At 35.3% G+C, this 144,179-nt stretch overlaps 12 protein-coding genes and 1 non-coding gene across 15 annotated transcripts; 5 read left to right on the plus strand and 8 right to left on the minus strand.

The window, feature by feature from the left end:
- Window positions 1-1,650: 1,650 nt before the first annotated feature.
- Window positions 1,651-10,117, minus strand: LOC132279304 (LRR receptor-like serine/threonine-protein kinase FLS2). Its single transcript, XM_059781236.1, has 4 exons — window positions 10,018-10,117; window positions 5,165-5,308; window positions 3,377-4,360; window positions 1,651-1,919 (listed from the first exon to the last, which is right to left on the minus strand). The coding sequence occupies exons 1-4, from the start codon at window positions 10,115-10,117 to the stop codon at window positions 1,651-1,653; spliced, it is 1,497 nt and encodes a 498-aa protein (XP_059637219.1).
- Window positions 10,118-24,339: 14,222 nt separating this feature from the next.
- Window positions 24,340-27,372, minus strand: LOC132279308 (probable LRR receptor-like serine/threonine-protein kinase At3g47570). Its single transcript, XM_059781250.1, has 5 exons — window positions 26,876-27,372; window positions 26,123-26,463; window positions 25,721-26,036; window positions 25,166-25,256; window positions 24,340-25,062 (listed from the first exon to the last, which is right to left on the minus strand). The coding sequence occupies exons 1-5, from the start codon at window positions 27,370-27,372 to the stop codon at window positions 24,340-24,342; spliced, it is 1,968 nt and encodes a 655-aa protein (XP_059637233.1).
- A 5,500-nt stretch (window positions 27,373-32,872) lies between these two features.
- Window positions 32,873-39,926, plus strand: LOC132310101 (shaggy-related protein kinase eta). The gene is made up of 12 exons (XM_059808330.1): window positions 32,873-33,032; window positions 33,924-34,016; window positions 34,290-34,349; window positions 34,434-34,706; window positions 34,786-34,860; window positions 34,935-34,991; window positions 36,297-36,437; window positions 36,547-36,597; window positions 36,697-36,792; window positions 38,233-38,316; window positions 38,573-38,674; window positions 39,355-39,926. The coding sequence occupies exons 1-12, from the start codon at window positions 33,018-33,020 to the stop codon at window positions 39,448-39,450; spliced, it is 1,143 nt and encodes a 380-aa protein (XP_059664313.1). The 5' UTR covers window positions 32,873-33,017; the 3' UTR covers window positions 39,451-39,926.
- A 976-nt stretch (window positions 39,927-40,902) lies between these two features.
- TRNAE-CUC (transfer RNA glutamic acid (anticodon CUC)) lies at window positions 40,903-40,975 on the minus strand. Its single transcript has one exon. It is a non-coding gene; the product is annotated as a tRNA-Glu (tRNA).
- A 455-nt stretch (window positions 40,976-41,430) lies between these two features.
- On the minus strand, window positions 41,431-44,871 carry LOC132310128 (rho-N domain-containing protein 1, chloroplastic). The gene is made up of 3 exons (XM_059808357.1): window positions 44,701-44,871; window positions 42,555-42,902; window positions 41,431-41,975 (listed from the first exon to the last, which is right to left on the minus strand). The coding sequence occupies exons 1-3, from the start codon at window positions 44,798-44,800 to the stop codon at window positions 41,653-41,655; spliced, it is 771 nt and encodes a 256-aa protein (XP_059664340.1). The 5' UTR covers window positions 44,801-44,871; the 3' UTR covers window positions 41,431-41,652.
- A 15-nt stretch (window positions 44,872-44,886) lies between these two features.
- LOC132310112 (pentatricopeptide repeat-containing protein DOT4, chloroplastic) lies at window positions 44,887-48,531 on the plus strand. 2 transcript variants are annotated; one of them, XM_059808348.1, is made up of 2 exons: window positions 44,887-47,914; window positions 48,053-48,531. In XM_059808348.1, the coding sequence occupies exon 1, from the start codon at window positions 45,097-45,099 to the stop codon at window positions 47,725-47,727; it is 2,631 nt and encodes an 876-aa protein (XP_059664331.1). In that variant the 5' UTR covers window positions 44,887-45,096; the 3' UTR covers window positions 47,728-47,914; window positions 48,053-48,531. The 2 variants fall into 2 exon arrangements, with proteins under 2 accessions (XP_059664331.1, XP_059664323.1); XM_059808340.1 differs by having other exon boundaries at window positions 48,091-48,530.
- A 4,620-nt stretch (window positions 48,532-53,151) lies between these two features.
- Window positions 53,152-55,166, minus strand: LOC132310139 (receptor-like protein 51). The gene has a single exon (XM_059808364.1). It carries the CDS (start codon window positions 55,096-55,098, stop codon window positions 53,761-53,763), a length of 1,338 nt encoding a protein of 445 aa, XP_059664347.1. The 5' UTR covers window positions 55,099-55,166; the 3' UTR covers window positions 53,152-53,760.
- A 3,850-nt stretch (window positions 55,167-59,016) lies between these two features.
- LOC132279317 (cellulose synthase A catalytic subunit 8 [UDP-forming]) lies at window positions 59,017-80,853 on the minus strand. The gene is made up of 26 exons (XM_059781259.1): window positions 80,674-80,853; window positions 80,148-80,244; window positions 77,622-77,683; window positions 76,519-76,575; window positions 73,207-73,266; window positions 72,190-72,246; window positions 71,813-71,855; window positions 70,033-70,110; window positions 68,749-69,076; window positions 68,530-68,680; window positions 68,339-68,425; window positions 68,098-68,234; window positions 67,756-67,825; window positions 66,651-66,843; window positions 66,007-66,086; window positions 65,694-65,742; window positions 65,437-65,581; window positions 64,487-64,753; window positions 63,635-63,980; window positions 63,343-63,480; window positions 62,240-62,365; window positions 61,938-62,150; window positions 61,127-61,361; window positions 60,838-61,037; window positions 60,329-60,682; window positions 59,017-59,814 (listed from the first exon to the last, which is right to left on the minus strand). The coding sequence occupies exons 1-26, from the start codon at window positions 80,767-80,769 to the stop codon at window positions 59,230-59,232; spliced, it is 4,254 nt and encodes a 1,417-aa protein (XP_059637242.1). The 5' UTR covers window positions 80,770-80,853; the 3' UTR covers window positions 59,017-59,229.
- A 17,881-nt stretch (window positions 80,854-98,734) lies between these two features.
- Window positions 98,735-99,734, plus strand: LOC132279323 (uncharacterized). Its single transcript, XM_059781274.1, has 3 exons — window positions 98,735-98,812; window positions 98,913-99,020; window positions 99,444-99,734. The coding sequence occupies exons 1-3, from the start codon at window positions 98,735-98,737 to the stop codon at window positions 99,732-99,734; spliced, it is 477 nt and encodes a 158-aa protein (XP_059637257.1).
- Window positions 99,735-109,773: 10,039 nt separating this feature from the next.
- LOC132310150 (probable WRKY transcription factor 65) lies at window positions 109,774-111,354 on the plus strand. Of its 2 annotated transcripts, none has more exons than XM_059808380.1 (3): window positions 109,774-110,058; window positions 110,265-110,411; window positions 110,662-111,354. In XM_059808380.1, exons 1-3 carry the CDS (start codon window positions 109,919-109,921, stop codon window positions 111,203-111,205), a joined length of 831 nt encoding a protein of 276 aa, XP_059664363.1. In that variant the 5' UTR covers window positions 109,774-109,918; the 3' UTR covers window positions 111,206-111,354. The 2 variants fall into 2 exon arrangements, with proteins under 2 accessions (XP_059664363.1, XP_059664355.1); XM_059808372.1 differs by having other exon boundaries at window positions 109,775-110,058; window positions 110,262-110,411.
- Window positions 111,355-114,731: 3,377 nt separating this feature from the next.
- Window positions 114,732-122,376, minus strand: LOC132310168 (ras-related protein RABA1d). The gene is made up of 2 exons (XM_059808389.1): window positions 121,912-122,376; window positions 114,732-115,457 (listed from the first exon to the last, which is right to left on the minus strand). The coding sequence occupies exons 1-2, from the start codon at window positions 122,130-122,132 to the stop codon at window positions 115,022-115,024; spliced, it is 657 nt and encodes a 218-aa protein (XP_059664372.1). The 5' UTR covers window positions 122,133-122,376; the 3' UTR covers window positions 114,732-115,021.
- A 4,121-nt stretch (window positions 122,377-126,497) lies between these two features.
- On the plus strand, window positions 126,498-127,746 carry LOC132311764 (uncharacterized). Its single transcript, XM_059809886.1, has 2 exons — window positions 126,498-127,261; window positions 127,412-127,746. The coding sequence occupies exons 1-2, from the start codon at window positions 126,968-126,970 to the stop codon at window positions 127,439-127,441; spliced, it is 324 nt and encodes a 107-aa protein (XP_059665869.1). The 5' UTR covers window positions 126,498-126,967; the 3' UTR covers window positions 127,442-127,746.
- A 4,637-nt stretch (window positions 127,747-132,383) lies between these two features.
- LOC132310177 (protein HIGH CHLOROPHYLL FLUORESCENCE PHENOTYPE 173, chloroplastic) lies at window positions 132,384-141,427 on the minus strand. The gene is made up of 17 exons (XM_059808396.1): window positions 141,278-141,427; window positions 139,896-140,150; window positions 139,646-139,807; window positions 139,362-139,412; window positions 138,676-138,810; window positions 138,450-138,473; window positions 138,128-138,239; window positions 137,395-137,520; window positions 137,194-137,243; window positions 136,131-136,289; window positions 135,957-136,052; window positions 135,688-135,803; window positions 135,445-135,568; window positions 134,648-134,761; window positions 134,352-134,432; window positions 132,956-133,114; window positions 132,384-132,767 (listed from the first exon to the last, which is right to left on the minus strand). The coding sequence occupies exons 1-16, from the start codon at window positions 141,344-141,346 to the stop codon at window positions 132,968-132,970; spliced, it is 1,821 nt and encodes a 606-aa protein (XP_059664379.1). The 5' UTR covers window positions 141,347-141,427; the 3' UTR covers window positions 132,384-132,767; window positions 132,956-132,967.
- Between the last annotated feature and the right edge of the window lie 2,752 nt (window positions 141,428-144,179).

A 144,179-nucleotide genomic window follows, 5' to 3' on the forward strand; every position in this document is an offset into this window, starting at 1 on the left:
TGGAGAACGATGAGATTTCTTTTGAAGCAGGAGTGCGACCTTCACATGAAGCAAGCCCTTGCTTCTCTTTCTTGCTAGGAGAACACCCTTCTCCTAGGCTTCTTTTGGGTCATACCAACCCTTACAAGTATGTAAATAAAATACAAGATTGAATTTCTCACTCTCAAGATAGATTTACAATTGTAAGCTCACAACTAGAGTAAGTATATGAATGAAATGAAGCTCAAACTCTAGTATGATATGAGAGAATAAGAGATATGGAATGAGTAATCAAATGATTGCCTTGAATGCTCTAGAATGAAGTTCTTGAATGCTCTTTAAATTGCTCTCAATAGATATGTATGATAACACAAGCTGCAACTCTTATTGATAGAGTGAGGAGGTCAATATAGTTATTGGAGATGAGGTGTCAATAATCCAAGTTCGCAAGTAGCCGCTTGATTTGAAGTTGATTATGCATCGGTCAGCTGATGAAGCATCATCGATCGGCTGAAAGCCTTTCGTCAGCCGGTTGATCCCCATTCGTTGGTCGGCCGAAATGATTGTTAAAAGTTACTGCTCTTGGGACTTCATGAAACCTTCTTGTCGGTCGGCCGGTGAGTGTTCTTCAGTTGACTGATACATTTATATACTCTGTGAAACCCTAATCGGTTGGTTGAACCATCATATTCAGTTGGCCGAAATGTCTCTTGGCCAAAATAAATCTCTCTGTTATGGATCTTGTGAGCCTTCATCCTCCTCCTCTGCTTCAAGGTTATATAAACAATATATGATGCCATTTAAATCATGATCCTAGGATGTGTGAGGTTCATGACATTCATACAGTAATTTAACATTTGAATCTATGGCACTCCCCAAACCTATCTACCCATTTGAATTGCCACTTTTGATTACTTATCTTCTCCATGTTTCACCTTTGAAGTTTGGAAGTGAATGACTTGTTTTTCTTTTGTCTTTGGAGCACGTAAAATGTATCACGCTTGGCTTTACCTTTCCTTGTTTTCCATTTCACTTTTAGACTTCCTGTTATATGTTCTCAAGGCAAATGTTAGTCCTTAAAACACAATTAATGTTTTGTGATTGTCAAAATTGGTCTTAGGGTTAACAATCTTCCCCTTTTTGATGATGACAAAACACTGATGTGTTTTAGAAATAAGTGGAGTTACATTTAAACATGCTCCCCCTATCATTATGCTCATTTGTTCTTCATAGCAGGTAATTAAAGACAATTTAAGATTGCAATTGGGAATAGGCATTTTTCATATAAGTCTCCCCCTATTTTTATGCATTGTATATAAAATTTACAGATAGGTATATCTAGAGAATCATATAGAGACCAACATTGACATTTAGAAAATGAATACAATAGTCATGAACTGTGTCAGCAAAATAAATAGTTTGTCCAAAGTCAAAATAGACGGTCTATCCAAAATCAACATAAACAGTCTATCCAAAATAATCCTGTGTCAACAACTAGAAACTATCAACAACACATCAACATAACTTCAGCCAAACACCACCAAAATAAACCAATTGTCAACAAACATTAACTACATTTTCTCCCCCTTTTTTTCATCCTCAAAAATAAAACATAGCATAGAGAGGCAAAATAAAAACTGAAAAATAAAGGAAAGTAAGTCGTAGAAATCATCAATAGGGAGGAAGATCGGCAGCCATACGCAGTTCCTCGAGATTCGTCTTGATGGAGTCGACATCACCCTCAATAGTGTCTATACAGTAGGCCAAATCATTGACTTTAGATTCAGTCCGGCAAGAGATGTTGATATGCTCATGTAGAAGAGCATTTTGCTGCGTGAGGAGCTCGAGAATAGCAGGATCGGTCTGTGGAGGTGGCATAGGGATAGGAGGATCAACTGGAGGAGGGTCATCATGATCATCATCCTCATGGATAGCAGGGGCTGGAATATTAGGAAGGACAAGAAAGTCCCCATTGTCTCAAAGCTCTCCCCTTTCTAAAGCTTCATCCAAGCCCTCTCAATAGGATTGTACCAATGCCCTTCACTGTCCATCTTAAACCCCATTAACCCAAGAGTGGTCGATTTAAGTTTGTTTCGAGGCCCCTGACTCATTTTCACTTCACGATTAACGAATAGCCCCTTTGCTAGAAAGATGCAACTCAATGGCATGGCATAAAAGAGATACTTATCTTCACTTTGTTGGTAGTCAAGGATATGATGAAACATAAGAAAAATGAGATTAAAATTCTTACCATTAAGGATGCACCAAATGAGAAAGGCCTCCATATCTAAGACATCCGAGTGACCTCCGAATTATAGAAGGATGTTATACATGATGATGTTGTAAATGACCCGAGCTTCCAAAGTAAGCTGTTTGGCGTGAACTTTTTGAGTATTTGTGATCCACTTATTGTAGCTCATTTGTCGTACGGCCTCAAGCTCATTGAATCCCTCCCCTTGATACCATGTGAATGTGGTAAAGTATTTGATGGAGCCTTCAGGCAAGTCAAGAATGGAGTGAATGGTAGGAATGTCTAGGGTGAAGGAAGTACCCCCAACAAAAGACTCCATTTTCAGAGAATGTGGAATTCTTTCAAGATGTGTATAAAAGAGACGACCTAAGCGAGGGTAGAATGAGACATCCATAGATACATATTTTCCCAATCCTATGGCATCAAAGAGTTCGTAAATGTTGAGATGAAGAGCCTCACATTCAGATTTAGATAAAACTTTCCCAAAGGCAACTTTTCTATGAAGGAAATTAGTATCATATAGATTTTTCTTGGTTGGGTTTTTGAAAAGAGCAAGGTTGGACACTGGCAAGGACTCGGTGTTACTAGCCTCGGTTTGTTAAGTATGGCTATCTTTCTTTCGTTTGGTAAGTGGGTCAAAACAAAATAAATACCAATAGCACTGATGCAAATATTGAGAATATAGACATCTAATAATTAATTACATAACTATCCAAAGTGTCGATCTAAGGATCCCGAGGTATCCGCCGAACAAATCAAAGTAATTATTAATTAATAAAAAAGTCTATACTTCTCTCATGCTTGAGAGTCAAAAGTCATGACTGTGATAGAGAGCAATTGCATACGACAGCTCTCGCAATATATCTCAGTCTATTGTGAACTCGGTTTAAGTCTTAACTAATTAAATGTCCATCCATAATTACAGACTTTAAACCATTTATGATTACTAATTTATATCATAGTATTAATTGTCATTACATACATATATAAATATATTTTGTAATCAAGCGGACACAATCAATTCCATAAAGAATCGAAAAATGATACATTCCATTCCCCAATTGTATAATGCTTTAATAATAATATTCAGATAAGAAACCATGACTTTTACAATCCTAAATTAGAATTTGCTATGCTAGGGCACACATATCCTAACAGGGATATCATGAGTGAATTGATTCATTGAAAGATCAATCAGGTTCACTACCTTTAAACTTCCAATCTCCGGAGGTAGATGACCACTTAGAGAATTCGCGGATAAGTTCAACCGCAGAAGATCTTTGAGGTTCCACATACTTGTTGGTAAGCTGGAATTTAATCTGTTGGAATCCAGATATAGATATCTTAAAGAAGTAACATTCCCCAAGCAAGCAGGGATGGGACCAAACAGAGTATTTTCACTCAAAGCTAACTCACCCAAGTTGAGTAAATGGCAGATCTCATCAGGAATGGTTCCTTGTATTTGATTGTAATCAAGATGCAATCTTTGAATCTTGTTTAACCCTTTGATGGTTGTCGGAATAAGCCCAGTCAAATGATTGCCATCTAAATACAAGGATGTCAAATTGCTTAAATTACCAATGTCACTAGGAATGCTGCCCACAATTCCACGGTTGGTTGCAACAAACATTTCGAGAGAAGTGGAGAGATTTCCAATGGACACCGGAAGACTGCCCTTTAGAGGATTACAATTGATTGTCAATGTTCTTAAGCGTCTGCAGTTTGTCAAGGGAGTGAGGAAGCTCAGTTCCGGAGATGAAGATTCAGTGGTGAAGTTGTTCAGTGAAAGGCCTAGAGACTCGAATTGTACCAAGTTACCAAGTGAGTGAGGAATTGAACCAGTGAAGGAGTTGGAGACGAGTGATAAAAGAGTGAGCTTTGTGGCATTTGATATGGAGGGGGGAAGAGTTCCACTAAAGTAATTTTCTTCGAGATAGAGCCCTTCGAGATTGGGTAGTGTATGACCTATGCTTGATGGAAGATTGCCTGAAAGGTCATTAGCCACTAATGAGAGCACTCGTAGTGTTGAGATGTTGAAGATTGTTGCTGGAGTTGGACCTTTAAAGCTATTGAAATGTAATACTAAACGCTCCATATTGCGAAGGTTGCCAATCTCTTGTGGTATTACACCTGCCATAATGCAAAAAATAAATACATAATAAATAAATAAAGATTAAGTGTTGTTTATTAGAATTCAATTCTGTGGATTAGACAAGTTTAACCAAACACCATGAACAGACAGTAAGATATAATCACTAAACAAACAGAAAAGGTGTTGGCTCTATTGTTTTCGTCTTCTTGTTCTTCTTTTCTTTATTTTTTTTTTTTTAATGGAGCCTTGTACGTAATAGATAAGATTCAAGTCAACTCCATATATCTCTCAACGCTGTTGTATATATTTTAAAGTGGAATTCAATCTTAGTTATAAGAGTTAGTTTTGGACTCGTAACTTACTGCTTTGAATTTCATGTATTTTGTATCTATATATTGACTGAATGAATGAGAAGCCAAGTGGGCTATTCTTCTCCTATGTTTATCTGTTAGTATGTTCTGTGGTGCTATGTTTTCTTGAGTTTATTTTATCTGCCTTCTGCTCGGGCTCATTTTTGTTAATATAAATAAAAAAGAAAAAATGATAATGTGTCTGAAAATAAAAGTCAGTTTTTCCTTTATTTTTTATCTTTTATTTATTTAAGTAAGAAATGACATCAGGCATAATGACTGAAGTCTTTTCCTACTCACATAAATGCAAAATTATATACATTTGACTTATATAAATATAGTTGGATAAATCTCACTTTCTAACCCCTAACTCAAAAACAAATCCATGAAAATTTATTTGCAAAAAATAAATAAAAAAACAAAAAGGAATATGTTTTGGTGTAAGAAAAGGTAACCACATGTGCAAAAATAAAAGGAAGAAGGAAATTATACCTGTTAAGCTATTGTTGCCAAAATCAAGCAGTTTAAGAGAAATGATACTGAAAATAGAAGATGGCATGTGACCAATGAGTCCCGCTTGCCCTACATTTAATTCCTCTAGATTAACAAGGTTACCAATCTCCCGAGGAATTTCACCTGCAAAAAAATTTACCCTTGGTAATAAATTTTCATTGTGTTTGGCTCAGATAAATATTCTTTTTCTTTAAAATTTGTCATTATAAAAAATTTGCAGTTTTGTGGTATTATTCTTCGGATGTTCAAAGTAAAAAATTAAGGATTCGTGTTCACACAGGAAATAAAGTGGATGAGTTTTTTTGCTAAGATAAATAAATAATACTAATAATTTATAATAATAATATAGGTAAAGTGCAAAAAATCCTCCTGAATTATTGACATTTTGCAACTAACCCCCCTGAACTAAAGATTGTCTCCCTAAACTATTGATTTGTTACAATTAAGGACAAATCCATCACAAAAGACTATTTTACCCTTTGTTATTAAATTTGATATTTCTTATTAAATTACTTTTTTTTATTATATTTTCTCTTATTTAAATATTAATTATACCATTTACCTTAATTTTATCATTAGTATCAATTGATTATAAAAATGGAAAGAAAATAAATTTGTAGCTATCATTTTCTAAAATGATTAACTTATTATAATAAAACTTATTATACTCACTTTAAAAAAAAAAATAGTATAAAAAAGAATCTTCTTTTTCAAACAATATTCATGAAAAATTAATAAATTACGTAAATAAAAAATATCTTCTTTTTAATGCAATATATTCATGAAAATTAAGAAATTACTTAAATTGTTTCAAAATTCTCTATTTAAAATTTTTATTTAAATAATTAATTTAAAAATTAATGGCAAACTTGTGTAAATTTAATGGATAATATTTCATCAAATTAGTATGAATTTTTTTCATAATTTATTTTATGAAGAAAAATATATCAAGTGTAATTTAAAAAAAAATAGTATTATGGTCAGTTAATGAAAAGTAGGTAAGACAATGGGGCATTTGCAACTAAATGTGATAGTTTAGGGGGTTTTATGCACAAAACATAGTTCAGGGAGATTATTTGCAAATTTAGATATAGCTGATGGGTTTTTTTTTCACTTTACCCTAATATATAAATAATCCTTGTCCAAAAAAAAAAAACATAATAATATATAATAAAAATAATAATTTATGATAATAATATATAATAGAACTAAACTGAAATATCAGTAAAGTTTTTGTATGTACCATTCAAGTAGTTAGCACTAAGATACAACTTCTTAAGCACTGTTGAGTTGCAAATCTCTCTAGGAAAGGGTCCCCTGAATCTATTGACGTCCAACCTTAAAATCTGAAGTTCTGAGCATTTAGATAGACTTGACGGAATTCAGCCATTAAACTCGTTAAGAAATAGATTAAGCACTTCCAGTTTTGGATGCTAATTGCACAGATCCACAGGAAGATTACCAGACAAGCCATTTCTTGACAGATTATTTACTCGCAGCGATGACATGTTGAAGATTGTGGGTGGTATGGAGCCTGAAATATAATTGTTGAGGCTGAAATTCGCGCAGTCCGATACGATACCGTTTTCCTGCAAGGAAGAGAGGAAAAGATCGATGAACCTTGACGGCACCGGTGTGGTGCCTGCCAAGAGCTCTCCGACGATCAAATTAGTCACGAAGGTCTAAAAAGAAGGCAGGGATTAATAATAGTTTTTACGTCGTACCTTCTTTAATGGCTTGGTGCCCTATTTATGGCTATCGATTGGAATGAAAATCGTTCTGCCGATATCGATGGTTGATCGTATCTTCCGCTTGTGCGAAATCATAGGAGATTTGTTGTCAGATTTGTCAGGGATATGATTTAATCCTTTTGACCTCATTCAGTTATAATAGGATTATTCTTACCTGTTGAACCACGTCAGATTTCATTATCAAATCCTTGATAATGAAATCTAATCAATCTTATCGAGGGTAGGGTAGGTTTATATTTTTCCCTATCAGTTGCCCTCCATTTCCAAGCTTACACGTCTAGCTTTGGGAATGTAATAAACAATAATTTTTTTTTTTTTTTTTTAACCCTTGTGAACAGTACCCGCGGGTACTATTCACGTGAATAGTAACTCAGGATTTTTTTTTTCAACCCCTGTGAACAGTACCCGCGGGTACTATTCCCGCGGGCACTATTCACGTGAATAGTAACTCAGGAATTTTTTTTTTTGGCACCCAAGGGAACAGTACCCTCAGGTACTGTTCATGAATAGTATTTTTTATTTTTTTGGCACCCGAGGGAACAGTACTCTTCCTTTGATAAGGGAATAAATTGTATGAGTTTCACTCCTTAATAAGGGAATTGAATTTTACGAGTTTTACTCAGCTCGTCCCTTTAGTAAGTGAATTGAACTTTACGAGTTTTACTCAGCTCACCTCTTTAATAAAGGATTTTTATTTACTATCCCTTATTGTAAGGGGATATTAATTACGGGATTCATCCAACCCGGGTCCTTATAGTACAGGACATTCATTTATTATCCCTTATATTACGGGGATATGGATTACGGGATTCATTCAGCCCGGGTCCTGATAATACATGATACTTATCCCCTATAGTCCGGGGATATGGATGATGGAATTCATTCAGGCCGGGTCCTTGTAATATAGGACACTCATTTACTATTCCCTTATAGTACGGGGATAAGGATTACGGGATTCACTCAGCCCGGGTCCTTGTAATACAGGACACTCATTTACTACCCCTTATAGTACGGGAATACGGATTATGGGATTCACTCAGCCCGGGTCCTTGTAATACAGGACACTCATTTACTATCCCTTATAGTATGGGAATACTGCACGTATAAACTAAAAGGAATTTTATTAAAGACCGTCATTGCATCAAGTCTTATTAAAAACAAAATAACACGTGATGGAGTTACCCTCCATTTAAAATGATTAACTAAGATGCCCCCAGTCTTTATTGTGAATGACTTGATAAGGCTAATTCCAGGCGTGAGACAATTTCTAGTCGGTATACTCATCTGAGTCATTCTCATGATATGTGCTGTCGCTTTGGCTGAAGAACGATTTCTTATATTTGGTATTATTTTCATCCCTGGCAAGAGGGGCTGGCCTCTTCTTGTCCTCTCCTTCCTTCCGTGCACTCATGGTGTCTTCAGCGTTGATGTGTTTTTGCGCTCTGACCAGCAACTCTATCATGCTGGTGGGAGGTTCTTTTGATAAGGAGAATAAGAATCTGGAGGTTTGGAGTCCTCCTATGAAAACGGTCAAAGCTACCTTGTCGTCCACCTCTTCTACCTGCAACATCTCTGCGTTGAATCTGGTTATGTATTCCCGAATCGACTCTTCTTTTTATTTCTCCACGGTAAACAGGTAGGTAACCGGCCTCCTATGCCTCTAACCTGCAATGAAGTAGCTCACAAACTGCTTACTCAATTCTTCGAAGGTGTTGATGGTTCCTGGCTTCAACTTGTTGAACCAAACTCTCGCTGATCCCTTAAGTGTAGTGGGAAAAGCTCGGCACATGATTTCATCTGGCACAGCGTGTAAATGCATAAGAGCTTGAAAAGTTTCCAAGTGATCGAGGGGATCTTTGGTCCCATCGAAGCTTTCGAACGAGGGTATCCTGAATTTGCTAGGTAGTAGACATTTCATAACGGCGGGGCTGAAAGGCAGGTTGGTCCTTTGTACCAAGTCATTTACGGCGGCAAGACCTTTCCCTTTCATAGCCTGCATTACATCTTCCATTTTCCCCTTGAGATCCTTGATCTGTAAGTCGAGATGGGTAACTTTCTTTGTTTTTTCCTTAAGACAAAAGGCTATGCTTTCAGGAGGTCGGGAACTCCGTGGGAGAGATGGGTGAACCACCTCTCTATGTCGGGTTCCCACCTGGCTTAGTTCCACTTCAGTCTTATTTTGGGGGGGGGGGGGGGGGTGATTATCCTTCTCTTCAAGATTCCCATTACCTCCGTTTGGATTTGAGAGATCTTGTCCTGGAAAGTTTTGTTGAACCGGTGGAACAAAGTGCTATAAGAGCGTTGCATTTTGCTGGATCAACTGGTTCATACCCTGACTCAGAGTTTGAACCTGCAGTTCCAACGCTGCAAGCCGTGCCTGGTCGTTTGGGACGTCCAGGTTTTCACCCGACTCTACCCTTTAACCAGATCCCTGCGACGGTGTTCCTTCGGTAACCATACCGGATTGTAAACGTATATACCCAACGAGTAATTAATTAATTCAAGGAAATCGTCGTTCCCACAGACGACGCCAACTGTTGAGGCTAAAATTCGCGCAGTCCGATACGATACCGTTTTCCTGCAAGGAAGAAAGAAGATCGATGAACCTTGACGGCACCGGTGTGGTGCCTGCCAAGAGCTCTCCGACGATCAAATTAGTCATAGAGGTCTACAAAAAAGGCAGGGATTAATAATAGTTTTTACATCGTACCTTCTTTAATGGCTTGGTGCCCTATTTATGGCTGTCGATTGGAATCAAAATCGTTTCGCTGATATCGATGGTTGATCTTATCTTCCACTTGTGCGAAATCATAGGAGATTTGTTGCCAGATTTGTCGGGGATATGGTTTAATCATTTTAAACCTATTCAGTTATAATAGGATTATTCTTACCTGTTGAACCACGTCAGATTTCATTATCCTTGATAATGAAATCTAATCAATCTTATCGAGGATAGGGTAGGTTTACATTTTTCCCTATCAGTAATATATAAATTAATCATTTTCCATGTATAAAATTCATCTATATATATATATATATATATCTATATATATAGCTTTAACCATGCATATAATATGGTACCTGTAAAGCTATTGCTAGTAAGAAGCAAATACTGAAGTTGAGCCAAGGCACCCAACCACGATGGTACTCCTCCGGTAAGTTGGTTGGACACAAAATTCATGAATTTCAATCGACCGCAGATGAGTTAATTCATTTGGTAGATAGGCACTGAAATTGTTGTTACTGAGGTCGAGTGAAACGAGAAACGAGAGATTACCCAGGTGAAGATGCAAGGAATTCATTTCCATTTTCTCTCTCTAGAATTCTTACACTTCAACAGAATAATCCCCTTCTCTATCCATTACTTCTCATATTTATAGATACTTACAAACACTAATGGACTGCTAGATCTGGACCCGTTCCTCTGTGGGTTTTGGTCATCTTTGATGGGCTATTCGCGTTCGGCCCATATGGCAGTGTTTCTTTATGGGCTGAACCCAGCTGCTCGGACCGGATGCCATGTTCGCGGGTCATATCCGGCCCATGTCACTTCTGGCCTCCTCAACTGCCCCCATAATTACTCCCTATTTAATAAAGGGATAATTATCAAAGGCGTCTCATCATGACGTTGACGGCTCGAGAAACTCTTATGGGGGAATGGGCGGTCGGATCCGGAATCAATGTTCCGGGATTCGATAAACTTCTCGCCTCCCTGACGCTTCGGCCCTCGGGTCCACTTCGTCTTTATAAGGCTCTAGAAAGCCACTTCATGCCTTTTTACCGTCTCCATCTCTCTCCATCATCAGTCAAATCTCTCGCTCATCTTTTTAGAACAGTGCTAAATTTCATCCGGTGAAATTCTTCAAAAGTCGTTCTTCCAGCGATCTTGCAGTGATCTTTGCTGCTTTCTACCCCAGAGGTTAGTCTTGTTCCTTTTTACTTTCGGTAGACTTCTTTTTACTCTTTTAGATCCTTCATTCGCTTTCACCATGGTTGTAGATCTAGATGTTCTTCGTATGAGACTTAGACTTCCTGACAACATCCAAGTTAGGGTTTGCCCTAGAGATGTTAATATTATGACCGGTGCCGGCCTTCTTCCCGGCGAGGTTTTATTTACTAACCTTCAACTGAATGTCGTTAGGTTCCCTCTGCATCCCTTCTTTAACTATGTTTTCAATAGACTGGGGATATCCCCTCTGCAGGTAAACCCAAATTTCCTTAGAATCATATCTATTATGTTACTACTGATTCGTGACAGAGGTCTGGATCTTGACCTCATAGATCTTCTTCTTTGCTATAAGGTCAGTAAGATCCGGACTGAAGAGCCATTCTACCACCTTTACCCGATCGACAAGATGTCCATATGTACGGATACAATCAAATTCGAAAAGGGTTGGAGGGATAACATTGTGGGTGTTAGTGGGGCCTAGTCTTCACCGGCTGCAGAGGATTACCCAATCCCGAGCGCCTTTGGCGTCTGTTCTGTCTCCTCGTATAAGAAATTCAAATCTCATAAAAATGATTGTCCCTGCGAAACATGTGTTCCTTACTTTTGTACTTTCTTATGTCGCTCCTTAGGCATACCTTGTGATGACTTGAGCTACAGTGTTTGCAGGGATAGGAGTAATTACTTGAAGAAATACGTTCTGAACGATATTCCTTCTTGCTCAGACCTCCTCACTTCAGACAACCTTCTAGCGCTCTCATCCCTCGGCTATACAATGAGGAGGCTTCAGATTCCTTCCTTTGGTAGGAGGAAAAATCCTCCCCAAGCCACTACTGCCGCTGGAGCAACCTCCTCTCCCGCATCAGCCTCTTCTTCAGCCACCATCTCTGACACTATCCCAAGTGTGGTGGCTATTATCCTGTTGTTAACACCCCTGCTACCAACTTGAGCACATCTCCACAGATCACTACTACCCCTGCTGCTGCTGGGGGTGTTCGGGACAAAGAGCGAGGCAAAAGACCTCATCCTGACGGTGGAGTCAACCTCGAGGAGGAATCTCTTACAAGGAGGACCCGAGTTTCTGGGCCGAGCGCTCTCTTGCATCGCCCAGTCAGAGCTCCTGCCCCCTTCGGGCCTGTTGCAGCTACTGCCTCTGCTTCTGCTTCAGCTTCTGCCTCTGCTTCTACTCCTGTTTTACCACCATGGGCTCCTCGATACACCCGAACGAATGGGACGTTCGTGAAGCCGAACGAGACCATGGTCAAGGATGGCCAGACCGTCATGGCGTACTATAGGAGCATGTGGACTCCAAAAGACCTTGAGGCAGCGAAGGGTCTGTCACAAAAGGATGTGTTCAGCCACTTTCCCCAATCTGCCATGGAGGTGACTTTTATTTTCTAACTCATGAATCTTCTCATAATATTTGCTCTTGCCTTCGTCCGACCAGGCGATCGGTTTAACCAGTATTCATGCATATCTATGCAGACCTTGTTCGGTATGATGGCTATGCAGAAACAAGTGGAAATGGGGAATGCCAGGGCCCGTAAATTCTCTGATAGCCTGGATGTGGCTAATAAGGAAAACGATATTCTTGCCAACAAGAACACCGAGATATTGGCTCGGCTTGAAAAAGCTGAAAAAGAGAGAGATGCTCTGAAGAAGGAAACCGACTCTCTTCAGGATGAAAAAGATGCCCTTCAGCTTGAGAAGAGTGCCTGGCAGACTGAGCGCGATTCAGTCAGAGATGAAAAGGCAGAGCTCCAGCGCCTTCTGGCTGACGAGCAGTCTGCTCGGATGGCATTTGAGAAAAGAGCTCTGGACGAGCGCAACGCTCTGATTGACACCATTAGCAGAGTGAATGGTGGCATATTGGCTCTTCATGCTTGGTTTTCAAGAGTTGGAGCTCTTAGATATGCTCAGGGATTCCGAGATGGTTTTTCCGATCGAGTTCCGGCTGAGGGACAGACCAGTTCAACTCTGGATGAAATTGATAAGGATCTAGGGATTGACCCTTTGGGGGTCTATGTTGACCCAAAATCCACCGCAGCCGAGCACATATTTGATGAGTGTCAGGAGATTGCTTCCTCCAGGATCACTACAGCTCCTTCTATCGTTCAGCCTCTAATCGCTCTCTCTTCGTCAACTATGGTATCTCCCATAGTCATTGCTGATGTTGGGCCCCAGCAGAATGACTCTGTTATTCATCTCGATTCCCCACCTCGTGAGGGTGAGATGGCTAATGGGAACGAGAAGGTGAGTCAGCACAACCAGGAAGCTGACGGTACTGAGGCAGCTAACTGGGGCTCTTCAGATCCCTCAATTTCATACTCTTTTGTAGTCATGTGATTTGAATGCTTCACTCTTTGTAACCTTGAAGCTTATTATGAATGAGACGATAAGACTTTTTGTACTATGCTCTATTCAAACCCACTTTCAATACTTTTTCATATTGACTTTGCCGTGTGAGTGAGTGCCTGGCGCTCGGCCTGAATGCCACACGCCACTTGGCTTTTTATTTTTAGCAAGTGTTTGGCGTTCGGCTCATGGTGCCAGTTGCCACTTATCTTGCTTAAGTGCCTGGCGCTCGACTAGAATGCCACTTGCCACTTGGCTTTTTTAATTTTTAGCAAGTGTTTGGCGTTCTGCTCATGGTGCCAGCTGCCACTTATCTTGCTTAAGTGCCTGGCGCTCGGTTAGAATGCCACTTGCCACTTGGCTTTTTTTATTTTTAGCAAGTGTTTGGCGTTCGGCTCATGGTGCCAGCTGCCACTTATCTTGCTTAAGTGCCTGGCGCTCGGCTAGAATGCCACTTGCCACTTGACCTTTTTATTTTTAGCAAGTGTTTGGCGTTCGACTCATTGTGTTAGCTGCCACTTATCTTGCTTAAGTGCCTGGCGCTCGGCCTAAATGCCACACGCCACTTGGCTTTTTTATTTTTAGCAAGTGTTTGGTGTTCGGCTCATTGTGCCAGCTGCCACTTATCTTGCTTAAGTGCCTGGCGCTCGACTAGAATGCCACTTGCTACTTGGCTTTTTTTATTTTTAGCAAGTGTTTGGCGTTCGGCTCATTGTGCCAGCTGCCACTTATCTTGCTTAAGTGCCTGGCGCTCGGCTAGAATGCCACTTGCCACTTAGCTTTTTTATTTTTAGCAAGAGTTTGGTGTTCGGCTCATTGTGCCAGCTGCCACTTATCTTGCTTAAGTGCTTGGCGCTCGGCTAGAATGCCACTTGCCACTTGGCTTTTTTATTTTTTCATTTTTTCATCTATTTTTTTTTTTAACCCCTTGAAAAGGAAAGCTATTTTTATAAATCTCAGGAATTTGCACGTTCATACGTACTTGATTGAAAACAAACAACATCCGATAAAACTGAAACTTAGCTTTTATTGATAGTACCTCTTCAGAGACGTAGCATTCCAGGGCTTGTTGACCAACTTTCCTGCCATGGTTTCTAATGTATATGCCTCTTTCCCTATGACTTCTGCAATTCTGTATGGGCCTTCCCAGGGTGGCATCATTTTTTTGACTATTCCCACCTTTCTTTTCAGAACCAGATCGCCAGGGGCAAAATCTCTGTGTTTCACTCTTTTGTTGTGACTATTCGCCAACACTTGCTGGTATGATGCAAGCCTTATTGCTGCAGCGTCCCTCTTTTCGTCTATCATATCGAGGTTCAATCTTAACATTCTGTCGTTCTAACTTTAACTCCATGTTAAGCTTCTGATAGTTAGGACCAAGTGCTCAACCGGTATAACCGCCTCGGTACCATACACCATTGCAAACGGGCTCTCCCCAGTCGGCCGCCTTGGGGTGGTTCTGTAAGCCCATAGGACGTTCGAGAGTTCATCCAACCACTTCCCTTTATGGTCCTCCAGTTTTTTCTTAATGCGGGCAAAAATTGTTCTGTTTGTAATTTCTGCTTGTCCATTGGCCTGGGGATGACTTACTGCAGCCAACTTTTGATTAATTTCATACTCCTCCAGCAGCTCTCTTACTTGCTTGCTGTCGAGGTTCGTGCCATTATCCATGACTATTGACCTTAGAACGCCGAAACGGCAGATAATATGGCTCCAGATAAATCGTCTCACATGAGTCTGAGTCACGCTCGGATATGGTTCTGCTTCCACCCACTTAGTAAAGTAATCCGTGGCCAGTAGCACATACTTGTTCTGAGCTCTCGCAGTTGGTAGAGGACCGACCACATCCATCCCCCATTGCGCAAAAGGCCATGGTGAGGCCATTACGTGCAATTCCTCAGGTGGTTGGTGGATCAATGGTCCATACCGTTGGCATTTATCGCACCTTCGAGAGAACTCCTCTGCATCTCTTGACATGTTCGGCCAGAAATACCTTTATGTCATTGCTTTGTGCGCTAACGATCTTCCCCCAGAATGATTTCCACATACGCCTTCATGAATAGCTCGCAACACCTGTCGAGCCTCTGTGGGGGTGACACACTTCAAGTATGGGCCAGAGTAGGATCTTCTGTACAGCTGGTTATGCACTATGGCGTACTTTGCAGCATTCTTTTTTATTTTCCTAGCTTCATCCCTTTGCATAGGCAGAATGCCATCTCGAATATAAGTGATGATGGGGTCAATCCAACTCGGTTCATACGGTATGACATTGACTTGCCAAGGTTCAGAGTCTAAAGGTTCTTCAAAAATAGACGGCTGGGTCAGTATTCCTATTGGAATCACCCTCGCCAATGTCTCGCCAGAGCTCGAAGCACTATATGCTAACCGATCTGCATCTGCGTTATGTTCTCTCAGTAACTGTATGAATTCAATCTTTGCAAAGTCCTTGACTTTATGCAGAACGGCAGAACGATATGCCTGCATCGTGTCATCCTTGGTCGCGTACTCACCATTTACCTGCCAAACAATCAACTGTGAGTCACTATAAACAGTCAAACTTCTGACCTGTAGCTCTCTGGCCAACTTTAACCCATTCAGCAACGCCTCGTATTCCACTTCATTATTGGTGGCTCAGAACTCAAGTCCGAGTGCTTGACTCAAAGAAGTACCCTCTGGGGTTTGCAGTTTAACCCCAATTCCTGCCTCCATCTGATTAGAGGAGCCATCCATATAAAGTTTCCAAGAGCCGCATCTAAGGTCTTCTTCCGTATCTTCAGAGTCACATTCTAGCAGGAAATCGGCTATCGCTTGTCCTTTGGCAGCCGTTCTAGGCTCATACGTTATGTCAAATGAGCTTAACTCTATGGCCCATTTTGTCATTCTGCCCGAGAGTTCTGGCTTGTGCATAAGCACTCTGATTGGAAAAGTTGTTAGGACAGCTATAGGGTGGGATTCGAAATAATGCTTCAACTTTCTTTTTGCGTTACGAGTGAAAGTATCACTCGTTCGGCCTTCGAGTACCTTCGTTCTGCCTCGGTCATTGTCTTACTGACATAAAACACCGGGTGTTGCACCCCTTCCTTGCAATGAATCAGAACGGCACTTGTCGCAACACTAGATACTCCGAGATATAGATATAATTTCTCTTCTGGATCTGGGGCTGACAGGACTGGTGGATTCTGCATATATTCCTTCAAATGGGTTAATGCTTGTCGTTGTTCATCCCCCCAGACCTGTCTTCCATGACTCCGGATCGTGTCAAAGAACGGCTTGCAGCGGTCTGATAACTTAGAAATGAGTCGACTTAATGCAGCTATTCGTCCTGTGAGGGCTTGCACTTCTTTGATCGTCTTTGGCTCGGCATTCTTAATCAAAGCCTCTGCTTGAGCAAGGCTAACTTCGATGCCTCTGCGATTGACCACGTGTCCCAAAAATTGACCGGAACTCACACCGAACGAGCACTTGGTTGGATTGAGCCTCATCCCAAATCGCCTCAGCACATCAAATACATCTTGCAGATGTTTCAGATGATCATCCTTCTTCCTACTCTTTACCACCATATCATCAATATAGGCTTCCACAATCTTTCCTATTTGATCCTTGAAAATTTTGCTAACAAGCCTTTGATAAGTTGCTCCTGCGTTTTTCAGTCCGAAAGGCATAACTTTGTAACAGTATGTCCCTCGCTCGGTAACAAAAGAAGTTTTTTCTTCATCTGCCGGGTCCATAGGGATTTGATTATAACCTGAATAAGCGTCCAGAAAGGTTAAACGCTCATACCCGGTGGTGGCATCCACCATTTGATCAATCTTAAGCAGCGGGAAGCTATCCTTCGGACAGGCTTTGTTCAAATTGGTGAAATCAATGCATACTCGCCATTTCCCATTCTTCTTCTGCACGACAATGACGTTGGACAACCAATCAGGATAGTGCACTTCTCTGATGAATCCCGCATCGAGCAGCCTATCAACCTCCTCGACTATGATTTGGTTACGTTCTGGAGCAAACCTTCGTTGCTTCTGCTTTACTGGTTTGAAATTGGGATTGACATTCAAGGAATGACAGGATACGGAGGGATTAATTCCAAACATGTCTAGGTGACTCCATGCAAATACATCGGCATTGTGAGACAAGAAGTCAATTAGCTCCTGCTGCTCTTCCCTGGTCAGTCTTACTCCTACTCTGGTAGTTTGCTCTGACTTGGACTGATCGATCTGCACATCCAGAAGGGGCTCTTCGGTCAAGTCAACTGGCTCTTCCACCCTATTCTGCTTGGGTGGAGGTTTCTGTAATTGCTATCTTGGGCTCGCCGAACGGATGGGCGCCTTCCCTTTCCCAGCATATTTTAGTGTGACGGAATAACACTCTTTGGCTGCAACCTGATCCCCATGAATGTCTATCACCTTATTTCCATCGGGTCCGAGGCACCTCATGACCTGATGCAGAATTGAGGGGACACCTTGGACTCTGTGAATCCATCATCTTCCCATCAGGAGATTGTACGAGGGGTGAATCTCCACAACCACAAAAGTTTCCATAAGAGCTCGTTCTGCAGCTTGAACTTCTACTTCCACCATACCGATGGGCTTCACCTTCTTACCATCAAATCCTAATAGGGGATTTCCAGTGGGCTTGAGCCTCTCTGGCTTAATCTCGAGCCGATCAAATGTGTCCATTGGCATGACATTCGCACTACTTCCGGGATCGATCAGAACTCTGCGCACCAGGCAGTTCGCCACTGTCAAGCTGACTACCAACGGATCTTCATGGGGGATTTGAACATGCGGCAGGTCTGTCCTGTCGAACTTTATCTGTATCGATGTGATCTGTTGGTGCAGAGTATTCACACTGCCGACCCTTTTCTTCATCTGCGCCTGCCGTAGGCGCGTTCAGAGTAGCTCATCTGAGTCTTCGCTAGGCTCGGGTCGACCGTGAATAGCATTGATTATATGAACTGGCTGTGAATTGTGGGAGTTTTGCTTTTGACTTTTTTTTACTTGCTCCATCGGTCGGTTCTGCTCTATCGCCGAGCCTTGGACATAACTCGCGAACTCCTCTCTAGCTATCAACATCTCCACTTGCCTTCTCAAATTCCTGCATTCGTTAGTCTGATGACCGAAATCGGAATGGAAAGCACAATGTTTTGTCTGATCCCTCTGTTCGAGGGGTTGCCTAATTGGCAGTGGTGGATGAAACTTATCTTTGTTCTCCTGATATAGCCTCGCCAGAGTGACCTTCAACGGAGTGATTAGCTCTTCCTCCCTGGACCTCTTTTCTGCCTTCCAGGAGGTCTAATGTTGCGGCTGAGCCTGCTTCTGCCTGATCTTTGCCTTGGACTTTTCCTCGGTCGACACGACCGACGCTGTCCGAGCATTGGCTGCCTCCTCTTCTTCCAGGCGCACAAAGCCATCGGCTCTTTCATTGAGTTCATCCATAGTCGTCGGCGTGTTCACTACCAGACTGGTATGGAACGGAGTGCCACATGTCATGGCCAACTTGAAGGCTTGAATCGCTGTAGAAGGGTGGCATTCAATCACCATACTCTTAGTAAGGTTAAACCTGGTGAGAAAAGCCTAGAGACGTTCAACTTTGTGCTGTTTCATTGTGAATAGGCTCGAGATGTCCTTCGGCGGACGCTTGTTCCTATAGTACTGGCTTATGAACCGATCGCACAGGTTCCGGAAGCTATCAATCGAGCCCCTAGGCAAGTTCTTGAACCAGCTAAGCGCCGGTCCGGCTAGACTTGTAGGGAAACATTTGCACATTAAAGAGTCGTTCTCCGTATTCAGAGCCATCTTCAACTGGATATGGTACACATGATCGATCGGATCGGTTGTTCCGTCAAACAGAATAAAGACTGGCATGGCAAACTTCCTTGGATGCGGAGCATTCAGGATCTCATCAGTAAATGGTGAATCAACTGTCCGAGCCGCGGATCGGAGTGCTTCATTCTCTCTCTGGAGCCCAGCGGTAGCTCTATGAGCTACAGATCTGCTCTCCGAACCGCGATGAGTGAGTGTAGCCATGGAGGGCCGGTAAGACGGATCGAATGACCGTTCTTCAATGAGCTCTCTTTGCCAAGGCGATACAACTCGGCGACGATCAACCTCTATCACTTCCTCTCGGTTGAACCTTTCCTGATGCGGATTGAAGGTCATGGCTTCGTTCTGTCTGATCTGCTCATGTCGCGAATCAACGCGAGTCGATCCTTCGTGATCCTCAACTCGACGAACATTTGGCGGCAAATTGTCCATCCTCCTTTCATCACGGTGGAGAGCTGACTGATTGTTCTCGTCTTGCTCGCCTTGATGTGCGATATTAGATTGAATACCTCCTTCACCGGCCGGAAGTGGACGCGGAACCGCCGGCATTTGCTGATGCTGCATTCCAGCTTTCAATTCTGCATTCTCTCTTTTGAGAGCTTCGATCAAGTTCATCAACTCCTCAAGCTTCGTTTGCTGGACAACCTCCATCGGATTGGAGCTTTCACCTATCATTATTCCTGAACGGAGTAAAGGCATTAATCTCAAGTTCTTGAGTAGATCTGAGCTTCGTGAGCGCGAATTTTTCAGATCTGGACTCGAATTCTCCAAGTTATGCTTACGGTTGACGAGATCTGAATTCTCCAAATTCTAAATCTGTCAGATCCGGCCGCAATCGAACAACTCATTGTTGCGTAGATCTGAAGCCATTTCCGTCAAAGCAACAGAACTAAAATTCCTCCAGAATAGGTCACAATCTCTCAGATCTGGATCCAACTCCCAAAGATCGAGTTTCGTCTTCACGAATTGGTCTGAATCTACGCGATATTGATCAATGATCAATCAATCTTCAACGATTCCCACAGACGGCGCCAATTGAAGATGCAAGGAATTCATTTCCATTTTCTCTCTCTAGAATTCTTACACTTCAACAGAATAATCCCCTTCTCTATCCATTACTTCTCATATTTATAGATACTTACAAAAACTAATAGACTGCTAGATCTGGGCCCGTTCCTCTGTGGGTTTTGGTCATCTTTGATGGGCTATTCGCGTTCGGCCCATATGGCAGTGTTTCTCTATGGGCTGGACCCAGCTGCTCGGACCGGATGCCATGTTCGCGGGTCATATCCGGCCCATGTCACTTCTGGCCTCCTCACCAGGTGTGGAGGAATGGTGCCATGAAGCGCCATGTTTGAAACATTCAAGGCCGTGACTCTTTGGTGGCGACCACCACAAGTGACTCCAATCCAGTTGTAAACAGAGGTGGTTGTGGACCAATTGGTAGCAAATATGGCATGAGCGTTAGAAGTGATGATGTGAGTTTTCAAGGCGAGAAGAGCAGATTCATCAATGGTGATGTTGGTGGCAATATGGGATTTGCAAGTGATGATAAGATAGGGCTTCACCAACACTACTGCAAGAAAAAAGAGGAACCAAGTTCTCTCCATGGTTAATTGGACTACAAAAGTGAACAAGACGTACAATATATAAACAATGAAATTTTATATATGTACGTGACATGAAGGGAAATGGCAAATTAGCTCCTTTTTGTTACTGACACGTGTATTGCTTTTTTCAACAAATTAACTCCAATAATTACTCCTGGATCATCCATCATTATCAACAAATTAATTTTAGTGAATTTATTATTAGTGCCGTAAATTAACAAAGAACTTGTAAGTTGTGAGAAGAGGACAACATATACGTACAATACGGTTATGTGCAAAAAAAAATCCTCCTCTACTATTGATATAGTGCAAAATGATCCCGGTATGATAAAAATATCCCTATAGTATTAATTTGATGCAAATAGATCCTTGTGTAATATAAAATGATGATAATACTCTCATTGCAGTTGAATAAATTAATAATTATAAATATAGACCATGCAAATTTATCCACTTATCAAAAAAAAAAAAAAAAAAAAAAAAGACCTTCCTAATTGCAAAAACTAGTAGGACCTCTTAAACCTAAAATTGACGACCACGATTACTTAAAGATTGTGTTAATTGCTTCAATTTGATTAATGGGTTTGAGAATCAAAGGCATGTTAAGGCTAGAAGCAAGAATGATTTCCTATTTAATGATGTATTAGCTATGGGAATTGGTGGAATCATAATTAGGTTTGACTTATCGTAATTAGACCCACATTGTAATTGGAATCAGAATTGGGTTGGACTTATCGTTAAAAAAATATATATATATCGTAATTGGACCCCAAAGATACTGATTTCAATTTGCAAACACTGTTTTGCTGGGGATTTTATGTGGCTCACTGCATTTATATAATCCATATATAAGATTTTTATAGGAATTTGACATATAACAAGGTTTCGAATTTTTTCGGCAAAAAATTTCCAATTTTTGGTATTGCCCCATCGGTAGGGTAAAGACTAAAGAGAGGACTGATATCTACAACAGAGATAAACAACAAAAACAGAGAGGAATGAGAAAATGATGCAATACAGAGATGAGAGGTATATAACAGCATGTGTATTATTATATAGATAGAGGAGATGCATAAATCGAAAGATCAATGTAGCGAGTTGGCTAGGGTTAAATGTGATCAAAACCACATTTTGATCGCAGAATAAGGTCCACAAGACCAAGACGAACACGACGCTGTAAATAAAAGCCAAAAACAACGTTACACGTGCCACCTGAATTTCTGTGCGTAGATCTCATGCACTGTCACGCTCCCCACGCGTCTTCTCCGATGAAAATCCGATTGCGACGAATTTTTCGGCAAAAATTTGGTCACATCTCCGACGAGCCTAGCCGTTTAGCTAGTACCAGCCGAGCCGAGCCAGAGGGGCAAAATAGGAATCAAAAGGGTAAAATAGGGTTTTCATATTTAGTTTTTGTCAAAAAAAGTGGTCAAATGGGCTTATTTGTACCTTTTTTGAATTTTTTGGACTAACATGTACATTTTCAAAAAATACAGACTAGTTTTGCAAAAATCTTATACATCAAGAAATTTTTTTTTTTTTTTTTTGCACTTAACCCTATATAATAACATGGATTATTATCAAGGTTACTAAAGGCTATTAGGTGTAACAAAGGTGGGTCCACTCATAACTATATATATGTATATTATATATATATATATATATATATATAATATACATATTTATATTGGTAATGTAGTATTTTAAAAGCGTTGAGACAAAGATTGAAGCACAAAGTCATATACATATTTATATTGGTAATGTAGTATTTTAAAAGCGTTGAGACAAAGATTGAAGCACAGAGTCATACAACGGACGATGATCTGGAAGACCAAAATTTTCAACATTGTGATTCGAATGGGCTTGAATTCCAGAGGTAGAGAATAGTGACAACGATGTTGTATTTTGTCTTAGCCTCCCACTTTTCAACATGTAATCTTTTGTTCGAGAGTACTAGAACAAACGTCTAGAATCGGGTGGTGACTCATTTAATTGCGCCAGTATGTTTTAAACACTCAACCTCATCCAAGCCTTTTAGTCAGACTATCATATTTCTTGTTTCTCTCCCGGCACGTACTACCCATACATAAATGCTCAACAACAAATTAGGGTTAACTCCACTGCCTTAGAATGTTGTGTAAAATAAGAAGATTGGTTATACCTAAGAATTAATGATGTAAAATTGTTGCCTAAGTCATTTAAAGTACTTATTGTATAAGAGATGTAAGTTTGTAAAGTTGTTCCCTAAGTCATTTAAAGTACTTATTGCATAAGAGATGTAATTTTATAAAGTTGTTGCCTAAGTCTCCACGAGAACAAATGTGAGATAAGTGAGGTAAATGTGAGAAATGACGTATTTGCGTGGGGGTTTATTTTTATATTATATACCCTTGAATTTTATCTTTTTGTATTATATATTTATAAAACTTTAAAATTAACCCGATTAAAATTATAGAAAAATTTTACCATATAAGTTCGCTCCCTCTCAGATAATTTTCTATGGCGGTCACTTACGTGAGTCTATGCTCAATTTATGTTAAAATAAAAGGCCATAATGTGGAACAATTCTTTAAGCAACTTACCGACTCCAACCCAACCTAATCCCCTCCTGCATGGGTTGAGCTTGCATGTTTTTGAGAGGTAAAGTTAATTGTATAAGAACGGTATAGCCCAAAAAGGAAAGATTACTAAGGCCCAGTAGGCACAGCCCATACTCAATTACAAGAAAACCCAACCCATGAGAGTAGACCCAACACTTTAGAAGTTGCAGACGTCTTTGTTTTGTTTTTTTAGTTAAAAGAAGTTGCAGGTGCAGACGTTGATAAACATCGAAAGCAGCGCTGGAACCTTCTCCTGCTAGCCGATCAATCAGGTGGTGGCGCCGGTGGACGGATAACACATTGAGTCAGATCCCATTCGCTGGCGATACGTCTTGCCATAGGTGAATCAGTGAAGGTACATGACATTAACTTCAATCGAATAGAGTCAAGGATTCAAATCAGTATCACCATTGAGGAGAGGGCTTTAATTCAAGAGCCGGCGAATCCTCTCAAGCCAAACATTGTAGACAGCAGCAGCTAGATAAATCCTGCAGATTATGTTCTGTGGTTAGCTGGACTGCCCTTACAGTGATCAAGCTGACCAAGAAACAAGCTCTAACCATGCGGAGGGCAAGATGTGGAAGGAAGCCTCCACGTGTTTGAAGAAATGACCAGATGGGAGCGCTAAAAGTACACTTGAAGAAGAAGAGGTGGTCATGCGAATCAATAATTCCATGAGTCTGCGATCCAGAGTTGGTAGTCTTTGGTGAATGGCCAGCCCCAGAACGAAGTTATGCTTTGGGATAGAAGGTTTTCTTCCAAATAAGGTTTCTTCTAAATTTTGCCTATTTCTCTCCAGGTCTAAGCATATGTTATCATTGATGTGAATGCTATAAGAAAGTAGTAATTAACTACAATATTAAAGGCCAAGAACTCCTTAGACATGCTGTTTAATTTTCTAACAAGGCTCGGTGGAAGAGGTGTAGACTTCGAATTACTACTTGGTATAAGAGTGCAGATAAATTTACATTTTCCACTGATAGCACACACTAGTAACTCTCTCCAATTGGTCATCTGGGTGGGAATTGATTCTCGTCAAAAAGTTAAGCCAAAGATGCCATTGGATACTTTCATGCTTCATCTCCATTCACAATCTGCCGGGCTCTCGACACACAATTGGCTAGGAACCAAAGTCTGATCTTCTTGAGTGCCGCTAGAACATCACCCATATTCATCCTTTCCTGAGGTGATTCTGCGGAGCAATTCAGAGCTAATTCCATGATGGATGATACACACTCCGCCTTTGCATTGAAATCTTCCTCCTCTGGCCTTAGCAAGTTGGAATCTATAACCTTAATTATTCCATTGGGTAATGACTTCTTTACCCAACTCTTGAGGCTCAAATCTCTGGTAAACAAATCATCAGTTGGTTTCCTTCTTGTAAATGTCTCCGTTAACATAATGCCATAACTGTAAACGACACACCTTGTGGATACTAAACCTTCCATTCCATATTCTACATCCATCCAACAATACAACTCATCAGAAACACACATTGATATATAGGTTAGGAGAATATAATTTAACAAAAACTTGAATTCAAATTTTGTTTGAGAAAATAATTTAAGAACTTCAGCTGGTGCAATATACCCAAATGTAGCTAGAGTCTTGGTTAGGGCAGTGCTCTCCCCATTGCCCAAGAACTTCCCAATTCCAAAGTCACTCAAATGTGCAACCATATCTTCATCTAGAAGGACATTGCTTGGCTTCAAATCACAATGGACAATAGATGTTGAATAACCATTGTGGAGATAGTCCATTGCACATGCCACATCTATCATTACAACTAACCTCTGCAAGATATCCAAGAAGTAGTTGTGATTATACAATACAACCACTTTTCAAGGCTCCCATTAGGCATGTACTAGAGTATCAAGGCTCTGAAATCAAGGTTACAACAACTGCTAATGACTTCGGCGAGATTCCTGTGTCGGATGTTGCGCAATACTTCACATTATGTGTCAAAACTCTTAAAAGCATCTTCCAGCTGCATATTGAATACCTTTATAGCCAAAATAGTCCCATCAATTAGTGCACCTTTATAAACTGAACTGAAACTCCCGATGCCAAGCAAGTTGCTTTCTCTAAACCCATCTGTTACTTGTAAAAGTTCATGGTATGTAATTCTTTCTCTTTCAGTTGCAAGTATTGGACCAGTTTGAATTGGAGTTTTGTTTTTCTTTCGACATCTCAAACATACAAATGCAACCGTCAAGACAAGAAGTACTGATGCAATTGGCAACGTGATATACACGACGAGACGCACTTTTTTTATCCTTGATTTGTGAAGTGAACTAGTATCACATGGCAAAACTTGGAACCGAGGGGCACCACACAGTGCTTCATTCGACATAAGTAGTTCGCAAAAGGTCCTCCAGTGGGAATTTCTCCTCCTAGCTAGTCTATTGAAATACATTAAAATATTTAAGATGTCGTAGTGTCTCTAACAACCGAGGAATCACACCAGAAAGGTTGTTATGTGATAGATCGAAGAATTCCAAGCCTACCATGCTTCGAAATACATCAGGAATAGGTCCTTGTAGTCTATTATTTGCCAAATAAAGATTAGTTACATCTTGCAAGCTGCCAATTGTGCTAGGGATGTTACCTGTGAATTGATTCATTGATAGACCAATTTCGGTAGAAACCTTTAAACTTCCAATCTCTGGGGTATATCCACTTAAAGAATTAGAGGACAAGTTGAAGATCAAAAGATCATCGAGGCTCCAGAGGGTTGCAGGTATGGGTGAAGTTAATCTATTGGAATCTAAATACAGATATCTTAGGGAAGAAACATTCCCTAAGCATGTTGGAATAAGACCAATGAGCCTATTGTCACTAAACTTAACAAACCCAGGTTGGATAATTGGTAGAGAACCTCCGGGATAGATCCTTCTATCCCATTATTGTCAAGATACAACCGTTGGAGCTTCGCTAACCTTTTGATGGCTGTGGGAATAAGCCCAGTCAAGTGATTGCCAGTTAAATACAATGATGCCAAATTGCTTAAATTACCAATTCCATTTGGAATGGTTCCCTCGATCCCACAATTAATTGCACTAAAATTTTCGAGAGAGGTGGAGAGATTCCCGATGGAAGTTGGAAGTTTGCCATTCAAAGAATTATAACCTATTCTCAATCTTTTTAAATAGTTAAATGCCTGCAGTTTGTCAAAGAAGTGAGGAAGCTCAGTTCTGGAGATGAAGATTCACTGATGAAATTGCTAGTATCAAGGCTTAGAACTTCGAGGAGTCCTAAGTCACCAAGGGAGTACTGGGGACGGTGAATGTGTTTGTGGAAACGTCCCAGGCAATGAGATTGGAGGCATTGGAGATTACCAGAAATGCTATTTCGTAACAAATTAATTACTCGCAGCGATGATGCATGTTGAAGATTGAGGGTGGTATGGAGCCTGAAATATAAATTAATCATTTTCAATGCATAAATTTCATCCATCTCTATATAATGAAGGTGATATGGTACCTGTAAACCTGTTGCTAGCAAGAAGCAAATACTCGAGTTTAGACAAGGCACCCAACCATGATTGTACTCCTCCAGTAAATTGGTTGGAAACAGAACTCATGAATTTCAATCGACGCAAATGACCTTAATTCATTTGGTAGATGGCCACTGAAACTGTTGTTACTAACGTCGAGTGAGACGAGAAACGAGAGATTGCCCAGGTGTGGAGGAACGGTGCCTTGAAGAGCCATGTTAGAAATGTTCAAGGCCGTGACTCTTTGGTGGCGAGCGCCGCAAGTGACTCCAATCCAGTAGCAAACAGAGGTGGCTGTGGACCAATTGGTAGCCAATATGGCATGAGGGTTGGAAGTGATGATGTGAGTTTTCAATGCAAGCAGAGCAGATTCATCAATGGTGATGTTGGTTACAGTATTATGATTATATAGTGCTTCACCAACACTGCAAGAAAAAAGAGGAACCAAGTTCTGTCCATGGTTGATGCATGTAACAAAGGTGGACAAGAAGACGTACAAACAATGAAATTTTATATACGTACTGGAAATGGCACATTGGTTACTCTTTGTTATACGTGTTGCTTTATTCAAGGAATTAACGGCAATAATTGCACATAAATCATCCATCATTATCAACAAATTAATTTTACCCAATTTATAATTAGTGCCGTTGATTAACGAACAAGTACATCAACATAACATGTATTGTCAGGGTTACTGATGGACTATTAGGTGTAACAACTCTGGGTCCACTCAAGAAGCTTCAATATGTATTTTAATGGATGAGTTTGAACATTTAGATGAAAGAAATGAAAGGCGATCATATTTTAATGCTACATGTGAAAGAGATTGATTTTCTACAAATTAATGTAATTTTTTAATGATGTCCTTCTTTGACAAATCATATACTTTATAATAATAGAGGATTTATTATTATTATTATTTTAAGAGCAATTAGAAAGATTGAAACACAAAGTCATACCTGTTGACAAGCAAGGATAAGAAGACCAAATTCAACCTTGAGTGAGATACCAAATGGATTTGTATTCTAGATCGAATGCAGTGACACATTGAATTGTGTCAGTCGCCCAGTGGACACAGTTGAATTGTGTGACTCTGCCAAAACCATAGCATGAATCTAATTTATTTTTTTTCTTTGTTCGGAGCACGTATATGGGCCTCACAATACACACACCATTAAGTCAGGAGTGCGTTTTCGAAAGCGAAATCTTAAAAACTTACTTTCTAAATTTCTGCCAACGCCACTATATCCCGAGGCATGAATTTAATTTGGTAAACACAATTTAGTACTTAAATAAATATACATACATATATATATATGCAGAGCTAATATCTCTTGTCACGATGATACACACATACATCTTCTAAATATATATATACAGGTGGTTCATGCACTAAATTAGTCATTCTAATTCTTTGTCAAGGAAAAGAAGTTAATTTTATTATTAATATGGAATAAATGACAAAGCCATTAATTATGAGCTTTATGTGCAAGTTATGTTAAAGGAGCTCTTAAAACAAATTAGCAACTTTAATTCTAAATTACACAATCCTCCTATAAGAGTTTTGTTGTTACAAGCTCAAATTGATGCTTTGATAATAAATTATTCTCCAATTTGAGTTAAATTCAATTTTATGAATCCTCAAATTCAATGTCTTTTATCACGAAATTTTATGCCACAAACAATTTCATTTATTTATTTATTTTGGAAACGTACCACAAACAAAAAGGTGTGGCCTTAGAATAAAATTTTTTGCCATGTAAATAAATGATTGTAGCTAAAGAACTCCATTTCACCTTCAAAGTAATTTTTGCCAAAGAAAAGGCAGCAAAGTCCCAAGATTTGGAGGGAGATGTCCTGAGAGGTGATGGACTGCGTCGTTAAGATGCTGAAAACTATTAAAGGAACAGGACCTTGTAGGTTGTTGGTGCTCAATCGGAGAGCATTTTAAGATTACCCATCTCGTGTTGGTAAAAGAAAATAAAAAATAATAATAATAATAAAAAAAAGAGCTAGTTCAGAGCACGAACAGGCCACCATTAAATATATCCAATCTCCTGTAATTAGAAAGATGAACATAAATTAAGGTTAATTTGGAGTCATTTGCCCCAGGTCCAACTCTTCCATATAGGCTAATGTTCGTGAGACTGATATATGCTTTAGCTAGCGAAGTTAAAGATTACAAGAGGTGGCACATAACAAGATAAAGAAATTAACCCTTCATGGCATGGAGCAACATTTAGTATAAAATAAAAAAAAACAAACAATACCAGCTTTCGAATTGCTCCTGCCAACAAAATTGTTCCCGTTAAAGTTGAGGAAGGCTAAAATTGTTGTCGTGAACTAAGTATTTATGAATATACTATCCTATATCCTAAATTATAAATACAAAAGAATCATATCTATGATATCATAGTCAAAGTCAGAATTTATTAGTTCATGAGATTTGATGTATTTATTTCAATAAGAAAGATTCATGGTGTGAGTCACAAGCAGGGGCGGAGCCAATTAAGGCCCAAAGGGGGAGCAGATGCCCCGCCCTTGCTCCAACCTACTTATACATATGTACATATTTTTGCTAAATACATATATTTATATGGTAAATTTAAATAGTATCCCCCTAAAATTTTCAAATTCCTCTAATATTTTATTTATTTATTTATTTATTTTTACTACATATATCCCCCTTCTAGTACAACATATATTTTTCCTATCTAATTTTTGTTTCCTTTTTTCAAAAAATTTCTTCTAATTTTTTTTCCTTTTTTAAAAATTTCTTTTTTCACTTATGTATAATTATGTATTGTACCATTTTTTCCAATTTTTTTCTTTTTATCGATGACATTTGTGATTATATTTAATTAAAGTATTATTAATCAATATTTTGATTCTTATATTTGTCAATTATATTTTTTTTACCATACTTATATTTTTTTTTTTTGCCTTTTGATTTAAAAAAAAATTATATTTGTCATAGTTATTGACTTATTATTATTATTATTATTATTATTATTATTTAATAAGTGCATTGTGCCTCGCTGAAGTAAAATCCTAGCTCCTTCCCTGAATAATCCAATATAGTTGTAAAAAGATACCTAGACTACTATAAATTCATTTTATTTTTCTTGAGGGTATTAGTTACATATATGATTCAGGCTTAGGTTATCATTTGCAAACTGGTCAATGATGATCGCAATGGTGTGGTAATGTTGGTGTATGATTAGTGAGACATTGTCATGGTTTGTGATTGAAAATGCAGGCGCAAATTAGCTTTGACAAATTTACTTTGTTCCCAAACTCATCAACACAGCTTGCGGATAATTCGGGCTAATTCAACTTCCCAATAGTTTGATGTTTTGACTTCAATAAGGATTTGGATTTCTCCAAGTTTGACTATTTTTTTTGAGCTGACATGGTACGAATACAAAAATTTTGTATTGAAACAAAATTTGGACTCTAACATTTATCTCACCAAACAAAGGTTGAAGATTTTAAGACTTTTTTTTGGGTTTAGGATCATAATGTCTCTCATAATTTATCGTGTTTCACGTGCAACAGACAATTATTAAAGATAATCACAGGGATATTGGAACTCTCAATAAGAGCACCTTAGTATATTTACCTAAACATGTTGGTTAGTATATTTACTTTAAAAATAAATAAAATATTAAAAGAGTAAAATTGAGTCTGTTAAACTTACTTCTAATTAATGTCATATTTGGTGGATTTGCAAATTTTACATAATTATAAATACATATTTTCTCATCAATAAGAGCAATTTACATCATGATGTACTTGTGAAATATAATACAAATTGAAATTCAATTTTAAACCAACTTATCACTTTCAATTGCAGTTTAGGAAAGCTTAGATATAAGGATTTATTTAGCTCAACTAGACTTAAACCCAAGTCCCTACCTCTTCTTCCTCCTCTGTATATTTTGTACTCAAATCTTTAGTTTGTAATTGAATTTGATGGCACTTCAATAATAATTCTGCCTCAAAATTAAAAATTATTCAAGAAAAGCTTTTAATTATTATCATTATACCATTAAGATAAACAAATTAAATTACATTAATTATCATCTTCTTATATTTATAATAGTCAATATGTGGGACCTTTCTAAAAAAAAAATGTCAATATGTGGGGTATACAAATATACTTGCATTTTAGGGGGGTCGGGTCTACAACCCAATACCTCTATACGGGTTCAAATTGAATTTAGTTTCAGTTGAGTTTTTCAACTTATGCACCAGTTGATCCTTAATTGGCTCAATGTTTTTTATTTTTTAAAGAAACAAATGAAGTGAGTATTTTTTTTGTTGGTAAAACATATCATATCTTTGCAGGGGCGATGTATGTCCAGAGACACGTGCCCTCGGTCTGGCCTGCTTACTATAAGATATATATATTAGATTTATATATTTTACATGATATATAATAAAATTCATATAATGAATCCCTTAAAATTTTTATTTTCTAAAATTATCTCTTAATTTTTGAACTTCTTTCCTTTTTTACTCTTTAAACTCATTTAATTTCATTTTTAAAAAGTCAAAATTTTCTTTTTGAATCAATTTCTAATTTTTTTTTCTTTCAAAATTCTCTCATTTTTCCTTTCTTTTAATTTTTTTGTTAACTATTTATTTTTCTTAAACTACTCATTGACATATTATTTTAAATAATTTTTCTTCTTTGTCTCTTGATTTATAGAATCTATATTTATTGTTGTGATTATTGAAATTTTTTTTTTTTTTTTTTTTTTTTTTTTTTTTTTAACATTATGCCCGCACACCCCCCACACTAAATCTCCGTCTTAATTCATTGTGATTATTGAATATATATATATATATTTTTTAACATTATGCCCGCACGTCCCCCCCCCCCCCCCCCCGCCACGAAATCTCCGCCCTAGTTTCATAATCATTATACAAGCGAGTTTCGTGAGCTTTTAGTCAATTTGAAAATTCAACATTACTCAATTTTTTATTTTCAAATTTGTTATCACTATATAGTTAAGAGTGGTAGTGTAGTGATTTTGGGGTTGCTTAGTTTAATTTCTCTATTTATTAAGAAGTGAAACTTGAAAAATTGTATAAAAAACTGTTTAGTTGATAGTTTTAAAAAATTATTTTTTAAAATTCAATTAAAAATATATATTTTTATATAGTTCTTTCAAAATATTTTTATGTTTTTTCATATTTTTTAGTGACAAATCAAACATGTGATTTCTTTTTACCTCTCATAGTAGCATGTGAATATTTAAAATACCTATAAGGTCCATATGTTTAGATGAAAATCAATACGGCAAAGTAAAAAAAGGAGAAGGAACGGAAAATCTTTTAGAATTCAATTGTGGGAAAGCCTCACTTCATAGTTTGGAGAGGATGAAGATTATAAGAAAATAGTATGATTTACCTACATTATCCATATTTTTATTAAATATGACAATTGGTCTAAATAAATTTATGTTTACTTATTTTTAAAATTTTTAAAAATAAAAGCAATATAAGAATCTAAGTTAAAAAATTTGTAGAACATCTAGAGGCATATAAACTGTGATACTATAATTATTAAAAGTTACGTATAAACTCATTTTATTTCAGTAAAAGATAGGGTATAATTGAAATTTCATACATTTTTCTCAAGAAAGCAAGCAATTTTTTTTTTGTGTTTTTGTATGAAATTTTTGTAAAAAAATTAGGTGGTTATAGAAAATTTACTTTCCCATTTTTTTTTTTTGGTTATCCAAACTCTTAAGAACTTTTTTTAAAAAATAAAATAAAATAAAATCATTTCTTTTTCTTTTCTGCCATTTCCGTTTACCAAACAAACCATAATGAAAAATGAGTATGTGAGCTCTAGCCAAAATATTAATAATATAAATAAAAATAAAAATAAAATTTATTGTTTTCTCTGTGTTAAATGAGTGGGCCTAATCCTGCTGCTGTGTCGACCGAGTAAACTTAAACCGGCCGGCCCGAGTAGCATGGCCTGGTTCCCCGTACAAGGCCATTTATGTAAATAACTGGAACGGTAGGGGCGTTAAGTGTATTGACCGAAGAGAGAGAAGAAGACGGAAAGGAGAGGAAAGAGAGAGACCAACAAAAAGGAGGAGAGCTGGAATCACATGGTCTTGTTTGGTTGATGGGTCCTCCTTCCTCCGCCCGACAATTATGAGCTGAAAGTTGCCCAAAAAGACTTTCCTCTCTTCCTTCCTCCCCATCTCCATCTCTCGCCGGAAAATCATGGCTGACGATAAGGTAACATTCTATTATTTTCTCAGAAAATTCGTCTGAATCTGTTGTTACCGAGAAAATTCTAAAAAGCACATAATTTCATGTCCAAATTGTGTTTGTTAGCATGGAATCCACGCCTTAGATTTGAAATCCGAGAAAAAAAGTAGTTTAAAGACGCCGATTCCATGCTATCGAACGCAATCTTATAGTCTTTATGGCTCAAAACCGAAACGTTCGTCTAAATTGTGCGTGGTTCACTCTGGATTCTTTTTCATAGAATTTTTTCCCAAACGGAGGATTTAATAGGTTTTTTTTTTTTTAAATGATGGTGTTTTGTTTCTTTTTATTTGTATTTTCTCTGATGTGATTGTGATTCTAGGGTTTGACATTGTGAATCTCTTGTGCGTTTTATTTGCCGACACTATTTTTTAATTTTCTGTTTATTTTTGGAGAGATTTAAATCCTTTTTGACATACGATTTGATTTGGCGGAACTTTCTGTTAGATCGTTGTTTATTTTTCATAATTTTACTTTATTCGTATATATATAACAATTTTATTCGGTCTCTGTACGTAAATTGCTGAATTACTCTTCAGGTTTTTTTCTCTGATTTGATTTGGCTGCCATGAGTTTTTTTATGGTTATTTTTCTGTATGAATATCATCGGTTTTGCTATGTATCAGTGCATAGCTTCAAATGTTTGTGAATCTGATTCTTTCTTGCTTCATCCGTGCTTTATCAATTCTCTTGAGTAATCTATTTCTTAAGATCTTTGCTTTTTAACTTATTTATTATTATTATTTTTTATTTTCTCTTACTTTTGTGAATTGAAGGATAATTTATGCTTGTTGTATTGTCAGTTCTAAATGGTCTAGTAAATGCCTATGTAACATCTTGAGTTGGTATGTCTTGCAGGAGATCTCTGCCCCTGTCGTTGATGGGAATGATGCCGTCACTGGTCACATCATTTCTACAACCATTGGAGGAAAAAATGGGGAACCCAAACAGGTAATACTACTTGGTTGCCTCTGAACGTTGTGTTATTGATTCATACATTTTTCACTGTATAAATGAATTCTCAGGGAAGACTTTGATGTAATATCCTTTACCTATCCCACTCCTTAAATCTTCTAGGCCACAATTCTTTAGTTTGCTTAGTTGAATTTTTTTTTTGTTCGTTCTTCCAAACCTTAAATTACTTACAATACTACAGTCAACAATTGTACAAGTAGTCGATCTTCGTGTTGGAAGATTATATATATTGTGTAATTCTTCTTGCAGACCATCAGTTACATGGCAGAGCGTGTTGTCGGGACGGGATCGTTTGGAATTGTTTTTCAGGTATTTAGATTGAATTCATTGCTATTTTACCTTTAGCGGCATTTTCTACTATCTCATTTGACCTGAATATACTCTTTCCCTAAGGCAAAATGCTTGGAAACTGGAGAGACTGTGGCTATAAAGAAAGTTTTGCAAGACAGGAGATACAAGAATCGCGAGCTGCAATTAATGCGCACAATGGATCATCCAAATGTGATTTCTCTGAAGCATTGTTTTTTTTCCACTACAAGTAAAAATGAGCTTTTTCTCAACTTAGTAATGGAATATGTACCGGAGACCATGTATCGGGTTTTAAAACATTACAACAATGTGAACCAAAGAATGCCACTCATTTATGTGAAGCTTTACACTTACCAAGTATGTGTGATTCTCCCTTTTTAGGTTGCATTATCCTTTCTTTTCCCTCCATTGACACTAACTAGGGGGTGTTTTCCAGATTTTCAGGGGGCTGGCATATATGCACACTGTTACTGGAGTTTGCCATAGGGACTTGAAGCCTCAGAATCTTCTGGTATGCATTTATCAGACTCTTGATTTGAGATAGTGTTACAAAAAATTCCTGAGGCCATTGCTGGCTTTTCGCAGGTTGATCCTCTTACCCATCAGGTCAAGATTTGTGACTTTGGAAGTGCAAAGATGCTAGTATGTGCAAACCCTTTTGTCAGATTTTTTATTACTATTAATTCTGTTTTCATCTTTTTTCAATCCAATGCATGTACAATACTTTTTAGATGACCAATTCAATTTGCTCCAAGTATCATTAGGACTTCGTGTCTGTTGTGAAATTGGTGACAGATTGTGGAGGGAAATTTTCCCATCAATCATAGCACACCACGCGTCCACGAAACAAGGATAGCCCATCATTTAAATAAATGGACCAACAGCCCAATACCGTCGAAAGCCCACCATTGAGAGGCACTGAGACACTCAAATCAGCCCAAGAAGAGGAACGTGGCCCAGGATAAGGGCATTAAACGACCCATAACGCCTGTCATCACAAAGAAATATGGCCCTTGATCACCCACACAGAAAACTGTTAGTAACGGCCCCAAGAAAAGCTGTGTATACGCATATAAATAAAAGATCAATGAGAAGGGAAAGGACATCATATTTTTCAGTCGATCTGATCTTCTTCTGCCTAAATTATTTCAATTCAGCAATATTATCTTTGCTATAATTTTTATTTCTCTCAAGTGTTTCTGGTGTTAAATTTTGCACCTACACTGATCTTTCACGAGGCAGATGCTGGAAAATAATGGATAAATTTCACTTCACTTTCTGTGATGGGTTATTTCTTCCCGAACTCTGAACTCTGGGACGAATTGTGTTGTTGATGAGATGAATATTTATATAATTTTCTGCTGTCATTTTTCTCTAGAAGTTCTTTTAAAAAATTTAAGCACCAACTATATTTACGGGCTATAAAATCTTAAGAGAATGACACTGCAAAATATTATCTTGTTGCAGAATATGTTGTGTCAGATGTGAAACCACCTTGGTTTATTGTTAGCAAAAGTCAGCTTTTATCTTTTCCTTATTATCTGATAGCCTGTGTTTATCACCTTTATTGGTATGAATGCATATTCTTAGATATGATGTATATGACATGCCTCTTGATAGCACCAGCAAGAATATCTATGATTTTGATTCACTGTTGTATGCATTCTATGAGCACGGACACATCTAAAGGGGGACATACCTGTATCGTGTCTGTGCGGATACGAACACTCCCTGAAATCTTGCGCGTACATGCCTGATCCTTCCGAAGTGTATCCATAATTTGAATATCATGTGTGTGTGTGGGTGTGTGTGTGTGTGTGTGTGTGTGTGTGTGTATATATATATAATTTCTAACACATCTATATCTGCATTAAGACAAACTGATTGAACTTCATGTTAACTGGTCTTCCCATAATTTGTGTAACGTATCAATCCATTTGTTTTTAGGTGAAGGGCGAAGCAAATATATCATACATATGCTCACGTTTCTATCGGGCTCCAGAACTCATATTTGGTGCCACAGAATATACTACCTCAATTGATATCTGGTCAGCTGGTTGTGTTCTTGCTGAGCTTCTTCTTGGTCAGGTCAGTAGCATTTCCCATGTTCTGCTTTTTCTGGCCATATCCTCAAGGGTATTTTAGTTATCCGGTTTCACAATACTTGGCCAACTTCTCATTTCATTTTGTTTTTCAGCCCTTGTTCCCTGGGGAAAATGCAGTGGGCCAGCTTGTTGAGATCATCAAGGTACAGTTACACTAAAATTGCAGTTCTTGTTGTATTGTGATTGTTTCTCATTCTTTGTTTTCTCCCTTGAATGGTATTTTCTCATATTCCGTTTTACAGGTTCTTGGAACACCAACACGAGAAGAAATTCGCTGTATGAATCCAAACTATACTGATTTTAGGTTTCCACAAATAAAGGCACATCCCTGGCACAAGGTATGACATATGCATATTATTCTCCTTTTATTTAGATTGATGTTTCACCATGCATTAGAAAGTAGGGATGGGGACATGGCATCCCTTACCTTACCTGACTTCACCCCAAGGAACATAAGCTTCTTCTAAAACCTATCCCATTTTGCAAGACTAGCATATTTCCATCTGGTTGCACAATCCTCGAATTCATGCTTTAAATCAATGAAAGTGGCACCATTCGAGTTGGGGAATGTATTCAAAATTTATCATATTGATTAAAATAGCATGTCACATGGGACAGTGAGCTTGTTACAGCATATTCTTATTTCGTGGCAATTGAACCGTACGCATCAAAGGTTGAAAATCTGGAGGGTTGATATAGAGGCTTCAAGGCGTCGCCTCTCAGCTCAAAAGCAGTGTGGGATAAGTTGATTTGAATTTATGTCTTCTCAATCCCAATACCCCACAGTATGGTTATAGCAGTGCGTTATGTTCAAGTAAACCACAATTACTTGCCTCCTTCATTGGAACTCTACTAGAATCACTTAGAATTTTTAAATCTTTTGCAGAGCCAGCTACACATGTGCCTTCAGTACGGAAACTATCCAGGCCATCAGGGCTGTTTGGTGGTGGTTAAAATCCATTCCTGTCCCTCCGCCGAATCCAAGTCGGGTTCTATACATTTTTTAATCCCTGTCCCAATAGGGGGGTGGGGTTGGTCCCAAAAACTTGGGCCGGTTACATTCACTATTAGAAAGTAAATGTACCTCTTTCAAACAATCAAATGTAACTAGTACAGTTGGGACAATGCCAAAATCTAAACAACATTCATCCATTGTACTCTCAATGAAATAAAACAGGGCCTTGTCCCTACTATTATGGGTTTGTTACATGATTCCTATTTCATTTATCTTACTTATAGGAAAAACATAAACTCATCTTGTTTCTTTAATTTTGAATTTTCAATATTTGTGGTGGGAATATTCACCTAACCGCTGAATGAAGCAAGTATTTACAAATCCTTTCTTATGAACAAATTAGTAAAAAGTAGTGTAAGGCCCATTAAGCACCAGGTATGGAATGCTTAAACAAGCTCAAGATGAGCAACAACAATCTAACAGTATCCAACAAAATTGCTTCCTGAAGGACGGGACCACTGGATGTGAGGGAAAAATTTTGTGTTCGGATGAAAACATCCTTATTTCTAGAGTTGTGAATTAACGATCTTGAAAATTCTTCGTTTCTTTCTATCCACATCCAGCATAGAAGACATAACGATTCTGTCATCAAAGTAAATTGGCTATATTAGTTTCTAGCTATGAACCACCATTCAATACAGCAACCACTGAAGAGGGCAGTGCTTACAAAAATGTTCAAGTATTACTGTAGTACAAATTATATTGGTTTCCCCTTCATATTAAGAGCTAGATGTTTATTTACCTTTTAGAATTTTGGTTTCAGGTTTTCCACAAACGGATGCCTCCTGAAGCAATTGATCTCGCTTCGCGACTATTGCAATATTCTCCAAATCTTCGCTGCACTGCAGTGAGTTTTATTCTGCTTTCACTTTATATGAATATTTTAATTGGTGTAGTTGTGTGAGTGTAACACTCATGAGTCATTATTGTTCAATGTTTACCTGCAAATAAATAGTGAGGTGATTCAATAATCCATCTTCTTGTCATATCACTTTTTTCCCCTTTTAATTGCAATTTAACTGCAATGTTGGTTTTTTTCCCTTCAGGCATATGTACCATTCACCATTCTCTTACTTGACTATGCCTTGTTCTTGATGTTACAGCTAGAAGCCTGTGCACATTCTTTCTTCGATGAGCTTCGAGAACCCAATGCCCGCTTACCAAATGGTCGTCCATTACCACCTGTTTTCAATTTTAAGCAAGAGGTATGTATTATAATTTATGAAACTTTTCTTACTTTTAGGTTGAACATCTTTTAAAAGATGAACCTGAGTGAAAAACTTCGTTAAAAACTGATAAAATTGATTGAGATAAAATAGAATGTATTAATTAGATAAATACTAATTAATACGAATAAGAATTTTGTGAGATATTAAAAGAAAAAAATATTTGGTGAAAATTGATAAACAATTATTGAGATTTAATTAAAACGTAGGTTTCATTAAATTTTCTATGGATAAAATGTGAATTTTTTTATGGTAAGTTATACGGATGGAGTGGGGTTGTTGAGGAGAAGGTATTACACAGTGAAGTAAGTGGTGGTCTGAGGTGATTAAGCGACCATGAAAGTTGAAGCAAGCAAGCAAGTGTGCATGTTTGAGTGTGTGTTAGTGGTTATTAATGAATACATAATTAATTATAACTTTAGAAGGCTTATACTTTAAATTAATCATATCTCGTCATCGGTGGGAGTACTACTATATCTATATGGAATTTTGTTGTGCGCACGCTAATGAGCATGCGTGCATGTGGGTTTTTGTTTTTTTCTTGGATTGATTTAGATGTTAAAAATATATCCATACTCCATCAGTAGTGGGAGAATTACCATTGATTGCAGAGTAAAGCTATTTCTAATATGTAAGCACTTTCATTCTTCTGGTTACAGTTGTCTGGAGCTTCTCCAGAACTTATTAATAAGTTGATACCAGAGCACGTACGGCCGCAAATGGGTCTAAATTTCTTGCACCCATCAGTCACATAAACCTGAAGGAATGGCATGGAATGATTTTCTGCTAATTGATGAGTGAGACACGAAGAGATCTGCATTGGAGCCTGCCTGACCAGAAGTATTTCTTGTTCGACAAGAACACGTAGGGAATCTGGCATCCAGATGGCTGCGCTTCCATGACATGAAGTTTACCTTTGCTTTATTTCTTTGCCTTTACACCACCTCCTCCCGTTAAAGAAAAAGGGGAAAATAATTTGTCTTGTATATGTTCAGTAGTAAGTAAATCAGAGAACTTTTCGCAGAAGGAAGAATACGAGGTAAAAGTGTACTTAGTAGTGTACTTGGCTAGGAAGAAAGAACAGATGAGGGAGGGGGGTGGGCTTGTCCGCCGTTGTTGATTTTGTTCTACTGCCATATTGTTTGCACTTTGTGTTTGTTGTGGCTGACTTCAAATTGCAGAAGAATGTTGATACACACTTCTTGCAAAGAAATATTACTACTTTTTTGTACCTTGGCTTCCAGTTAGCTTGTTAAATTTACATGTTTCATTTGTTGGCATTTCACTTGTTTCGTAGCACCATAGAATTGGAAAATGGGGCATGCAGGTTTCAGATGTTAGCATTATGCTGTGCTTTGAGTTGTGCTGAAAATGTTGTGATTTCACGGGGAGGGAATGTGATCCGGCCAGTTGTTCTGTTAGCATTGGGCATGCAGATAATACATTTCTTTGCATCCTTGAATAAGGTTGAGGCTGAGGGAGGGCATCAGAGCCCCTATCAAACTTGGCAACTACACACTGGGTGGAACTCTCCTCTGTGTTTCAAATATGGTCTATTTTTTGTGTTTGGCTTGACCAATTTCTAAGTTGTTCAGAGACCAGATATTGAAAAGGACGTTTTGAGAAACACGGAAAACCTAGCACTTCAGCCCATATTAAATTTTATTTCTTTTCTGTTTTATACTGCATTATTATTATTATCATCCTCCTCTTGGAAAAATTATACCCTACCATAGGATAGCGGTTTTGAATATTCCGGCTAATCAAAACACTCCCATTCACCTCATTTCCGATTATCTCAGGAGTAGTGGTTATTAAATATCGACCGTCAATCAAAACACCCCATTTCCTATCAAGGCAAACGGAGGGTGAATGAGTCTCTTGATTGGCCACTTCGAAAATTCCTTGTGGTGCTACATTTCCTTGATCATAATTACCACCAAATATAATCAAGCTATAGCTTCATTTTTCACCCAAGCATTTTTCATAATTATACATAGGAGACAATATCTCAAAATTGTCCATAATTGAAAGTTTCAAATAAATGATTTTTAATTTGACAAGCTCCTTGAGAAGTTGTTTTAGAATGAGTTGTCATTCCTTTCTCAGAAGATAAAAAGCAGCTCTAAAGATATATATATAAATTAAAAAAAATTAGCAATGCAACCAACAACCTTGGCCCCCACTCAATGACAATAAAAAAAAGATTCCGTTGCCGGGACTTGAACCCGGGTCTCTCGGGTGAGAGCCGAGTATCCTGACCAACTAGACTACAACGGAAGTTGTGACACTCTACCTATTCAAAATATCATATTAAATTTCCAAATGCTGCACTGTTACGCAAATCAAGGAGAGCTTCAAAATTTCAAATAGAAAAGTTATGCTATCTTGTTCTTTAGGTGACTTAGCAACAATACATGCATTGCAGCATCCACTACTTTTCAATAATCATTATCATCTACCCAAATCTGCCATTTTATTTTCAAGAGCAATCAGTGGAAAATGAAGGAAGTGTTCAGCTCAATTTCCTTAATTATGGAGTCTGTTAAAACTACTCGTAGATACTTTTAAGTTCTATTTGACCGTTTGATCAATTCCCTTTCTGCAAGTGAAATTTCGATCTCCTTGTTGCCAATGATTTACTGCTGCGTAAATGCAGTCATATCAACCAGCAAAGTAGTCATGTTAACAAGAAATGCAGTGTTCCCGGAAGGCTGATCTGTCAAGATGTCGGAGATCATGCAACAGATGCATCGTGCAAGATTTTATTGTAACCGAAGAGACAAAAAGAATGAACATTCAGGCCATTACACCGTGATCACAATTCTAAATTTACACACAATAAATTTGAAAGCCACTGATTCCATTTGAATCCATCAATCAAAGAGGGAGGCAAAAGAGGTTCAAACAGGTTCAAACATGTATGGCATCAAACATAAAAAAAGTTGCCATTTCTCCTACGACCTTAGCAGTTCGACCAGCTCACTCTTTTTCAGTTTTGAGTAACCTTTGATTCCTCTAGATTTTGCAAGTTTTTTTAGTGCAGGAAGTTTCATTTCCTCAACTTTCTGCAACTCTAACTCCTTGTAACCAGCTGTGGCAGATGATGCTTCAGTCTTCATCTCAACAACCTTGCCTTTTGGGGTTGATGAAGATGGGACCGGGGATCTCTTCACAAATTTAGATGGTGGTCTAGTCAGTTTAAGGTCTGCTATCGATGGATCATCCTCCATATTCCTCTCTTTCTCCAAGAGATCTCTTCTGCCACTCAACACTTTGTCTACAAAATTTACAAGAATCTGAATAAGATTAAAAGGGAATAATGAAGACAGTTGGATCAGTTTTAGCATGGCTTTATAGACACCATTGTGATAATGACTTACAATGCAAAACTTTGTTTGTTGAGATAATGAGACAATTTGTAAGTGGTGTTTGAAAGGGGTGGAAGTGGAAATTAGCAGTGTTAGAAGAGAGTTAAGTGTCAATTGTAGAAATGTCAGCAGTGATATCAGCACGAAGTGGAAATAAACCACTTGAGGAACTGATATTCGCTGAGAAGTGCCATTTACGTACCCCTTGTTTCTCTCTTTTCACTTCACCCCTAAAAGAGTAGAAGCAAGATATGATATTCACTTTTCTATAGGTTGCCCATTTCATTTTTCCTTTCTTAGTAACCGGGCTATGATATAAGCTTCCATGTTTTCTTCACCTTCCTCTTTAACCTTTTTAAATGAAACGGAATAGGGATTACAATTTAATAAGATTCAAGCTAAAACTAGCAGTAAAATCAATTTGTTCCAGTCAAAATGAATAAAGTCCTTTCCACATTTGTCACAAGTGATTAATTTATTTGCATTACCTTTTACTTGCTTCCTTGATTGACGAAGAACCTCCAAAACTGATTCAGCTGAGGGCTTATCTTCAGATGAGAGGGAGCTTTTCTTTTTGGCACTTAAAGACTCTCCATTTGATATTGAAGACTGTATTCGTCTAAAGAGAGCAATGATTTCTTCCTGGTTTGACGAATTGGATGATTTACCATTAGATGATCGAGGTATCTTATTGTCATCCCCCCTTGTGGTTCTTCCGGTGGTAGTATATTTTCTAGGAGGTTGGCCCCTCCTATTTCCATCAGCTCTTATGCTTGAAACAGTTAATTGGATACTTTCCTTTTGGGAGGCAAACAATGAAGGCCTATCTGCAATCTCTGCCAAATTCAAGAAGCTGCATCAAAAGATGATTCCTCAGCTTGAAGTCCAAAAAAATTTCATGCCCAGAAACAATATGTGAATATGCTGATTTCAAAATACCATGCACGTTGTAATTAACCATGGAAAGGAGAAAAAGAGACTCCATCAGCTGATTAAAAATTAGCAAATAACATTGCAGCAAGAGAACCAGGTACAGGCTATTTGTTTGAATGCAGATGAGTGCAATATATATGCAGATCAACTTATATACATAAAAAGAAGAACATAAAAAGATTCCACAACTCCAACTAAAGGAACAAATTAAAAATAAAAATCCAGTTTTACGGGGTTTTCAACACAAACTTGAGAAACCAAGTGTGCATAAAGATGAACCTCAATAGCTTATCTAAGAAAATGACAAAAAAGCATCATTTGATACGATCATGTAAGCTCTACTTTTTTTGGAATCAACCAGGAGCTCAAGAACACATTAAAATTAGCTCAAATCAATCCACAAGGATAAATTGATTATACTGGATTTGCTACCTGGCATGGGAGAGTCTATTCTCTAATCTGTTGAAAGGTATGCCTGCCAAACTTCCTAACACACCAATTCATGGATCTGATCTCCAGATATTATGGCTAGAGCCGCTAGACACGCGTTTGGATTAGTTACAAAGGCTAGCCTCACGAGTCACTTCCCATAATAACTTGTGATGTCTCTCTGATGCAGATCAATTGGTTTTGCAATTTATGTAGAAATAAAAATAAGGAAAATCACAAATGCAGCATGCTAATGATCACTACAAAGAAGATCATGAAAGATGCTAATAATCAAGCAGTTGTGGTTTAGCACATGCCAACCTAATCCATGTGCTTAGACAATTTAATTTTGCTCCTTGTTATGTACATCAGACTGCAGTTTTGCATATTTTTAGGTTATCTTCCAAGAGCCATATTTAATACCTTCTTCTTCCTTCTTCGTTTCAGCTTACGGCTAATTCCAGAATGATTGGGGTGGAGATACTACCGGTGGATGCCAACTAATGGTTTGGTTTTTGCATATATATTATAGAATTGTTTTTAAGAGAAGTAAGAAACAAAATGTTCTTGCTCTATCCACGGATGAAGCTGAGTACGGCACTATGTCTCACACTACAACACAAATCGAGTGGTTGAGATGGTTGTAACATGATAATCAGTGTCTACTTATCCTCTTCTCCTATGTACTGTAGCAACAAAAGTGCCATCCAAATTGCTCATTTTTCACAAATGGATAATACTTATCGAAACAACTGCAATTTCATGTTTTATGTATTTTTTAGGACAGTGTTCTTTTGATTCTGCATATTTGATTTCCTTTTGTACATATATACCTTTATGTATCTACTTTTCCAAGTATTATGAACAATGATTCCTGGGCAAAATATTTAGCAACTTTTCAATTATTAATAGAACTTGTGTCCATAATTTACACAATATTATGCCAAAGAAGATGAGATACGCCACAAAAATCAAAATACAGACATAACAAGTTCCCTAAAACAAACCCAATTTTCAACAGAACAGAAATTGATAAGCTCAAATGCAACAGTATCCAGCAGGTCCATCAAACTACAAAGGACAGAAGCACTATACATATATACATGTATGTACACACACATTTATATTACGAATAATAATTGCACTTTTACATGTATGTATGCACACACACATTTAGCAGATAACGTTTAAATTCTGAGTAGAAGAGTACTTAATAAGATGAGGTTTCTCGGAATGAGAAAGTAGGGTTAGGGTTGGGGAAAAAGAGAATACCTTTCAGGGAGAAGATGGGGTTTCCTAGATTGCGCTTGTTTAAGCCAGAGAAACTGGGCAAGCGAAGTATGGAACGAGGATAGAAAATTACTGCATCCATAATTTTCCGGGAAAATGAGGGATTCTGGAAGACTGCCAACGAAAATAATTAGATTCACATCCTCAAAATGGATTAGACTAACATAACACAACAAGTGTGTGCATATAAATCGTTTTTTTTAATCTTGAAAAGGCACATCACTGCCGGGATTTCAAGTCCACGCATCTCTAAATCGCGTGTGAACCACGCGCCTCTTCTGAAATCGCGAAGTGGGTTTGTTCATGTGTCCCAACCCAAGTGCCAATCTGTAAGTTCTTCTGGTTGAAGTTTTCCCGCGCTTTTTTCCTTCTGAAGCCATGTTATGGATAAACAAAAGCACCACACAGTTATGGGTTTATCCACCACAGCACAATCAGAGCAAAAGATCTCTCAGAAACCAAAATGGTACCATTTTCTTCAAACCATCCTCAAGAACCCCTTTTGTATCTTTCAATTTTGATATTTCATGTACCACCATTAATACCTCTGTGTCGCTCAACCAAACCCTAGATCACAAAAATACAGATCACAACAGTCAAATTTGCAAATTTTGTGAGGTGGGAAATCTGAAAATGGCCATGGACTTGCTTTGCAAGTCTCAAACTTCGGAGCTGGATTCAAAGACTTATTGTTTAATCTTGCAGCTCTGTGCGGATATGAAGTCACTAAATCACGGTCGTAAAGTTCATTCCCTTATTTCTTCGAATGGTGTTGAAATTGAGGGTGCGTTGGGTGCTAAACTTGTATTTATGTATGTCACTTGTGGAGATTTAGTAGAAGGAAGGCGGGTTTTCGACAAGGTTGCCAATGAAAAAGTGTTTCTTTGGAATTTGTTGATGAATGAGTATGCAAAGTTTGGTAATTTTAGGGAAAGTTTATTTCTGTACAAAAGAATGCAGGAGTTGGGCGTCGAAGCCAATTCTTATACATTTTCTTGTGTTTTAAAGTGTTTTGCAGCTCTAGGAAGTGTAGAGGAAGGTGAAAAGGTTCACGGGTATTTGTTGAGGTTGGGATTTGGTTCTTATAATACAGTTGTGAATTCTCTAATTGCATTCTACTTTAAGTGTAGAAGAATCGAGAGTGCACGTAAATTGTTTGATGAATTGGGTGATCGAGATGTGATATCATGGAATTCTATGATAAGTGGTTATGTGGCAAATGGCTTACCTGAGAAGGGAGTTGAGATTTTCAAAGAGATGCTAAGTTTGGGAATTAGCGTGGATTTGGCTACAATGGTCAGTGTTCTTGCAGCTTGTGTAAATCTGGGTACACTTCTGCTGGGTAGAGCACTTCATACTCATGGAATAAAAGGTGGTTTCAACAAGAAAATCATGTTTAATAATACTTTACTGGACATGTATGCAAAATGTGGTGATATGGATGGTGCGATTCGTGTTTTTGAGAACATGGAAGAAAGAAGTGTTGTGTCATGGACTTCAGTGATTGCTGGTTATGTTCGAGGAGGTCTGTCTGAGAAGGCGATTGAAATATTCTGTGAAATGAAAAGGGAGGGAATTGACCCTGATATATTTACTATTACAAGCATCCTCCATGCTTGTGCTTGTAGTGGCTCATTGGAGAATGGAAAGGAAGTACATGATTACATCAGAGAGAACAATTTACAATCAAATCGGTTCATCTCTAATGCTCTCATGGACATGTATGCAAAATGTGGAAGCATGGAAGATGCTCTCTCTGTTTTCTCTCAGATGCCTGCTAAGGACATTGTGTCATGGAATACCATGATTGGAGGTTACTCGAAGAATTCTCTTCCCAATGAAGCACTTGATTTATTTGTTAAAATGAATCATGAATTAAAGCCCGACAATGTAACCATGACTTGTATACTTCCAGCTTGTGCAAGCCTGGCAGCTTTAGATCGAGGCAGGGTGATCCACGGCTACATAATGAGAAATGGGTTATCTTCAGATCGATATGTTGCCAATGCACTTATTGACATGTATGTGAAATGTGGTGTTCTGGTTCTTGCACAATTACTCTTTGATATGATCCCTTTAAAAGATCTTGTGTTGTGGACAGTTATGATTGCTGGATATGGCATGCATGGTTTTGGGAGTGAAGCTATTGCGACCTTTAATAAGATGAGACATGCAGGTATCGAACCTGATGAAGTTTCTTTTATTTCTATTCTCTATGCTTGCAGTCATTCCGGATTGCTTGACGAAGGATGGAGATTCTTTAATATTATGAAAAATGATTGCAATATTGAGCCCAAGTTGGAGCACTATGCTTGTATGGTGGATCTCCTTGCACGTGCTGGGAAGTTACCAAAGGCATATACATTCATTATAAAAATGCCAATTAAGCCAGATGCCACAATCTGGGGCGCTTTGCTTCGTGGGTGCAGAATCTACCATGATGTGAAACTTGCAGAGAGAGTTGCAGAACATGTTTTTGAACTAGAGCCAGAGAACACGGGGTATTATGTGCTCCTAGCAAATATCTATGCAGAGGCAGAAAAATGGGAGGAAGTGAAAAAATTGAGGCAGAGGATTGGCTGGCATGGCTTAAGGAAAAACCCAGGATGTAGTTGGATAGAGATCAAGGGAAAAGTTCATATCTTTGTTGCCAGAGATAATTCACATCCACAGGCCAAAAAGATAGTCTCACTATTGAAGGAGACGAGAATGAAGATGAAGGAAGAAGGTTACTCCCCAAAAATGAGGTATGCTTTGATCGATGCAGATGACGTGGAGAAGGAAGTGGCTCTTTGTGGACACAGTGAGAAGTTGGCCATGGGTTTTGGGATATTGAACTTACCACCTGGCAAAACCGTACGGGTAACTAAGAATCTTAGAGTATGCGGTGATTGTCATGAAATGGCCAAGTTCATGTCCAAGATGTTTGAGAGGGAGATCATTCTGAGAGATTCCAATCGCTTTCACCATTTCAAGGATGGGCATTGTTCTTGCAGAGGTTTTTGGTGAACCAAGTGGGTGGTGGGTATTGTGTGAAGGAGACAGTTTCCAAGTCTCACCCTCACACAGGTTGATACTCCAGAATTGATCTGTGTAGATAGTTGCAACATGGAAGTGATCATATCCTGAACAAGAGAATCTAACATCAGTCTCATTTGGTTTTTTCAATCTAACTTAGCATCCAGGGAACAACCAGGTATTTAATTTGCATCAAATGTGAGTTGTTGAAAGTTTGATGATCTACCTAACCTAGTCACATACTAATTGCATTTTCTTCAAGATGCGCTCCCTTCATAAATGTTAATTTAGTTGAAACAAAGGTTTTGCTGTGCAGTTATCATGCTCTCCTGATGAATTTCTTGCTTCTTTCAGACCCTGGAGATAGTGGAAACATTCAAAGAGGCAAAGGTTTTTCCCCTGCTCTCTCCAATAGAAAGCCTTGTCTATTTGCTGCTCTGCACCGAGACAAATAGGCTGCCAATACATATAAGGCTGATTATGGGTCTGCCTTTAATGAGGTATCATGAGAATGAATATTGCAAGTTTTGGTGATTCTATATTCTGAATCTTTTCTGATCAAACATTTTCTTTGTTAATACTTGTAGAAATTCCTTGGATAAAATCGGCATGCTCAAAATTTTCATGCATTCTGGTTTTGGACATTTATGACAGCATAAAGGAAAAGAACTTGAGTTAGTGGAGGCTATTTATTTAATAATAGACAATTAGTTGAAGAGTATAGGAGTAAGCAAAAGAATCTATCTATATATGGTCTTCATAGATTTTGAAAATGCATATGATAGGGTGTTGAGTGATATAATTTGGTGGGCTTTAAAAAGAGAACAAATTCCTATATAAATAATAAGGATTATTCAGGATATGTATATAAATACAAAACGTAGAGTTCGCACTACATGTGGTGAGATTGGTGATATTTATATTAAACATAGGATTGTACCAATGGTCTGCACTAAATCCATATTTATTCACAATAATTAGTAGAATTGGAGCAGGTTGGACAAAATAGAGACAAACTAGTGGCATTTTATGCGATAAAAGAATAGCAAATAAATTAAAAGAATTTTTTATTGAAATGTTACCATCCAATTTTTAAATATTACTTTCAAAAAAGGGGGGATTTGTCTATTCTGTTCAAAAAAATGGGGGAATGTTCATTTGCTTGAAACAGTTCCCAAATAACTGTTTCACGTCTTTGACTGCACATAGAACCTTTATTAGGCCTACCATTTTATATTGTGCAGAGTGTTGGGTTTTAAAAAGAAACAGGAACAAAGAATTCATGTAGCGAAAATGAGTTTAAGATGCATGATAAGGGGTGGCTAAGAGTGATATCACCAATCAACATGCGAGGGGGAATTTATAGGAGTGGCACCTATTAGTGAAAAACTAAGAGAGATTACACTTAGCTGGTAATCTGGTATGGACATATACAAATAAGACCTATAGATGCACCGATAAGAAGAGGAAGACTAATTTTTATGGAAGGTAGGTGACAAAGAGGACAACTGAAGTTAGCATGGAATGACAATGATTTTTAGAAGTTGAACATTATAGGGAAGATGGCTTGTAATAGAAAATAATGGAAAAAGAGAATTCATGTGGCTAACCCCATTCATATGTGCAGAACAAAAATTGTGACCATTTTGATCTTAATACCATATTTTGGTATTGTGATTATAAAACCTGCACACACACACACACACACACACACACACACAAATATATATATACATATATTATGCTTCAAGATTTTCATATACCAAAGTTATACAAATCCCTTGTTCTGTTAAGCAGGCTTGGGGAAGTATGTGTTTTTGAGAAGCTTTTAAACTGCAAGCTGCACTGTAAGCTCTCCTAATTCATCCTCTAGTTTTGATTATAGCAGAATCCACCAAACATAGTTAAGGCTTAAGACACAGATCTTTCTTGCTCATGCTTCTACCACAAGGTTTGTTACACACAAGCTTTGAGCAAATAAATTCATCTCCTACTCAATATTAGATAAATTCCCAAGTTTGGAATCATTTCTAAGAAATATATCCATTTCCATGTGAATCATTGCTTATTTGATTATAGATTTGCCCTTAATTTCTGGTCTCACACACACAATACCAGATAAATTTATTAGTTTGGAGTTTGGACTCATATTTAGGAAACAGATCCATTTCTATGTTAATCTTAATACTGCCCCAAGGGCCAATGCTCAGGGAAAAAAAACACAACATTTGACTATATATTTATGTCCAGAGTGATATGAAACTGATTGTAAAAAAAAAGACAAAGAAAAGACAGAAGATGCTTAGGTTTTATAAAATAACCTCACTGGAGAACATTTTAACTTTGATGGGCTTTTATTTTGATCAAATTTAATGAAAGTTTGATAAGCTGGAAGCAGCTCAATGGGACCATCCCAAGATTCTTTGAGAAATGATGAAATTAAAGTATGAAAGTTTCAATTGGGATTTTACTCCTTTCACCTCCAGTGGGCCCTGTGTAACAGGCTGGTTGTGTTCATCATGGATGTATCAACAATCATCACAGATCTACAATCCTTCTTGCTCCAATTCTTGCGGTTTGCTCCAACTGTTTGAGTGGGGCTACCTTGCCAGCTCAGGTTCACCTCTATGGTTTTTTTATTAAGGGAGGCTAGTCATTAACTGAAGTTTAAAGTGCTTTTAGTGCCCTCTTAAACAGAAGTTAGTGTATCAGGGCAAAAAAGAAAGACAGAAAGTGTACCTCTTTCCAAAGCAATAAATGAATTAATAGGAGATAAAGGAATTAGCATTTAACCGAGTGAATGCAGCAAAGGGAACAAAAGAAATATAACTCCCTTCCCTCCCTGCTTGCAATTCTTTCCTGAAGCTGCTATTAGAGAATATCTGACCAAATCTAACATCTAATTATTTTTCTTACCAAAAATGATACAATATCCAAAAAGTCGAACTTATCTCCGACTACATTTATGTGGGTAGTTAGATGCATTCGACTTTCAAATACTGTACCACAATTCACGACTCTTTCACTTGCATTATAGGTATAACTTGTCCCTCTAACTGTTAGCGAACTTTGTAGGAGGTGTTTTATTAATAAATCAACCAAAATGTTGTTGAAGAAAAGTAGGTGAATATATTGATGATAAATTTCCCCGAGAGGAATAGAGAGTAAATGATGGCTGTGGATTGTTTCTTATTTGTTTATTTGTAAATTATTTTTCTAAAAGAAATAGTTCTTGGATCCGAGAAGCTAACGGAAAAGACAATGATGACAAACCATCTTGGTTGCATTATAAGTGAAGGGCATGAAAAAGACGGACATTATATTAAGAAAACGTGACATGTACATACATAATTACATATATATTTATACATTTTAAATGATTCTCTCCTGTGCACTCAATCATTTTATACATTTTAAATTAAAAACGCTACAAAGTATACACTACAGTTATGCAATATTGGTATACAAGCATGCAACACATTTAATTAAAAAATATAACAAATTTTATTAATATGCAATAATGTAATAACATGGAAAATGCAACACCTTATTACACGTGTTACATTTGCATTCTGTGATATAATTCGTTGCGTTCTCAGTGCAAATAAACCGGAGAAGATCAGCATATCGAACCAAACATTTGCCATGCACTTTTGTGATTGCCTAGTGCGGCTACTTATCAAGGTTGAACACTTTTACTCATATCATAGGATGATTTACTTGGAAAGCAGTGGTGGAATCGGATATAAAAAGTAGGAGTACATTATTGTGCAAGGAGCACAATTTTTAAAAAATAAACAATATTAAAAATATAGGAAGATGAAAGAAATGAGAAAATATATTTATAGAAATATCTATGTAATACAGAGAGGTAAACATTTGGAGGCTTCGTTCCAACTAAAATTTTGAGACACTCTGTAAAACGCTCTCTTCGTATAGATAGAGTAGAGTTCAAATATTCACCCAAGAGGTAGTTTCAAAAAATTATTTTTACTAACAGATGATGGAATAGAAGTTACAAATATCAAAACAAAAATCATTGGATCTGTTTGGAATATGTTATGATATTGTTTTTGTGATATTGATATTCAAATTTAAGCTCATATCATGTTTGAAATGAATAATATTCAGTGGCAGACACATTGGGGGGCTTGGGTGGGCTTGAGCCCCCTAAAAAAAAAAAAAAAATTTTTAGTATAGTATGTTCAACCCAATTTTTTATTATTTAAAATTCTAATAGTAGTATTAATCCCCCCTTTTAACCCATTCAAAAAAAATTTGCTTATGAAATTGTGAAATTAAATTTATGTTCAATACTTGCCCCTCCATTGACAATTCTTGGATTCGCCCTTGATAATATTAGTTTGAAATAATTCATAATATATAATATTTTTTTGTCTAAATACATATTATTAAATTGGTGATATTGTGCATTTTGATACGATAGCGGAGGAATTAAAGTAAATTTTTAAAATTTTCAAAATAAATTTTCGTTATCAAGTAGTTTGTAGTTTCGAATTCCACTAAAAACACTATTATAATACCAAAAACTATTTATCAAAAAAAAAATATTAACCAAAAACATAAATTCTAAAACATATCCCATATATGGCCCTGGTTACATGCAACAACTTGGAATAGTTAGGACAAGATTCGTTAATTTCTAATAGATTCCACAGCCTACAAATCAATGAATCATAACCAACTGGCATTGTCCTCTTCCCTATTAAATAAAGTTCATAGCTACAGATCGAAACTAGTAGGTGTCTTTAAGTCTAAGGTGGTGCCCACAAGAGAATAGACATCACCCAATCACAACATGTACATCACCTGAAACAAATTGCAAGGTACCACTCTACCCATGCCATCATACCCTATTCAAAGGTTGGTTTTGAGACCTTATGAAGAACTACACTATCAGATCTGTTCGCATTAACATTAATCCAGGAGGGATAAAGGTTTTTTTTTTTTATTTTTTTATTTTTTATTATTCAACTGATATAAAAATCCATCAAATTTTGTTATCAATATATTATTGAGACAATATTTTAAAAATTCGGACAACAGAAAACTGTTCTCATAGAATAATTTTTTTTAATTACCTGAAAGCATGCATTTTTATAATGGAGTTTTTAAAAAAACTAAACAAAACAAATTTTTTTATATAATTTTCTGTTTTCATTTTTTAGTTTTATGATAATAGAATTTTTTTTTCTATAATTACAAGCCAAGTAGGCACTGTTCTTATCTATAACTAATAAAAGTCTTTGTTGAATTGGATTTGCACAAAATAAAATATATAAATATATATATATACACATATTTTTTTTGTATCAACACACCAATCAATTAAATTCATAGAGTTGCATTGTGTTATACATAAACACACACATTTGAGTTACCATAAATTTCAAGTTGCCAAAGAAAATAGTATCAAGCAATATATAAAAGGCAGCTATATAAATGAACATTTTTGGAACATCCATTAGAGACAAAGCTCCAAGGTTACATACAAATGAGTGACAACCTAAACTCAATGAAAGCACATACAAAACGCATTATCGAAATGATGAAAAGTATATGAAAAAGTAAGCCTTGAACCTCAAGAAAAATACATAGATGAATAATATAAATCAACCACCTTTCTCTTCTACAGAACCTAATCATACAACCCACAGTGATCACACCTTTGCATAAAGTGGAAAAAAAATAGAGCCTTTCTCATCATATCCAAAACCAGTAAAAATAATCACACCAATTCAATTCTCTCTCTCTCTCTTCATTTACCCTCTGCAACTACTCTTCTTCATGCTTAATTGTATAATAAATTTTAAAATAAAGGACAAATCGAGTGCACACGCCTCAGGCACTTGATCCCATATGTTCCGATCGCCATTCAAGTTCGTGTAACCTTACCGTCACGTCAAGACTCATGTATAACAAATTAATTAAACAAAATTCATCTCTAATTAATCCTATCATTTTTCTAATGTAAGAAAGAAAAAAAAACCCCAAAACTGGTCTTCATCCACACCATTTTGAGAGCAGAATTAAGAAAACAATGAGAAAGACAATTGATGAAAGCCCAATTGCCACACCAAGAACAACCTTACTTGGTCCATGATGATGACTTTCCTTGTGATTTATGTCATCCCCCATGCTGTAGTCATCGTCGGACGAGCTTCCGCCGCTGCTATCGCCCCCGGACTCCCTGGCCGGCGGCGGCGAGATGGGCAATCCATGTTTGTCACAAGGAGCAATTCCTAGCTTCACTTTTGATGATATGGTTGAATGGTTGTAACAGAGATTGGTATTCCCACCCACCTTGAACACAACCAATCTCTGCAAAAACGAGGCATTGAATGGCATAACTCCATTGAAATTGTTCTTCTCAAGATTCAAGTACTTCAATCCCTTCATTTCTGAAATGAATTTCGGGATTGTCCCATTGAGCTGATTTGTGCCTAGATCGAGGTGAACCAAAGCCGGCATGGCCGCCATTGAATCCGGCACTGCTCCGGACAGCGAATTTGACGCCAACGACACGTTTTGGAGCGAAATTAGGTCGCCAAACGAACTGGGTATCTCCCCATTGAGCGCATTCGAAGAGAGATTCAAGAATTCGAGGTTTTCGAGCTGAGTTAACGAACTGGGTATCTTTCCTTTGAGCTTATTACCGGACAAATCGAGGTGGGTAACGTTCAAATGCCAGTGTTTGGGAAGGTAGCCAGTGAGATTTGAGGCAGTGATGGTGACTGATTTGAGCTTCTTCATGTTTCCGAGGATGATCGACGGACCACTGGCGTTTACAGTCACGCCGGAGACGGTTAAATCGGTGAGGTTCTGCATCCGGCCGAGCCAGACTCCGGTGAGCTTCTTGAGGCTTTTGATGCAAGTGAAGGAGCGGAGATTGGATGTGAGTTCGGAGGGGAAGTGAATGGGTGAAATGGGGCAGTTGATGAACGCGAGATTGGTGAGGGTGGAGAGAGATTTGAGGGCGGTGATGGACATTTCGAGATCGTCGGAGCAGTTGGAGAGGCGGAGGGAGAGGAGGTGGCGGAATGGCTTGGAGGCGTCGCAGGCGGTGGCGTTGTGGAAGGAGGGTTGAATACAGGGGTCTTTGGAGGTGGGGATGTTGAGGGATTGGAGGGCTCTGATCTGTTTGGGATCAAGGGTTGAGGAGGAGGAGGAGGAAGAGGGAGAGGGAAGATGGGAATGGGTTGGGGCTGGGGAGGTTAATGGGGTTGGGGCAGAGGGTGATTTGGTGGGAGAAATGGCGGTGGTGTGAGGAGAGAGAGAAGAGGAGTGAGAGAGTGGGAGGAGAGAGAGTAAGATGAGGAGGATTGGAGGCCCTGGTGCCATTGGTAGAGAGAGAGAGAGAGAGGTGAGTTCAGTGGGAACTGTGAAGGGTGTGTGAAGTGAAGTGAGAACTGGGAAAGCAGAAAGATTGGATTTAGGGGTGGTGAAGTTACAGAAGGACATGTCTGCCCTTAGATTTGGATTTAATTACACAACTTTTTCAAGAGGGAATCATCAATCTACATGTAATGTTTAGGGTGTGTCTGTTTGTTGACTGTTGTTCGCAATGATGGTACTAGAGAGTATTTTGGTCCAGTTTGTATTTTTAAGTATTCTTACAGTAGTACTCTTCAATTTTAAATAGCATTCTTATACATTATTATTTTATACTTTGAGGACACAATAAAAATTGCATATATATTTTCGAATTACGGAGTACATATCTTGCCACTTTGCTGAACTGTAGCGAAAGCAATAATGGCACTTCATCTAATATTATATATGTATATTTTTGAAAAAAAGCTTGCTTTAGGTTGCATAAGTTGGTCTTTTCTTTTTATGTTATTAAGAATCAATAACATGACGTGTGTAAAAAAAAATTAAAAAATTAAATTTGAATACAGGTCAAAAAATAGAAGAAAATTTTATCTTACACGTGTGAAACCTATTTGTGAGTTCTCCCTCTCTTTAACTCACTTCTTCTCTCTCCTCACCAAATCTCCATTAATGTCCACTATCTCCTTAATTCTAAAACCCTAATATTAATCCTCTCTTCCACCAACCGACCTCCACCACCTCCTTGCTTGCCACCTCTTCCATTCCCAAATCATATCTTTTACATCCAATCTTTAGAGATGATTCAAACTATTAATTAATAAATTCCCATAACTCCAGTGACATCCAAAATTTTAAGATTTATCATTATCTGTTGCAATTTGAAGCCAAATTGATTTCTTTAAACTCTATTGATAATTGGAGTTTTACGATTGTGGTTAATTTATCATGTTTGGGCTAATTGTTTAGCTTTTTTCTGTAACAGATTGTAAGATGAAGGATTTGGAATAGAAAATATCAAACGTATGAAGGAAAAAAATTCTTTTTCTTACAATTTTTATTAATTATTTTAAAAAGTTTTTGACACATGCCATATATTTATTGATCTATGGCAGCATCAGAAGCACATTCCTTTTTATGCGGCCTGAGGGAAGTATTGTTCTTTTTTTTTCTTTTCTTTTTTTCATTACACTACCAGATGGTGTGTTATATTTACCAATCTATATGCACAATAGGACCAAAGCAGACGATCAAAAGTTCAAAACCTTCCTAATTAAAATGCTTTTGAAATGAAAAAAAAAAATAAAAAGAAAAAGAAAAGAAAGATCATTATCAAATTGGTTATTTAAACCCAAAGTCTACTCATGAGTCATAATATATCAAGTGATAGATAGCCAGCAATAGTGTGTGATATGGTGATGTTTGTTTGTTGATAATTTATTCGCTTACTTATCAAAAATGATAACCCATGTGGTGGTAAGTGAACTCTTACCTATAATATACACTTAAAACAGACAATATATATATAGAGAGCATAATATGATTCGCATCTAAACTAAAATAACATAAATTAAACATAAATAAATAGTACCTATGAAATAAAGAGAAACAAATAGGAGTCACACTATCTGCATACAAAGCAAAATACAGAAAGAACCTACCTTGAATTTCAAATTATGTAGGCATAAATAAGACATACAAACACATACCACTAAAAATGATAAAAATCAATTACAGAAACTTTAACTAAAATCGTGAAAATCAAGAAAGACAAACAGCTGATCGATACAAGCAGTGGAGAAATTTTTTTTACCCAAATATATATATATATATATATTTAAAATGCTAAAAGTAAAAAACAAACAAATTCATTCAACTTACCTAAGCAAGAGCTTGAATAAAGTCCTGCAGAACAGAACTTACCTTCCATTAGAGCAGCATCAAAATTTTGTTTAAGTGATCGAGCAATGCACGTTTCAGCTGATAAAAAAGAATTTATTTCATGAGCTAAAGAAATCTTGACAGCAAGAATATATATGTGTGTTGCTTCAATCATCTCTAGACTCTAGAGAAGCCATTTGTATGAGCTTTTGATTTGAATTCTTTGTGCAAAGCCATTTCTGAGAGGTAAAGACATTTGATGGTTCAGGTGGTGGGTTCAGTTCATCATTTGGTCCAATTTTTTTGGCCTACTTTTGCTTCAGCCATATTACAGTTCAAAGTGGACGCCTAAGCTATTATTTTTATTTTTATTTATTATTTCGGAGTATGGATAAGGGTTGAAATATTAGAAAAATTCCTTCTTTTTAACTATCGCCATATTTTATTGGGATAATTTTGAGTCCTCACTGCAACAATTGTAATGAATCATGTAATTATGTGAGACACTCGGCAATCAAGTATCATAAATTTTTATAATGTCCTATATAAAATTTTATAATTATAAATAACAAAGATCAGAAACAAATTTAACTCTCCCAATGTCACATGAGTATGAAAATGTAATTAAAAGATAGAGCAAAGGTTATAATAATACATGTGCACAATTAGTTTAATACAAAGTGAAAAGTGAAAAACCTGCTAAGCCAAAAAGTCAACAATATATCAACTTCCATCAACTCAAGTATATTTAATAAACATAACCGAAGGATGTTTTAGAAAATAGCGAAATTATAACTAGTTGGTTTTTTCTTTTTCGGTAAATAGTAATTGAAAAATAGTTGTTGTCGGTTAAACTAATATAAGCTATTTACTTCCCTTGACCCTTTTGTCTTGTGAAAATCAAAGCCTGTCAACTTCTAAAGACCAAAGCACATGTTGGTGTCACTTTTTCCACCTTTTTGTGGTAATGCATCAAGTTTAAAATCAGTTTTCATTGAAACTAAATACATTTGGAGGATCAAGTTAGATTACAAAATACTTTTCATGGTTGGAGTTGTTCGAAATATAAATATATATATATATAAAGAATAACTTGTGAGAAAAAAAAAATTTAATTAATTAAATAAAAATAGTACATTTTTTTAGTGATGCGAGTACAAGTGTGAATTTCATCACATGACATTATCTTGACATCATAAGGTGAACTTTATACTTCCACCCACAAAAATCTCACACGGCATCCTCCGAAGATGTACCATTACTTTAAAAAAAAAAAAAAAATGGAACAAAAAAAAAATGTTTTATTGTAATAAAAATGATAAAATTAAGAAATTACATTTACAAAAACTAAAAGTGAAAGGGGGTAGTCATTGACTCATTACTTTGCTTATTGCTGAGGTTGTCATAGGGTGAAAAGGAAATTTGATGTTGGAGCATGAAACATCTCCGCTAATTCAAAGTTTTATCCGAAAAAAGAAAAAGAAAAAAAAACACGGAACATTTCTGAATATACTTATAATGGCACAATAAAGTTTCAACATAGTAATAATAGTAATAATGCTAATACATAAGGTCAAATTGTCAGTGCTAAACAAACGGTAAAGTATTTGGGCACACGTAGTGCAAGTAACCGTTGGGAACAGTGATTCGTTCAGCACATAGCATACTACATTGGTCCTTGTCAGATAGGTTTAAGTAACGTTAAAATAACCAACATCTGCAAGGAATTTCTATATGATCAATACAAATATATGGTCCGCATAACAAGAAAAAAAAAAAAAAAAGACAACTATTCATGTAATTGAAGATCCAACATTCAAGAAAAGAGTTTCATCAGAGGAGTAAAAAAAAAAAATTTAAATGACAACGCAAAACACATACTGTTATGTTCATGCTTGTATTCGGACTTTTACTCGAATTCGAACCTCTCCCCGCTTTGAGGGTAGGGATATTATACCAGCTGTACCACTAGGCCAAAAGCGCTTTAATCACTAAAGACATTTTACGAGACCATCTTTAAGTGAAGAGTTTCACCATAAATAAACAAGAAGAAAAATATGGATAACCACACATATTATATTTATAATTTTGAAGCATAAAGCAGCAGTGCTAGGAATTTAAACATGGAAGAACTTCAAGAATTCGCATAAAACGTTGTACAAATTGTCAAAATTTTACATGTAATATCAAACTAATCAAAACACCCACTTAGGCAAGAGAACTAAATTCCAAAAATATGGTAAACATTGTTGTGGTGCCTTAACAATCAATGGAAATGCAGCTTGGGGTCATTGCACCATCGTCTTTGCTCACAAATGGATTGATCTTAACCCAAACCAGAGAGAAAACAGAGGCCAAGAGCACTGACCATAGTACAACAATGGTTGGAGTCCGGTTTTGGCGCCCCATAAGACCCTTGAGGAATGGGTACAGATGAAGGATCACCCAAAAGGCAAAGAACACCTTGCCAAAAAGAGGACCCCAAGCTTCATACCCTTTATTTAAAGCATCTGAAAATCCAGCAACAACACCTACCAAGTTGATAATGAGAAGGGTTGTCGGAGGGATCAAAACCGTTGTCCATTTGATGATATACAGTTCACCAAACTCTGTGTCATCGGTTGCCTTTGCAGTGACAGTGAAGTTGGTATCAAGGCCAGCAGTCATTTTGAGAATTCCTTGGAAGACTGCGAATAAATGGGCTGAAACTCCTCCAATCACCCAAAACTGCTCATTACGCCACCAATCTTCGATGCTGACTCCACTCCAGCGCAACTCAAGCACACTGGTCGCGATAATGGAAATGAAGAGCCCAAGAAACCAGATGCTAGCTAGGTTTGAGAGCTGAATCAAGACGCATAGTACTTCACACAGTAAGTTCCTCATATCATTAAACACAAAAAAAAAAAAACGAAAAAAGGAACAGAACAAGTGAAAGAGTAGCATTTGTCATTATTTTACACAAAATGTTGTCATACTAGAACATACAAGCAATGACCTATATATAGTGGCCGGGTCGGTGCGTTTGCTTGAACTTTCGAGGAAAAAAAAAAAAAAAGTTGAACTTTTACTGTTGCACCAAGCAATGACCCTTTACATGCATGATTCAGAGAGCATGAATAATGATTTGTACGTACCAAAATTGCATTTGTACTAGCAGTGTGATTTGCTTTTCCCTCAATATTTTCTATCAGCTATACCAATTTTTCTTTTCCTTGCTGAATTTGGATGTGACAACAATCCCATCATCTTTTAAATACAAAATTGTTCCAACTAAATTGTTTTAATGCTTCTGTTGGTAAAGAAAAAAGCTCTACAAACTCGAATAAGATTTGAAGTTGAAGGTGAAAGAAATTACCGTAGGTATGATGAAATCTCCAGTCAGAAGGCAAATTGCAGGCAGTGTGCAGTATGCAATGAGAGGCAGAGATGTGAATGGGTAAACAATGGTGTTGATGTATGCCAATCTTTGCAGCCACATAAGACGGCCTCCTCCAAATCCATACCACAGGGGACAATGTCTGCTCAGGAAAATTTCAACAGATCCAAGTGCCCACCGGAGAACTTGGTGCAACCTGTCAGACAAGTTGATGGGTGCAGAACCCTTGAATGCAGGCCTTAAAGGCATGCAGTAAATTGACCTCCACCCTCGGCACTGCATCTTGAAACCTGTCAAGATATCTTCAGTAACTGAACCATATATCCAGCCAATCTGAAAAGACAAAACACAAAAAATTGAACATTTCCGATGTTATACTAGTCAGCCATGGAGTAAAACCAAAATGGCCACATTGTAACAAGGCCTCTAAAAAATACACACAGACGGCATTAAAATAAGATATTATATCAAAACTTAAAAAGTCCAACCTCTTTTCCCCAAGCAGTCTTCTCTTCATAACCACAACTAATGACTTGAATTGCTTCATTGATTAGTGTAGATGGGTTGGCAGATTCAGCCACTCCTCCATACTCCATCAGTGTAGACTCGATGAACACTGAAGACAAGCCAAATGTTTTCTCAAAGCTCATTTGTGACATGAGTAATGACCTCTCATGATCATCATAATCTGCAAAACGAAATCAAAACGTATCTTAATTATTGAGAACTTGACTATCTATTGGCCTTAATCTAGATGTCCTGATGGAGCAGACGTACTTTCAATCTCTCTGAGGTTAAAAATGGCAGCATTTAGATCGTCCCTCTTTGAATCTCGGTATTCCTCTGTCAGATCTTTCGAGGGCTTCTTGGGGCGACAGCAACAAGAAGATGAAGACTTGGGTAAAGTGGGCAATGATGCAGGTCCGTAGCCATAAAGTGCTTGCCTGTTGAAAACACAACCTGTCCCCACATACATTGGTCCTTGAAGACCATCCAGTCCTTTCATATTAATCTGAAATCATGAATTAAAGAATTCTCATAAGGTTCACTGCTAAGGATAATAGAGCAACCAGGGTTCAAAATATCGCTACTTACCATTCTTATCTCTATAATATAATAATTATTGTTCTGAAGTATGTTACTCTTTTACCTCACCTAACACTTATATGCTAATATTATCTAATATGAAAAATAACTCAAATGTATGCATTGTATCTAGAGCACGTTTTCTGCTGAAGTTCAAACCAATTATATGCAAATTGGTCAAAAGTCCAAAATTTGCCAATTATTGCAAATAAATGAAGTTAAAAATTCCAAGTTTTTCCAAATCCAGATTTGGCAGCAATATGCTCTAAACACTATTCTTTTAAGTACATTATAATGGAATAATTTATTTCTTTCCCCAAAATCTCCATAAATTTTGCAGAATCCTTTTCCCCAACCTTGCCACACTTCTTCTGAAGGGGAAATTTTTTCTTACTTGACTCCATTTGGTTTAGAAAATGAATATGAAATTTTAATTGGTTTCAGATAGCTGCCATATCTTAAATTCTACAATGCTGTTTAAATTGCAGAGTAGTAAGCTTACATCAAAGAAGACTATGTTGCGGTTGGCATATCTATCACTGCGATCAATGCCATCAAATCTCTGTGGAAATTGCACATAGCATACATCACGACCAACTTGGGGATCCATCAAGAAACACATTGCCTCTCGAACTGCCTTGCTATTGTTTACATAGTGATCACAATCAAGATTGAGGATGAAGGGAGCATTTGTGAGAACTGCGGACACCCTTACCTGCAAGTAATCAAACATTGAGGTATAAATAAAATTAGATCCTTGAAAGAGAAGAGTAATGTATTATCAGGTAATGAATATAGACATACCAGAGCATTTTCAGCACCAGCTTTTTTGTGATGTTGGTAGCCAGGTCTCTTTTCTCTTGAGACATAAACCAATCTGGGAAGTTCATTTCCCTCTATGTCATGGGCACCACTATGTCCAAGAAAAACCTGAAAATATATATATATATATATATATATAGTGAATAGAAAAAAGCTTATGTCAAAATTTCAGTTTAAAAAATGTGACCTTGTGAAGCACTCTGTAATAAAGAGTTTTGTGAATAATCGGATATTTGCACCTGGAATGACTGTTGACACTCCAAAACCAATCAAATTAAGGGGAAAAAAGAACACATGGTATCTCCTTAACGACGCAAAATGTGAACTTGATTTCTTTAAACAATAAACACTGAAAGTACATAATAAATTCTATAGCTACTAAATTTTGGAGACATAAACCAATGAGGGATGTTAATTTTCACTATGTCTTGGGCATCACTATGTTCAAGAAAATCCTGAAAAATCTGAAAGAAATGCTTGTGTCAAATATTCAGTTTATCAACAATGTGATTCTGGGAAGTTTCTGTGAGAAAGAGTTTCTCGAAGAATCAGATATGAAACTGGACTGATACTTGCTATTCTAAAGGAAATCGAATGAAAAGGGAATACATTTGCAGATACTCAGGAAACTCTGAAGATACTCAGGAAATAGGTTTCCCCATAGCCTCTTCAGATGTTCAAGAAGTCAATTACTAATGGTGGTAAGCTTCAAACTAGAACATCAAACCTTTTACATCTAGAAAATGCTAGCAGCGGTTCAGAGAGAGATGATATCTAACATGACAAATTTAAAATTTTAAGTTTAGAAATAGATAACTTAAACCATAATGATTGATATATAGGTACAAACTCCATTAGAATTTGGTGAAACATTGACATTCTTGGGAAGCACCATTTGATGAGATGAATTTTGTTAAACAAAAAAATGGCACGAATTATACTTTTCAGACATATTTAATGTACCAGGTGCATTCAGTTCACTTGAGAGAATTCAATTGCATCATTGAAGATATAGAAAACACTACATTATGTCAATGCCAAACGATGCATATAGAATGACTGGCAGACTAACAAATTGAATCAACCTGAATCATTCCAGGGTGGTCACGTGTGTTATTTCCTGGCCAAGATGTTCCATCTTGCATTGTCCAGCCCTCATCTGGTGTTTTCTGAGCCTTTGCTACCAAAGCATTTACCCGCACTTTGTACTCTTCGTAGTCTCTCTGTGATCAGATAGGAAGCAAAAAGGAGAAGATTAGCTTTGGATAACATTGATACAATATAATATTTTTCCTATAAATTTAGCATGTTAAAGCATTCAACTAAAGAAACTAGGCATTCAAGAACTGCAAGTAGATGACAGATTTAGATGCCTACTTTCATTGCTCTACGTTCCTTCACAAAAGAAGGTTGCACTTTATCTTTCAAGTAGTCAATCTTCTGTGAGAAATAAAACTCCGGTGCACGTGGTTCAATTGAAAACTTTTTGCAGAATGGAACCCACTTCCTTGCAAAATCAGCCGTTTCAACCAGAGACTCAAATGTAAGCATAGCAGCACCATCATCAGACACATAGCAGGAGACTTTCTCCACAGGGTAGTCCACAGCAAGGATCGAGAGCACAGTATTGGCAGTAATAAGTGGTGGTTCTTTCAAAGGATCCACTGTACTCACGAAGAAATCCACTGGAGCAAGTTCATTGGGCTCACCCTCTCTTTCAAACCTGCCATGGCATGTAAATTTTTTTTCTTTAGTTTAAAATTTGTCGTCAAATTACAGCTCATTTCTACCTGTGCTAAACTGAATCTAAAAACCACTATTTTTTCATACTTCCTGTACTATTTCTCACATGATTCTATATAGTCGTTAAGCTCAGCCTATACCAAATTAACTGCACAGGATATTATATGGTCAGATATAAGTAAAAGTAATGGGAAGTTAGATGTGAAAATACTGTACGTGAATGCTTAGTATTAAATATAAAAATCAAAATCTTTATGATTTTGACTGGTCTATGAAACAAGGGTTGATACTAATAAAAATGTTTATATATTCAAGAAAAGGATGAATTTCAGGACAAAAATGGAGAACTTAGATATAAGAGAGGATACAAAACGATGCTTGACAGTAAAGCATCTACAAAAATACAAGTTCGTTTTATAATTAACACTCGTAACTAGAGCTTCTATTATCAATATATATCTATAATTTTGCAGTTAGATGAGCTACCTTTCAGATAACACGTCAATAAATGTATCCCTATTAATGGGAGACCATTTAGGAAATTGATCCAACACCCAAGAAACAGCAAACCAGAGCTCGCAAATGACAGAAGTGAGCCACAGAGCAAAAGCACTGTCAACAGGATTCGTCACTCTATAATGGAAGAAAAGGCCAAGAATGATCAATCGCATAATAATCACAATTCTGTATGGTGTGAGTTGGTTCTTTGGAATTGGAACAATTCTTGAAAGTGGCTGCGAAGCATCTGCTGTCCTGCACAAGCAATCATCGAATCTCAACGATAAACGAACATTCTTAAAACCAAAGATTGTTTAATTAGAACTTCAATGGAATATGACCTAAACATTAAAGATTCAGCTATAATGATTTAGCAGAATGAATGGACGATTAATACAAAAATATGACGTGCACCACATCACAACTTACAGGAAAACTAGTATATATGATAAGAAATTGCTAAAATGAGAAAAGCTAACACACTTCATGCTTGTTGAAATTTAATGTAACGGCAAAATAATGTGATTTTTTTCCCCTTAGTCTTCATCTAGAATCAATGGACTAGAAACCATTTTAACATGAAACAGTAAATAATCAAAAGTCATGATCTTATTTATGCTTTAGTACAAAAACTGTCACACCATAACCTAGCAGCAAAATGATAACGACATGAGCGATCAATAGCAATTATCCATTTCACAACCCCTAACAATTGACGGCAACTTCAAGTGATGCATGAAAGCCATTGATATTTTGGAAATTAGTTTTAACCATGACCCTTAATCTTTTTAATTCTATCATAAACCACCATACATTTTATGGAGAACAATTTCAATATCTGCCGTGACTTAACCCTTCTAGTTTTCTTAGTAATTATATTTCTTACATTTCTTTTTCATGCTCCACCAGGAAATCAAACTTATTTTCTATATACTTACTGCTGCTTTTCTTGCATCTGCTGCTCAGGTGGAATTTCAGCTTCTTTAACAACTTTCTTCGGAGCCTTTTTCTTCTTGTTCTTTTTATCCTTCCAACTTTCCACCCTATTTTTCCATATTGGGTTCCCAGATTCGCCAATCATGTCTTCAGAAGAAGGGGGAAAAATCAGATGATTCAATGTCTCAGTAAACTGCTATATATAGAATTAAACAAAAGGATCGAGCTAATTGTATGATACAAATGCCAATTTACTCACCACTGTCTACTGTAGATATACTATAATTTCTAGCATGCAGTCCAACATCCTGTACCAACCAAGAAGGATCATGAAGTATGTTAGCATTTAACTTGTTGAAGTTCTTTTTCGGGGAGTATGTTAGCATTTAACATATTAAAGTTCTATACACAAGCACATTGAATTTACAACCAATAGTTCATAAAAAGAAAAAATTTAGAAAGAATAGGAAAAATCTAAGTTTTTGTTACATTTCCTCAACAATCAACCAAAAAAAAAAATCATTATTCTTTTTATTTCCACCCACTCTTAAATTGGTTGTTGACAATCATACCTGAGAATTATCGAGGTAGGCACCCATTGTGGAACGATTGCCAGATGCCTCTGTTTCTGCATCAGCCATTGTAGAAATTTCTGTGCCATAGAGATGAGAGATTAAAACGTGTTAAGTCCCGGTTTTAACAATAGGAAAAAGAAAATAATAATTACCATAAATACAAATACAAATTCATTTTTCAAATTTCTTTGAGGTCATGGTGTCAAACCCAAACAACAGAACAAAATTAATAAGATCAAACAATGACATTATCAAAATACATAATTTTGGCCATAGAGACTTCAAAATTTTTACTAAATAATGTCTGACAATTTTCTGCTGGCACAATATGTTTTGAAGATTTGTGGTTTCCACACAAAGTTAGCAATTAGCAAGTTAAAGTAAACACAACTTAACAAACCCTTTGTTTTCAACTCTTGGAATCAGCAATTTGCAAGCAATAGGATACAAGAAATTAATCAATTCACAGAACAAAATTCACAACTGTCACTCTTTCTTGCCACAGTAACAATTTGTCAAAACAAGTCATGAAATGTTTTTGGTAGATTGAAAATAGAACCTAGAAATACTAATTAAAAAAAAAAAAAAAAAACAACAACAACAACAGCAACAACTAAGGCATCAGATCAAGATAATAATACCTTCATAGGGAGCGCCACAACGAATGCATGCAGTACGCCCTTCTTTGATGTCATGATCAAAACACGACTTGCAAATTGGGAAACTGCATTCATGACAAGCCACAAACACCTCTCCATTTGGATTCAAAGCCACTTGTTCTCCACATGTGTTGCAAATAGGTACTCCAGACTCCATCATCTTGATCTCACTTCCCTTCTTTCAAAATCCCCAATACTCAAACCCTAGCTGGGGATTTTGATCATTCACTCTCTTTAAATCTTGGTTTGTTGTTTATCTTTTTTTATAATGGGAAAAAACAAAAAAAATAATCCAAACCCAGCTAGAGTATGTTGCTTAGAATGGAATTGTAATGGTGGTAGTGGTAAGATTTTTGTAATGGTGAAGAGGGGTGGATGGTAGAGGCTTTTGGTGGTAGGGCATGGAGGTTAGGGTGTTGATGTCACATTGTATTTGCAGAAAGAGAGAGATGAGAAGCAACGTCTTTTTCTTTCTTTAAAGATTTGAAAAATTGCGGGAGTTTTAAGGAATGTTATTGTTGGGCTTGCCACATCTCTAACCAACCAACCTTGAGCCTGACGGCTTGAACTAATTGCTGAACCTCAGATCCTCAAATTGTACCATGTAATTTCTTTGCAACCCAAAGGGATAACCTAATGGCAGGATTCACTTCACCCTCTCAATGTTGGGAGTTCGTTTCAGTAATTGCCCGATGCATATAAGACAGAAGAACTACACTTGCTATGAGATTATGGAGTACTCTAAGAAACCACCATCATGGAATCATCGGGTGAGAGAGAGGAAAAAAAAGAAAAAGAAAAGCACATTATATGTAATTGCTGTGTTTCTGATTTGAAGGGTTTCCAAATTTTATTTTTATTTATTTTAAGTAAAACATATCTTTAATAATCATATGATTAGCATTCTAATAATAGATATGCATAAGCATTATGATAAAAACAGGTTTCAGCACCAAAATTATATATTGTTTTATTTTGTGTACCTGATTATTAGAAGGTTGTAGATCCACAATCTTTTCAGACTTTTTGTCCAAAAATAAAGAGTTACTGTCTTTCTAACCCAATGCAAGTGCAGTTATGATGCAACCACATAATCCCCACCAACAGGGACATTGCATCTACTGACTGAAGAATTGGAACTAAATTCACAGCTGTCTCTGTAATGGTGAATTTAAGCCCAAATTAAACAGTAGGTCTGACTGTATTGTTTAGGTCCATTTATGCAGCTCAACTAAAAACAGGATCTCACTATTCAACATTTATCTATTACTGATCAAAATAAATAACAAATAATAATAATAAATCATATATCTATTACAAACTCCACCCCTTCCTCATCCATGTTCTCATTTTCACCCTAAAGATGCTGAAAACTTTGGCCAATTTCTTGTCCCCAATTTAATAGTATGGCAATAAACATAACAGGTACCTAATCTGAATAGACAATTTGCTCCGATACAAAATGCCCTTTTCTTCCAACTCTGATAGACAAAACTGGCCATTAGTCAGTCCGTTGTCATACTCCCCAAATACAAAAGGTTGTGGTCCTTGTGGAACAACATCCCCCTGTAGAGCGGAAAGAGAATCAGTAGTCTTTGCTAGTATGCCACGGATAGATTTGTGTCCGTGAAAAGCCAACCCATGGAGAGAACAATTTTGCACTTGATCTATGTAACAGTATAAACCTTCACTACTTTGGATGTATCACATACAACAAGGTTTTCAGAATCAGTTGGCGTGGTACAAACCCAGTTGACCTGAACAGGTAAGCGGGCGATGATGAGAAATGATAAAATAATGGAAGATTAAAAAAAGAAACTGAGGAGCAAGATACTCCAAGGACAATGCAGGGGAAACTCACCTTTTTGCTCAAGTTAATATTTAAGTGTAAAAGATCACCATCGCTGCTAGTTTGACCAGCATTATATCTGGACCAATCCCATACCTTCACTAATTTATCATTTCCGCCTGAAATGATAAACCTCCCTTTCTCCCCAAACATTGAAAATGCCCTGATTGAATTATACTAACATCAATGAGCGAATTGAATTTCATCAGACCACCTAATTGAATTACTTACACGCAGGATACAGCAGCGGTATGCCCTCCCAAAGTGTAATCCAGATGCAACTTCTTTCTTCCATTTTGATCTAGGGTTTCAGTACTTGCGAATGGAACACTGCCTTTTGATCTTGCTTGATTACCTTTTTGGGGCTTTGAGGAACTTTTTGACTTAGCAGCAAGTTCTGAATCAATATTGATCACATCAACGATACCATCGCCCCTAGCTACAACACATACCTTGCCTGATTTATCTAACATATCAACTTCTGGAACTGCTAGAGCATGGACAAAAGCAGGATTGCAACATTGTCCAGCATTACCTCTACTGTCCTCACCAGGCATACCTGCAGCAAAGAAAATGTGGTGAGATTGCTCTAAAATTTTGTCCAAGCATAAACCACAATAATATCCCATTTTCTTCTATTATTCTTTTAAAATATAACAAACGAAAGAAAATTGATGGTGTGAACGAGGGTGTATGATTCTATCACTCATAACTGACACTGGTGTTATAGAAGTAAATACATATTATTTATTACCAAATGTAGTCTACAGAATGGAAGCTATGGGCTACACATTCTTTTATTTTTCCCCTTTGATTGAGAGAGAGGTTGAGTGTAGACCCTATTTTTGACTCTCCCTACATTCACCCGCTGCAAGTGATTTTTGGGTGATTGCTCTAAATTTTTTGAGCCTCACTCTGTATCATCTGTCTATATCAACGACATGTATCTTTTTCTTCTTCTTGGGTTATCATCTCAATGATGAAACTAGTTGGATTAAGCTATTCATGCTTCTATCACTTGATTCCCACAAGTCTCAGGACCAAGAAGACAATTACACCCATCGGCTTACAGATTTTCATAGGTTTCTATTGGATCTTAGCTCGAGTTGAGCTTGAGCACCTCGAAATCCAGTTAGGCTCGACCCCACTTGCTTTCAACCCACCTTGCATAACCAAAAAGAAAGAAAAAAGAGAAAAAAACTGACAGAAACCGAGATTGAATTTTTCATTGATTTTAATATAACCATTACATGCTCCTTATGGACAAAATCCTAACCACCTAATTTCCACGCAAAACATATTTCATTGATTGAGCAAATTTTGGTTTTATCGACTCAAATAGCAGCCAAGACTTTGGACAAGTAAATTGACAAAGTGTCCTAATTGTTGTGAGCTGGAGATAAAGATCATATGACCAGGCTACTATCTCAGACCTAATTTTTTTGAACCCATCAACTGGGTGGCAATGAATCTCATTTTTAGTTAATTCACAGAAAGAATTCAAGTCATACATACCAAAGTCCGCAATTTTGTATGGCCGTCCTTTGGAGAAGTCCCACATCACAAGCTTTGAATCAAGACCACCAGTAATGACTGCAAAGCACCCCATACATAGACTGCTAGTCAAATAAATATTCGATGCATGTTGAAAAGGGATCTCTGGAACAATCACGACATATACTTTGCAAATTGCAAGTGAAACATCTAAAAGGCTCATATTCTTGAATATTGCAATATTATAAATTGCAGATATTATTACTGTCATGATTCATGAGAAAGGGAAAAAGCCTTTACAATGACACAAGGTACTTCCCCAGAGCAGCCAAGTGGGCAACATTAATGCTACTATTATGTATTATCATTATGCCATTATTTTACAAATAAACTGTCTTAATTCCAACTATTATCCATGTCCTTAATTCACTATTTCTAACACCTCATATCCTGGCTTTCCAAAGTGATGCAAAAACATGGAAGCTATGCACTCAACGTTCATTGCTGACCCAATTTTAAGTGTCTGAATCACTGATGATGGAGATCAACTCCTTGAAGTGTATGATTGAGAAAGGAAGTAAAGGAGAAAAGCCAATGTGGACCCTACCATGGATAACACATGTTAAGAAAGTACACTTTTGGTGTTCAGTGCCCATTTTAGTTATGGACCTCTACATTAGGAGAAATCAGGTTTTTCTTTAGTTAAAGATGTTTAAATTTCAGCAGATTAGGGATAATTTAGAAATTTATCATTGATTGGGCCAGTTTAGTACTGTATTTTTTCCCCCGATTATGTCAAGTCCTTTACTTTTCTGAATTAGCCAGTGTCTTAGTTTAGGAAATCATTTCTCTAAAAGCGAAGTTTCTGTACTTCTATACACCGCACCACCCCCCCAACCACCCCCAGCGCCCCTCCTCTCCCTCCCTCCCTCCCAAACACAACAGGGGCACCGGGAGAAAGAAAATCAGCATCTTTGACATTGAACACATAACAACACAAAATTATTCTTTCTTTTGATCCACTAAACATCTCCAACAAAAAATAGAACACTTCCATTTTCATTCCAAAAAAATCACCATTGAAGCTTATCAAGGCAATCAGCTTCAAAGGCTGCCATTCTGGAGTGAGTGACACCAGGAAATTATTAGTGGAAGCTCTTAGATTAAACATGTGCCAACTGGAAATATGGCAGAATTACAGTTTTTTAAACTATTATATATCTAATAATTTTTTTTTTGATAAGTAAGACAATTGTATAGAGGTGCTCAAAAGGGGAGCGAAGCCCAAAAGAACTACACAAGGCCAAAAAGGGCCTCTAAACTTTCAAAGAGTCCAAAAAATCTATATCCAATATATATACGTACACACGTATATGAGATCATGGACCTGATCCTCCCACTCAATTCCCTCATCAAATCATCCTCTGGGTAGCATTGTTAAGAGCTTCAAGCACAATAGGAACTAAAAATGGAAAGTGGGCGGCAATCTAAGGCCGCTAGAAATTCAACAAAATTACTCTCCATCCACAACCTTCCTCTTATTCCCATCCATAACCCTTTTCACATACTCAACCATGATATATCACACCCCAATTCAACAGGATAGATACCCCACATCATCGTGATGTTTAGAGTCACCACTAATGGAATACTATTTTTTGCAAGTACAAGAAGTAAAATAATCTGTCACCACTGATGTGTGCAGATAAAAGCAGCAAACAAATATCTGCATACGTGCGTGCGAAAGAGACAGAGAGAGACTTAAGAATTTTAACGGTAGTTATTAAAAATAAAGAAGTACCTTCCCAAGGTCTCCAAGGAAGAAATTGTATGCTGCTACAAATCTAAAAGCTCCAATTAAGGTGAATAACATGACAAATTGTCTTTGAATAGAGCTATTCAAATTAACAGATCAAACTTTGAAGAGTGACTATGAAATGGAAAATAACATCGATGCAGTAGATTGCTACCAGGACTTTACAAGAGTTGAACTGGCTTGATATACAAAGAAAAGAGATCACAAACATTACTACCAAATCATTGGAGAAACAAACAGAAAACTAATAATTAATCAGAATAGAAGATAAACTGCTTTCCTGTGAAAACCAAACGCAACTTTTTGATGAAAGCAACTGAAGGTCAACAAAAGTGAGAGGCCAAATTGATGAAAAAGGATACATTTGTGTGGCCAGCTCTTAGAGTTTTATAAAGGCATTGCTCGCGAATGTCAATTATCTGCCACAGAGACAGTAGTCAGTAGCTGAACAAGGATTTCATGATATTGCTAAACATTAGCTCTGTTTCCAATAGTTTTACAAGTATCTTAAAATAGATGATAATACATGAGAGAGAGAGAGAGAGAGAGAGAGAGAGAGAGAGAGAGAAGAATACTATTAGAAGCAGAACACAGAAATTCTTCTAATAAGTGGTAACAGGGCCAAGCAAGTGTGATACGCATGCATCAAATTTATAGGGAGTGGATAATGTTTCATTTATTACATGGGAGGGGAGGAACATGTGTGTCCCAGTCATTCTGTAATTTCATCTTTTAGGTTGAAAATTGAAATTGGGGTTCAAGAAATGCGAATAAATTTCTCTAAATCTCCATCTTCTGTTATTTTCTTCCTAGTGCTCTTCTTTATCTCTTCCATTGAACTCAGAATTTCTCAATGCTTATCGTATCTTTTTTGGTGACAAAGACCAAGTTGTTTTCCTTCCCCTTACCCCCTCTAATCCAGCTTGTACTTAAAGTGACAAGTCTTCAAAGGTCAATTATCCTCAAGAACAGAGAAAGAAAAGCATTCTGGAGGTTGATGGTTTTTACTATTCAGGGACAAATTTAAGTAAGCATGGTAAGGTCTAAAATTTCCTTTTCTATTTCAGTATTCCTATATCTTCACCTTTTATTTCATGATAATCTACGCGTAAAACCATATATTTGTAATTTTATGCAAGGGAAATTCCAAGTAGAACATTCTATATATGTCCATGTGCATTATGTTTGTGTGGAGTTAGAGAAAGAAGGAGAGAGAGTGTGTGTTTTTCTTTTTTTTTGGGGGGGGGGGGGGGGGGGGGGGGGGGGGTGGGGGTGGGGTGTTGGGGGGGTGCCTTCAATTGTAAATCATTATGAGTATAACATATTGCAATGAATTTAATTCAGATAAGAATTAAGAGAAACCACTTAAACATTCATACCTTAACATCACCACCATCATCTGCGGCAGCAAGAAACGACGATTTAGAGTTGCACGCGATCTGCATGTGCAGAAATGAGCTTATCTATGTGAAGGCTTAGCATGATGACACTTTTAAACAAATAAATTATGCTAGAGGAACACTAATGTTTCGTTCAACATGAGATGTGACGGAATCACACTTAACTTCAAATTTTAAGAGATAACTTATAAGTTACAGAAATTTTTATATTAGAGAAAAAATAAAAGCCATTCAAAATTCTAGGAATAGGAGAGAATAACTCAACAAATTTCAACACTTGGGAATTCTATTGAAATTTAAAGTAGATGGATGAGAAATGACAGTCTTAGTAACAGAATTCCTATAAACAAAATGAACCTTCAATAAATCATGTGTAAAAAAAAAAATTAAAACGCTCAAAAGATCTTGAGAACAGCTTAGTTCCAGATCTAGATATATCAATAATTATGTACATACACATTCTAATTTACCAAGTATCTTAAGATAGAATCCTAAACATTCTCAACATGTAACTGTGTTGCGCTAGTATGATATAAGTGCAATTCAAAGAATCACCAAGGAACAAACATAGAATTTTGGAACATAAGTAATATGTCTATTTTTTTATTTTTTATTTTTTTTAAAAAAAAAAAAAAAAAGAGCCTATGGTTACTTGATCAGTACAAGAAGCACACTTTTACAAAATATGTAAGATATGTAGTTAAATATGTATTACAAACAACAGTCAATACAAAAAGCTAGTGCTTTCTGTTCGGCTCGTTAAAATCGTGGTCCTTTCCACATGTGGAAAGGAGAGGTGTGGGCTGTGGGCGTGCCAGGAACTGCTGTCGTTCCAAACTGGAGGTCCAAACAATATTCCAGTTGGAGATTGTAGGGATCAGGCGATTGTATGAAGGACTAGAATGACCACCTTCAAAGGTTCTTTTTGCCTTGAAAAAGGACTTCTAAATTGTTCTATAGCTAGTGGAAAGAAAGATGGTATTGAAAGTGCAAGGCTGGAAATTAAAGTATTTAAAGGGCAACTGCTGAAATGTAAGAAAGGAAGTGCAAGACTTGACTCAAACATTATGAGAATTCATTGCTGAAATGAATGCTATATGGAATAACAAACATTATGAAAGGAAGTACTAGACTTGACTCAAACATTATGAGAATTCATTGCTGAAATGAATGCTATATGGAATAACAAAGTACTGCACTCAACTTAAATATAATGTAAATTCATTGCTGGAATGAAAATACATGAAATAGCAAAGATGCTAGATTTAGACATAATGTAAATTCATTGTTGAAATGAGAGATACATGAATAGCAAAGATGTTGTATTGATGTGTGGTGTGAGCTTAGCAGGCCTTGTATGTTACGCCTTGGTGCTCTATTTATAGAATTTTCTTACATGTAACAACTGATATGTGGCAACTTCAGCAATTTCCACTTGGCTTGGTTTGAAGCTGCCAAGTGTCCCATGTCTTCGGCGGTTACTTCCAGTTTTGCAACCATCTTCTTCTATCTTCTTCTTCCTCTGTGTTTCTTCTGAACATAATTTCAGCCATGTCCTCCACGATTTCAAGTTGTGTATAATTCTGAAGTAAGCTTTCCACTTGTCCTCTTTACAAACCTACAAGTGTCCCACGTTCTCTTGTTCTTCTTCCTTCTGCTGTAGATTCCTTCCTCTATTTCAGACACGATTTTAATAACTTAGCCTTGTCATCCATAATCTTCAACAACTTCCTTCAATTAGTGGTAGTAACTGCATGAAGCACCACTACTTTCAACTGACGTGTTTGTGTTTGGCCAAGTATCCCACGCTTCTAGTAGTCTTTTCCTTCTGCAGAATCCATCTTTTTTGTATAATTCCATATATATCATGCATATATATCTATATTTGTTATTTGCAGACCCACGTTCCCCTTAACCTTGGTAACTTCCTTCTGTTGAACTTTCCTGTTTATTCTTTGCTTCCATGGCGTCGTGGCCCCTAGATTTCAGCGATTTCTTCTTCATGGGTTGTATCTGATATACAAATGTGTATATATAATATATATATATATATATATATATAATATTCATAAATACATATTACACCCCCATGTCCCTTTTCTTCTGCAACTCATGTTTCCTTGAATTTTTGGTAACTTCCCTCCTTCAACCTTTCCTTCCTGGATTTGGAATTCATGGCACCATGTACTCCTTCATTTTAACAGCTTCTTCATCATGGGACGTATTTCAGTATATATATATATATATATATCCATAATTACAAATTATCCCCACTACCCTTTTCTTTAGCAACGTTGTTGACTTAGCTGAAATAGCTGTAGAAGTCTCCTAAAAATAAGGAGAATATCTAGCCCCACGTTTTCCTCTTCTTGCTTGGTCAACTTTGTTCTTGCCATCTTGAGTAAGTCTTCATTCCTTTAAAGGTTTTGAAGACACACGGTTTATCCAAACATTCATACATTAACCCTTAAAAGAAATAACATCTCATGGTAAGCTCCATAGAACTCGCCACATGTCACTTTGCTTATCAACATATGTCGGAATCTGATAGGTTGGATGAGTCTTGTATAACATAATTGCATAAGGTTGTATCTACAGTAGTATTTCCATGCAATCCTTCCATCCCATTAAGAGGTCGTGGGCCATTCTCAAAGTTGGCAAGTCCTAATAGGACTCACCACTTTCCTTAACATAAAAGATTCCACATGGTAGGATTTAATTGGCCCACTTATCCTTGCATCCAATTACTACGTGAACTCACATAGTTTTAATATTCTAATGAAAGTTTACCAGAGTTGCGATCCAGTGTGGCAAGTTCCATTGGAACTCACCACATGTCAACTTTCTATTGGTAGATATTATATAGCCAATCCTCAACAATTCCTTGGTATACCTTCTTCTTTGGAATATCAAAGCACGATCTGGTGTGGTAAGTTCGTTGGAACTCGTCACATGTCACCTTTTCATTGGGCTAAAACTAATGGGACAAACACTTTCATTTTGAATTCACATATAATCCTATATGTAGTGCACATTTGGTCATTAAACACAGTATTCAGACAATAATTAGTTCTATCGCTCTATCACAATACAGAAATGGAAAAGATAAATATAAATTGCGGGCCATAAGTAATGGATAAATCGAGTTGCAATGTACCAACTTCTACTCAATAAAAGGAAATACAGCTGCACATAGCATTTTTTCAAATGCATAACAAAATCCCAGAATAAACTAAGTTAAAACAATTAAAAAAAAATAACTTCATAATTGAAGTCCACGTAGAAGTGCACCTGATTTATTTCCTCTTTATTGTAGTTGTAACTCTCTAACTGCTTCCACGAGGCAGCCTTCAAATATTAAAATTGAGAGCTTATTAGCAACCAAAACCATAAATGTCAATACTGCATAGGAGTAAGTACATCAATTTAGAGAAAGAAATAAACATCAAAATATTTAGTTTGTACCATATCAGTTTTAAAACCGGAGGAACAAAAGTTGATTCTGTAGTTCATACCATAAGACAGTAGAAACAGTGAAAAGGAAGAAGAAAGAAGAAAGACAGTGGGTGAGTTTGTTGGGTTTTCGTTTATGTTTCTTCTTCTTCTCCTCTTTTTTTTTTTTTTTTTGAGAAGGGGAGGGGTAAAGAGTATTAAACCGGAATAAATAGGGGTATTCACGCTCAAACCAGAATAAATAAAGCCTGAAAATGGAAATACTAATGAGAATTAAATTTTGCATACTGAAAATCACAAGAATCAAGAATTAGAAGGGAAAAAGAACAAAAAAAAAAAAAAAAAAAATGTAGGAAAGGAAAAAGGACACTGGGAAATTATTGTTCAATGTCTCTTGAATGGGGGAAAGATATTTTAACTTCAATAAGCAATCAATCCCTAATTAAATAAACCCAATTAAATCAAACAACTCAAATAAAACTATGAAGTGGAAGATTACAAATTTATAGATTTATGTGGCTGATTTAAGAATTAAGAGTAAAAACAGATCAAAACAAATATGGAACTAAATGAGCCACTTAATCTAAGAATGGAACAAAGTAGTAAATAATCTCGAATGGAATAAGAGGCTGCCTGAATTAGTGGTGAATGTTGTTTCAAAGACTGCAGTAATTTGGTTCAGTTTCCACCCTTCTCTCAGTGTCTTGCTCAGTTAAGATTAGCATTTCTCATGGTAAAGGCATAAAGCGTATAACACATATTGGTGTTTCGACACAGTCAAACTAAAGGTATGAGAAGTGGAAGACCACTGCCAGAAGATGCATGGTACGTCTCGTGACAAGTGTTGCAGTTTTAAACAATAGGGAATTCAAGAAAACAACTAGAAATAGACATAACCAAGTGTCTTAAAAAATAAAAAATATATAAAAAAAGAAGATTACCAGATGCACATCAAAACCTTTAACTTCATTTCCAGAGGAAACATAAATGACATCTTCATTCTCTGCAACAAAAAACAAATAATTTAAGGAAAGTGATTCCGTCTTACCCAATTTCTAAAGTTTCAAGTTATAAACTAAATTATACAGATGATCCATATCAATTTCAAAAGGAGAAAAATATGATATCATTTTATGCTTAAAATTTGAAGCCTTACTTATCTCTCATTTCCATGCTTAGAAAAACATTCAAAAAAAAAAAAAAAAAGAGAGAGTAGCCAATTCTAACCTAATTTCACTAAAGAGTTGCACAAATGAAATATAGTCTCAACTCAACAATATATTATTAAATCCCAACTAATTCGTCACTTGATCTCATGTCTAAATTTCCGTTTTGCATCATGTTATGTGGATATAAAACGCATTATCAAAAATTTCAAATTCTACACATTCCCTTTGCCTTAATATTACGGAATAAACAGAGCTTATAAACGTTCTTCAGCCATGACAAAGTTTGTTTCAAAATATAAAAGACTTCAAACAGAGACTATCAGAAAGTGTTTCGAGTCTTATGACTGAAAAAAAAAAAAAAAAAGTGACTTTCTTCCACTTGGAGAATAATAAAGTTTGTTGTCCACAAGGAAATAATCTTCATGTGATAGAATGCAATTTTCAGGACCAATTCTGAGACTTACGGGCCATGGAACATGGATACGGACCAGAAATGAGACAAATAAGGCAATATGACAAGTTCTTAAGAAATAGGATATGGATACGACAAGGACACGATGACATATATATTATATTAATAATTTAATGGATATGCATAAATATTACTTTTCTTTATAAGTTAGATATGCATAAAAATTAATTTATATGTATCAATGGATAAGTTTGAATAACATTGTTTGCTCATGGCTCTCCAAGCCTTGTTCAAGATAAGTCTACAACAAATAATATCTAAAAGTATTACTACAGTTTAACAATATTCATAATTTATTCTAAGGGGGCATGCCTCCTTTTTCTTCCTGTACTTTATTTTGATATAATTTTAAATCATCCTAGTAAGAAAAAAAAAAAAAAAAAAGCTGTTATCTTCGTGTATAGTATATATTTTCAGTTAGTCTATGAGATTATCCAATCTTAGAATCCTGACATCTTTGAAATCTTTATCTTCCAAGTTCTAAAAGTATGATGTTATTAGAGGTTGAGTATTTGGAATCTTTATTTCTTTTAGAATCTTTATTTTCCAACAATATTATGTTATTAGAGGGTTTAAATTCTCATGGGAGGAGGCAAACCTAGTAATACTTTCTCGTCTCCATGGGACAAAGTGGGTGCTGTAATTTTCATGGAATATATTTACTTAGAAAAGAAATAAACAAGTCGATCAAATTTTGTCACCGAAAAATATTTGCATTTTACTCATTTTCTAATGCTATTGAATAAAGTATTTTATCAATTGTTATTATTGTAAGGCATTTAACAATTTAATCTAAATAATTGAAGTGTAGTGGATAATTGAACCGTCCTTTTTGCAAATTTCAAATGCATGCAATCCCTGTGGCCCTTATTTACACAAAATCGAACCGTTCAAATTAAAAATCTATCTATCTATAAAGCAGCTTCAACTTCAAGATGAGATTTTGTAGCTTCAAATCTACCAGGCCAGTTTCAACCCACTGGAATTATTTTGCAGTGTGATGTTACTCATATATATATATATTTATATGTATAGTGAGACAAAAAAAAAAATATTTGGCATATTGGTGCTATTCAAGTTGCATCGAGATTTGGAATAGCGACACAAAGGAAATGGAACAAGAACAAAAAACTGCTGAATTGGCCTATTTGTGTACCTTGAGAAATGAAAAGAAGGGAAGAATTGTGGACAGATATGTAAATGAAGTGATCAAGCACAAGTAGCTACCCTTCAAATGAAATCCACATCTTTATACGCTCTATACAAAATAGTGTGAGAGGTTTATGACCATTCCTAAGAAATTGAGACCAAGGGGCTATTTGCAATCCTACTAAGTGCTGAAGACAGAAACTTTTTGGTGGTTTTTCTATTGGGCGATTTCTAATCAAGAATTTAATAAGAACGAGAAGCTACCCTTCAAAAATTACACCACTTAAAAAACGTCTGACTTTCAGGACATGTAGACCTGACATTTCAGAAAATGCTGACAGCCTGACGTGCTCAATGAAAGGTGGCTCTCAACTTTTACCAAAACTTTGACAAATTCACCCAGCCCTCAAGTATTCAGTTACAAAATTCAATTGCTAAAGGTTTGCCATACTGCTAATCAAATACTAAAATAATTTCAAGGCTAAAATTTCAGTTTATCAAACAGCACCGTAGTTATCATAAAAACCAGAAAAAGCACCTCTATTTAGCTAGAATTCATATAAATAAGATATTGATGTACGTATGTGCGGAGGTATTTAGCACAATTAAGAGTCCCATATTCACAACACCAAAAATGATGCATACCAATAATTATCAATTGGTAAAAGGCAACTAACCTGGTTTAAAACATAATGATGAAATCGGATCGTTCCCCACATCCATGACATAAAGCACATCTTTGCACCGCATATCAAACCAGCAAATGCAACCATCCTACTAAAACGAAATTATTAATGTGTTAATGAAATCCTTTAAACAACAAATATCACGTTTTCATTTTCATTTTCATTTTTGTTTCCTTTGCATAGTTTCAGTGGAAATGAGTTGCAGCCCCCTTTTCTTTGCCGTTTATGTGGCCTATAGGCGAAAAATAATCAACTAGTTTAGTTCTGATTTGAGTTGGCAAGAAGGGAATGAAGTAAATGGAATAACCCACTTTTGATTATATCCAGAATTTTGAAACTTCAACTATACTAAAGACTAATTGCATAGAAACATATATGAGATATTATTTCAAACAAGAATATCTAATTCAATAGCAACCAAACGAGTTAATTGCTTTCTCTATATATAATATATGTCATAGACACACATGTATGCGTATATGCATATGTCTAATTTGAGAAAAAGAGAAAAGGGTACCTCGCCGGAAGTGACCACAAGGCCAGGCCGGTGCCGGGAGGCGATGCAGCAGGTGGCGGTGCCCTTGTGACCTCTCAATCGTCTTGGGTCTGTCATAGCGTTGTCTTTTGCCCTCTATTGTCTGCACAGTGTCCTGTTTGGCTGTTCGTTTTCATCAACCAATAGCTCACTCGCTGTTAGGCACAGAGGAACTTACTAATGGTCTGATTTAAATTGGGTTGGGCCCAATATGGAGTCAAGTTTTTCTTTATCTATTCCATGAAGCCAAAATCCAGTTAGAAGATTCGGAGCCACCCAAATTTTTTGTTCATTGGGTTGGGCCTAACACTATTTCAAAGCTCTAAAAAAAGAGTGAAGTTAAGGAATTAGGTTTTTTTTTTTTTTTTTTTTTGTAAATTTATTTATACCCGTACTTACTTTTTACACATGACTTTTTTTAACGCATGTACCAATAATAATAATAATAAGCTTTTAACTAAAATAATAATAATAATAATAATAAGCGCTTGGAATCTTATTTAAGGATTGAGTTTGCATTAATAACTGATTTCAAGTCAGTCTTGAGACATTGTCAATCAGTAAAAAGTTTATCCCAAGTGGTATCTCTTGTTTCATTTAAACTTGTCCGAATTGGGGAATAAAATAATGATAATAAGAATTAACTAGGATTTTCAAAGGCTAATTTTTATTTTTCGGTCAACAAAGACTATTTTGATATGTATATATTTCAAATAAATCTCCATTAGTTCCCCTTTGTGGGTTTATATTTTTGCAGTTTCAATTCATTGAAAGTCGTACTTGTAAAAAATTTTTGGAGCTAATCTTGTTCTCTATAGAACTCAAATTCATAAAATCACAGGTTACGATATCATATCTTTATTTTTCGAAAAAAAAAAAGTCGGAATTCAAATTTAAGTGGACACATAGTTTGAGTTCAGATTAAGAAAAAAAAAATCATAGAATAGAACTAGGAAGCTTCATGGAATAGACAACACATAGATATGAGACCAACCATGATTATCCATCCATAAAATCAATAATAATTTTTTTTTTTTTAAATGATAATATTGGAGGTGTAAGAAAATAACAGAACCACCCAAGCACTGCAGGCTGCAACAGTTCATTTATGATTAAATCAAGATCAAACTCCTCACATACACAAAGAGATGGGTTGGGAAGGCAAAGGGAAGGAAAGGAGAAGGGGAGTTAATACAACTCTACCAATAATATTCCAAAACAATTTAAATATAAGTTAGAAGCAAATGCTCTCCCTCCATCAACATTATTTGACAGTGCAAGCAACTGCATAAGCCCATGACTTAAGATGCTCTTTCATGGCCATCCCATCACTGAATGCTGCCATCATCAGCTTAACATCGTATTCATTCCCAAACTTTCCAAACCCACGCCCACTTTTCTGCATCATACAAAACCCAAAATCCCAATTCTTCAACTTCCTTGTATTTCTCTTCCTCCTCTCTTCCTTCTCTTCTTCTTCTTCTACTTCAACACCCAAATCACCACATTTTGGGCACTTTTGGGGCACAATCTCAGAATTTGGGGACTGGGTTTGGTGGCTTTGAAGAATTGGAGTGATGGGTTTGAATGTTTCTGATTTGGGAGGGTGTTTGAAATGGTTTTGAATGGCACTTCCATTACTATCACCAACAGAAGTCAAAATTGGAGTTGTTGAAGACAAAACATTAGAGAACAGCCAAAGAGAGTCTAGTGTTTCTATGAAGTTAAGGCCATCCATGAGAAACAAACCCAAACCCACCAAACTAGTAAAGAAAGCTCTGTATGAAGCTACAGTGAACAGTCCTGTTTGGACTGACACCGTTGAAAAAAGTAGTGTAAAGAGGAACAGAACTGTGAATGTCCCTCCTCTTTTAGTGTGGTGTTAAATGACCGGACTATCCTTTTGCTGGATTGGCACTACAGTATGATGAATCAAACAAGGGGTACCGTATTTTGGTCTGGATGAGAGAGAGAAACTAATAGCAACAACCAGTGGGCGCCTGGTGGGAAGTGTATCCCACTAATGTTTGAAAATATATTTTGACTTTTGAAACTGGTTGTTGTCCACTGCGATAAAAGCAACCAAATGAACCAACGGTCAAATGGAGAACTAATAAATTCTTGTAAAAATATCCCAAAGTTGGAGATACCAAATAATTTAGCTAAATTACCTTTTTTTTTCTCTCCTTTTAAGAATACCTTTTTAGCTAATATACATACCTGTATATTATTATATACTGTACTACTTTCTTTGAGTGAGCGTATATTATAAACTCTGGGGCATGAGTAAATATGCCAAGATCGAGACTGCCAAAAAAAAAAAAAAAAAAAAAAACAAAAAACATGCCAAGAGAGAGAAAATATAGATGGAATAACCAATCGATGCAATAACAAAGCCACTCACTCAATTAATATGAATTTTTTTGTTTTTTTGTGTTTTTTGTTTTCGCTTGATACTCTCACGGAAAAGAAAAAATAACACTGGTGAAATTGGTTTGGATTAAACATAAAAACAAAAATTTATTAAATTTTAATGGATTCATGAAATTTGAAATCAATCTGATTTGATGGGAGTCGATTCATTTTACATAAACATTAATTTTTAAACAAAAAAATTGTACATTCAAATTACAAGAACATCAATTCATTTAAATCTTAGTTAAATCATCTAAGCTAACTTTTGAGTCTTATGACAAGAAGAGATTGAACAAGAAATAAAGAGTATTACATATCAATATATATATATGTTATAGATAACGGATACGATTAATTTTTTTAGACCTAAATTCGTAATCTAATTTCTCTGAATAACTTATTTATCAATCCTTCCCCAAATCAATGGACTAAAAAACCAATTCAAAGTATATAAGTCGAATTAGATTGGATCAATTCGCCAATTCCCAGAGGAACACCTCCAATAGGAACACCTCCAACACCTCCAATAGGAACTCCAATACCAACTCCCCGTCTGATCCACTTGGGTGGGAGCCCCCTGGAGCCACTAAAATGGAAGAAAATTGTATTGTCCTTTTATTGTGTACTTAACTTTCTATTTACTTTCACTTCTCAATAATATTTAATACCCATTTATTGGAAGCAAAAAATAAATAAGTGTTGAATCACCTATCTCGTACTAGTCAAATTATGATAAAATTACATTTTAAATTAAATTTAACAGTTAAGATCAAAAGATTCAAAATAACAATAACTTATGCAGAAAACATCTCTATAATATGTTTATAGTGCATATTACACTTCTCATTTACTAAATGACTATTTTTGTCATTTCATAAAACAAGGTATTTTTAAATAATTTAATCATACTATAACTTAAATGTGTTAGAAGTGACCTATTTGTATCAAATTGAAACTTTAGTAGTATTTTTTGCACTTGAACCTAATGTTTTCTTAGCCTTTACGTACGGTGTTTCCTTTTAATACATTACTTGCCAAAAAAAAAAAAAAAAAGTCCTTAGTGTTGCCTCCCACAGAAGTTAAAAATGAATTCCAAAAAATGTGGTCCTTCAATTCATGTAAAAAGACTGTTCAATATCAAGCATGCAAACTAATTAAATGACCATCAAAACAAGTGGTTTTCCTTCACCCAAAGATTATCATCGTACGTAGACCCCCAGGACCTTTTTTTTGTAAGGTATATATTCATTTACGTGTAATAACCATGCATATCAAAAGTCTGTCCCGTTCATTAAAGTTTATGAATCCCATTGATCTAACATGTTTTTTACTTGAATGTCCGTGTTTGCTGTATATATATATATATGCATGTTCATGTGTATTGTTCTTTTACATTTGATATAATATATCATACAAAACTTGAACATGCTATAACTATGAATTATATATAGGACATCATGAACTTCTTCATAGGATTATGACATAACAAGGATTTAAAATGTTGATCCTCTTGATCGATCAATTCACAAATATTAGTTCCACGAGCTTAAATATTTTTTTTTTTGTTAAAAGGGTAAGCTTTTATAAATAAAAAAAATATGTACAAAGTGTTCCAACCAACTAAACAAACCAAAGGAACATGCTCCTTGGTAGAACATGCTCCTTGGTAGAAGGAACATGCTCCTTGATAATTAAAACCATTTTCATCTGTTGCATTATAAACACTCATTAATTAACCTAGTTTAAGGGTGTGAAAAAGAAAGATGAAACAAAAACCTAATAATGTAAAGGGGACCATATATGACTGCAACAGCTGCTTTGAAGAAAAAAGCTCCATAGATATTATTTATACCTAGCATATGCCGATTCATTTTCACCGAATATCCATGTAAATGTGCGAATCATTCAAGATTAAATGCAGCTTCCGATGATTGCCATTATCAAGCTCCAACACAAGCATGGTGATGAGCTAGAACCAAAGCATGCATGCACACTATCATGCAGTTTTAAAGTTAGAGAAGAATAACAGTGTAGTTCTCCCTTTGGCAGAAAAATATTATTACTACGTGCATGCGATCCCAATTCGCAAATGTTGTGGTTTAATTAATTCTGCCAAAGGAGAATTGCCCTGCCATTCAACACTAACAATTTCTCAAATCATCATCACCACTGATATAAGTATATATATATATATAGAGAGAGAGAGAGAGAGAGAGAAAGAGAGAGAATATATGTGTGTGTATGTGTTATGTTGTTTTCATTTGCTGCATGGCAGGTCATGAGAGGGCTGGGTTAAAGGGCATAGAGGATGGAAAAGCATCCTAGTTTGCTGAAGAAACTAGCTTCTTAATGATACATCCACCATCTACAACAATTGCAAGTGTTTTGCATCAAAACAGTAGCAACACCAAAGGAACCCTAAAAAATCGTTTCAGGGTGCAGACACTGTTTCAGAAAAACAAGCTCAAGTAACGGGTAAAACTCAATAACCCTACATTGATTTATTCAAAAAAGAACCCTAATTTGAGACTGGAATTATATCACACACACACACACACACATATATATATATATTTCTAAAAATTTTGTTTACTTTAATTAATTCAGCAGGCCGGTCTTAGAGAACCACTGTGATTCAAACCTCAACTTCTTCATAATTATCACGAATTGTTTATCTATGACATTAAAATTCACATATATAAATTCCAAAAGGTTGGTTCAAGTGGATAAGAATTTTACCCTGACGCCTCAATAACCACCATGTCCATATATATGCAAGAAGGGGAATAAGTACATCGGATATACCCACATTAATTCTAACAGTATATCCAATGTGAACTTCTGCATGCACTCGGAGTCATAGAAATCACAAGGCAAACATTTGGTTTAGTTTGGCGTCCTAGTTATTATTTGTTCACTATTTGATGCTTCAATGAAAATTAACATGAACATTTTTGGACTACCTTCATGAATTCATAAAAAATTAGGGGCCGTTTGGTTCAGTTTTTTTTTTTTTTTAGATAATAGTTTTCTATTTTTAGAGATGTGAAAATTAGAAGACTATAAAAACTTATTTGATTGTAATTTTTTAAAGTTGTTCTTCATAACTGTTTTTAGAAAACTAAACCTAAACCTTGAAAATAAATATGTTTCATGCATAAACTTAATATAAACAAAAAGTAGCTGATCGAGGTGAACCAATATGAGTCGTTGTGATTGGATGTAACTCAAATAAAAAGAAAATAAAATCCGATGAGTCAAAAATAGAGAAGATGTATGGTATAAATCTTCCCTTGGGAGGGATTGCACTTTAGACAGACAAGAACTAGACGAAACTCGAAGACCAAGTTTTTTTGGCTTAAGATGATTAAGGTATGTGTTGGCAGCACCGTATTGGACTTTTGGAAGGTATGTGTTGGCGGCACCGTATTGGACTTTTGGAATTGGAATTAGTAGTCTCGATTCTAAATTTATAGTTTGATTATTGCACAAAACAATTGGTGATTGAAATTGCATTGTAATCTCAAATATTCAAAATGAATAATTTAAATCTCACGATTCAACCAAATATTTCTAATACCAAAACAAACCCAACACAACACCTCTATCTCCCATGCTTACTCGACCCCTAACACTCATGCAATATAAATGTAAATTTTATTTGATATTAAAAAATGATGAAAAGATAGATAAAGAAAGATAATTAATGCATAATGTTCTGAGCTAGCAGCAAATCTTTTTTCATGCTATTTTTATTTGGTCGCTGGCTGCCTATTTTTTTTTTGCCCTGAATTTTTTTTTTGGAGCCCTTTTTTTTTTTTTTTTTTGACTCTGAATAATATAAAATGTTAATTTAAAAAAACATTTAATAGGGTAAAAAAAAAATCATACACTAGAGAAAATGGAATCTTAATTAAAAGGGTTAAATGCTCCGACATCCCCTAAGGTTTGTTTTTATTACTCACAGATTAAGCTAGTGAAAAAAAATAAAAATAAAAATAAAAAATAAAAAATTCTTAAACCTTCCTTCAGGTTTGGTTAACTTTGTCCTGACACCCCATTAATTAATTGTTTGAAAAGTCAAAAGTCCACTAATTAAAAAAAATATAATGCCAAAACTACATTTTCCCAATTTAAGTCATTTTAACTGGGCACAAATATCAACGGTAAATTAATTTAGATATATCATTTTAAGTTACGTGTGCATGAATCAAAGAAGTGCAAGTACCATATGTGTAAGAATATGGAATATACCCATGATGGGGCATTTCACGAAAAATTTGTAAAAGAACATCTAATATTCCTAATCGGTTTCGTTCCGGGTTTCTTCTTTAAAACAATTCAATGAAATTATTATGAATAGATATATTTTTAAATCAATCCAATGAAATTATTATGAAATTGATTTTGATTCATGATTCTCAATCTAGCTGATTAAGCCAATAATATAAATATACTACAATATGATTACTTAATATATTTATATAATGTTCATAAAATGATGTCATCTTTTTTATTTATTTATTTATTTTTTCCTTTTCATCTGTCTTCCTTCATTTTATGAATTGAATTGATTAGAAAAACTAAAATAATATAAGTCAACATGAAGCATGTAATTAACTTTACCAATCATATGCCTCAATTAAACCGCCAACAATATGTTATAATTAATTTCACAATATTTTTAATATATGCCTCAATTAAACATCCAACTCAGTGGAAAATGAAACCAAAAAAGTCAAGGTCACGTCATCTATGGCTGGTCTAAAACTCATTTATAGCCTCATACATCTAATCTTCATTAGTCAAGGGTAGTTTTGGCATTATATATTTTTAATTAGTTGACTTTTGAATATTTTTAACAGTCTAATGAAAACAAATTTAACTAAACCCGATGGGAGGTTTAGGCTTTTTTTTCACTAATTTAATTAGTGAATAATGAAGGCAAACTAGAGGAGAGTGTTGAAGCATTTAACCCTAATAAAAAAAAACATTTGGTAGGGTGACTTTTTTTTTCACAATTTTGGGAGCCAATATACCAAAAAAGTTATTCATAGCTACACATTATTCAGGTGATGATAATTCTAAATGCATTTTTTTGAGTGTGACCATTCAATCTTATTTGTTGAATAAAACTTGTCATATATAGCTGATAGAATTGGACAAGGTGATCATCAAAACTTTAATTTTAATTATTTCTTCTAAGAAAGAAAAATTCCATGCAGTTTTCTTTTGATTAGAGATATCAGACAAAATATAGAGAATCTGAAAAAATAATATGTGAGATAAATGCTATGGGTAATACATAGTAGAATTTCATATTAAAAATAAATAAATAAATAAATACAGATTTTGGGCAACACTCTTTCATCCATCATCTTTTCTTAGTAACATTGTAAATCATAAAACGGAAACGAAGAGATAAATGAAACAAGTAGAATACAAAGATATTACGTGGTTTAGCCATTAGGGCTTATATCTACGGCACAAAGAGCTCTTACAGCACTTTTATAATACTCTCTCAATTCATAGCTTATATCTACAGTACAAAGAGCTCTTACATCACTTTTATAATACTATCTCAATTCATATACAATATAGGCTTCTGAAGAAGAAATTAAGAGAATGGAAAGAATTAGAAAATGGGAAATAAAGAGAATTTTTCTCCACTAGTCCTCTAGTAATTCCAAATCTTCAATAATAGGAAACAATATCAATTGTTGAAAGATTTTCCTCTACTGAGACCAAACAAGTCAACAAAAAAAACTGCCGGAGACACCGCAGAGGCAAGGACAATGCTACCAAACACACCGGCAGAACTACTGGAGACACAGCAAAGGCGAAGACAATGCTATGGAACACATGACAGCCCAAACAAGTCAATAAAAACTGTCAGAGACACGGCAAAGACGAAGAACATTACTTCTGAATAAACTAGATTTTCCTCCACTAAGACCAAACAAGTCAACAAAAAAACTGCCAGAGACACGGCAGAGGCAAGGACAATGTTACCAAACACACTGGCAGCCCAAACAAGTTAATAAAAACTACCGGAGACACGGCAAAGGCAAAGACAATGCTACGGACCACATGACAGTCCAAACAAGTTAATAAAAACTGTTAGAGACACGGCAAAGGCGAAGAACATTACTACCGAATAAACAAGATTTTCCTCCACTGAGACCAAACAAGTCAACAAAAAAACTGCCAGAGACACGGCAGAGGCAAGGGCAATTTTACCAAACACACCGGCAACCCAAATAAGTTGATAAAAACAATTGGAAACACGGCAACGACGAAGACAATGCTACGGAACACATGACAGCCCAAACAAGTCAATAAAAATTGTCAGAGACACGGCAAAGGCAAATAACATTACTGCCGAACAAACAAGCAGCCCAAACAAGTCACAAATAACAACAAGAAACCCTTAGCAATTTTTTAGATGCTAAGAGAATATCCAAAAATAAGGGTCCGAACCTAGGAAGAGAAATTAGGCTCTAATACCATGTTGTAAAGCATAAAACAGAATCGAAGAGATAAATGAAACAAGTAGAACACACAGGTTTTACGTGGTTTGGCCTACATCTACGGTACAAAGAGCTTAAATGGCTATATCACATTTATAATACTCTTTCAATTCATATACAATACAATGGTGGAGGCTCCTTTATATAGGAGAAGAAATTATGAGAATTAAAATAATTTGAAAATGAGAAACAAAAAGGATTTTTCTCCATTGATTCTCTACTAACACAAAATCTTCAATAGTAAGAAGAGTAATGATACTTGCACCGATTTGTTGCACCGAATGTTTCTGATTGGTTATTTATGCATAGTACATGTAATTGGAGGGCCCCACTTCTTTCTTTATGCGATTTGTTGTAATGAATTGTCAGACATATTTCTTTTAATCAATCCATTTGTGCATAAATAAAAAAATGGGACCCTTCATTTACATGTACTATGCATAAATAACCAATCACAATTATTCGGTGCAACAATTCGGTACAAGTATCATTACTCTAATAAGAAACACCATAAATTACTAAAATATTTTTCTCCACTGATTCCTCCATTAAATCTTCAATAAGTACAATCTTGATTCCAATTTAGTTTGTGCCCTAAATCACTTTTCGGTCAAATATTATTGTTTGGTGATTTATTTTTGCGCTTTCAGTGGTTTAAGACACATAATTTTTTGCAATTTTTGTTAGATATCAGACTTGCTGGATCTAGCAGGATTTTGTGTAATTACCTTAGTTTAGTGATTATGTTTCCATTCCTATTATTTAGTATTTTTACATATAGTGCCAAACTGGAATCTTTTATTAGAATTTTTTCCTGTTTTTAAGTATTTCTTTAATAATATAAATACATATACCGCAGACCAAATTTACACAAACATAAATAATATTTCAATTTTCTTTTCAACTTGTGTTTGCCAATTGTTTTAGCGTAATCCTCAATTTAGCTTCTGCTACAGAAAATGCAAGATCTTCAGGCTTAAGAATCCTGCAGCAGCAGTGTGTCTCAAACATTACGAAGCCATGTAAAAGGATACTCATATTGCAAATTCCGGTATCAAACTGTTAAAACAAACCTGGATCCCTTCTTGTGTCACTTCATCATGCATGTCTTGTCAGTCATGCGTCTATTACATCGTTTATGCAACAACTTTAAATCGTTTATGCAATAATTTTACATTACTTGTGCAACAACTACATTATGTAACAACTACTTTCATATATATATGTGTGTGTGTGTGTGTTCCACTAAGATATAGTAATTTACATACACCGCAGGACCAAGGCATCCGGGCCGATTCAATTAAAACATGCATGACCACAAAGAAATATGATGATCGAGATCATGCATTAATAGGTGCAAGTTCTAAATTATGTTAGTTTAGTGCATGTACATGTGCATGATCAGAATAGGAAAAGCTAAATTCACCAAACACAATACTAACACTATAGTTCTGTTAAGAAACCACCTGCAATCAAGTCAGAATTAAATAAGACTCTAAATTATGCACGAAGATAAATTAATCCCAAGTCCCAACCTTGTGAAAGCTTCAGCATTGATGCATAATTTCGAAATCATCTGTTGGTAGCATTCTTCGAATGAAGTAAAAAGTGCCGAAGAATTGCCGGGCAGATCTCCTTTGGCAGGGGGCAGACTTGCAACAACAGAGAACCCGGGTGCACGAACATTGAACAAGTAGCTCTTCCTGCCATGGGAGGTCCTGCCCTGTAATGCATCTGCACCTGAAATTGCGGTAAAACATTGCCCGGAGACCTGGCATTTATAACATCATAAAGCTTGCACATAGTCAAGGCATCACAGAAATAGCATATAAATTAATGTCTATCGTAACTTTTGTTTGTCTCGGTGAGTGCTCTCACTCTCACTTTATTCCCTACATCTTAACCACATCAATGTACACTATTTTTGGCTTTAAAGAACTTAATTTCTACTACCTGATCTATGAGATTTATCATCTGTGTTGCCTTCTGATTTTCACCACATCATTACAAAACATGGGTTATAATTTAATACAAACATATAATGAGTATTATTGCACCAGAAACAAAATGCTATTGTCACAGCTGTATTTAGTATGATCAAAATGTCAATTTAATTACCTGAAATTAACCAAAAAAATTTCATCAATTGTATAAATGCACAAATATACTATATGATCTGATTTAATATGGGATGTCTACATTCTAAGAAATGTAGTGTGTAATATCTGCAGGACCATTACAAAGGATTATGAGGTAAAAGAATGTTGACATTAAAGACCATTATAGAGTCATCATCCTGTGAACCGGATCACGTATAGGAAAAACAGAACTGAGAGTCTAAAGAGCAGAGTAATCGAATCAAAATCTATAGCCATTACTATAAAGAAGAGTAAGGAAACATTTTAAAATTGAGGATTGGGGGACAGAGAGAGTGAGGAGAAGTGGAGAACAGTCTAGGAAATATGCCATAGCATATCCACTTCAAAGTCCAATCTTTCATAAAAACCATATTGGAATTAAGCCGAGAAATTGCATACACCACTAGGGCTAATGTAGGTGGAAGCAAAATTGTTAGAATTCAGAGAAGCTGATGGAATAAAGGATAGTCAACTCCGAACAAAAGAAAGAGCTAGTACTAGCTTATTATGATCTGGACTCTGGGATAGTGGTAGTCCTACAAAATTCTCATTAATATTTTTTCTTTTCAGCTAACAGAATTATTTCTTGTGTATTTGAGCTTCGAGGTAAATCCATATACAGAATGGAGTTGCTGTCAGAACGCGGTTATGAAGATATTAGGGCAGCCTTTTTTCAATTAGTTTTAGGTGTCACCATCCTTGTTTTCTTGTATAATTTCAAGCATCTGAATCACAACACAATTTTGCTTGGCCTTGAAATATAGTGATGAAGTTAGCATAAGATGTACAATGGAACTGATTGTTTTGAGATTGACCTATCATGTTTGCAACATAGTAATTTGACCAATAGTTTTCTTAGCAATACTGTTACCAACTGTTCTTTAATCTAACTGTACAAAACCAGCTAAACTTGTGAATTCATCAGTAATTGAAAAGTTACACAGTTGGACTATATAGTATTAAGAAAAACAAAAAAACAAAGGTTACACTGACCTCTGATCAGGTAGTTCATACAGAGTTTGAGTTTGATCGCGATTATTAATCCAATATCAAAATCAACTTTTATATAACACTAAGGTCAATCTGCTGTGATGGTGATAAGATACATAAATTACATTGCATTTGGTGAAATTCTTGAACAACTACCTAGCTTGTCATTTCATGGTCTTCGGTGCATGGAAGTTGAAATATTCCAGTCTCTCTGGCAATGACTGTAGATTGTCTCGTCTACATCAAATATATAAATAATATAAGAACTATGAGTCTCATTAAGGCCCTTTGACTCCTTAGTAGAGGCTGCGCGAGGCCATAATAATTTCACTTTTTGTTTTCTGTTCATAAATTCCATTTAGTCCTCCATGTATCTAAACCAATAAGAAGTGTGCTGGTCTTGATAGACCATGATAATGAACCTCCCAAACTGAAGTAATCCAAAATTCAAAAGCTACCTTTCAAAAAAAAAAAATCGAAAGCAGTTTCAGAGTTAGGAGCAGATTTTTGTTCCCCTGGAAAAACACAAGTCCAAGATTTCAAATGCAAAGAAGGGAATTAGTGCGACAAGTAAATAAGTTCATTTTAAAAGAAAATATTTATTTTCGACAATGCAGATTATGCAGTACGTTCATGTTATTCAGTTTTCCATCCTGATTGTGATCACTGGATCGAACAGAAATGAGAAGATTAGTTCTATGTTGTTAAATATGTGTTGTGAGAATGTGTATCTTAATTTCTGCCATGCGACAACAAATGTACACACACCACACGCGTTTGCGCGCGCACTTTGTTCATGTGCATGTCCATTGAAGTGCTGGTACTTACCTTGTTAACACTGGACTAGGGCTTCCGAAATATCATCTGTATAGCAGTATCATCAGCTATGATTCTTTTCGGAAATGGAACTACAGAGGAATTGCAGGACAAATCTCCTTTGGCACAAACACAGTGGAAAATGCAACTCAAATACATTATCCAATGACTTGTGCCACGGAGAGTTGCCCATGTAATGCAGCTGTAATCTGAAGATGAAAAGCATTGACACTGTAACATGCTATATATATATGAGTTTCTTGAACTTAGATATGTTATCAACTTATCACCACAAAAGTATATCCTATAGAACAATGCCATCTTTGTGGAAATAAAGGCTTTTCCTAGCTGTCTTTATTCCTTGCACCTTTGATGGAGTGATTCCTAGCATAAGAGTTTAAGATTTATACTTGTTAATGAAAATGTAACAAAAAGAATTATGTGATTGCCTTTCTGTTCTGTGATTTAAAAGGAAAGTGATCACTGTGTTTATTCTATGATCTTTGTTGTGAAGTTATGGCCCGAATTTTTTTGAAATGTTTTTCTCTTGTGGGTTGTGGATCCAGTATTAGAACTCTCTTATGGTCCATTATATAAGGGCATTTAGGGTTTGTAGTATGATACAAGAGAACTGAGAAAACCGCTTTTGAGAGAGTGAGAGAGATATATAGGGTATGAGCGTCTAAAATTTGTAATCTCTTATTTTTCACTTAATGGAATTTTTCGTCATATCTTTACTGTGTACATAAGCTTTACGTCAAACTACGTAAATCTTTGTGTTCTGTGTGATGCATGTTTATGTTTCTGTCACTTTCTTGATTGGGATCTTGATTTCGTCGTAACATTTCTGATTTCTATATACATTCTTCTTCTCATCTCAAATAATGGTAGATTGACATTACATTATTTACTAAACAAGGTTGTTAACAACAACAAAGAACAGCAAATGAACTCTTAAAATTTAATTTCTGATAAAATTTGCAAAACCATTTTGTTTTATCATATTGAATCACACTGATGGACTACCAGACTAGCTTTTAGCTATTAATGATCCTTTGGATGATAAAGCCCCCCACTTAATTAATCCAATTTGTAGGACTAAATTTGATTTTTAAGCATTATAAACACCTGCATATATGCACAAGAAAATACCATAAGCTGTGATTAATTAAGATGGAACATTCTGTGGCACCTTCTCTTACTTCACCATCAATCTCTTTTATTCCCATTCTCAACTTGTGGACCCTTTTGTTGGAATTACATGATCTTGGAAAGTAGATATTGACCTAAACATTATATTAAATATTCAGAGGCTCGAAGCCACATTAATTTAAAGTGTCCCATAGTTTTAAAAAATATCTATGTGCATTTATGTATTTTGTGTACACAATAGTGGCATAATTGTAGATAAACCAACCATCTAATTTCTGGATCCAAAACGTATGAAACATGATATTAAATAAGCAGAGGCTAGAAGCCATAAGTATCCCACAGTTTTAAAAAATATCTATGGTGTATTTATGTATTTTGTATACATATATATAGTGGCATAATTGTAGATAAACCAAACATCTAATTTCTGGATCCAAAACGTATGCTGAAATGCGCAAATTACATGCTTATTGATAATTTATTTCACGTGTGCACTGGACTGTTGAGCCTGTGCATCCTAAGTTATCTATTTAATTTTTTTTTTTAATTTTAAATTCAAAATGTCAATTCCATTGTACCAAACATAACATTTAGGTATTAAAAGCATTAGGTGTGACTCTATTGAAAATAATCTCCTCCTTTCTTTTCCTTGCGAGTGACTTCATTCATCTTAATTCCTAATTGATGACACAGATGATTCAAATTTTGAACATGGTTTGAGCTTGCAGATTTAGCATGATTTTTTTATTTTTATTATTATTATTATTTTTTTTTTGTAAAAGAAAAGCAATTTACTCACACATACTGCTTCTACTGGGCCTTGAACCCATGATCTCTTTAGAAAGTATGGATCAGGTACCCGCTGGACCACTAACTCATTGATAAGAAATTAAGTGATAACTCATAAGATTGCCTTTATTTTATTTGGAAACAAAGATTGACACAAAAAAATGTATCCAATTACACCAAATATTTTCACAACCAAATTCATGGTTCGCAATCACGGTCGCAGTGTAACAGAACCATGCAACCAATTAATATCATAAATTAGCTACTGTACCTAGGCCATATATCCAAAGGGCACTTGTTGCAATATATGCTCGTGCTAAAGGACGCCCCTATGTAAAAAGACTTGCAGAATAATAGTTTATCGATATAGGATAAAAGTACAACCAAAAAGCGAAAAAGTATAGTTTCGTTTTTGTCGTAATATCAATAATAATATCAACAGTAAAGTATATGTGTTGCCCCTTGTGACGGGAAAAAAAAGTAATAACAAGTAATATCCCACGTCAATAAGTTTTTGAAAAAAAGGTTCAAAGAGGCATAACTGTACATGAACCATTGATAAAATTAAAGCTTGGATATCTTATTTCACGAATTCCCATTCCACTCTAGTAAATAAATCCCATGTTTGCATGCAAAGTCTGATATTTTGACTGGTGCAGTTTGATCATGTGAATCCAGATTCCATGGACGAACAGAAGAAATAATAGAGGCCTCAACACATGTAGACAAGACTATCTAGGGAGAGAAAGATGAGAGAGAGAGAGGGACATGTCAAGGGGAAGTAGACAAAGAAAACAAAGGGGCAGCTTGATGGAGCTTATAGCATTGAGATATCAGAAATGAGTGGACAGGTAAAGGTTACCCCCTCGAAAAGAGATTGTAGCACTTGCAAATAAAACAATGCTATATAGAGTCCTACAAGGAAGTATATGTAACTACTAAATTCCAATGTCCCTTTTTGTCTTTGTCATTTTTGTGCCCTGCCCCTGCCTATGTGAAAGAATGAGAGAGATAATACATGTCTTGTCAATTGGCATCAACAAGTACTGCAATGCTGTGTGTTTGGCATTTTCTCTTGTCAATATTCAAAAGAATTAAAAACCAATAGAGAAGTTCAACTGTTTATACTATGTCTCAAGCTCTTTTCACCAGTATTCATACCATGCTTATTACTATTATTTATTTATTTTTTTTCTTGCTGTTTTTTATTCAATCAGAAATAGATATAGTACATAGTACAGAAATTGCATTTGCAGGGACATGTGAACCCTTACTACAAAGAAAGGACTCTAGAAGTTGCATTGTGAAACAATTTTGTTGGTCATGACTAGTTCTAATCTAAGGTAAGATATAGTAACTCCATTGTATTGGGGCTTATTGAGACTCGTCTCACATCGTGTAGATATTGTTCACTTTGCGTCATCTTAATCAGTAATGGACTCAAAAAATTAAATGAAGGGAAAACTTATATAGTGGCATTTTTCATTAACTTCCGCACAGCCAATTTCAAATTTTTATGAGTCTATAATGCCAAAAAAAAAAAAATCAGTATGGCCGAATGCCCCCACTAAGCCCTCAATAAATCCTTGCTGTTCTTGATACTTATAATTTTCAAAACGCGTCTACATACAAATAAAATAAAATAAAACATAGAAATTTTGGTCATGCAGTTAGACTAAGCCCAAATATTTCCAAGCTTAATAAAAATAAAGTTACTTATGTATGTGAAAATATAGTAATTGATACCATCAAGTTTTACACACACATATATAGGGGCTACAATGGAATTACATGTCATATTGTAAGGAATAACATATAGAATAAAACAGGGGATTGGGTGTGTTGTTGTCAGAACATGTGACTCAAGGACACTGGCAGGAGTTTTGGGAGACAACACAAACCAAAGGAGAGTGTGTGTGTGTGTGTGTGTGTGAGAGAGAGAGAGAGAGAGAGAGAGCGAGGAGAGAGAGAGATTGGTCTCGTGAAACGCCTGCCTCTGACTCTGATTCTATCACTGACTACCTTCTTCCCATTTCCCATCCCATATATGCAAATGCCAACTATATACATATTGGCCATTTGCTATGTCACGCCCAACAACAGCTCTGCAACTTCAAACCCAAATCAGATTGGAGTCTTCTGCCACCATTAATTAATGTCTTATTGATCTTTTTTCAGTAGACTCTGCCACAGGCATTGGGCATTCTGTGATTTTGTGATTGGCCAAATTGGTGCTTGTCCTGCCAATCAATGACAAACATTAAAAAAGACATAGACACCCAAACAAATTGTTAATCATGACCTTAGAAATAAAATGATTGTTTTGAAGTTAATATAGAACATGTGACTTAGAAAATGACCTATTGGGAGCAATGGATTTATACAATCATTCTCAGGTTATTCAGATTAAGCCTTCCTTTGTCTAGATTTATTGTCGAGCACATTAAACATACAAATTTAACGTGGTTCAATTTATAGTTTATGTAGACTGATAAACATCACGAACAACACACTCTTGTTGTCTCCCTCTATTTTGAATCAATAGAGAGCGAAATAAACGATAAGGTTATAATAGAGTCCAAGGACGGAATCAAAACCTGCACAAAAATAAGCCCAAAAATTCATGTTTAGGGTTGTGACCGGGTCAAAAAAAGTATTCGGTCCACGAGAAGTCAATGGATTGCCAATTATAAACATATTATAATTTCATCAAATTCTAAAGCATTCCGCATTCAGATCATGGGATCCCTCTAATGCTAAGAGTTTCCACTTTCTACATATAAATATATATATAAAAAGGTCACGAGAACCTAATAAATAGTACAATTGGATTCATGTGCAAGTCTTGTCTGACAAATCTTATTCCACATAATAACTTGCTGCATATTTAATTACTCCTCTAGTCACACATTAATCATAGGCCGGCAAGGTTACACTTAAAGAATTGAAATTTTAATTTTATTTTTTTTATCAATAATGATTAGTGATAAACTTGTATTATAATAGTGATTTTTGATTTTAGCATTATAGGGCTAGCTAGCTAGCTAGTAAGAATATGATATTCCTTGTAATTATATTTTTTCCAAATAAGACAATGGTATGTCAGACTCATGACATTCCAAGATCCAAAACTCATACCAGCCACTCCTTTTCCCTACTATAAAAACCAACCTACATTAATCAATTTTGAAAACAGAGTGTGTTTGGAGAGAAATGGCATCAAGGCTGCAAAACAGAGTGGCATTGCGTCGAAAGCTTCATATTCTGAAGAGACTTACCAACTCCAAATCTGTACTACAAAATATATATAATTTGCCATTTCATTTGAGCTTATTACAAATGTCTATATATTTATATATATTTATGATGATTGATATTGTTGTTTGTGAAGGTGAAAAGGAGCTCTATCATCCTAGACGCTTTTCTCTATATCTACAAATTGAAACTCAAAGTGGAGGCAATCAAAAGAGAATACTTACGCCTAATGAAGCATATGCAGGTATATACACGCTGTCTTTCTCTTTGTTTGTTCACGAAAACTCTCCGATGGTTTGCAAGCTCCAGATGCACGTAATCGCAAACCACGGGCATTATTTAAACCCATGTCTCACTTTCATTGAACCTCAAACTAGCAACTTAAGGGAATACTCCTAAAAGTCTAACTAGCCGAGCTGCCTATCCAGGCTCACTCTCTGATCTCTCTCTCCCCTCTCCAAGGAGATATATATATATATATATATAATGTGTATATGTATTTATTTATTACCAACTGGTCAGTCTAGACACATAAGCTGCCAAAGTGATGTAACTATTTATATAAATTATCAAAAGATTGTGTATACTGTATATGTATATTTATGATTGCACATGTATCATGTGGTTGTAATAGTCTCATATATGCTATTGTTGATGGAATGAACAGGAGGTGAAAGTAGAGAAGCTAGGGGAAGGATTTCTTGTAAAGGTGACCAGCAAAAAAGGGGAAGATGTGCTCGTTTCGATCTTAGAGGCTTTCGATGAAATGGGACTTAATGTGCTTCAAGCTAGAGTTTCATGCAACTATTTCTTTGGCATGGAAGCCATTGTTGGACCTCAACACCAAGGTATTGATGCCAGAGATGTTACTCAAGCTCTTGTCAAAGCCATTGAAAAGGGAGATGGAGTTGGGACACACAAGAGCATAGGGCTTCCTGTAGTGACCAACTCAAAGTAATCTCTAGTATCAGTAGTATGTTTCGGAGAGAGTCCTGAAAGTATGTATGTCAGTGATGTCACTTTCATTTTGAATGTTAAAAGGTTGAAAGTGAACCAAAAATGGAGTTTGGGAGTTGCATTTTAAATTTAATATATTTTCCTCCCCAATAGTCAGACAAATTTAATGTCTAACATGTCTCAATTCTCATATATATACCGGCCTAGAAAATTTAACAGATTAAACCAGTTACTTCTATAGTTTGTAGTTTCAAAGAATTGCCTGGCTTAATGTGGTCCTACTTTGTTTAGTAAGAGCTAGCTAGTTCTTGCAATGGGAAAAAAAGAAAATTGGTTCTGTCATGACTCATGACTCATGACTCGCCCGTGTAGATATTGTCAGCTACTCTCTCTTCAGTACTCACGGTTTTCTCAATACACATGTACACGAATATCATATATATATATATATATATAAAGTGTAAACAAAATCACATCTAATTGGTGAGTAAAAATATTCTTTTGGATTCTTTGTTGGAAACATTCCGAATGTTTTTCATCTAGAAGTAGATTAAATTTAGAATCTACAATCATGAATAGAAATTGCATTATTTACTTGATTTCGAATTAGACTCTGTTTTCAGTTGATCCTGATTGTATCAACAACCTAATAAAGAATACCAGCTTTATTGCTCATTGGTTAATTAGAGTTTCTGCACTGGTATATAAGAACTCGTATCCATAGACCATATTTGATTGAAAAAACTTAATTTATTGCATTAGATTCCACCAAAATTTACATTATAAAGTGGTTGATCATTTGCATGACTAGAGTTAAAGTTCACATATGAAGGACTCCATTTATGAAATTAAATGAAATTTGGAGGGACCCTAATCGATTTATGAAGTACTTTTTCAATATATAAAATTTATGCCTGTAACAAAAAGAAATGAGTCTACAATGATATATATATATATATATATATATATATTTTTAATGAGCATCTCCAAAAAAGATTTCACGATTTCTAACGCATGTAGCGAGAAAACCTTTTGTGATCCCACATTATGGTTGTCCAACAGAAAACTCAAGGTTTCTTACACTCGATTGTCAACACAGAAACTGCATATACTCAATGATTGAACTACTTTGGACAACTAATGCCTTGACTTGTATAACATTCAATTATATTATGCAATTTATATTTATTGTAAAATATATATTTATGTATAGAATTTATATGAATAGATTATACTACATATTAGTTATATGTAAATTATTCAATTAGTAATGCCTTGAATTGAGTGGTAGTACTCCATCTTCTCAATTGAGAGAGGTTTTCAAACCTAATCAAAAGCATTATAATTTGAAAATTTTATATAAAAAATAGCAAAAAAAAAAAAAAAAAAGGGGCCGTGGGCTAGGTTCATGGGTTCACATTTGGGTCTCTTAAGTCCAAGCCCGTCATTATTAGGAGTACGGGTCGAGCCATGCTTTGAGCTGGCAGGCTCAGGCTGCAAGCCAATTGATAAGTGATAACACTCGCACTTTATCATTGAGCAATGATATAAGGGACTGAAAATCCCTTCCGAATGGAGAGCCGAAGCAAGTCGAGGGTGATGTGGGACCCAATTGCAGCACCAACATCACCCATTCAATGAAACAGGTATTGGGTATCGGGTACCGATAAGATAATGCCCTAATCAATGATAAATTATTATTATTTTATTATCAAGGAAAACGAATACCCTGTTTATTAGTCGATTTTCCATTATCCGTAAGGGCGCGAATCGCCTGCAGTGAGGCTCCCATGCAATTTCCTGCTGTAACTTTTAAATGTTCCATATTTGGCCACATTAGCTAACGGACACTAAGGTCGTGTTTAGCCAATTACACCACTATTTATAAGTAACATTTTATCACCATTTATAAATAATATCACATAGTTTTAAAAGTAATCTCACGTATAAACATAACTCAATTCAACATATCATTTATGTTATTATTTGATATTAAAAGTGGTGATGTTTCCTTTTACAAATTGTGATGTTACTTTTTAGACTCTGTGATATTACTTATAAATGGTGGTGAAATGTAAAAATAGTCTAAAAAGTAACATCACCACCATTTATAACATCACATAAGTCTAAAAGTAATATCACACAGTTTAAAAAGTAACATCACCACGTTTTGAGGGTAAAAGATACTTATAAATGGTGGTGATGTTACTTTTTAGAATATGTGATATTATTTTTAAATTTTTATGACGTTGCTTAAAAATGGTAGTGAAATGTAAAAATAGTCTAAAAAGTAACATCACCACCATTTATAAGTAACATCACAAAAGTCTAAAAGTAATATCACATAGTCTAAAAAGTAACATCACCACGTTTTGAGGGTGAAAGATACTTATAAATGGTAGTGATGTTACTTTTTAGACTATGTGATATTACTTTTAGACTTCTGTGACGTTACTTAAAAATGGTGGTGAAATATTATTTATAAATAGTGGTGCAATTGCCAAACACAGTGTTAGTGTCCATTAAGTGGAGGAAAATGTAGCCAAACCAAGGCCACTTACTGCTCACTGTAGGAAACAGCATAGGAATTACACAGCAGGTGATTTGCACCCGGTACTACCACATAGTTGTTATCCCAAGCCGTTCGACTCTCATTCAGAAGGGACTTTTGAGGCGGTAGATAAGAAAAACTCAATGCCGCCCTCCTATAATGAATTTTGGCTTCTATCAATTTGTGTTCATGGACAGGTGAGCTGCACTTGCCATATATATATATATATATATATATATATATATATATATATATATATATTACTTTCTCCATCCCATATTATAGTAATCCATTTATCTCTTTTTATATGTCCCAAATTAGTTGTCATCTTTGAAAAGTTAAAGCATTTTTTCATTATATTTCTATCATTGTCCTTTATCTTTTTAAAAAAATTCAAACTTTGTAACTATATATATTTAAATTAAAAATGACAAATTGGTAATTTTAAAAGGAGACAATGCATTAATTGCATATCCCCTTAAAAACTCTAATTTCTAAACATAGACTTCTATTTAGGGACAGAAGGAATACATGGTTCGTCGTATCATCTGATATATATGTTTTAAATAATTAAGAATTATTATGAAAGATAATATACATATATATATTATATAATATATGTGTATGTAGATATATATCATTTAAGATGATTACTATTATCATTCTTATTTGGTATATCTTAATAGGTTGATTATGAAATTTATGATATGCATATAATATGCATGGGATGGCTATGTATGATTTAGTGTATTGTAAGTTTAAAGGTGGTTCATGGTTAAAGTGTAGGCATGGATGAATTGCCAAGGATTAAATATATTACCTAAATATTTGTATGAATAAAATACATACATAGAAAGTATGAATGAGTTACTAATTAAATGTATAAATGTACCTAAATATTTATTTGATGTTAGTATTTAATAATAAACTTCTAGATAGTGGACGCTTTGTTAAGGGGTCATTGAGTTACAGGATTCCCGAATTGTAAATTTTGAAAAATTATTAATTAAATTCTTATTTAATAGATTTCCTTCAACTAGTTATTTATTCTTTTTATTTCTTTTTGTACTATGTGTTTATTTGAAATATTTTAATTATACATCGATATGTTATTATTTTTCATGTTTAATATGTGATTTGTATTAGTCAATTTATACTAATTTTATTAACACGACGATAATTATCGTGACCGATACCAATATAGCAATCTTAATCGATATTACAAGCCATAATATATACAGTAAATATGTACAAAAAGGGAAGCCAAAACGAACCACTTGTCAAGCATCAATTCTAGAATGTTTAGGCATGGCCCCCAAATTTCAAAGCATTTGGTGAAATTATGAACATTTTGGTAAGTGTCGCCATCCTAAATCAATCCTCTTTGGATATTTCCTTGGAAACTCAGATTCCCATTATTGTATCTGCTCCAGTCCAATCAACTATTACTGTCACATTACATTTTACAGGCCAACCTTAATTATGTTATACGTATGTACTCTTGCTCATTATATATATATATATATATATATAAAGATCTCTTATTCACCATTCTTCACACTAAATATGTAACTATTAAATATGATTAATATTTTTTTAATAATTACTTCGTTTTCTAAACTTAATTCATATCAATCAGTCTGAGAAAATTTCTTGTTCATAAGCCAACAAGAAATCGTTATATATATATATCAAAATATAAAAACTTTCCATATTTGAAGCCATTGTAAATGTCGAAAAAACTCTAAAAGACTTAAAACAAAGTCAAAAAGGTATCTGTAGATTGACAGAGGTACAATAATGGTTAGAATTTAATCAAATGAGAAATGGGTTCCTGAAAATTTGATCCCCCGAGCTGAGGAATAGTAAAAAAGACAAACATAAGTCCACGTTAGACGTCGTAGTCATCTTGACCGTCCGTCATTAGTTTAACTTGATATGGGGCCTACTTGATTAAGAAATAATTGGATTTTCATTATTATTACAATTATATTTTAGAATAAACTTAATTTTTCATTAATTGAAACCGAAGAAATTTGTGACTTGGAGGATAAATTACAAGGTATAGGGGACCATTTATGTTTGTCCTATTAACAATGGCGTGTTGGCCTGCACATTTGCTTGCAATATGTTATGCGAAAATTCTTAACTTGGATTTTTTAATTTTTTATTTATTTAATAAAAAAAAAAAACCGACGTCTTAATTAGTTGGACTGACAAGCAATTCACTCTTTAGCTCATCGTGCCTTGAAGTCCAGGAGCTCTGATCTGGTTTGAGATGTGTGGCCAACTTGGCTCCTTTCATCCATTTTCAAGGACCTTGGGGGTGTCGTGAGGCTTTGGTGTTGTGTGTGTTGCTATTGTTCTTTTTGTGTTGTTTATTTTTTTTGGATTATTGTTGTAAAAAAAAAAACAAAAAAAACCAAAACAAAACAAGCAATTTACTTCTTAAATTAATAAATTTAATTAATGAGAATATGAGTTTAGGATGAAATATCTTATACTTTCAAGACTTTCAAGTGCCATCATTTTGATGCACACGTGATACTTTACATTGAGGTAGGTTAGTGTAATACACAACTTCGTCACATAAAAAAAACACAATAATTATAACATTATACTAAAGAAAACGAAGATCGATAACATGACATAAGCAACATTCTCTATGCAATAATATTTCATTTGTGTTTTATATGTAATAATTTTAATTCTCTATGTAATAATGTTTCGTTTGTATTGTTTTTTTTGATATAATGATTGTTTATTTCTCAATGTAAGATACATTTAAAATTACAAAGACGCTCTTCTCATAATGGACAGAATCTTGATTCGAGAATGAGAATTGCACCACTCTTTCCATTTTTATATAATTGATTAGTATGGATCACTTGTTTTAACTTTAAAATAAATATCCATAGAATAGCAAATAAAAAATAAAAATTGAAGTTGCAAATTCTTTAATTACTGCTAGTACTAATCCTTAAAAGAAATTGTTGAATCTTTAGAAAAGTCAAACACAAATTATGATTACAAGCAAAACTTTGCAGACAGAGATACGGGTTGTACAACATTAGCAATGTCAATTCATGTACGTCTGTTACTCTACAACTATATAATATGGAGTTTCAAGTGGGAATCTAAAAAGAGTTTCTAAATATTCAAAACAAAACAAATTGATGACAACAAGACCGCGCATATAAACGTCACTTGTGACACAATTTGAGAGGCATGTATACACACAACAAAAGTTAAATTAGCATTGATCTTTCCGTGATATTACATGTGAATTACATTCTTGTTTTGGTTGGGAGCCCGGATTAAATCAGTATTTTGATATTAAAATTGAAAAAAAAAAAAATTTAATTTAAATTTTAAAATCTCGATTAAGTGATTTTAATCACAACATCTGTTCAATTTTGGAATTATGATTGATCACAGATATATCTCATATTGGAGTGTTAACATAGGAGACACCTTATCAAATTATATAGTTAACGTGTAACATCATGCATATTTTATAGAAAATTAAATGTTGGCAAAAGGAAGTTTCCCTTCACTGGAATTGTAGGTTAAAAAAAGAAAACCCTAGCTTGACAAAATGGAATTTGTGTGCGTAGATTATTGAGAGAGAGAGAGAGGGGGGGGCATCCCACAAGTGGGTGAAGAAAAGTCAGAGAAAGAGCAATAAGTAAATTAAAGCATTTATTAATTTATTAATTAAAGGATAATACTTGTCTATTCACCGGTGAGTAGAAAGTATATGCTTACTCCTGATGTAGCGCAAAAATAATGTGACAAGTATTCCTAAATAGAAAATAATAAGAATTTTAAATTTTAAATACTTATCGGGTCAACCCAAATGGATGCAAATCAAATCCTAATTTAACTTTCCCTCTCTTTCTCTCTCTCAAACTATTCGGCTGAAGCCCTAATCTACTAATAGTGGAAGTTTTAACTTTTATCTTTTATGATTTAATATGTAATCCACTAATCCTTATATATACTTATCAATTATTTTTATCTAAAGTACATTAAATTACATAAAATCTAGTTCACATGATTTGATAGGTGATTTGTTGAGTGTAGGATGGATTCTTATTGCTTATTTTTAATCTTTTTTTTCTTTTGGCATAAAACAAATATATATGTTTTATTACATTTATAATTATTCATTCTATTCATCATCCTATTTTATTTAAGAATTTTAGCTTAAAATATTTTTTTCGACAAGATCCCCTTCTCATTCACTCCCTATACGAAAAGAGTAACGTGAGTGAGAAAAATAGTTAGATTTAGATCATATTGGGTTTAATCCAAATAACTTCTCAAATCTTTTAATTTTTATTATTTTATATTATAAAGACACGTGTTCTGCTAATTTTGCACCACATTAAAAGTAAGTATGTATTTCTTACTCACTGATGAATAAACAAATATGGTCCTCAATTAAAACCAAATAAAAATATTAAAAGCACATTGCTTTATTCTAGAAGGCTATATATATGTTGTACTCCATTGTAGAGAATTAGATATTTTTATATACTTTTTTTAATGCTACAAACCTTTCCGTGAACACTTCCCATCCCTTTCTCTTAGGGATTCAAATTAACTTTTTAAGATTTATCAATTTTTAATGAAAAGTTTACAATCATATTGTTTCGGATTGGGTCAACTTAGGTCGACCAGACACATTTATAATAAGTCTTTCTTCCAGATATTTATTATTAGTGGTTTTTAAAATCAACGATTACTTAGATCCTCATTTGTAAAGATTTACACCATCTTTACTAGTAATGTGGATCAATAATAAATAGACATATCATCTTTAATTACTAAATTTATTTAATTACTAAATTTAATATGGTGGGTAAATACCCACTTACCAAATCACAAAGTTGGTGATTCATTATTAGACCACATCACTAGTGAAGATGGTGTAAATTCTCACTAAAGAGAACCTAAGTATTGCTCAGTTGCAAAAAAAGAGAAAAAAATTAATTTCTCCTTCAAATGGACATATATTTCCCAGATATAGATTTGCCTTTCCCGGACATGATGGAGCACGGTGGCGCTGTTTTTGGTGGTTGTTGTGAACTAATTTCTTCATCTCGTCTTCAACTTTGGTATGGGTTTTTCATTGTTGTTATGGATTATGTGAAGCAACAGTAAAGAAGAAAGAACAAGAATGGCAAAAGAAAAGACGAGTGAAAAGGTTACCTCGTGGGAGTCGAGGGCAAAACATTGTCGGGTCCTGTAGCATTATCCAATAAATAAGGATGGTCTCACTTAGCACCGTTCAAAGGTCCATTTGCTCGGACCGCTTAGAGCCTCCCTGTATATCAGTATATATAAATAGTAGTATAAATTATAGAGCAAACGGGTGCCGTGGCTAAGGACAATCACAATTACCGCGATTGTGTGTACTCAGCCTTAAGATCAAGCAAGCCATAATATTGTGAGATGGACATGATCAAACGATCAAGATTGAGCAAAGCTGCATAATTGTTTTTTAACACTGCTCATATAATAAAATTAAAATTGATCCTACATTGTCCTTCATTTTTATGAATCCAAAGTTGATACACTTGGAAAAAATTAAAAAAAAAAATCCCAATATTGATTCCTTTTACTTGGGTGACCATGTGATATATATTACTGTTGTTTTGTGTGGCCTGTCCAACGGCAGTTTAAATGCTTCTTCAATAATGAGTGTTTAAAATTCAATCCGGTGGGGAAGTGGCTTAATTAGGCCCCACTGGAACCGCATGGTTCTGTCCTCATTTCATATTATATAGATATAACCAATGCGCGCGCGCGTGCACACACAGCTTCTATTTAATCTTATTGAATGAAGACAATAGATAGTCTCTATATTAGAGGCATCGCGCCAATGCTTTACATTTAAAATATGTCTGCGACTCTATGTATGTGAATGTTCGCCCATCAGCTAAATCATTATAATTACTATGTATGTGTGTGTTTACAATAACAAGCTTTTATGGCTTCGATCATATATGTTGGGTTTAATTCGTCTAAAAATGATCTCATTGATTTCCGTGTTGGATTAGTAATTAGGATGTTTATGGTACCGAAATCTTAAATAATATCACGAATATGGACAAAACCCATGTAAGTAACAATTAATTAAAGGTACAACATTGTTTGGATGGGAATAAGATTTATTTGACTTTTTCTTTTAAAATAAACTAACATTTGAAGATAGGGTTAGCTGAGAAAATTGAGTGGTCTTAAATTCAAGTGCAGAAGGCAGAAGCTGATGAAATAATAATAAAAGAAATTATTTAAATACATAAATATTTTATACTCTTTCTCCTTCATTGCTGCGAAAGCCCATGTGATTACTTAAATCAAAGGGCTATTTTTATATTGGATTGAATTTAAGACACCTTTTTTTTGGGCACTCTCAATTTATGATAATTAGTCCTTCACCCCATTTTAATTATCAAATATGCTATTAGAACCCTTTAACATTCTGCTCCATTCGGAACTAGGTATGTTCTTATATTACTTGTAACAAGTTCGACGCTTGCTATTAAATACAAAAAATAAAAATAAAAATAACCTGATATATATCGGCTCTTATAAGTCCAACGCCCTCCTAATTTGGACCGATGTGAGACAAAATTCTCTAACAACTAGTATTCTACATATAATTTAATTTATTTATTTTACAAAAATTTAACATTAGTGAACAAATTGTTTGATGTTTAGGTTACATTTAAAATTTTGAATTGAGAGTGCATAAGAGCTTGCTTGGTTTGTCACTTAGAAAACAATTTTTAAAAATTCTAAAACTTATCTTCAAATTTTGTAAAAGACAAACATTTTTTAAACTGAATTTTCATAAATTAATTTTCAAAAACTATTTTTGTTTTTTAATTTTTAGAAAATTAAAAAAAAAAATTATTCTAAAAAAACTGAACCAAGTAAAGCTTAAAATTTCAGTTCTTACTAAACATTTTCAATCTTTTTTATTTTTTTTTAATTTTTTGTTGCTTTTCTTTTTTATGAATTTGAATTGAAATGGGAAATATAAAAGAAAGAAAAATAATTTATCCTCTATGTATTTTATGAATGTAAAAGTTTTTTTTTAAAACCATCTTCTTCCTCCTCTTCAGGAGAACAGGAAAACCAGGATTCAGACTTGGTAAAAAATACTAAATTAGTGGAATGGACCAATGTTCAAAATAAATTGAATAGATGAACTATCCCTCCAGTAAGTGCTAAGAGCATTTACAAAGTAAAAGAGGTTGGATATCTCTCTCTATTAATTGAAAGAGAAAAGCGCCCAAATCACAAGAGTAGATTAATCAAAATGGCCGTGAGAGTCACTTTCACATTTGTAACGTTAAATAATTAGAAATGGATTATTTGCACACTTAAACTATATCACTACCCATCTGTCAACATTAGGACCCATATTAAAAGGACCACCTAATCTTTCACCACCTTCCCCCATTTCTTCTTCTTCTACCCTCCCCCGTCTCTCTCTCTCTCTCTCTCTCTCTCTCCTCTTTCTCTCTCTCTCTCTAACCACTTTAATCATATCTGTTTCATCTAGTTATCAACGAACCAAATTGATCATCTTTAGCTTATCTGGTGTCACTTCAAAAATGGACGGCAGATTCAGCACCAACCCATTTCTAAACGACCAAGAAGACAATGAAAACTCACCGGAAAATAGTTGTGACTCCCCTACTTCCGCCATGTTTAACGACTCCAAGATCACCTCTACCTCCTCCCCTAAAAGAAGGTCAGTATATATATATATTAGTACACGATCATATTCTTATTCGTAGAAAATATGTCGATTTCAGATGTAAATATATGTATATATTTTTAATTTTTAGAAAATGATACATTATTGTTTCAAATTTTAATCTAGTTCATGTGTGTGCATGAACTAGGTGTTAAGGGTACTAAGGAGTACTAATATGCTGTGTGTATTTGTTACAGTAGGCGTGCTTTACAGAAGAGAGTGGTGTCAGTGCCTATCAGAGCTGTTGAAGGATCCGGGCTTAAGAGCGAGACGAGTGCTCCGCCGTCCGATTCATGGGCTTGGAGGAAGTACGGACAGAAACCCATCAAAGGATCTCCATATCCTAGGTAATTCTCATTTCTCTCTCTCACCCGGACACACTGTTGTTTCCGAATTTGGATTCAGTGCTGTGCAGCATCTGATTGAAACACACACTTCTTAGTATTTGTGTGTGAATCAATTTGTACAGCAGCACTCATATTGTTCTGCACTGGATCCTGGTCCGTTGTTTCGGTGTAATTCGCCGTAGGATTTAATCATAGGACACAGATAATCAGTGGTCTGATCAAATCAAAACTGTTATGATGATTTTGGCAGAGGGTATTATAGATGCAGTAGCTCAAAGGGCTGCCCTGCAAGAAAGCAAGTAGAGAGAAGCCGTGTGGACCCCACCATGCTAGTGATCACGTACTCCTGCGAGCACAACCACCCTTGGCCGGCGTCAAGAAACAATCACCACCACCACCACAACAACGCCGTTGCCGAAACCACTACCGTTGCAACTCCAACAACTACCGTAGAGGTTTCAAACTCCGACAACGAGAAGTTAACAGTCTTTGAACCCGACCCGGATGAGAAGTTCGCCAATTTAGGGTCGGACTCGTTGATCACCGGCGACGAATTCCGGTGGTTCCCGGAGCTGGAATCGACGTTTTCCACCGTGCTGGAGAGCCCAATTCTGGCGGAGGAGAGCGTGGGCGACACGGGCGCGGCGGTGGTTTATCCGATGAGGGAGGAGGAGGATTCTCTGTTCGCGGATCTGGGTGAGTTGCCGGAATGTTCGATGGTGTTCCGGCGAGGAGTGATGGAGGAGGTTCGGCGGCGGTGTGGATTGACACCCTGGTGTGGGACCACAGGATGAGATCGTTTGACACGCTCAACAAAGGCGTGCTTATCGTGCGCCTTACGACACCACAAAACTACAATTTTTCATTTTTATTTTAATAAAAATTTGCCTAGATTTCAGTGTAGTGAGCAACGAATAAATATGTCCGATTCCAATTCTGTCTTCATCTTGCTTGTAGTTAGCATCTTCGCCGTCCGTTCCCAACTGCCACCACATTTTTTATTTTATTTTTCTAAAGAATTCCCAAATTTTCAAAATTTATGGGCTGAGATCATTCACACATTTGATTATGTCACAGGTGATGCGTCTGAGTATTAGAACATAATCCCATAATATTGTAAAAAATAATCATCATCAATCATAAGTGTGATATGATTACATGTGCGAGTGATCTTGTCTCACTCACAACTATAATCGTGTGACATGATCACATATGTGAGTGATCTTGTCTGTTCACTCACAATTCCTAACTGTTATAAATTTCATGTTTTTTTGTTAGGCTACTTCAACAATTATTTTATAATTTTTAGTTAAAAGTTTATTTATTTAATAGATTTTTTTTAATTGGGATAAAAGCTATTTTTATTTTCCAAACCGAGAGGCAAACTTTTACATATATATATAATATGATTGATTCTACCCATATACTATTAGTGAGACTGTATTGCTTGTCAGCCACCTAACAACTCCATTTATGTAAGTCATGTAAAAGCTTTCCGTATCAATTTTCTTAACATGCTCTTTTGTGAACTTCCAAACAAACAAAAACATGTTGTTTTGTGTTCTACTTTTATGCTATTAACATGTGTACATATACTTATATACACCCAACTGAATCGATCAAATGTCTTTTGGTCCAGTGACTCATATTGATTTGATAATGTAACTTTGTATAAATGAATTCGTGCATCAATTAAAATGTGTCAAAAATATTTCACTAGGAAACAATCAGACACATTCTCGTCCTATTTGTTGTATTGGGTTCCAAATTATGGATAAATTAAATTTCTTTGATTAAAATGGCAGACCGACTAATATTATCATCATTCATAATGCCATCATTTGTTTAGTTTGAAAGCTACCATCTTTGCTTCACGTGTTTCTCATTGCCATTGATAAATAAATAATAATAATAATAATAATAATAATAATAACTATGAATTTATTGATTATATAACCAGTAATAATGCAATCTAAGGTCATCAAGTAACAGACTAAGGGTTCGATTTCTCATAAGAACAAAATGATTTTATGTTTTTTTAACTAAAGTAAAAAAAAATAAATAATATGACTTAAGTTGAGTCCAATACACTAATTAGATTGTTTGTTTTGTATAATTCGAGTTAAAATCAAACTCAGTTCCAAAATTACATTGACAACGACTCAAACATAACTTCCACTTTCATAACCCAACTCATCAACTCTAAATTAATTTATACAAATTTGCAAGTTAAAGCCTAAAAATAGTTATAGTACTATATTTTATAATGTGTAATCAAACGTTGAGCATATATCATTCTGTTTAAAAATTTAAGACTTAAAAGTATTTTTCTATAAAATTGTCATACTGAGACATCCTAGAGACTTGGATTGATTGAAAATTTGCAACTTGGGGAACTAATTTTATGATCGATAATCAAATGTGACAAAAACTTTACTGGCTGACTGAACCATAAAGTCAAACTTATGAAGTTCGACTTTTTAGGCATTCATAGCTGGATTTATTTGATGAGGTGTACCAATCAGATTGGTTGGTATTATATCACTGTTTCACATGATTTTCATCCAATTGCTCAACTTAGAAAGCACACGGAGAATTATCACAATCAAAGAAGTAGGTAATAGTGTGTGTGTGTGTGTGACTGTGTGTGTGTGTGTGTGTGTAATACAAGTTGTTGGTGATGAGAGCTTTAAAAATGGACCCCAAGAGGCCCATTCAAGTACGGAGTATATATTATCCATCTTGTATTATAAAGATAATTCTGTACAAGACAAAGTCAAGCGAATAACGAACTTTACGTTAAATTGTATAATTGTACTATTTATTGTTATTTTTAATTTTAATTTTTGGAGCATTTAATGGTGTTGCGCAAAATTCGTCCCCCACGTGTGACACGTACATGTCATCACATCCCATGCGAATCAATGGGTTACATCACTAGTGACAATTAACAACTCTTAATCACTTCTTTCTTATCCACTAATCGCATCGGAAACATAAATTTACAAGATAGTAATAGACAACTTCATTGATTGTGGATTATAAAGTACTGGTGTTAAGATCTAGAGTTAATAGCTTCACAAATACAAACAACCCACATGCTCTTAACAAAAGGTTAGATGACCTTTAATTTATTGCTTAAGCCAAAAAAATTCTAACTTCAAATTGCTCCAAATTTACTTGAGGTTTGTCTATTTTTGTTTTTTCATTATCATAGTGGTTTTACACTTACAAATTAGTTTTTTAAAAATTAAAATTCCCTTTATTTGGATGTAAAATATTTTATTTTTACTTTTTAGTATTTGGTTGTAATAAATATTTATGAAGGAAAAAATATTAAAACCTAATAAAAATAATATATTCATTAATTTTTGACAAATTATTTTATATATCTTGCTTAATGAACACCATGGGACACCAATAATATATATATATATATATATATATATATATATATATATATATATTATTTGATATTTTTTTAAAAAAAACAATACTAAATTCTTAAAGTTTCAGCATATAATACAGAATACAGATAGGACTTGCAAGGCAAAGATGAAATTAACATTTTATGGCATCATAATGTAGTGAGAATGAGGACACTATTAACCGTTAGATCATTAATTGGATTATGATTGAAAGGACAAACCCTTCCACATGTTTTAGTCCAAGGATGATTTAATCACTAGAAATGACTTATTGGTCAAAATATAGCAATAGTATGGAATGTGAAATTCACAGGGACTTGTTTTTTTGGTTCATCTTCTAACGGAAAATAAAAATCTCCATCAATTTTTTATGGTGGTGTCACACCTCTTGTCACATTCTGTAATTCACCACCGGCAATCTTACATGCATAGGGCAATTATTGAAAAATTTACGCCCCAAGAGGATTTGAATAAATGTTCTTGACTAGGTTTACAATTCAATAAGACCTTGAATTGGCGCAAACCTCAAATTTGCATACATATCCATGGCTCTCCAAGCACAATTTAGGTTGCCCCAAATGATCTTGCCAAAGTTGAATATTTCAGTAAACCACGCAGATAAAGAGATTAAAGAAGTAGAAGTATCAATCAACCGATCAAGTTTCGCTTTTTTAGACTAACAACAACTGTTCCTGAACATGCCCAACTGCAATGAAAGTTCGTTTTGGACTTCATAGTTAAGAATCACACAAATAAAGCCAAGGTCCCAAACATCAACCAGACGACTAATTAGGTCAAACCGGAGCTTGAATGGATTTTGAAAATTTTGGACAGCAAGTTTATCAGAGGTGTGTCTCAGTTCAGAAGCATGGTTGGGATAAACCAAGGCAAATTCAAATCGAAGACGTCTGAAATGGCATTTATATCAAACAAATTGCGTAAGAATTTAAGCACAATCTTACCAGCTGAATGAAAACAACACATATAACAACATCCTGTGTCTAATCAAGCAAGCTCTGCATTCATGCAAAAAATAACAGCCTTGGTCGAAAAAAATTCTAAGATATCTCCTAATGTAGTAGGCCTTTTGAGAAAATTCTACACAATCATGGTGTACACAGAAACAGATGCTGCAAACAAACAAGCCGCATCTATTAACGCGAGTGAATTCAGTTGAAAACCCTAGGTTGAACAGCACCCACCTTTCTTCACTGCAGACACATCTTTACCAACATCAATTTTCTCTCCTTGGGAGGGGACAGCCGAAGCATTTCCATCATCACCCGCCTCCATGGCCTTCTTGCTCACAATGCGATAGATCTGAGTAAGAACTTCAGAGAAGGCATTGTCCACATTAGTGGCTTCCAGTGCAGAAGTTTCCATGAAGTAGAGTGATTCCCTCTCAGCAAATGACTTTCCATCCTCAGTTGAAACTGCCACAAGGTGTCGAAGATCTGATTTATTACCAATGAGCATGACTACGATGTTTGGGTCCGTGTGATCCCTCAACTCCCTTAGCCACCTTTCAACATTTTCGAATGTAGAGTGCCTGGTGACATCATACACAAGCAGTGCACCAACAGCACCCCGGTAATAAGCACTAGTGATGGCACGGTACCTGCAAGCTCAAAAGTGACAAGAAGCTGTGACAACTAAATAAGAAACTGAAGTTCCTAACATGATATGATAGAATTTTCAACAATCCAGTAGGATTTACTATAATAATCAGGTAAGAGAAAAAGAAGTTTCCTAAATGCAACAAAAACATAATGATTTGTCCAAATAAGTGTAAATAGAAACTAGGAAATAATGTTATTCATCTACTATTAAACTTGTTCAATACCCAGCAAGAAATCATATCATGATCGTCTCCATGCCACAAAGTCCACGTGGCATTGTCATATTACTTTAACCAAGATTTACTATTTTGGAATAACTGCAGGGTCTATTGTTCCAATAACACTCCATTAGTTAGGACACCATACCATTTCAAGCTATTGACAAATCCTTTTACTAATCCATTTAAAATTGTGTAAATCTTATCCACCAAATTGTGTAATAATAGTAACAAAATATGCACAAAAAAAAAAAAAAAAAAAATCAAAAATCAAAAATCAAAAATCCATATCCAATCAAATTAATAAAGGAAAAGAAAATGGAAAAGAAATTAGACAAAATTCCTTCAGTAAATAACTTAATCTGAGCTGAGAACACACGTCTATAATATTTAAATCTCATCTGAAACCAGAATCAAATTATTGCAGGTAAAAACCACAAGTGCTTATATCAGATCTAAAGAAGCAACCATTGAGAGGCCAGTATAGTGCTCCTAGCTGGAACTGAAATGTGTGGCAAAGCAACTTATGGTTTTATTGCATGGAGTACACCAGACACTGTCCAGCCAATAGCGCTGACTCATCCATAAAGAAACAATCCATTGGAGAATACTTTCATAATGATTTGAGAGTTAGTATGCCATTCCTTCTTCCAAAGTAGTAATAAACTAAGAGGGCATAATGCTTTATATAATAATGTCACTAGCAAATAGAGTAATACGATGTGCACTTGCAGTACTGAACTAGGAGTGATGGAGACTACATAATTGGGCGATGAAACAGCAACAATGATGGGAACACAATGGAGTGCTGCAAAGTCATGATATCATGTAAATGGTGTAAGCCCATAAGGAGTTGATAAATGGAGAGAAATTGAGTGGAGGATGCAATTCAAGGTCAAAAGAACAGTTTGTGCAATAAAGCTCTTGAGGTATAGGAATTGTGTGGAGGCCGTGGCGGTGCGGTGGGTTGATGGGGTTGTGTTTTACTGGCTTCAATCTATCGAAATTACTTAAGTTCAAATATGCTGTATAGAAAGCTCAAGAAACTTACTGTGCTAAAAACTTATCGTTGACATGTAACTTTTCCAACAAGATACTATTGTGAAGAAATATAAAACTGACTTCAACAGTAGCAATATACTGCAACTTAAATGTTAAGAAATGCAAAACTTTTTTGCACCCCATTATTAACTTCCCATACTTCAGTTCGGGACCGCAATGCGCGTGTATTGTGGAGTACAAGAAGCTACAAGTAAGTCCAAATAACATTACTCTTAAATAAAGGTTAAATCATGGCAGAAATAAAATCAATGGTAACCAATTCAAAATTTTGTATAATCATGCATGCCGTCATACTGCTTTAAGAAGGAAAGGTCAAACAGAATGTTTTGTCTGACATACATAATGACTAGCAACATTCATGGATTTTAGCAGTGTGCCATCTATCACCACAAAATTCAGCTGCATATCAACCGATACCCTTTCAACTCCAATTTCCTTTTTTGAGGAAAATTCCCCATAGTTCAAGTAAAGAAGTGATGGACCCCCTCTGCAGTAACACATATAGATAGAATGGGAAAGGGAACAGGGACAAGAAAGAGACACAGAGAGATTGCAATTACTAAACATATTTAAGGGGAAAATAAACATAAATGAACTCAACTCAAGATCTATACAAAGTGAGGCATTCTTATAGCCGGCCCTAAATATCTTTCCAGTAATACCCATGATAAGTGCTGAAATATGCACATTTCAGCCCCTAATCTTGGGTATAATAGAACCTTTATCTATCTTTATTTTCCCGTTTTAGTCTAAATTTGTTTTATTGTCGATTTCAGATTAATAAGGCTTAAACGGGCTAAATCCAGTACATTAAAGTCTTTTTGAAGTCAACCAAACTGCAGCGAAGAAGAAAAAAACACAAAAAAGCCAAAAGCAGAAGTAGGATCGATCCTGGAAAAATAGGATCGATCGTGGGAAAAGTAGGATTGATCGTGGCAGAAATAGGATCGATCGTGAATCGCGCAGTGCTGTTATAAAGTCAGATCTACAGCTCATTTGTGCCCAACTCAGGCTGTGCTTGAAAGAGGAGATCCTTGGGACAAGTTCTGACCATCCAAGAGCCAAAAATCGAGCATATATGAAGGATTAAGCCTCGTTTGGATGAGGATGCGGATTGGAGTTGATGAGAAGCCATGCTTTGAAGACTTTATCTCTCTAGAAACCCTCTCTTCCACCACTGAAGACCTTGGGCTGTGCTTGGAGATGGGGACTGGAGCATCGATGTTCATCTTCATCATCTCTATGGCTACCAATTTCTTCTCTTAGGGCTTGGATTAAGCTCTAAGCCAAGTGTTGTATTATTTGTCTTTAAATTTGGGGATTATTTGTGTAGATTGTTTAACCTTGCGATTTATCTTTGGTTGTATCGAGATTAGTTATGTATTTAATTCTTTCATTAGTCTTCATATGATCTTTACATTGTCTTATGCATTGATTGTGGTTGATTAATCTCAACATCTTTACTTCTTGTAGTTGTGTGAATGATGGTTAAACAATGGTGCTTAATTGATGTAGTTGCAATTGGTTTGATAGTCCATGCTTAGATTTGATAGATTGTACTACTAGTGTAAAAGTAGGTAGGTAGACAATTCATGCTTAGATTTAATGGGTTATGCTTATTGATGCAATTTACATATCTTCTTGACCATGATTGTATGCTTGTAGCCACAATTCCATTATTGCATAATTAAATTGATGTAGTTGCAATTAATTTGATAGTCCATGCTTAGATTTGATGGGTTGTACTACAAGTGTAAAAATAGGTAGGTAGACAATTCATGCTTGGATTTGATGGGTTATACTTATTGATGCAATTTACGTATCTTCTTGACCATGGTTGTGTGCTTGTAGCTACAATTCTTTTATTGCCCAAGTACTTTTCCCAATTTGATTGCAATGGTACATTTACAAGGCCAAAGGTGGAGTCCATGACCTAAGTATCTATATCTCCATTCCGTAATCCATTTATCATTTATTTTATTTGCATCTATTATTTTGTTTAGTTTAATTAGGATTTTAAACAAACTATCTTTTCTACAAAATCACTTGTTCACTAATTTTAAATTATCTCAAGCCGTTGGTCCCTATGGACGATCCCTTCTCACTATACTTAACGTATATGTGTTAAGTGGCATTTATAAATGTAAAAGTTGATGCCCATTTGACATTGCAAATATAACACATTTTTGTGGTACACACCAAAGTCGCATCACCACCACTTGATCAACCAAAGATATTTAAAGCCCAACTATCAAGCCACTTTTCAGCCGTTGGTGCCGTTACCGGGGCTGAAAAGTTTTTGATAGTTAGGCTCTAAATATCTTTCCAGTAATACCCATATCGAAAAATTACCACGAAATAACTGAAAATCCACCCTAATATGACGGTGCCACCACCACAATACCCACTTCTTACCAAACAACCAGAGGCACCAATAAAATTTAGTTTAAAAAATTGCTAAGGTTTCCAGAAATACAGTGAACAAAATTCAATACATATTGATCCCATGGTTCAAAGTCTCACCCGAAACCACAACGCCTCGAGTCATCTCAATATCGCTGGTCTCTGAAACAAAAATATGATAGCACGACAATGTTGTCTGGCACTGAATCACAAGGCAAGTCGCTGGTCTCATCCAAGAGTGCAAGATGTCTCATGGGATATCTTACGATATCATGACAATTCAGTCGAGACAATGTCTCACTTATGCAATATCCAGTACCCAACAAAGCTGGGTAATATAGGTAATCTTATCTTAAAAAATCAATTGCTACCAAGCCACTCAAATTTCAGGAAGGAGTTCTCCTTTCCCAAATCTTCAAATTAAGTCGCTGTCCTTCTCCAACTATCAAATACCAAATAATTGCTGGTTTATGGTCTTCATACTTGAGATTATTTGACAAAATAAAATATATGGTTTTTACTTGTACTCAAATTATTTAGATGTGACGGTTCCAGATGTTAAAACCTCAACTCAAGATCTATGCTACTACTGCCACTGTTGAATCCCTTACTAGAGAGGATGGCAGTAGTCTTTTTAAGAGTGTCAGCTAGTAATGCTCTGACCAGAACAGATAAGATTTAGGGCCGCCATTTTTTCTCTTTTATTTCGTTCTTCTTGTTTGCCTGCTTTGATTAGGATTCCAAATCATCAGATCGCTCATCTATCTCATTGGCCCACTCCCATAAGAGAAATACCAGCACAGGCAGGAAGGGAAGTGTGAGGCATCCTTGTAGCCGGCTCTAAGTATCTTCCAGTAACACCCATATCGAAAACAACCACCAAATCACAGAAAATCCACCCTAATACGACCACATCAACACCACCACAATACCCACCCCTTACCAAACAACCAGACGCACCAATAAAATCTAGTTTAAACAAAAAATCTGCTAAGGTTTCCAGAAACATAGTGAAGAAAACCCAATACATATTGATAAGGTTTCCAGTGAACAAAACCCAATACATATTGATAAGGTTTCCAGTGAACAAAACCCAATAAAATATGATAGCACGACAATGTCATCTGCCAGGCTGGCATTGAATCACAAGGCAAGTCACTTATCTCATCTGAGATAATGCTGCCATGCAAAATGTCTCACTGGATATCTTACAATATCATGACAACTCAGTCGAGACAATGTCTCACTTATTCAATGTCCAGTACCCAACAAAGCTGGGTCTTCTAATCTTTCTAAAAAAATCAGTTGCTGCTCAAGCCACTTAAATTCCAGGAAGGTGTTCTCTTTTCACAAAGTTTCCAATTAAGTCACTGTCCTTCTCCAACTATCAAATACCAAATAATTGGCGGTTTATAGTCTTGATACTTGAGATTCTTTAACAAAATAAAATAGCTATGGAATTTACTTATACTCATTATTTAAATGTGACGGTTCCATACAGTTTTTTTTTTTTTTTTGGATAAGTAAAAACGGTTCCATACAGTTTTTATATTTTATATTTTATAAATAAAATAAACAAAGACTTAAACCATTTGATCTGTGTAGATTGATGGCATTCTTAATAAGATAAAACTAGGAACGACGTTCCATATATATTTATCATTCATCAAATTTGTAATATGATACTAAAGTGTCTATAAAATAGAGTCATTTCTCTCCCAGACACTCAAATTCTTAATAGGAGTTCCTTTGTCACCAAATCTTCATATAATAAGCTACCTTCCTTCTCCAACCATCAATTACTATATAATTGTTAGTTTCTTAGGCTTGCTACAAGAATTTCTCTAACAAAAGAAAGTATGCATGATTTTCACTTGTATATAGATTATCTAATGTGCATTTATATATTAAAAAACAATATGTTGCAGATCTAGATGTTTGATCTATAAAGCATTAGAAATGTGCAATGCACTGTAAAGTGTACTTGAAACAAAACTTAGTGTATGCACAAACCTCCAACAAACCATACCAATCAAGATCGCAATCTTTGGCAAATATCTCACATAAACAATGTGCACCAAGAAGGTGCAACAGTTTTATATGACCAATTTAGATATGGGTACAGACTGTCCTCATGGGATGTAAAAATACAGCAGTCCAGAAAAAAGACTCCAAACGTTTCACCTCATTTTCTCAATTCATTGTCAAGTTAATGGGAACAACCTCAATGAATCACAGACAGCTCAGAAAACAAGCAGTAGAAAACCAGGATCTATTAGTTCATCAAATAAATCCAAGCTTGATCTACCTCCAATCAATGTTTTTCTAAGTACCTACCCCTAGTAAAATCTACTTTCTACCAAAGCACAGAGGGAATTACCAACAGTGCACCAGATCAAAAACCATTTTCAGATCAAAATCAGAGAAACCCATTATTGCATCCAAACAACCAGATCTCTTAGAACCGAATCCCAGATCATTGATACACCTAAACCCTAACCTTAGACCTGCTAAAATCACCAAACAAATAGTACCCCCATAGATCCTAAATTCCTAATAGAAGATCAACCAACATAGCATTCATGTCTTCACAAATAAGCTAAACCCAGATCATAATACCAAAATTCATGGGGAAAAACAAATACCCTCAAAGAGAAACAACCAATAAAGCATTTACAGTTTCACAGGCACACAAAACCAATACAGTATATAAATAAAATTAGAAAAAAAAAAAAAAAAAAAAAAAACAGAAGAATTGGGAGAAATTCACCTTTCTTGACCAGCAGTATCCCAAATCTGAGCTTTGATAACCTTGCCATCAACATTCAAGCTTCTGGTGGCGAACTCAACACCGATTGTGGACTTGGATTCGAGGCTGAACTCATTCCTAGTGAACCTAGAAAGCAAATTGGACTTGCCAACACCCGAATCTCCGATCAGAACCACTTTGAAGAGGTAGTCATAGTCATCTTCGGCTCTGTATCCAGCCATCACTCCAAACACTACTACTCTCTCTCTCTCTCTCTAACAATATAAAGATGTACAGTATATAATTCTTTTACAGTTGTTCCGTTAAATGGAGGTGGGGTTTGCAAAAGGGAATGGAGAGGTGGGTTGCAGTTGTTAAGATGTTTCTCTCTCTAAACTTTCTCCTCCGGTCTTTTGACCGAAAGGAAAGCTGGAAATGGTAGAGACCGCTGTCTGCTCGGCTGGATTCGTAAAGTGGAAAGGCGTTTGTGTTTTTCTCTCCAATTGGGTTTTTAGGAAATTGTTTGTGAAAGGACTTAAATGGCCTTCGTTTTCTTGTACAAAGTTCAATTTTCTCATTTGAGTGGTGGGAAATAAGGGTAATTTAGTCACTTAAAATGGTGGTGATTATGTTGGTGTTGGGCGTTCAATTTTTTTATTCAAGAAAAAAAAATAGGACAAATTATAGTTGCAAATTTATCTAATGATTTATGATAATTTTTCTCTTTTAGTTTTTGTGTTTTATTTTTATTTTTATTTTTATTCAATCTTACTCGGTCTAGGAATGACTTACTCGGTCTAGGAATGACAATTTACCCTACGAGAACAGGTAAGTTTGGGATGAGGGTGTAACGACTCGAATAAATACCAAAATAATAATAAAAATTTATAAAAATTTCGACATGACTTCCGCAGAAAATGCCTCTAAACAATCTATTGAAATACAAAAAATAAATACAATGGCCTCACTGGGCCTTAAATTTAACATATCCTGTCCCAACGCAATATACATATATTATATCACATCTCCAAAGTGACTACATACATACAAAATCCCATTCCTCCATCTCATCCAACAAGGAACATACTTTGGTTACATCAAGTTACAGTCCAAAAAGCGTAGTTAGAATTTAAAAGTCCATGACTTATAACATTATACTAATTAAACTAAAGTTTTACGAGTTAGTTAATATTACATTTACAAAATATTATAGAGTTTTAATACAAAAGATAGCAAAAAATAAAAAATAAAATAGGTCTCCGTGCTCGTCTAAAATCGTGGTGGATCGTTGTCCGCCACCTCTTTTCCATGTCCTGAAAAATATTAGAAATAATGGGGTGAGCATAAGCTCAGTAGGAAGTGTCTAAGACACACTTCTTATATCTCCGTGAATCCATACAATGAATAGATAAAAAAGTGAAAGGGATCATGCTATAAGGAAACACACACTCTCAAATACAATAACAAGTATGTAACAAATACCACCCAATCACAAGTTTACCACAATGTCATGAAGTGCAATATGCAAATGTTACTCCCCATTTTTCGAAACATTTCCGTTTCAACTTCCAAAACCGTTAGTGTAATCCGACCCAAGGCACCTTCAAGGCGTCACGAATGGAGGGTTGACTAACTATCCACGACCACAAGGCACCTCCAAGGCGTCGCATCCGGCCTAGTTAGCTCAACCATGATCCCTTCTAGACTACACTAACACCACGGACCACTAGGCGCCTCCTAGGCGTCCGGTTTTCGCAAACTCCTTTAAAAAAAAATATTTTCCCCAAAATAATTTCGTTTGTTCAAAAAAAACATTTTTTTTCCCCCTTTCTCTTTCCCAATGAATGCATGAATGCGCATGCTTCAATTTATCAATTCAACCATAGGCTTTCATACATTCCATTTACATCATCATCACAATTTAATAGAAATTTATAAGCATTCATTTCTTTTATTTATTTATTTATTTATTGACCATAGCATCATTTTCTTTCAAAGCAATAAATAAATAAATAAACACATGATCTTAGGACGTACAACATGTCAACACCAAACATGCTCAATCACCGTAATAAATCTAGTCATATATATGAATTCAAATAATACATGGAACACATTTAGCATTTTAGTTAAACATGCTTCAACCACAAACTAGATAATCAAAATTAGCATGCTTAGGATTAAATTTAAGGGGCAAAATTCACAAAAAGAGCTAAGAAGTTGTAGATTAGAACACCCCTACCTCAAATTGATGAAAACCCCCAATTTGAGCCCAAGAACTCTAGAATTTTGAACTCCCTAGAGTGCACCAAATGATGATTGGCTCCTATCAAATTAACGGGCTCGACGAGCTCAACAACTTTCTTCACAATGTTCTACCAAAATCCAATTGGTGAAGATGAGATCAAAGCTTAAAATTACAAAAAGAGAAAAAGAAAAGAGATGCCGAGAGAAGGCCGGAAGCAGAGAGAGAGAGAGAGAAATATATGTCTGCATAATGGCCTTATGGCCTTTAGTCATGTTTTTAAGTTATTGGTGGGGCTCACCTACTTTTGAAAAAAAATCTTAACTTTAATATATATACATATACATATATATAAGCATAACTATTATAGAGGGAGAGGGGAGGTCACCTCGCCCTACTAAATTATACGTATTTTATTAGTATATATAATTATCTCTAGAAATTTTAGATCACATTCACTCACTTTTTTAACTGTTTTAGAGAGTGACATAGCCCTACAAAATAAAAATGTTCATACCCTTGAATTTTATATTAAATTATTGATTGCCCAATTTTTTTGAATTTTTTCAATAGTTATATAATTATATTTAAGAGAAAAAATATAAAATGTAGAGAAATTTTGGAACTAAACGAGACGGGTGGGTGCTCGTGGGGGTGAAAAAGTAAAACGGAGTGGGGATAGTGTGGAAAGGCCTCCTGTTTAGGAGGTTTTGGGCAGGGAAGGGGTAGAAGCTTCTAAACGGTTGCAAGAGTGAGGAAAGATATACTTGTCCAAAACTGTCCTGTTGTCATCACTAACGCCATCTGCAATAGGCTCGCGGAAGCCCAATTTCCGCGAGCCAAGGGCCTGTTGGGCGCACAACGCCATTGCTAAAATGGTGGGCTCTATTTTTGCTAGCGAGCCGGCTCACGCGAACCACCCCGTGATCGCTGCACTTTTTTTTTTTTTTTTTTATTTGCTGCAAAATGGCGCCGTTTTTGGTTGCCTGTTTTGTCTTATGCTATGCCTATTGGAACAGTGGCCAAATAGTGCAGAATTATATTTTTTTTAAAAAAAACCCCAAATATATGTTATTTTGAGCTCTTTTTTTTTAAAAAAATTAAAATAAAATTCAAACAATAAAAATATATATTGTTTAGGCATTGTTTATCGAAAAAAAAATTATTTGGGCCAAAAATAAATTTAAAAAGCTTCTTCTTTTTTTTTTCCCCTTAAAATTTGTTTTTTATTTTTTTGCTTTAAATTTAAAATATGTACCACAAACTATTTGGCCGACACAAATAGTGCCTTAATGGCTATAATTTTTAAAAATATATATATATATATATTTTTGGTAACTTTTGTAAAAAAAATAATTAAAATTACAAATTCATCTACTTATTTCCATAGGATTTTGTAATCCTTATTTTCTTATTCCAATTCATTATTTTTAATCCTTATAAATATAGACATTACGAATATAACCGTTTAGGAAAAGTTTTTTAAAAAAAAAAAGTTAAAAAAAATTTAATTTTAATTTTTTATTATTATTATTATTTTAGAGCGAAAATTCGAAAAGCCTGATAGAGTGCATGTTTCTGGAGAGCGAAAACTACTAACGTGACTCTTGGAATTGCTGACGTGACTCTTGAAAAAGCTAATGTGATATTTTTAGAGAGCCAAAATCCGGAGAGACTAGTGCAGATTGTCTAACACGGGTACATTTTATGTTCTCCAAAAAATAAAATAAAATAAAATAAAATACGTAGTAAAAAAAAATTGAAGTGATGGGAATCGGGGAATGTGAAGTGAATGGGGCATGCCCTGTAGCCTCCTCTTTGAAGCCCGGCCCAGCCGGCAACCCTGCTTAAGATGGGCCCTAGTTCTGGGCGGCCATAACTGGAAATTGAAATTTTCTATTCCCCTGGCTAATTGAACAACTAAGAATAGAACCCAACTTTTATAGGCAAAGCCCAAGAGCTCAACCCAATTAAATGGGCCCAATAAAACATATAAATAACCGAATTATAAATAAGATAAATTGCCAGAATAAAATCAAAATAACTAACTAGGCCACTAACATAAAAATAAATAGGTGCAACAGAAAATCATACAATAAAGAAGTTTTAAAAATTCTCAAATTCTCAACAGTTGAGTGGGCTTTATTTTTAATTGGCAACCATAAAGGAAACTAACAGGATAATAAATCATTATTCAATTTCACCTTTTTTGCTAATTGTAATTGCTTTGAAGAGGGCCTCTCATTGATTATTTTCACTCTCAAGTACTGATATTGACATCCAATATTTTGTGGTGAATTGTCTAACTCAATAATTTTTAATTGACTATTTATACTAAATACATCTTCTTTAATTTTTAATTGACTATTTATACTAAATACACCTTCTAATTTGTTATATAATTGACCAATTAAAATAGTAGGCCTACCAATTCACTGCAACTATTCGGTGCAAGAACCATTTCCTTTTCTCTCTCATTATCATCCAAAATATGTATGTATAAAAATATATAAATAAATTAATTAACTTTTGAAAGTTGAAAAAAAAAAATGTTAGCTAAAAAAAAAGAACATGTTTCTTTAATTTTAGGTCATGATATTGATACACCAAAATTTAGGCTCCAATCATGCTACCCATGTTCACTCCATGATTGCATACAGCCATACACGTCTTTATCACATTCTTCTGACCTTCACATTCTTCCTAGCTGCTAAGTAAGTCCAATGTTTGTCTCTTACTCAAATCTCACCTATCCCAATCCCAATCCCAATCTTCTTCACAATATTGTTATCTTCTGAACTTTGTTCAAACCTAATAATAATAATAATATCAATGTCAATCTCTGAAATCTCAACTTCACCTTCACCTTCACTTTCATGCCCTGAGGCCTCTCCTCTGAGGGTCCAATTGGTGTCCAAGTCTGTATCAGAGAGACTACTTGTTAAATTCTCTGATGTCTCTGAATTTGACTTTGATTATTCTCAGAGTGGATTGTGGTCTCCTCCGATTCAACGTCGCGCTTTCATGAGCTCACCGGGCAAAATATTCACCCAAGATGAGATGCTCGCAAAGCTTAGAAAAGTTCTTGAAGCACGCAGTCGAAGAAGATACAAAGTTTGTTTCAATGTATGGACCTCCATTCTCTTAATTAATTCCTAGTTTATCAAGTTCTTGAGATATATATATATATATATACACACATTATACACACACATGAATTTACAGTCTCTCTGTTTTGAGTATGATATATGATACATGTAACTCTTTGCTATGCAGGTATTTTGGTGCTCTCCAAAGAAATGCTGAATTTAAGCTTGTAACCTTATTTTCATTATGGTATTTAGGTATATATATATATATATATTTTTGGCTATTGTAAAAATTCATTTCTGGACAGAATATACATGGGAAATGCATATATTTATAGGCTGCGTTTGCTGCTTCTTCACTTTTTTATCTTTCTTATTGTGTCCATGTCTTAAATTGAATTATGCATATCTCTACTTGCCTAACTTCTGAAAAAGTAATTCAACTAGTAGTTTTTTTTTTTTTTTTTTTTTTTAACAGAGAATGTAAACTACATTCCAGCAGTAATTTTTACTTTAGTTATATATCTTTGTGTGTGTCTATAATTAATGCAATACAGTGGGCAGACAATTGAATTTTTGAATGTTTCTCAAACTCTATAAAGTGAACAAGCATATGTAATTCACGTAGGATGTCAAGTGTTGCAGTCCTTCTGTACATGTCAACAGAATTGTTTGGGCTTAAAAACCAAGATGCAACATGCTAAAAAATATTTATGAATTCAAGGCACATCATTATACATAAAAATAACAGTATAGAATCATTATACACGTAAGCTTGCTGAGATAACTTCATATATGGTTTCACCCTTTCTTGTGAAAATGTTCTTTTTATCCTCTTTAATTTTATAGAAGTAATGGACATACACAACCCATCATATAACTGAAAATAGGTTAATATGCAGCGCATGTCTCACCGAAGAGAAAGAGATAATTATACTTATCTTGCTTGTAGATTGCCTTCTTGTAATTTTAAAAATAACAATGACTTCCCTTGTCAGTATTGATTTCGACCTGAATGTGTAAAATGACTATTATTGTCATTATATTTTTACTGAGTATTGAACGTCTAGACAAATTAACATTTTTAAGTTTTTTAAAGTCACTCTTGGATTTTAAATGAATTTTAAGTGTGACATTAGTACACAAAAGTGTCAAATATTATGATAAAAGAGATTACTATTACTTAAACCTTAGCCGAATGGAAGATTAGTGTCATATTTGAAATTAAAGAGATCTTTGTTATTTAAATAATTCACAAGAGAAATTTAAAAAATAAATAAAATTATCTAAGTACAAACCTCACATTCGTCAGATGTACTCTCAAACCGCGGTATCATTGTCACTTGACATTTTGTCATTACACTGTAGCAAAGAAACCTACACCAGTCGCCAACAGTGACGGTGACTTTTCATATTAAATTTAAATTTCCTAAATTTTGAAGAGTTACTGTGTTAGGCATGTTATGACTATTTATATATAAACAATGTTGAAATATATACACATATATATATATATAAACAATGTTATTCCGATCTACTATACTAGTCCAGGCATATACAATTCATATAACTTTTGCTTTTTAAACCATGTCAATAAATAAATAAAATCATGTCAGCTCTTTTGTGTTGCTTGTTTTCTTTGGGTTGCTGTCGTACAAAAAAAAAAATCATGTCAATAAATAAAGTACTTATTATAGAAATTATAATTATTACATATATAATTCTTTCTTTCTCCATTAATGGGTTAGTGACCTAACCTTATTAGAAGGGCGAGGTTCAAATATCGGAAAAAATTATATAAGGAGGAAAAAAAAAAAAAAAAGTGTTTAAATATACTGAATGTGATTTTTCAAGGACAAGTTAGCAAACGCTTTTAGAGTGAGGCACATAATTAAAGAATTGATCCCACAAGCTTCAAAACTACAGGTCCAAGTTACATGTTTTTCTTCTTCAATCATGAACACTGGCCCCAACACACAATGTTTGTATAAACTCACACACACAAACGTGTGGGTGTCTACCACCATTGGAATCTAAAAATTTTGGAAGGAACAAAAGGGAATAACTAGTCTGCACAAGGAAGGCAGTGGATTAGGCACCAATCTGTCCTCACTCTAGCTACAAGTCGACAATCTGCATGTATCGCCCTTTCCTATGACCAGCAGGTGCAGCCATGCCTAGTCCACATCCTCCTCAATCCACTTGTTCTTTCAAATACTACCAAAATGGCTGTTTATATATATTTAAAATAAAATAAAAAGTGTTTGTTGTTAATTAAAAGTTATATAGTGAAAAATCCCATCTATCCAATCACTTCTTTAATAAATATGAGACGTCATGCACGTCAATATATATTCATAGAAAATAGGACAACTTTAATTAATTCATACGAGAGAGGGCTGAGGTTCTAATGATGTCCTTAATATCTCTGATATCATGATTATGTCAATAGTTATTTATTTAAAATTAGTTAAATTTATCTGACTGTTGAATTCCCTATCAGTACTCTATATTCATTTATATAGAAAAAGAAAGTGAATTCTTATTTGATTCTTAATTGCGAAAAAAAAAAGAGTTTAATCTAATTATATAGAATTAGAACAATTAATGTTCCTCAATCCCCATAGACATGACATAAAACCACAACAGAGCCTTGGTTAACACTCCTGTAAAGTATCTAACCAATTATGAGGACCAAATATCCTGAAAAAGACAAATATTCTTTACTCTTTACATGTAGACTAATAATGGCTTGGATTTCACCCGTTAGCTTACCTTAATCATATATTCTTCTAGGAATATTTTTGTGATGGATATTCTTATAGTTTTTACTCTCATATTTCCAAACAAATTCATCCTGAGCAAGTTTTATATATATATATACATATATATATAGAGGACTGATAATTACACACCTTCAACAGTTGCAGATGTGATTGGTTAAAAAAGTAACTATATTAATATAGTATTTCTATTTTTATGGAGCATTAAAATCTTATTTTATAAGATAATATTACCCTCTTTAGTTTTATTGACTAATATTCTTTCTTCTCTTTCGTAGGGATGGCAATGGGGCAGTTTGGGGCGGGTTTTCCATTCCCCATCCCCGCCCCCGCCCCCGCCCCCGTTTAATTTTGGTGCCCCCAAAATCGCCCCATAATCAGTTAATTTTTTGCTTCTAATCCTCGTAACCGCCCCCGCCCCACTTGCCCCGCCCCCGCCCTATAACCGATTATATTTTTATTTAAACACAATCATAGCACATGTACACATATATATACATATATATATATATATATATATAGAAGTGTTAAGTGTAGGGTTTTCAATATAGAGAGAGAAAGAGAGAGTGAAGGTTAATTTGGTAAATATATTAACATGGTAGATAAATTAATAATTTAAAATATTAAACGAGACGGTTATGGGGCGGGTATGGGCAGGGATCTTAGTCCCTCGCCCCGCAACAGGCCGGTTTTTTTTTTTTAACTCCCATCCCCACCCCATTTAAGTAAACGGTTCTCCAAACCCGCTTTAAATGGAACGGGGACGGGGCGGTTCCCACCGAATTGGGAATTTTTGCCACCCCTACTCTTCCGTGTCTATATATATATAACATATAGTGTATATAGCTAAATCTTTTTCTCTTATTGTCACTGTAATATGGGGCTCACTTTCCTATTCCCCTTGTGAGGTCCCATACCATTGTTTATACTTTGGATGTGAGTTTTCATAACTGTAAATTTTAATTGAAGTAAATTATAAAATTAAATTTTCTTTGACGTAAAATTGTATAATTGAGTTTTAGTTTATTTGTAGAACATCGAAGCCAATGGTTTAATAAAGACAAAAAGGGAGGGAGAAGTATAGCGGTTATGGGATAATCACACTTATTGAATTTTAGTTGAAGTAAAATTGTATAATTGAGTTTTTGTTATTTTTAAATTTTAGAAATGAATGATTTAATAGAAAGAAAGAGAGAAGTATAATGGTAATAGGAATCAAACTTTAGATATAATAAGATGGTTTGATGAGTGATAGAAAATTATAGTAGATGATAACAAAGATAAATGATTGATTTTGATATAATAATTTCTTTGAAAAAAGTATAGAATGGATTGGAATAAAAAAAAAAAAAAAAAGAACAAAAAAAAAAAGAAGAAGAAAGAAGAAAAGGAAATAATGCATTGACGGTCACAGAAAATTAACTATATACATACATGCAACTGTTGAAGGATAGTAGCTACCGCGACTGTAAGTAGTCGTCCTCATTATATATATATATATATTTATTGACAATTTGACATTAATGATAGGGACTATACTTATGCCCCCATCATCCATATTGATTGTGATCTTAACAGGGATTTGGAGCTATAGTGTACTGTGTACTGTAAAGATCCCTTTCTTATTGCACTCACTGCTCCTGCAAATATCCCAAAGAAACCTAATTTTCAAACCTCTTAGATTTTTTAATTCAAAAATGACCCAATCACAGCATTTTGAATTTCAAATAGTCTGGCGCCTGCAGTTGGACCACCAGCTGTTTATAGCAACCCAACAAAGATTTTCCATCCTCTTTCTCTCTGGTCATTGATATCCTAAAAATAGACAGTATAGCTAGACAATGCAGGTAAGTTTTGCTGCTACACAAAAATATTCCAACAGTAAAAGGAATTTTAACAGTAAAAGTACAGCAAGACAATGACTTTGATCTCTAGTAGTATGGTTATCATACATGATGGATGAAAAGAGGAGTTTAGTGAGGAAAACTTTCATCTCATGTAGTATTTAGAATTTTTTTCTAAATGCAACAATCTCTGTCATGGCTTCATCTTTATTCTCTCTATATATATTCTGTCATGTCATGTAAGATTATACTTTCACCAAACAAGTGTCTAGGGCTGCAAAAGAGAACAGCCAAGCCGAGGTTTCAGCTGTTCAAGTTTGTGCTCGAGTTTGGTCGTTGAGCTCCAGCACGAGTCAAGCCCATATAAGAGCGTTCAAGCTCAGATCAAACATTACTCGCCAAGCTCGAGCTCAGGTTGGCTCGTTTGCAGTCCTACGCATGGCTAACTAGCTTCCAGTTGCACAAACTGTACAACATTTTTTTTTATGATAAATGATAAAAACGTAAAGAATAACAACTACAATCCACAACATTTCACCAAAAGTTATCAGAAATTGATAGTTTTAGTTACCGAATGCATACTTGTATACGCATGAATATGTACAGGACAAACTTTTAATAATTAAAATAAAAAAACATTCACCCTTTTGGTTGTGAGTAACTATGGTCAAATTAAACATAAGGACATCTACTAACAGATAATTGTCCGAATGTAATTCTAGAACATGCTATATCTCTCTTACTTGATTTTCTCAGTCTCTAATATGCCTCTGCCTTTTCTCTTATAACAGATATTTTCTGGTGACGGTGAAGCAGGAAAAAAAAATTTAACTTCCAAGCTCCTCAATTTGCATTACTGCACCAATCAACAGTGGAAGGTGTTGGGACCCTATCCTTTCAACAGACAGCTTGAAACCTTGAAACCAAAACAAACACAAGCAAACCCGTTCAACGAATTGAAGTTTCCTGAAGCTTTTTGTTGAATAAGTACCAAATGAAAGTTAATTTTTCGAAAGTTACTATGACTCTGAAATTAGCAGTCTGAAGATCGAAAGTACAATAATCCCCAATATTACACTAGTGTAATGTTAAAAGCTGCCTCACCATGAATGGAAATTAGACAGGTACAGGACTTTTTTCTAAGACTTCTTTCCCTGTTATGCCATCTTTCAAAGTTTTGAAGTATATGTTGTAATCTTTCTCAGGTGGAGGGTTTTCAGGGTCTACTGTGTATTGCTCACTAAATGGAACCACACTCTTAACCTGCAGAACAAAAAAGAAGCATCATGTTAGAATTGTCCAACACCCACTTCTATGCATTCAATTTTCCTAGCTACAAAAATTATTTTCAGCTTCAAGTTAGGGTGCGAAAGCACGAGTTACAAAATTCTGCCACTCACTTCAAGCCTAAGCAAACATGTCTATATGTGCTATTACCCCAAAACTAAGGTGTGCCACGCTGAATCATTAAAACTAATTGGGGAACTACATTCTAGAATATCAGGCTTCAGAAATCCAGAGTAGAGCATGATTGTGTAACTTGAGAAACTCTCCATCTTGGACATGTAGAACTGAAGTGCTTTTCACTCATCGCCAATTAACTATGTGCAGCAGGCTAGCATTCCCCTTATTACGGTGTGTCATGGTTAACAAGTCAAAACATGATTGAAAATAACAAGCCCTATCTAACACAATGGGGCATACAGATCCAGTACTATTGTGTACCTTTTACAGTTCTCTATCATATTGAGAGCCTGTGACACAGTGAAAAATTAAAGATGCAGAAAAATTTATAGCTACAGGATAGGTAAAGAACCTTTGAGCGTGGGAAATTTCCATTGAAATCTAAAGAAAATTTGAAAACATATGTTTTAAAAAATTTCACACACAAACCAGCATCCCAACAGGGAATTGAACCCTTTGGGCGTAGGAGATACCAATCAAGCTAAGAGTCTAAAGGCTAGTGAGAAATATGACAGTATATTCTAGTGTCACTCAGGGAACAAACAAAAAAGATACCTACTCTTTGCAATGCATGGCCTAACTAGGTTATCTACGTTCATTGGCTCTCTTAAGCCCCTTTCTTTAAACAACGTAAACACAACAAATAATACTAGAAAAGACACAGAGAAACTGACCTTATGAAAGTTAAAATATACTTAAAAGCTGACACGTTTAAGTATTTCTTCAAAAAGCTGGGATGTTTAATAATTTCTTCAACATGAAATTTTCTTACAAAATATGCCATCATTAGTCAGTGGCTTGCATGAACTATTTGGAGGTTCTTACATCAGCAGATAATTATATAAGATACTATTTTTTCAACAAAACTTCACATAGCCAGCAATCCTTACATACGAAAATGCAAATCCTGAAGAACATACCAAATAAACATAATGCAGCAAATTTAATAATCGTATACTATCATTCAGTATTTTCTGGCGACTAAATGCACTTATTGACCTTGCAAATATGGTGGAAGGTATAATAAGAGTATAACCTCAAATGTCTTGTCACATGCGTAAGGGCTTTCCAGAGCAGCAATACATATTCGAGCAACCTCGTCCCTCGATATCTTTCCCTGCATATATCATATATATGAAAATTTTCTTTTGAGTAATCAGAAGTTAAAGCAATTACCTGCAATGTGCAATTCATGAACTAAATCTTTATCAACCAGATTTTAGTAATCAATTTCTTTGTTTAAAATTGGCATGTTTTTAGAAAAGCCTGAAGCAACGTATGACAACAGGAAAACTCTAAAAGCAGTAACAAACTTCATCCATTTGTGAATACCGTTATATTGTCTCCTTGATCAAAAATGAGATCAGCTCCTGCAGGCTCCTCAGTTAATGCACAAGGCCTAACAATTGTATATGGAATTCCACTTTCTCGTATCAAATCTTCCCCCTATGGCAAAAGCAAGCAGTATAAGAAAACGAAAAATAAACAATAAAAATACATATGGCTGAGGACTTGATAAAAAATATGATTCACATGCAGTGGTAGACTAAAATAGAATTGGTGTTGCTAAAACTAATTAACTGTGACAACACGTTGTTGAGTTGAACTGAATTCAAACAAGCTGGCTTGCTAACACAAAACAGACAAGATTCCAAAATTATAGAATTAATGTTGTATATGTCTTTGTGTATTACTATATCAAGATATTTATTAATTATATATATAAAAAAATTGTTAATCTAGGATTTTTTTGTTAAGCTATAAGCAGGTGTCATATTTCCGAAGCAAAAGGTACTATATAGGGTAACTCGGCAATAAAAACCGGAGAGTGACCTGTATGCAGAGGAAGCATACTCGATCTTAAAAAAGTCGTTGTCGGCATCCTTGCCTCTATCATACTCGATCTTAAATTTTCTTTTTAATTATAACCACATTACAGGTCATTCAATTGCAACAGATTCACTCATTACCACAAACTACCTTTTTAGAAATTTGATGGACAGACTAGAGAATGGTGCTCACATTTTGCAAACAACATAATGGTATTGCCACAGGATAAGTAAAGCTAGAAAATTAAATATTTGTCGTGATGTATAATAAAAGAATAGTGTACATAGAGATAGTGTTACCTTCAACTTGAATGTGAGAATAAAGTCCAATTCCTTGTTTAAGCGGACAGCAGGAGGCTGTTTGCTTAAATCAAGTCCAGGTCTGTCAGGTCGGGTAACCCCAGCAGAGCCCACATGCACAAACCTTTGATACAACCACAAAGTTAATGAAACACAGTAATGTCATCAGAACGGTTTGATTACATCAAGGCACAATAAACACATAAAGAATCAATTTCAACAAAGACGAGAGAAATGGTAAACCTGGGAGTGATGGGATCCTTTATATATGCTCGTATGCTTGATACTGGAAGCTGAAATGCACCTTCTATAAACGTTGGATTTAATTTCCCATCATATTCGAACTTGCTGAACATGAGCTGGAAAGATTTTGAATCCATCAATAAAATAATATATATATATATATATATATATATATATATATATTTATTGTCTTTCTTTTTGCTTCATGAGTTTCTACTTTAATTTTTTTTCTTATATATATATATATATATCGAAACACAAAAGCATGCCTGCAATGATAAAATCTTGCTTGGGTCAAAGGGCGGTGCATCTGATACAGTTCGTGCTCGAAATATTGGCCTCAAAGAAGAAAATGGCAAGCGTACCTGGAAGTAGTAGATCAAAAATCAAGAACATAAATTATTAACATAGCTCACCAATCATGTAGGTATGATGTCACTAACCGATTGCCACTGGCCTTCTACAGTGTCAAAGCTCAATGTATAACCCACCGTATCCCAATCCCGGCTAGTACGCACAATAAGCTTATAACGACGGCCATCGCCTTTGAGGCGCAGCTCCAAACCATCATATGCAGAAAGATCTTCAGGTACTGAAAAATTCTGAGAACAAATACAAGGGAATTTTCTCATTTGCACAAGTAAATGGCATTCGACTAACTAATTACTCATATAAAAAGGTTTACAGAAAACGAGAATTACATTAAAGGAAGAGGGAAAAAAGAAGTGGTTTATAATTTTATTCTTCTGTAAAATTTGAAAATATCAGCAACAACCAAAATAATCATAAACTCATTATAGTTAACATTCATTCTTGAACAGAGACTTAGTAATACTGTTCCTACTTTAGAATCTGACAAAATGTAACCTTAAGGACCAGAAAATGGTGCTTGTGATTTACGGGGAAAAAATGGTGCTTGTGCCCTTTCCTTGATTTTAACATGAAACAATTAAGCTTTTAGCTTTTCACAGGCTTGTGCGTACAATTAGAGTTGGGTTTGGGATGAAAAACTCTAATATATTCCTTACATTTGAACATTTCATGAAAATTATATCTTTATATTTACTTCCTTGGCATCCTAAAGTTGAACCTTACTTTTAAAAAATGGAGAGATATCACCCCAACAAAAATAAAAAGATGAACTCCAGAAGAAGAAGAAAGAAGAAAATGAACTTCAACTGTCAAGATTCGGAAACGAAATTGAAGATGAAAACTTCTGATAGATGTCATTTCTTACCATCCTGTAAATGAGATAAATAGATTTACACGAGACTCTTTCAAATGCTAAAACAACTGAATAACGTTCTATCAAGAGATCTTATAATGCCATCCTAATAAAGTAAAGAAATGGAACTGATTAGCATAGAGTAACCACTTATGATTAGATAATGAGATGTACCTGATTCATTAATCTATATAATGAATTAAGTAAAGATAAAGAAAATCAAAGCATATGATCTTCAAGGGCATTAAAAACTCAAGAAGAAGAGGAAAATTGCAGCTCACCTTTGTTCTGGCACTGGTAAAGCCGCCATTGTTTGCAGTGGAAACAACACCTGGAGGGGCACAATAAGTGAAAAAATAGATGGATTCAAATACGGAAAACTAACCACCACAATTCCATTGGAAGTACCAGCTATGGTATTCTTTTAAAAAAATGAAACAGAGTCACAGACACAAAGGTGTAAGGATATGAGAAGAACAAACCTTGGAAAACCCCTGTTGGTCCACCTTTTTCACTGCCAGTTGGATCAATTCGGAATGTACTTTCACTAACTCCTCCCATCACAACATCATCTAAAGCACCCCAAGCGAGTTCTCTAGATAAATTACCTGCATGGTGATAAGAACTGAAGTGAATCATAGTCGAAGAGAAACTTATTTGGAACATAATTATAGTAATTAAGTACTATTAAGAAAACAAGAAATGAAACGAATGTAGTCACAAAATTCTGCAAAACAGCTAGTTGCAAATTGGCAAAACTTGGCACAATTTGGCTTGCTTGCTTGTCTAGTTGTTAGGAAGTACATTAGTGCTGATAATCATCAGTTATTTATGGAAACGAAAACCACATAGATCATAGTTCAGCCGAACATTTAGTAGGACCCCAGGAGTCAAGAGTCTATTAGCTCCCATTTATTGTTAACTAAACCATCTGCTTAATATAACTTTTAGTGGTTGTATAGACCTCCAATACATAAGACACAAATAAAACAAACAAGAAATTGTTTACTCAAAAATTGAATTTACATCTGCAATAACATATGATGCTATACAACATAACAATAAGCGTTCTCATGAACTTTTCTTATTAATTTGCTTCACCGTGTACTCATCATTTTGGTGTGTAATTATTTGAATTGTACATAATAGAAAATTCTCATTCAATTATGAAATACTATGGGTGGTGATCAACAATTTCCCTTTTCAAGGATGTACCTTCATATCCGTATACTAGTTTTCCACTTCGAAGTCCAGTGCTCCCCTTGACAGCATTAATCAGATTTTTCATCCCAGTATACTCCACCATTTCAGGTGAATCACCTTTTATCTGCTTTCATCAATCAAATAAAGCTCTATAGTGAATTAAAAATCACGTGCCAATGAAAAAAAAAAATTTTGAAAAATGAAGTGCTTGTGAGTTATATATATATAATTTTATAAAATACATAACGGTAAAACATATGAAATGCAAAATCAAGCTCCCTAGTAAAGTATGAATAGGACTCCAGAGATTTTCGCTAAGCAATTAGTTCAGCACCTCTGGTTCAAAGAACTTGATTCCCTGTACAACACCATATATGAACAGTGAGGGAGTAGGACAGGAAGAGAAGAAAAATGAAAAGATATGGAAGGCAAACCTTAAATGAATAAATCTACACTTATTTGGGGGAGAGAAAGTTTAAAATTCTTATTGATACACCACGACAACTACAGGAAGTGAAAATTATGAAATGTCATCATCTGGTCAATGGGCATAATAGTACCTGGCTGTATTTGGCCCTGTCAGGAGTATCCCCTTCCTTAGGGCCAACGATGACTGAAACAGCATTAATAACTTTTTTCACTCCTTTGAAGTATTCAGGTACTAGAGTACTCTCCTTGGTAATATCTCCAACAATCTAAAAGTTTGGTAAAAACAAGTGTGGTTAAAGTTAAAGAAGTAAATATTAAGCATCTGCATTATCAAAAACAAAATGTTTCCCAAATGTTCAGGAAAATGTTTACTAAATTAAATTTAGCACAATTTCACAAAAACAAGTTTAGAGTGCACTTCATCATTGGGACGAACAGATCAGATAAGAAATTCCCTTAGGAGTTAGGACCAGACCTGATTGGAGAAGTAAAGTATCCTACCTCAATTGAAGGCATCCCTGTGTCAGCCAATAGAGATGGGAACCCCACCATCCCAGAGGATCAATAAAATTATGTAAGGACTGATGAAAGAAATGAATGAATGATTTCGTTACATACGTCAAGATCACATATTCACAGAATTAGTATGGTTGTGCCTGATTATAGTCTGATTGTCCTTAAATGATAGGTCAAAAGTTAGATTTCTAAATTTCAAATTTCTATGAACAATGTGGGCCAACGAAACTTAATCAACATTCAAGGGAAAGGCACAATTGTGGTCAATAATAACCTCAGTTAGTACAGATTGCTAACTCACCAAATCGACGTCTGGACCTAGCATTCTTCTTGCCTTCTCTTCATTTCTGACCTGAGAGAAGCTTGGTATGAGAACAACATAATTTATGAAAAGGAATATGAGAGACTTCAAATAAAGCACAAAACTCATTGAATTTATAATAAGAATTTATGTTTTCGTAATAGTGTTAACAGCATATCTCCACCTCCCAGCTCATAAAGACAACAGGGATTCAAATTTTAAAAACACGAGAGAGAGAGAGAGAGAGAGAGAGAGAGAGAGAGAAGAAAATCTAAGCAAAATACCAATACTCGAACTGGCAATCCTTTTCTGCGTAAGATGTCCACTACTCTTCTTCCAACACCACCAGTGGCTCCAGCCACTAGGATAATCCCAGAAGTGTCCATTGCCTTTACTGGTTCACTAGGTGATGGACCGGACAGTTTCTCAATCAGAAATTCAAAAAACTTCAAAAATACAAAAAAATTGTCAGATGAAGCGTTAGGAAGGTTCAGAGTAGACATAACCAAAATTGGAAGAGAAACCAAGAACAACCTTGGCTGGAGATGGAGGCCCATTAAAAAAATACAATGTCTGTATGAATCTGCCGAAGTCCCAACCTTGCTTTCCAGCTTCGGCAAAAATGCCCCTCTTATGTGTTCTCAAAGGGAGATAGGATGAGTTTTGTTGGTAAACAAAGGGCTGAAATCTGTTATTAAGTTGAAGAAATGGTTTCGAAAGTGGAGAAGACAGCACCCCGGTACGTAAAGCTCTCTTTGAAAATCTTCTACCAGCAGATGTTGAAATACCCTGAATATCAGTCAAGTAGATTACAAGAGATTAAAAAAAAACTATAAAATTGGAAATTGCGTCAAACCGAAGAATAATCCAACTATCATATAACAAAAAGATTAGTTCAGTAAAATCGTGGTAGAAACTAAATAAACTTGGCTGCTGATTTCATTCAAAAGTGACTTCAACAAAGATTATGGATTCATTTGGTTTGTCACTTTGATAAAGACTCCTGAATGTCCAAAAATTTTGGTTTTCATTAATTCAGTGACTCGAATTCAGGATTCAATTAGAAAATAAATTGAGAATTTTTTTTACTAAAAAAAAAAAATAATAATAATAAGAAATAAAAAGTTCACAATTGATTTGGCATGGAGGAAATTTTTTTTTGCATTTTCAGGTGGAAATTTCCCAAGCATAGACGAAAAAAGTGCAAGCCAGAAGGGCAGTGGGAATGGGGAAAAATACATTCCCAATTTAAAGCTATTAGAAGTAATTCAGAAGTTTCATTGAAAACACAGGAATTGAATTCTTACACACAAAATAAATAAATAAATGATTCATGAATCACCAAATCCTCTGAAATAGCATTCAAGTAGCAAACCAAAACACTAGTGGTAAAGCTATATTGAGTTTTCTGTTGAATTTGATTTTTAAATTTTTTCAAAAAAAAAATCCCTTTAATGATCTTTGTTTGTCAAATGACAACAGCTGGAAATAAGAAAAAATCCAAAATTCCTACCCTCCTTTAGCTCATAACCAAACAACAAAATTGAAATTGTAATAATCATCAAAATGTCAAAAAATCGGGAATTATATGGAGATACATGTGCCTGTAATGCTTAATTACACATAAATTAACAGAAATTAATGAGCCGACAACATAGGAAACAATGAATATCATCGATTTCGAGACAAAACACAAACCATTCTATTTGCAGCAGAGCGCGTAACGTCCCAAGTACAAACAAACAATCAAAATAACTAACTACCCAACTGGTTATGTAGGCATATGCATATGCTGTATGTGTGTGTGTGTGTGTGTGTGTATATATATATACACAAAAACATGCTTGAGAGAACTGAAATTGAGCAGAGAATGAAAGAAGAATGGGATTGTTGAGTGTGAATAGTGAAATTAATACCTGAGAGAGGAGAGTGATGGAGGATGAAGACGCTGATGACTTGGGTGAAATATAACAACAACACTCCATTTTCTACACTATTATGTCAATCTAATATCATATATGCATGTTTGAACTGGGGAGTAAATATATACCACACAACTACACAAGCATAGATCTTTTGGGCCATCGTGTGGTTCTGTGATGAACACATTGGAGTTCCAGAAGACTTATCGGTCGTTTGCGCGCCAGAATGGCCACTGCGGATGGGCCTTGGGTAACATGGGTTGGGCTTAGGCCCTCTCCGACTCTATCTACTTTTTTATTCTACTACATTTCAACACATGTATTCTATACTTTTACATAATTATTTCATGCTTTAATACACCCCCCCACCCCCCCCCCCCTTTTTTTTTTTCTTTTTTTTTTGCGTGTGTTGAAAATATGTTAAAATATAGAATAAATATGTTAAAATAGATATAAGTGAATTGAACCAATGCTCTACAGCAGATAAAATACATATGTATCATGTTTAAAAGTGAATTGGAGACTACTTGTATCTTGTTCAAGTATTTTGAGTGTGTGCGTTCTTTTTTCTTTTTTTTTTAAAGAAGAGACATGAAAATTTACTAAATAGTCTAATTTAAACTCCACTTTGTTAAGCTTGGTTTTGAAATTTTATTTAATAATTAAATAGATGTCAAGTACTCAATTCCATCTTTGGATCTTGAAAGAAATAAGTTGTACTTTAGATTATTAGACAAATACAATGAAATGGGCTTTGGATCAAATCGAGAGTCAACTTCATCAATTTCAATTTCATGTCCTCATATAAAATTGAAAGAATGAGAAGCCCATTCTCACCCTTACCCGGACCCAGGATAAATTGGGCCTAGAGTGATAGGCCTGAACTTTGATATTGTGTTAGGTCCAGCCCATATGTGTCTTTGCCGAGCCATTTAGATCCATACTTATTGAAAAGTTTGATAGGCCGAGTCTTATACAGTCTAAAGTTTTCATTTCAGCCCAACTAGGTGGAACTCAATCCAAATCCTCCTGAAATTTACATCTCATGTATGTGTGTGCCTGCAATGAATTAATTTACATGCACTATATCAACAATTTCTTCAAAATCTAAAGGTTCTTTCATGATTTTTATATCACCCAATGGTACTCCGATGCTTCAATAAAGTGCTCCTAGCTTTCTCATTTTTACATACGTTATTATCATTATTTTCTTTATTCTATATGAATTGGATCGACATAAATTCAACTATATCACAAAAATGTACTATTTTCAACCCACAATATATGTTGATATCTATGTCTTGGTCATCTTTTGCTGCATGTTGAAACATTTATCAGATAACAAGGACCACACTTTCCGCAGTGACAATGGGTTTGATTATGTCGCTAAGCAGACACCTGAACTGTTGACATGGTGAACAATTCATGGGCCATATGTATACCCATCCACCTACCTACTCTTCTCTCTCTCACACCCTTTCATGCCGACAATTCAACAATACATCCACAGTGACACATTTGGCTCTACTTTTTCTGCATATTGTAGCCAAATTCAAAAAAATACTTATATGTGCATTATAAGTCAATCATGCCGACCACCCCAAATTATTTTTTTTGTATTCATATAGGACTAATTGTGGCCATTGGAGTTCTTTGTGCCTACATTTTCGTCATTGTGTTATTAGCTAGTGCATGTGGATCATAAGAGATTTAAAACCAAAATTTTAGATATATGGTTATGTTTTTATAGTTGAAAGAGGACTGCTAGTACTAGTGTGGACCATAAGAAATCAAAAATCAAAAATTTTAGATACAATGACGTTATAATTGTAACAGGACCATCATTTAATAACATGTCATCGTCAGAAGTAAAATTTCGTATTTCTTTTAGAAATTTTTTTAGTTATAATTGTAAGAGAACGTACAATTGTGACTAGTTGTGAACTGAAATGATCATAATAAAGCTGTTTCTCTTTTTTTTTTCTTTTTTTTTTTCTTTTTTGGTTAAAATGAATTCTACCTTATTTGAGAAAATAAAAGAAATAATGTAGGGAAGAAGGGCCCTACAACAACCTACCAAATGGTCTCCGGAATATAATAATAATCACGAGGAATGAGAGTAAACCCATATGGTTTTGTCATCAGAAGTCGCAACTAGTTTTATTTTTTTAATTTTTTTTTATAACTTTATTAATTTAAAGGGTTGATTGTTTAAAAAATGTGGTTTCTCCATTCTCTGACATCTCCTTTGATAGTTGGTGTTGACTTTCGCTATACGAAACAATAACCCATTTCAAGGTCAAATAAAGTAAGTGGTCCAATGTGAAATACGTGACCATACGTGTTTAGTTGTGATGGGACTTAAATTTTAGTAGTCTATACATTATATATATATATATATATATAATGTATAGAGAGAGATTGATTTGTAGCAATCAAAATACAATCACAGTCACATACGTTTTCCTGATCACAAAGAGGATGATGAAGGTCTCTCATCACGCATGTGAAATAACTACGTCCTAAATATTTAATTAACAAAAGCCCACACAAAGGTAGTAAATAAAAATTTCAAGGGATTAGTTTAGAGGTAAAATTATCTGAGCTTAGGTGCTTATTAGCACTAAGGTTTAGGATTTGATTTCCATTAAGAACTTACGATAACTTGAGACTCGGTTCGGGATGGAGAGACATCTTCAAAAATTAGTTGGGCAAAAATTCGGATAATCGGAGTTATCAAAAAAAAGATAGTAAATAAAACTACACACAATAAAATAAAATAACAACGAAACTATTTTATTTGTTTAATGATGGTAGGGTTACAAATTAATTGGAAATCCAGCAGTTTAATCTTTTGTTAAACGAAATTATACAAGTCAATTCCTCGTACAAACTC

The sequence above is a fragment of the Cornus florida genome, unplaced genomic scaffold (assembly GCF_030987335.1).
Source record: "Cornus florida cultivar Cherokee Brave unplaced genomic scaffold, ASM3098733v1 CherokeeBrave_3.0.0_Hap2_Chr01, whole genome shotgun sequence".
NCBI classification, from domain to species: Eukaryota; Viridiplantae; Streptophyta; class Magnoliopsida; order Cornales; family Cornaceae; genus Cornus; species Cornus florida.

Coding starts and splice junctions, on each gene's coding strand:
- LOC132311764 (XM_059809886.1), top strand. CDS start 126,968: ATGTCAATCTCTGAAATCTCAACTTCACCTTCACCTTCACTTTCATGC. Junction 127,262..127,411: donor GATACAAAGTTTGTTTCAAT/GTATGGACCTCC, acceptor TTTGCTATGCAG/GTATTTTGGTGCTCTCCAAA.
- LOC132310128 (XM_059808357.1), bottom strand. CDS start 44,800: ATGGATGCAGTAATTTTCTATCCTCGTTCCATACTTCGCTTGCCCAGT. Junction 42,903..44,700: donor CCCCATCTTCTCCCTGAAAG/GTATTCTCTTTT, acceptor TGAATTTGGCAG/AGATTGCAGATAGGCCTTCA. Junction 41,976..42,554: donor ATCAAGGAAGCAAGTAAAAG/GTAATGCAAATA, acceptor TAAATTTTGTAG/ACAAAGTGTTGAGTGGCAGA.
- LOC132310139 (XM_059808364.1), bottom strand. CDS start 55,098: ATGGCACCAGGGCCTCCAATCCTCCTCATCTTACTCTCTCTCCTCCCA.
- LOC132310101 (XM_059808330.1), top strand. Junction 34,350..34,433: donor CGTTTGGAATTGTTTTTCAG/GTATTTAGATTG, acceptor TCTTTCCCTAAG/GCAAAATGCTTGGAAACTGG. Junction 34,707..34,785: donor TGAAGCTTTACACTTACCAA/GTATGTGTGATT, acceptor GGTGTTTTCCAG/ATTTTCAGGGGGCTGGCATA.
- LOC132310177 (XM_059808396.1), bottom strand. CDS start 141,346: ATGGAGTGTTGTTGTTATATTTCACCCAAGTCATCAGCGTCTTCATCC. Junction 136,290..137,193: donor TTACCAGTGCCAGAACAAAG/GTGAGCTGCAAT, acceptor ATTTGTTCTCAG/AATTTTTCAGTACCTGAAGA. Junction 134,762..135,444: donor TTCTCACATTCAAGTTGAAG/GTAACACTATCT, acceptor CTTTTGCCATAG/GGGGAAGATTTGATACGAGA.
- LOC132310150 (XM_059808372.1), top strand. CDS start 109,919: ATGGACGGCAGATTCAGCACCAACCCATTTCTAAACGACCAAGAAGAC. Junction 110,059..110,261: donor ACCTCCTCCCCTAAAAGAAG/GTCAGTATATAT, acceptor TATTTGTTACAG/TAGGCGTGCTTTACAGAAGA. Junction 110,412..110,661: donor AAAGGATCTCCATATCCTAG/GTAATTCTCATT, acceptor TGATTTTGGCAG/AGGGTATTATAGATGCAGTA.
- LOC132279323 (XM_059781274.1), top strand. CDS start 98,735: ATGGCATCAAGGCTGCAAAACAGAGTGGCATTGCGTCGAAAGCTTCAT. Junction 98,813..98,912: donor GACTTACCAACTCCAAATCT/GTACTACAAAAT, acceptor TTGTTTGTGAAG/GTGAAAAGGAGCTCTATCAT. Junction 99,021..99,443: donor GCCTAATGAAGCATATGCAG/GTATATACACGC, acceptor TGGAATGAACAG/GAGGTGAAAGTAGAGAAGCT.
- LOC132310112 (XM_059808348.1), top strand. CDS start 45,097: ATGTTATGGATAAACAAAAGCACCACACAGTTATGGGTTTATCCACCA.
- LOC132279308 (XM_059781250.1), bottom strand. CDS start 27,372: ATGGATGATTTATGTGCAATTATTGCCGTTAATTCCTTGAATAAAGCA. Junction 26,464..26,875: donor CATCTACCAAATGAATTAAG/GTCATTTGCGTC, acceptor CTTCATCTCCAG/AACTGAGCTTCCTCACTTCT. Junction 25,063..25,165: donor CGAAGTCATTAGCAGTTGTT/GTAACCTTGATT, acceptor GATATCTTGCAG/AGGTTAGTTGTAATGATAGA.
- LOC132310168 (XM_059808389.1), bottom strand. CDS start 122,132: ATGGCTGGATACAGAGCCGAAGATGACTATGACTACCTCTTCAAAGTG. Junction 115,458..121,911: donor GATACTGCTGGTCAAGAAAG/GTGAATTTCTCC, acceptor TTGAGCTTGCAG/GTACCGTGCCATCACTAGTG.
- LOC132279317 (XM_059781259.1), bottom strand. CDS start 80,769: ATGACAGACCCAAGACGATTGAGAGGTCACAAGGGCACCGCCACCTGC. Junction 73,267..76,518: donor ATAAAGAGGAAATAAATCAG/GTGCACTTCTAC, acceptor CTGCACATGCAG/ATCGCGTGCAACTCTAAATC. Junction 65,582..65,693: donor TATATCTACAGTAGACAGTG/GTGAGTAAATTG, acceptor CTTCTTCTGAAG/ACATGATTGGCGAATCTGGG.
- LOC132279304 (XM_059781236.1), bottom strand. CDS start 10,117: ATGAATTTTGTGTCCAACCAACTTACCGGAGGAGTACCATCGTGGTTG. Junction 5,309..10,017: donor TACTAGCAATAGCTTTACAG/GTACCATATTAT, acceptor ATTTTTTTGCAG/GTGAAATTCCTCGGGAGATT. Junction 1,920..3,376: donor TGATATCCCTGTTAGGATAT/GTGTGCCCTAGC, acceptor CTAATATTCCAG/CCCCTGCTATCCATGAGGAT.